The sequence below is a fragment of the Miniopterus natalensis genome, chromosome X, assembly GCF_054644295.1.
Source record: "Miniopterus natalensis isolate mMinNat1 chromosome X, mMinNat1.hap1, whole genome shotgun sequence".
In the NCBI taxonomy this organism is placed as follows: Eukaryota; Metazoa; Chordata; class Mammalia; order Chiroptera; family Miniopteridae; genus Miniopterus; species Miniopterus natalensis.
The window spans coordinates 106,263,705-106,404,690 of record NC_142103.1 but is presented as its reverse complement, the minus strand read 5'-3'; the positions used below and the strand labels follow the sequence as shown (position 1 = coordinate 106,404,690).

Below are 140,986 nucleotides of genomic sequence, written 5' to 3'. Positions count from 1 at the left end.
TGCAACTCCTCCTGATGGACTTATCCCTTCCTTGGGAGCCTAGGGCACAGGTGGGATTCAGATCCTCCCCGCTGGGGTGTGCACAGGAATTCTCTGAGAACGACTAGAAGGAAGGCGTGGACGGCTTTCCACCAATTCTATATAACATGTCACAGTGCCCTTCTGGTCCCCATTAGACTGTGAAGCAAGTTCAAGATTAGCAACTCATTTGGGAGGGCTCAGGAGCCTTTATTTAAACAGAGGAAACTTTCACTCACCTCTTTGGCCCTTACCCCTGCCCTGTGCCTTGTCAGGGCCGATCAAAATTTAAAATAAGGCACTAAATTCCCTCTGCTAAAAATCATGGGAGAGACTTATTTCATCCAGCGTAATGCCCTCTAGGTCCATCCAGGTTGTCACAAAGGGTGAGATTCCATTCTTTTTCATGGCCTAGTAATATTCCATTGAATATACATACCACATCTTCTTTATCCGCTCATCTATTGTTGGGCGCTTAGGTTGTTTTCATAGCGTGGCTACCGTAACTAATGCTTCAATTCTTTTTTTTTAATTCGTGTTTTGGGTTTCTTTGGCTATATACTCAGAATTGGAAAAAGTCAGAGAAAGACAAATATCACATGATTTCATTTATGTGTGGCGTCTAGAAAACAAAACAAATCAACAAACAAAAGAGAAACAGACTCATAGATACAAAGAACAGGCTGACGTTTGCCAGAGGGGAGGGGGTAGGGGGGCCTGGGTGAAAAAGGAGACGGGATTGAGACGTACAACTTGGTGGTCACAGAACAGTCGCGGGGACGTAAAGCACAGCTCAGGGAATATAGTTAATAATATTGAAATTACTGCGGATGATGCCAGGCGAGTACTGGAAATATCGGGGGCTCACTTTGTAAGTTATATAAATATCTAGCCCCCACGCTGTACATACACCTGAAAAGAACACAAAGTGATGTTGAATGTCAAGTGTAATTGAAAAATTAAAATAAAATAAAAATAATGGGAAAGACAACTCCCTCCTTTTCCTTAGATCCCTTACTTTAGAAAGCTTTCTCCGTTTTCTTTAAAATTACACGTCAATCTTTTCAATACTGAATACACTTTACGACCGATTTAGGACCCAGGGCTCTCTTTCTCTAGGATCTGGGGACAAAGCCTTTGAAATGCAAATATTAAGGGACTCGGAGCCCCTATCTCCCACTTTCTGTGAGAAGGTAAGGTCGGTTGTAAAACTGCCTCCCATCTCAAAAACAGTTTAATGTTGGCCCTGGCTGGTGTGGCTCAGTGGTTAGAGCAGCACCGAAAGGTCTCAGGTTCAATTCCCGATCAAGGACATGTACCTGGGTTGCAGGTTTGATTCCCAGCCCCAGTTGGAACGAGTACTCTCTCTCTTCTCCTTCCACTCTCTCTGAAAAACTAATGGAAAAATTATCCTTGGGTAAGGATTTTTTTTAAATTTTAATAATAATTTAAAAAGAAATGGTTGGAATACATTTTCCTGCCTTGTTTCAGTCACTGACCAGCAGGCATTTTAGTCTGAGGCTATCTGGACAAAAGGCTAAAAGTCATCTCTTGGGATAATGAAAGGAGGCCCATCCGCATGGTGGAATATTACACAGCCATGAAAAAGGGTGAGGCTCCAACATGGATAGACCTTGAACACATGATGCTCAGTGACAGAAGCCAGACATACAAGGTAACCTGGCCCTGGGGTACCCCACTTTCAGTGTGAAGGTCGGGCTGAGAGAAGCCGAGGAATTGGGGTGCCCTGGGTCCTTTTGCATGCTCGGGCATAGACGTGCCCCAGAGCTCCCTGCAAGCTGCATCTGGTATCAGCAAAACCGCAGACAGGGTGAAAGCCGGGGTCAAATGCCTCATCCCCTCTCTGAAACCCTCCAGTCCATAAAGAAGGCAGGTGCAGGCCGGGAGAGGGCCCGGAGCACCTGCAGGCAGCCCGTGGGGGTCCCACAGCGCCCCCCACACAGGTGGTCTTCTGGGTCTTCCCCACCTGCCAGGCAGTTCCACATTCAGTTAAACAGCAGGGTCCAAACAACCACAAACCGCACTCTTAGCTGCCGGTCACCCTGGTCTCTGCTCCCCACAGCCCATGAAGCGTGCGGTCAGGTCGTGTGAGTGCTGGCGCGTGAGACTCGCTGTGGACTCAGCGAAGATTAAAGACGCCCTTGGTCTGTGTGGTTTGCAGGGCGGCATTTGCCCCAATAGTTCTCAGCCTCGAAAGAACCACAGGCCCTCAACGTCCCGTCTTTCTGAGTTCGGCACCAGCCCCCATGGTGTCCCCAAATGCGAGCTGGACGGACACATCTCGTGGCTACGCCGAGTCAGAAACAAAATGCTGCCTCAAATGGAAATCTTTCCTGAAGCCAAACAGAGTCCTCCCATCGGGACCGCTGGGATACGGCCTCAGAGGGGCGCCCTGCGGATCTCTGGGACCCCAGGTCTCGCCGCCATGGGTCCAGGGTCCTGGCTGTTGTCTGAGGCCCATGGATGAACGACAGGAGGGCAGGGGATGCTGTCCTCAGGCTGTGCCCCATGGGAATGCAGACGGGGGCAGCCACTATGGAAAACAGGGTGGCGTTTCCTCAAAACATTAAAAATGGAGCTGCCTTTTGACCCAGTGACCCCGCTTCTAGGAATATATCCTAAGCAGCTCGAAATATATGCACCCTTGTGTTCATAGGATCATTATTTACAATAGTTAAGACCTGGAAACAGCCCAAGGGCCCATCCGTACATGAGCGGATAAAAAAGCGGTGGTACGTCTACACGGTGGAATACTACGCAGCTGTGAAAAAGGAGCTGTTACCCTTTAGAACAGCAGAGAGGGACCCGGAAAGAGTCTTATGCTGAGTGAAATAACCAGGCAGAGAAAGTCCAATATCCCATGATCTCGGTTATATGTGGAGTCTAATGAACAAAATAAACTGACAAACAACATCGATCCTGACACTTGGAAGCACGGAGCAGACGGAGGGAGCTCAGAGCGAAGGGGGGAGGGATGGGAAGAGATTAACCAAAGAATTTATGTGCATAATCCATGGACACAGACCGTAGTGTGGGGAAGGCCTGGGGAGGGGTGGGAGGGGGCGGAGGGGTCAGTGGGAGAAAGGGGAACCTCTGTATTACTCTCAACAATAAAGATAAATTAAAAAAAAAAGACGGGGCCCCCGTGGGACCCGGTTCTGACAACACTGCCACCTCTCATGACCTCGGGAACAGGTAGGTCTCAAAGACAGACAGACAGACAGACAGAGCTCGCAAACCACAAAACCCTTGACACGGGCAGGTGGCCTCCGACTTTTCTAAGAAGTTACTCGAGAGGCTCGCAGGGGGTCCCCTCAGCAGCCAGAACCCGTGCCTGGGAACCATCCATCCCAACGCCCGCTCCCTTCTGCCCCCGGATGGGCTCGAGAGGGCCAGGACCCCGAGCCCGTCCCAACCACGCGTTCCCGGGTCGAACGCCACGTCTCGGGGTGTCAGGGGGAAGAAAGGGGTTTGTTTCCAGGAGCTCGAGTCCCTACAGAGGGATCAGCAGACTTGAGCTTCGGAAACAGATGCCCGGAGTTCTAGAAAGACGTCAGCACCAGCCCCAGGAGGCCCACATGCAGCCTCGCTCGCCCCAATTTGCACCCCGAGGTGTCAGCCAAAGGGGTCGTTGGGGAGCCATCCAAACGAGGGAGTCGAGATGCTTAAAATACCAGCAGGGACAAAACGTCAGGCGTCCTGTCTTCAGGGGCACACGGGGGACCGTTCAGAGCCGCCTGCCCCTGTCCGCCCACAAGCCGGGGTCCCTCCCGTCTGCCTTCTCCTATTGGCACCTTTTTGCAAAGCTTCTAACACGAGCCTGGCAACAGGTTTGTGCAAAACCCTCGGGACCCAGGCCCTGGGGCAGAAGGCACAGTGATGCTTATTTTATTTTATTTTTAAGATTTTTATTTTATTTTCTAGAGAGAGTGGAAAGGAGGGAGAGAGAGAAACAGGGATATGAGGGAGACACACCCACCGACGGGTGGCCTCCCACACAAGCCACAACCAGGCTGGGGCCTGAAACCGACTCCCAGCTCCATGCCCTTGGCCAGGGATGGGACCTGACACCCTTAGGTGCCCAGGCAGATGCTCCAACCCCTGGGCCACACCAGCCAAGTCAAGCTCTGTGTCATTTTTATCCAGCAAGCAGTGAGGTTACCCAAGAGACCTTAATAAAAAAGGGGGGGATGTTTTAGCCACAAGGGGCCCCAGGTCCTTACCGGTTCCCTTTCCTCCGGCGGCTACCAAGAGTCCCAGCAGGAAGGCGACGGCTGGGGCCGCCCAGGGCGCGAGCCTGCTGCTCATGCCGGGACCTGGGGACGCAGCGGGTCGTCCTCGGAGGCCCTGATCTCCATTCATGAATCATCTACGGAGGTCACCTCGCTTTTAAAGGGCAGAAAGGAGAGTAGGGAAGTGACTACAGGAAATAGATTCATGCATCATTGTAAAGATAACCCTTGTTAAAAAACACACATGCAAAAAAAAAAAAAAAACCATAACGTGGGCCTGGCAAGCCGCTGCTCTTATGGGTCACCGAGCTTCTCCATTCGGGATTTTTCGTGTCTCCTGCGTCAGGGGAGTGCTGGGCGTGGTGACAACGAGATCCCACAGGGGCCCTGCGTCTGGTCTGTGCCCCCCGAGGTGACCAGGGCAGCGAAGGTGGGCTGGTCATGCAGAGATTTCCCCCCTTCTGTCTCCAGCCAGACAGAGGGATTTCCACGGGAGCTGCCATCTGGGCACATTCAGGCTCCAAAACGCAGGGAAACGTCTCCGTGCGATTTGCTCCAGAGTCGATGCTCAACCCCTGAGCGACGCAGGCCGGGCGATTTTTGATTTTTCAATTACGGCCGACATATAATATTATATGAATCGGTCTTTTTTTAAGAAGGAAAAAAAAGATTAAAAATATGAACAATGTAATGGCCGTCAATACGTGATCTAGCAACGACTGAACCTAAAAATCAAAACACGCAAACAGAACAGAAACAGGTTCACAGACACAGAGAAGAGACGGGTGGTTGCCAGAGGGAAAGGGGGGGTTGAGAAGGACAGATTGTTAGCGAGAAAATAGTCCCGGGGATGAAAAGGACAGCGCAGGGAATATAGTCGGTAATATATATATATTAATATATCTTTATTGATTTCAGAGAGAGGAAAGGAGAGGGGGAGAGAGAGATAAAAACATCAATGATGAGAGTCATTGATCGAGCCCACAACCCAGGCATGTGCCCTGACCGGGAATCGAACCCTGATCGCCTGGATCCTAGGTCGATGCTCAACCGCTGAGCCACGCCCGCCGGGCTATAGTCGGTAATATTGTAATAACTAGGGAAGGGGGGGAAAAGATGAACCAAAGAACTTATGTGCATATAGGCATAACCCATGGACACCAACAACAGTGTGGGGAAGGCCTTGAGGGGGGACGGGAGTAGGGGGAAAGGGGGTCAAGCGAGGGGGAAAGGGGGGGCATCTGTAACACTGTCAACAATAAAGATAAAATAAAAATAGATAAAATAAAAATAAATAAAAGAGTGTAATAACTGTGCATGCTGTGAGATCAGTGTGAGATTTATCGGCATGATCACTCAGTTATATAAATGTCTAATCACCTGAATTCACCCCCTTCTTGGTGTCTCCCTAATAGCAAATTTTTTTTTTTAAAGAAATTCTGTTCAGCGGTTGAGCACCGACTTATGAACCAGGAGGTCGCTGGTTCGATTCCCGCTCAGGGCACCTGCTCAGGTCACAGGCTCCTCGATCCCCAGTAGGGGGCAAGCAGGAGGCAGCCGATCAATAACTCTCGTCATCGATGTTTCTCTCTCTCTCTCCTTTCCTCTCTCTGAAATTAGTAAAGGTATATTTTTAAAAATTCTCATCGCCCGGCCGGACGTGGCTCAGCGGTTGAGCATCGACCTAGGATCTAGGTGATCGGGGTTCGAATCCCGGTCAGCGCACCTGCCCAGTTGCAGGCTCGATCAATGACTCTCTCATCATTGATGTTTCTATCTCTCTCTCCCTCTCCTTTTCTCTCTCTGAAATCAATAAAGATATATTTTAAAAATAAAATAAAAAAATAAATATATATTTTTAAAATAAATAAATAATTCTCATCACAAGAAAAAAAAAATTATTTAAAAAAAAAAAAGAAAGAAATTCTCTGTTATTCCCAGAAGAGACAAGTCATTCTTAGATCAACTTGAGAGATGAGGTGTCTGCCACCCGGACAGCACCCACCAGAGATCATCAAGGCTCCACCAGCCTCCAGTGTCACGGGGCTTCTGCATTGCGCCCTGTCAGCGAACCCTGAGAAGTTATCTCTCATCTGTCCTCTGGTTGGTCCTACTACCAAGCCACGTGGAATCTTGCAAAGGCCCCGGGGCAGCTGGATGTCGTGAGCCTGTGGTTGGCTATCGCATCCATCTCTGAGCAGAGCCCCGTGGGACTTGACTCAGCTCATTACACAACAGAAACCTCTCCCCGCCCCAGCAGAAGCGGGGACTACACCCCAGCAGGGTTTTCATAGCACAGAACAAATGCTCAAAGTCATTCTCTAGTTCATTTGTGTGTTTTTAAATATTTTTTACTGATTTCAGAGAGAGAGGGAAACAGAGGGAGAGAGAGATGGAAACACCAATGATGAGAGTTGTTGATCGGCTGCCTCCTGCTCGCCCCCTACTGGGGATCGAGGAGCCTGCAACCCCGGCAGGTGCCCTGACCGGGAATCGAACCAGCGACCTCCTGGTTCATGGATCGATGCTCAACCCGTGAGTCCCGCCGGCCAGTCAGTCTTTCTCTATTTTATTTGTCTCTGTCGATATTTGAAGATAGACAGCGGTGCAGGGTGTGATCTGGATGTTTCTGGGGTGGAGGGACAGGTGAACAAGTGGATGCAGGGCCTGTACGTGTCTGGTACGCACTTGGTAGCTCAGTTTGTTCATTAGATTCCACATATGTGTGAAATCCTACGGCACTTGATTTTCTCTGACTGGCTTATTTCACTGAGCATAATGTTCAGACTCAGAGATAGAGAGCAAGCAGGCAGACAGCTCGGGGACGAAGGGGCTGGGGTCTGGAGGGATTGAGCAAAACAGTAAAAAAGGCCGAGAGAGAGAGAGAGAACTCGTGGGCATGGACGACAGTGTGGTGATTGCGGGGGGCAGGAGTGGAGATGGAGATGGAAGGGGGACGAGAGGGGATGAATCCAGGTACGTGCCTTTGACCGGGACTCAAACCTGAGACCCTTCGGTGCCCAGGTGGACCCTCTAACCACTGAGCCACGCCAGCCAGGGGTGATATTGATACATTGTTAAATAAAATTAAATTAAATATAAATATAAAAAATATAAATATATAAATATAAAAATATAAATATAAATATATAAAATAATAAATAAAATAAAATAAAATAAAATAAAATAAAATATAAAATAAAATAAAATAAAATAAAATAAAATAAAATAAAATAAAATAAAATAAAATATATAATGTTGTACTCGAGTATGAGAGGCCTACACAGAAGTGGCCACATCCTAAAGCATAAATTGTCGCAGACAGAACACACCCTGGTCGTCAGAACACAGGTCAAGAATGACTGTCATCTGTCCCCCTGCCTGTCCCCTCCCAGTATCTCATCGCCCCACCCAGTTGTCTGGACATTGTTTTAGGAGGGGAGGGCTCTTCAGAGTCCTTGAAAACTACAGCTTTGGTTTCCAAACCTCCATCCCAGGCACAACTGTAATGTTCCCCATAAATGTCATTAAAAATGCACGTGATTCCTCCAGTAAACGTCATCCCTCCTCTCGTCCCCCCCCCCCCCCCGTCATCCGCTCACATCCTCCTGCACCGTCTCAGCCCAGAGCTCAAACGAGGAACCGAGACAGGCCGCAATCCCACAAGGTGTGGACAGAACCTCCAGAAGTGGCCCTAAAAAAAAAAAAAGTGAAGACTTTATTTTTATTTTCAATTTTACAGAAATCTGACGGTGAGCCAGAGAGTTCCCTCCTACGCCCCATCTGCACAGGCCTAGTTCCCCTGAGAGGGGCATCTGCCTTTAGTGCGCTGTGTCTATGCGACCCGTGAACCCATATTGATACGCGTTTTTTGTTTTATTTTTTTGTTTTTTTTTGTTAATCTTCACCTGTGGATATTTTTGCCATTGATTTTTAGAGAGGGTGGAAGGGAGGGAGGGAGGAAGAAGAGAGAGAGAGAAACATCGATGTCTGTTGGTTACAGGCCTGGGAATGAACCTGCAATCCAGGTACGTGCCCTTGACCAGGAATCGAACCCAAGACCTTTCGGTGCCCAGGTGGACTCTCTAACCATTAAGCCACACCAGCCAGGGGTGATATTGATACATTGTTAATACATGTATTGTATTGTATTACATGTATCGTACATGAATTGTAACACATGTAGCATTGACGTGATGTTCTTGATACATTGTTGCATTATTGGTAACTAAGTAGTTGAAAATGAATCACATTAGTGTTACTCTTAGTGCACTTTTTATGGGTTTGAACATATGTATATAATGATGTTTCTTCACAGTTACAGTGTCACACACAGTAGTTGCACTGCCCTAAACATCTCCTGGGCTCTCCCTGTTTACCCCTCACTCCTTTCGACTTTTGGGAACCAGGGTTTTTTCTATTATCTCCGCTGTGCTAGCTTCTCCAGAGTGTCCTAGAGCTGGAATCACACACCCTGTGCAGCCTCATCAGATGGGCTTCTTTCACCTGGTGATAGCCATTGAAGTTTCCTACACTTCTTTTTGTGGCTTCATAGGTTTTTGTTTTTGTTTTTTTAGCAGTAAATATTATTCTATTGCAGGGATGTACAGAAGTGGCTATTGTTTTTATTAAAGAATCATTTATTGATTTTTAGAGAGAGAAGGAGGGAGAGGGGGAGAGAGAGATAGAAACATCAGTGATGAGAGAGACACATCAATCGCCTGCCCCCTGCACGCCCCCCACTGGAGATGTGCCCTGACCCAGAATCGACCAGCAATCTTTCCATGCCCAGGATGATGCCAACCAACTGGGCCACACCAGCCAGGGCTGAGGTGCCTATTTTTTAAAAAGTAGTTGCCATGCACTCATCTTCAGGGTCAGAGATGTCCCTGGGACCCATCCGAGTCACTCTCGCTCACCACTTAGTGGGACGGTTGTGTCCTGAGCAGACAGGAGCCAGGCCACCGAGGACAATGGCCACACAGTGCGCCAGCCCCTCAGCTCGAGCCTGCTGCTCACTCACATCTGAACACAGACGGTCTCCCCGGCTCTGGATGCTGTGCCGCCCGGAGGTGCATTGATCGTGACACAGAAGAAGATAAGGGACTAGACGATGAAGGAGCAGGATGGTGAATGAAGAAGACAGAAAGCAGCCCCAGAGAAACTTACCCATGAGCTTTACGGGCAAACGTGCAAAGAGGCCGCCCGTGTCCTGTGTAGATGGCCAGCTCTGGGGTCAGCAGCTAAAAAAAAAAACACATCAGTTAGGGAAATGTGGGTTCTTATGGGGAGCCTCCCGAAACTCCTGGGGACTTGTTCAGGCCCTTCTTTGGTTTTCTATACCCTCTCCCTAGCCAACCTCTCACGTATGACATAATCAGATAGATAGTCATGTACACTTGAGTGAGATTTAACCCTCTCCAGCCACCTTCTCTCCCCGAGGTAAGTACCTTCAGAAACAGGTCTGCGGGTGGGAAATAAAAACTGGATTCGCCTTCAGGAAGTTCCCGTATCGGTGATCAGGGTTACTCACCCTCCACACAATGGGGATTCGGGGCTGGATTTTCTTTGTCATGGGGGCTGCCCTGTGTGTTGTACCCTGTCCCACAGCATCCCTGGTCTTCACCCACTACATCCCAGCTGCTGGGTTTCTTCGAGTCTGGGTCCCGTGGATATTCTTAATGACCATGTGCATAATGGTATCAATGTTTTCTAAATTTTTCTCTTTGCATTGAGGGAAATTATTATCTTAAGCTCCCCCAAATTTTCCGTAAAAACAGAAACAGGATAGTTGGGCGCCTACATTCACAGAGGCGCCGCTCACAGTAGCCAAGAGGTGAGAGCAACCCGTGTGTCTGTCAATGGCTAAATGTGGTCCATCGACACGACGGAATATTATGCAGCCCTGAAAAAGGAAGGCGATTGGAACAGAGGCTACATCATGGATGGACCTTGAGGACATTATGCTCAGTGACATAAGCCAGACACAAAAGGACAAATACTATATGATTCCACGTCTATGGGGTCCCTAGAGGAGTCAGATTCGCAGAGACAGAAAGTAGAATGGTGAGGCAGGGGCTGGGGGAGAGGGGTGGGGAGTCAGCGTTTAATGGGAACAGAGTTTTCGTTTCGGGTGGTGATAGCTACACAAACAATGTGAATGTTAATCCCACAGAGCTGTGCACCTAAAAATGAAGGTAGTAAATGTTATATTGTGTGTTTTATGACAACTACAAGGAAATCTTTTTTTGAAAGGTTCTTTTCTTGCCCTGAGATATAAAGAGGTGTGTGTGTGTGTGTGTGTGTGTGTGTGTGTGTGTGTGTGTGTGTGTTTCCAGAACCAAAAATTGGAAGGAAGGCTATCAACAGTGGGAAAACCCAATACACCTAAAAATCACACAAGTCTCAGAGAGGGGACTTTACCAGAGGTGACGGATCCTGGGAGGGCCTGGCCGGTGACATCACATTTTCAGGCTTTTAGCAAAATTGGCCTAAATAAAATACGACATTTGTCCTGGCTGGGTGGCTCGGTTGGTTGCAGGTTCGAGGCCACAATATATGTCTGTCTCTCACTGATGTTTCTCTCTCTCTTCTCTCTTTCCCTCCCTCTCTCCCTTCCACGCTCCCTAAAAATCACCGGAAAAAATATCCTCGGGTGAAGATTACAAAAAAGGAAGGGTCCTAACACTACATCAAAGCTGAGTGATCTAACGTAGGCTGGGCAGGGAGCTGTTTGGGGCTGTGGGGATGAGGCCTGAGGGCACAGGGGAAACCCTGGTTCAGAAAAACCAGACCCTCTCAGATTCAACCCTGGGTCACTCCCCGGGACCCCAGCCAAGGGGGTCTTGCCTGCCATCCCCATGCTTCTCAGAGTCGGGGTGATTTCTCAAGAATGAGAGGAGCCCCTGGCATCTTTCCTGCCTCTGATTTCTCTCTACTCCTTAGTACATATTTTTTAAGAGCCAAAGCTGCAAAACCAGTTGGGGCTGGGAGGGACTTTCCAGTGTTGTGCCGACAATGGAGATAGCCCAGACGATAAGGGTGCTAATCTCTGATTTAAGATTTAAAAAAAAAAAGGTTACTGAGCAGGTTCTGCAACCAGCAAAAAAAAAAAAAAAAAGACAATGTAGAAGTATTTCCACACCAGGCATGGACAGGGCAGGTGGTGGAGAAGAGACTGACACTGGGGCCCAAAGATTCGGACAAGAAAAGAGATTTAGAGGAAGATACACAGATTTAGGCGAGAGAGGAGAGATATCAACAGGAGGCAGGCCTTCTCCTGGGGGCTTGGCAGCCTCACCTGGCTCCAAATTAGGGCGGAGCTTCTGTCCCTGTCCTCAGGTTGTCCCCCACACCAGCCTCTTCTGGGTGGCCTCTGGCTCCCGTTTGGTCTGTAAACATAAGAAACATTCAAACCTGGGAACGATTTTTGTGAGTGTACTTGAGCCAAACGGTGGACAGTTGCTGGGAAGCAGAATCTCAAGGGATGGAGATTTTGCTCCCGAGAATGGCAGTTCTGCCCCTTGTTTTGTGCATCACAATCTAAATAGGAGACGTAAGGGGGTCCCCTGAAATCCACGGGTGACAGGTGAGGGAGGTGGGAGAAAGCAAAGCGGGGAAACCTCTGGGGTTGGGTAGAAAGTAAAGTGATAGACACACGTCTTTTACTCAGGTGGGTGCAGGATGGGTAACAGCCAACAATTAACTCGATGACAATGAGGGGATGTGTGGTCTCTGCCCTGAAGGGTCCGGGAAAAAGGGAAATTACTCTGATATTCTAACGACATGTGATCATAGATGCAAAAAGACAATAGACGGGCTCAGTTCAGGTAAAGATGGACCTTTGTGAAGGAAAAATACCAGCCTAGGACATGACTACCTGCCGTGAGCTGCTTTTAGTTAAAAAAAAAAACTTAATTTCAGACCATCCTGTGTGGTTCCTTTAGGTCTCTGAGTTTGCAAGGCGGCCACGCAGGCCTCCCCTGAGCTTGTCAGGTTTAGCATGGGGGCCCTTTTTCTCAACAGGACCCTGAGGACCGAACGGTCAACTTCTCTCCTGTGTTTGCATCATGGAAAGAGCAGTTAGTGACTTCCAGGGAAAATCCTGTACGTCCTGAGGTGCCTCCCCTGTCCAGCCTGACCCCTCAGGTCTCCACTGGAGCTGGGACACAGTGAGGGGGGATCATCAGAGATGTGCATTCCCAAACCACCTGGACCACTCAGAGCTCCCATGATGTGAACATGGGCCCATGTGATACCTAACACTTTGGCTTGCAGGAACAGTGTGGCCCAGGCACCGGTTCTTTGCCAGGCACGGGTTCCATTGTAATTAGCTAGTTATCAATAATAGGAAAGGAGCAAAGAGAAGACAGGCATCATAGGCACATCATTTGGGCACCTTCACCAGGAAGATGCAACTTCACACTCCCCAGGTAACCACCAGCCCATCTCCTGCAAAACACTGGGGGAAGGGGTCCAACAAAGGGGAGATAGATGCATGTGCAGTGAAGTCGGGGTGAGTAGAGGAGGTAAACTTGCCTCTCAGTCAAACCTGGGGATGGACGGTTGGCCAGAACGGGCATGGCCACTGCAAGCCTGTGAAAATTTGGGAATGCATAATCCCTTAGACAAAGGAGTTCTCTCTTCTTGTAGCTCTTGACTGTTGGTTTGTGGAATTCCTTTCCGGCTACGTCATTGCATTCACCCCTGTGTGTGGCCCACAGTCATGCAAACCCCACACGCAATGGACTAATGGGCTGCAGCAGGGAACACAAGCTAACCTAGCGTGATGCTGGACTGGCCCCACCTGCAACAGAGAAAGGAAACTCTGGACGCTGGCTCTGATTTTAGCCCTACTGAAAACCCAGCTACACTTCTTCTACGACTGAACTAAGGCAAACGGGACTGTGGAAACCCAGGGGTGGAATTCCACCAAAATCAAGCTTGCTACTATATCTCATCCTCTTGTGGAGGGGGGCCCTCCAGAAATTCTTATTGCAACAGTACCCCAACAACCCAACTTCCAAACAACCGGAGAAGACGGGGCCCCTCCCTGCCGGGTAACACTGTGATGTCACAGTGGCTACTACTAGGGCAACATGCCAGCAACTCCCAGAGCCAAGCCAGCGCTCCAGCCGGATTGGCAGAGGGAGCTACTGACCCCTAGTGGCCAAAAGTTTGGTTCAATGCAAACAGCAGGAAGCAGGAGAGCCCAGCACAGTCAGTCCCATCCAAGTCCCACCCACCAGGACCTTGCTGCCCCTGAGGGCCTCCTGAGCCAGCAGGTGGAAAGGGCACCTGATGATTCCATGGCCAGGCACAGTGCCCTAGCTGCTCTAGCCAAGGTCCCCATAGAAGCTTCATTGTTACTCCCCCGGAAGTTGAAATCTGAACCCCTAGTACTGTCAATGAAAGCCTGTTTGGGAACAGGGTCTTTGCAAATGTGACTAAGTGAAGGCTCTGAGGTGAGGTTGTCCTGGGTCAGGATGGCCTTACATCCAAGGGCAGGGTCCTTATAAGAGATAGAAGCGGAGACACAGACACAGAGGAGAAGTCTTATGGAGACGGAGGCAGAGATGGGAGGGGGGCGGCCACCAGCCCAGGGACACCTGGAGCCCCAGGAGCTGGGAGAGGCAGGGAGGACCCTCCTCTGGAGCCTCCGGAGGGAGCTCGGCCCTGGGACACCTGGATCTCAGACTCCTGGTCTCTAGGATAGAGACAGGATGGATTTCTGCTGTTTTAAACCCCCAGTCTGTGCTCATTTCTTACACCCTTCCCAGCGGACTCTCACATCATGCCACAGTGACCATATATAGGATGTGGCAGAAAAATAAATGAATGTGAAAGCCCCCCACAAACTATTGAAATGACCAGACTCAAAAACCAGCTTTGCTTCCACCATTGCCTGCGGTGTGCACACAGAAAGCACCCCAGCAGGTGGCAGTGGAGTCCTAGGAAGAAAGAAACAGCTTCGGCTGATTCACATTTTGCCCTGAGTAAGATCTGTTCAAGCAAATAAGAAAATGGGCTGAGACCTCTCATTTCGAAAGGCAGCAAAGAGAAAGTTAGGAGGCAGAGAGAGTCAGGGAGGTGCCTTGGGCATCTGAGCCGTCCAACCTTTGAGGTGAGGTGCGCAGTGGGAACTCCGGGTTTTCTGGTAGGTCAGGAATTCTGAGGCCGCAGCCTGGCGGACACACTCTGTGCTGGAATTTCTCTCTTCTCATAGGGACCCTAGTCAAAGTGGATGAAGGGTGGTGCCTGCTAATGACGTTCTCATAATTAATCACACCTGCGAAGACTGCGTCTCCAAATAAGGTTCCCATTCACAGCTGTAGGGGTTCAAATTTCAATTTTGGAGAAGTGAGGAGGGGAGAGGGCATAATTTGACCCACACAGGGACATTGGCCAAAGCAGCTAGGACACTGTACCTGGCCACAAAGGCGTCCAGGTGCTTTTACCTGCAGGCTCTGTGGCAGGAAGTTCCTGGTGGGCAGGGCTTAGGAAGGACTGTAAGTGCCTGGACGGCCTACTTCCTGTGTTTGCTTTAAATAGAAGTTTTGGTCACTAGGGGGCAGTAGCTCCCACTGAAAAATCCGGCTCATTCCATTAGGCGTTGTGGACATCAGGTGACAGTTTTCTCTCTGGATTTCTTTTCTTTTTTTTTTTTTTTAATATAGCTTTATTGATTTCAGAGAAAGGAAAGGAGAGGGAGAGAGAGAGAGAAACATCAATGATGAGAGAGTCATTGATCGAGCCTACAACCCGGGCATGTGCCGTGACCGGGAATCGAACCCTGAGCCATGCCCGGCCGGGCTCTCTGGATTTCTAACCGAGTGGCCAGCCTGTTCTCACCCACGGGATGGTCAGGGAAGGTTGTCCTATGCTGGCCACCTTTCTTCTCTCCAAACCACAGTCTGGGCGATGCCAGCTCTATCTTCCCGTGAAAATTTATTGGTTTCCTTGTTGTTGGCGTCTTTTGCTAACACTTCTGTCAAGACCTTCTAACGAGACCTTCGGACTGAACCTGCCTAGAAGATCTTCCAACCAGACCTTCCAAGAAATTCGTCCTACAAGACTTGTCCGTGTGCACGGACTCTCTGTATCTGAGATGTGGCCCAGGCAAATGAGAACCACTAAAAAAAAAAAAAAAAAAAATCCACTTTTCTCTTGTTTTCAACATCTTTTTCCAAACGAGGGGGCGGGGGAGGGCTTCAAAAGAACTCTCTGTGAGCAATCAATGATTACATCAAAGCATGAGTAGCTGCTTCTGAGGTGTAGCAGTGTCGAAACAGGATCTTGAGGAAAAAGTGAGCAACCGTCGCTCTTGTGAAACACTCAATCTTTGCCTTGCTGTTAGCCACAAATTACATGGGGCCCAAGCAACAAAACACGCTTGCCTTTGGAAGTATTTTATCCAAGTAGACTCATGGGATACCCCATAATTGGCCCATCTTTCTAAAACCACCGTTCATGTTAACCTCATTAATAATTCTTTTTTTTTTTAATTTTCACCTGAAGACATATACATTGATTTTTTTTTTTAATTTTAGAGAGAAAGTAAAGGAGAGAGAGGTTTAAAAACATCAATATCACAGAGAAACATTGATCGGTTGCCTTCTTCACACTCTCCAACCGGCGCCAGGGATTAAACCCGCAACCTTTCCGTGTAAGGAATGATGCTCCGACCAACCGAGCCACCTAGCCAGGGATTATTTTTTTCGCCACTAATAATTATTAGAGCATGTGATAGGAAATCATTTTAATGGGATGGTATAAAGAGTCAGCCCCGTGTGTGTTTCTATCTCCTTGAATGATAATCTAGAGAAAAACCAACCAATCATGCGAGATTGGAAGAAGATGGTGGGGTAGGTCAATGAGGGACTCGACTCCTCCCACAACCACAGCGAAATTACAATTAAACTACGGAACAACCATCATTCAGAACTGCCTGAAATCTGACTGAACGAACGTCCTACAACTAGGGAATTAAAGAAGAAGCCACATGGAGACTGGTAGGAGCAGGGATGTGCTGAACGGGCGGGGACCACACGCACACCTGGTGGTGTTTAATCAGGAGGGATGCCTTAGCTGGGGAGGTCCCCATTGAGGAGCGAGGGGTCCCAGCCCCACCTCAGACCCTTCAGCCCAGGGTTCCAGTGCCGGGAAGAGACATTCCCATATCTTTGGGCTGTTAAAACCAGTGGGGGTTGTGGCTGAGAAAGACGGAGGCTGCCAGAGTCTCAAGCAGTTCCTCTTAAACAGCCCACCCACGGACTTACTCAGACTCGCCCCCTCTTAGCTCCAGAACAGGAGCAACAGCTTGAAAGGAACCAGGGGCTGAATTTTTTGACATCAGGGCAAGAACTTGAAGGGGCTGCTGCTTTCTAGACAAAAGTGCTGACAGAGGCCGTTGTTCCTTTGCTGAGCCCTCCCTTACAACCAAGATTGCTCTGCCCAGCAAAGCTATCATTTAGAATTGAGGTGAGATAAAGAGCTCCCCAGACACGAAAAACCTAAAGGAGTTCATCACCACCAAACCAGGATTACATGAAATGCTGAAGGGTCTTCTTTAAGAAGAAAAAAAAAGATAAAAAATATGAACAATAAAATAGCAATAAATATGTATCTATCAACAATGGAATCTAAAAATCAAAATAAATGAACAAGCAGAACAGAAACAGACTCATAGACACAAAGAACGTTCTGATGGCTGCCAGATGGGAGGGGGGTTGGGGAGTAAAAAAGGTTAAGGGGTTTAAAAATACAAATTAGTAGTTATAGAATAGTCACAGGCATGTAATAGTCTCTACAGCACAGGGAATAGAGTAAAAAATATTCTAATAACTATGTGTGGTGTCAGATGGGTGCAAGATTTTGGAGGGATGATCGTTTAGTAAGTTTTATAATGTCTAGTCACTGGGGTATACACCTGAAATGAATATAATATTATATGTCAACTGCAATTGAAAAACAAAAAATGATTAGAAAACAAAACCAAAAAAACAACAAACCAATCATAATATGATTTAAGAAAACTACTTATGATTTTAATATCGGACCCTAATCACACTAATTATAAGATAATTGCAGAAAGTACCAAGGCATTCCCTCAACAATGGGATGAAAAACAGGCAAACAACACCACCAAAAACAAACAAAAAAAAAACAAGAAGAAAAAACTTGGCATGTCCTAGGGATTTATAAGGCCATCTTAAATCACTTCCAATGGTTTACTTTTAAAATCTTAGAATGCACCCCAAAATTATGTTTTCAAGTTTATTATTTTTTCACAGATGTCTTAGCATGTTTCAATATATTCTGAAAATCCATATTCTCAAAAGTTTTAAAAATTTTATAATTAATGTGTTCTGTTAAATTTGGGGGGTGGGGGGAAGGATATGTGGTTAAGACTTGTCCCTGGGTGGGAAATGGCTCAAACTTCAAGCCTCACCACCCATAAGGTGCAGACAAGCTTGGGGATATGTGATGGAAGATTTCTGGGCACCCACTCTGGGCACAAGACCCCGGTTATAGGAGCCATAGGTGGGAGGAGGACATGGGGGAGGGAGGGGGTCTTGCTACCAGTAACTGGAAGGGTCTAAGATAGGCTTTATGTGTAGTGATTCCTTAAAATCTGAGTCTAACTAATATGTAGATTGTAGATAAACAGCATGTTTGTATAAGAATCCTAGGAGCTAACTTCATAAAATGCATACTCCAACCTTTAGTCATTCCCAGTTCCAGGAGATTTGCTGACCTTCAACCATAAAACCAATATGACAAGGACCAGAATGACACACACCAGACCATCACTTGACGGGTTTTGAGGTCCTTACCAGAATGGACTGTGCTGGCTGCACATAGAGAACTTTTCAACCCCCTTCCCCTTAATCTCTTTGTTCTCTTTGTTTCTCTCTCCCTCTCTATAAAAATCTCTGCCTGCACTGAGATGTGGAGATGGGCTTTGGACAAGAGTCCTCCATCTCCTCAGGTTACCAGCACCTAAATAAACCTCTTTCCTTTTCCACGAGCATGTGTCTCACGAGTCTCACTTTTGTGGCGACAGGCAGCAGAACCATGGTTCCACTTACAAAGCTATGAGCCTATTCAATGCCTGGTGAGCACCCTCCTCCTGGTTCATGGATGCTTCTTGGCCACCTTCTCATTGTGTCCTCACAGGGCAGAAAGAGTGAGCTCTGGCTCTCTTCTCTTCTTATAAGGACACTAATCCTATCAAGAGGTCTCCAGCCTCCTCACTTCATCTAATCTTAATCACTTCTTAAAGGCCTCACCTCCATATACCATCACCTTGAGGGCACTGGATATAAATTTGGGGGGGGAGGGCACAAAATGTCTGCCCATCATGTTAATTGTGCACCTTGGGAATAATGAACAAAGGTGATGTATCTTTTTCTCCAGCAAGCAGACCATTTTCAGAGACCAAAAAGCTGTCCTCACCTCTAGCGGCCCCGGGCAGTAGCATTAGCTTAATCAAGATAAGGAATCCATTAGGCATGTGACTAATAAAAAGCTCAGCTTTCAGCTCCCCCTGAGGATGCCCCTTGACCTGGAGTGGCTTAAGCCCTAATTGCTGCGAGGAAGTATGAGGCTCACTGGGCAGTCAGGAAGTGGAGAAATCCTGTCTGACGCTTGTCGGAAATGTTTCTCTTTCTGGGAAAAAAATATGTTACAACTTCCCAGAAAGTTGGCTCAGGTCCTGCTTTGCCTTTCACTGAGAGAGTAACTAGGACCACCTTCCTTTCTTCTGGGCAAGAAGGTCAAAGGAGAGAGGAAGAGGGGAGAGAGTGAGTCTTAGCAGACAGGGCCAACAGGTATCGTCACCAAGCACCCCGACAATGCAGAAATAGATGATAGATAGATTAGATAGATACATAGATAGACAGATAAATACATAGATAGATAGAAGATAGGTAGATAAACACACAGATAGATAGATGATAGACAGATGATAGATAGAGATAGATGATGATAGATGATAGATGATAGATGATAGACAGATGATAAATGATAGATAGATGGCTCATCCCAATGTCATGGACATGTATTTACCAAATGAACTTCCCCCTCAGGATAGGAAAGTTGGAGAAAACTGGGAGTTGGAGGTGTCCTTTTCACTTCTGTCTCAGATCATGTGGCCCCTGCCCATGCAAAGCCTGACACTCATTTCTGCCTTTAAAAAAAGGAACAGAGCCCTGGTCGAGGTGCTCAGTTGGTTGGAGCATCCTCTAGTGCACCAAAGGTTTCTGGTTTGATTCCTGGTCGTAGCACTTACCTGCAGGTTTGATCCCTGGCCCCAGCCGGGGCTCATGCAGGAGGCAGCCAGTTGATGTTTCTCTCTCACATCGATATCTGTCTCTCTCCCCCCCCATTCCTCTAGCTCTCAAATCAATAAAAACACATCCTAGAGTGACAGTTTAAAAAAAAGAAAGAAAAGGAACAGAGACAACTCAGGGTCTACAGGTGTGGTTAGCTAGGGGGAACCATCAGAAAGTCCCTGCCCAACCCACACCCTTAGGTAAAGGGTGAACCTGTATTACACTCCAGGGCCAGGAGTCAAAGGCAGGTATGTCTCCCACCACTGAAACCATCAGTCTCTTAGACCCACAATTTCACCTGATATCACCTTCCCCATGTTCATGGGTCAGGGGTCACCTCCAGGGTTAGGAAGCCACCTGTAAGAGGTGGACATGGTCTTGGAGCTGTGTCCTCTGCACACATGCCTGTGTGCCCCTTTCTGGGGTTAGTGCAGGAGGTTTACAAAATATGAGACAGTGTGTCTGGAAAGGCAGTGAGGGATGTGATGAAATGAACACCTGATGCCACGGTGATGTGTAAGTGATGGGAAGAGATGACATTGGGGTGGGAACAAGGGACCTGCTTGCAGAACACAGTGACAGAAATAGGACCAGAGACCTCTGCTTCCTGCCAACACGGTGTCATGGGGACCCACTGAACCCTCCGTTTGAAACAATTGGAAAACTAAGACTCAGTTTCTTACAGCTGCAGTAGCAAAGTGCTCCAAACTAGGGGTTTAAAACCAGAGAAATTCACCCTCCAACAGTGTTTCTGGGTGAGCCATGAGCCCATCTTCCCCTGTTTGCTAAGACAGAGAAAGATTTCACGTATAGCTAGAGCTCAGTGCACATCCAGAACAGAATACAGAATGCCCTGTTCAATCTGCATTTCAGATCAGCGATGAATCCTGTTTAGTAAAAGGATTCCCAAGTATTACAAAAGGACTTTTTTAAAAGCCAGAAAAATGATTCATGGTTGATCTGAAAATCAAATGAACCAGCATCTTGTGGTTTTTTTTGTGTTTTTTTTTTTTTTTTACTTGTTAAATGGAGTGATCGTATATACAGGGTGTCCCAAAAACATGTGCACACATTTAACAGCTGATACCTCAATGGATGTTTCTTTCTTTCCAGCCAGACTAAGCTTTGAACAAAAGACATTCACTCTAAAATGCTACTGGAAGTTTGAAAATGCAGTTGAATTACAAAACCTGTCTATGTAATTATTCAAAGTGTGTATACATTTTGGGGGACCCTTATGCCCCAAAATGTTTACACACATTGTGTGTCCCCCAAAAATGTATCCACACTTTAACAGCTGATAACTCACTTAATTTTCACACCTTTTCGGATTTAACTGATGAAACAATGGGTGAAGCCAGACTAAGCTTTGAACAGAGAAAATTTATCCTAAAGTGTCACCAGACATTTTTTTACGGGGACACATGAAAAATAAAATTTACGGTACAAAACCAGCAGCAGTCAACGCATTGAGGGGCACAAATACCCCAGGAAATGATCCTTGATGTTTGCGATTCTATTGCCTCATGTTATCAGCAGGGCCTGGACCAGAACGATCATCAGTTTGAAAACAGGCGTTGACAGAAAGAAAAAAAATATTCATTTTTGTAGATTCTTTTAAATTTTGAAAATGAACTGTATGTTAATAAACACGGACTTTAGAATCATTCAAAGTGTGTGTACCTTTTAGGGGGGCACCCTGTATTTATGTGTCACATCTAGTCATCGTAGTGTAAGCAGGGGTCCCTGTCCTGGGCCTCAGGGTAGGCCTGTCACATCCAAGCCAGAGAACAATGGGAGGAGGGCTGTCTCCTTGGAAACACTCAGGAATTTCAAACTCAGTCGGGGAGAAGGCATCCAACAGGGCAGGGCCTTCTAAGTTGCCTGGAAATCAGTTATTCCACTTTCTGAGTAAATATCGTTCTGAAAGCTAATCTTTAGGACAACTTGTGATACTAGTGTCATGGCTGTGACCTTTGGGGATGTGCGGCCATGGCCTGAGGGACACAGAAACCAGAGCCTCCTTGTCATGTGGCTGCCTGTTGTTCCTGGAAACTCCAACAGGTCCCCCAAGTGGCAACTTGCCCCACGGAGCACCTGGGGGTGGGGGCTGTTTTCTACACAGAATGATTCAGACCAAACCACAGAACGCTGGGGCCCCTGGGATGGGGAAATAGCCTTTGCAAGGGACGGAGAACTCAAAGGGATATGTAGGGATCTCCCATTTTTGACACTTTCTAAGTAATTTCTCAGTCATAGCGTGTTCAATGTCACCTGTTCATGGTGACCTACAATCACTTCTCTTTTTTCGTGTTTGTTTTTTTTTGTTAATTTTCACCTGAGGATATTTTTCTGATTGAGTTTTAGAGAGAGCAGGAGGGAGGGGGAGAGAGAGAGAGAGAGAGAGAGACAGAAGGAAGGAAGGAAGGAAGGAAGGAAGGAAGGAAGGAAGGAAGGAAGGAAGGAAGGAAGGAAGGAAGGAAGGAAGGAAAGAAAGAAAGAAAGAAAGAAAGAAAGAAAGAAAGAAAGAAAGAAAGAAAGAAAGAAAGAAAGAAGAAAGAGGAAATCTATGTGAGACACATGGATTAGTTCCCTCCTGCTCGCACCCCAACCGGGCCTGGAGATCAAATATTCAACCCAGCTACGTTCCCTTGACGGGGAATGGAACCCCAAACCCTTTGGTGTTGGGGGGCGGCGTGTTCCAACCACTGAGTCACACTGGCCAGGGCTACAATTGCTTTTCATTCCATAGCCCTGTTATTTCTTTGTACGCACATGAGGTCACACCATTTGCTTTTCCTATTCTTGGCTCCTTTGTTTGTTTTTTTTCCTCTTAAAAACATTGCAGAGCTATTTTTGCCCCCTGCCTTCGATGTGGCTCATTTCTTTTGACTGTTGCATCATATACATTGTATCAATGGCAACAAATTGTTAATCTTTGGTTGACTCATGGGCTTTCAAATTGTTGCCAGTTTTTGTGTGTTTTTTTTTTATCTGAACACAAAGTAACAGAGAGAATCTCTAACCACAGAGCCTTGTGGATACACTCAAGGGGCATCTGGTGGGAAGCTGAAGTCATGACAAAGTTGCCAAATTCACCCCCAGATAGTGTGCCCCCCTCACCATGGTGTATCTGATCTTGGAATGAGAGTTTGTTCACACATGCACGGTCCTGCCTTTTATACGGTGAAGGCCACAATAGTAATAGGGCCACAGTTACTTAATGGTCATTCACCTTACTAATTATAGGTAAGGCATTTTCTTACAGGCCCTGGGAAACTGGAGGATGTGCTGAAAGAAGAAAAACAGAGCTGTAAAAAGGTGAGACACTTTGGGGCCTGGGTGGGTCCATTAGTCAGAAAAGAAAATACATTTTGAGGACAGACCAAGGACAGGATGCACTTTGATTTGGTTGCTGTGCCTGGACCCTAACCTTCTCCCTACCCCCTGGGAATTTGTCTCAGGAATGCTGTCCATTCTCTGGTTCCAGGAATGGACGGGGCTGGGTTTTAACACCATTAAAAATTAACTACCTTGTTATCAGGCTTCAAGATCCTGGAAGGAGACCATGGACCCTGCAGCTCTTATCCTGCCCCCCTTTCCCCCTGCATGTAGCCTTTCTTTGTTATTTATATATAATTAGCCGGCTAATAAGGGAAGGAGAGAGCAGAATTTATAGGATGATCTGCTGTTCTCGCCATACTGCTGGCATTAGTGGAATGCTTATATATGATTCAACCTTGTCTCTGCTTAATTTGGCTCAAGAAGTGACAGATGGCCCAGATCCACTTTGTGTCTGGTTTCACCTTTATCAAAGTTTTCTAATCATTTTTCCCCATTCTGTTATAGGCAGATAGACAGACACAAGCAGAGCAAGGACAATGGGCCAGGTACAGAAACTCACCAGGGCAGAAATCCCCAGATGCCTAGCAAGGGGCAAACCTGGGAAAACAAGAACCTTGGCCCCAGGGGAACCTTTCCTCCCCTAGCATATCACTGGTCATGAGATTAAGTGTTTTCTCCCAAAAGATAACATCTAGGCCTCGGTTGTGTTTCAGCTCCAGGCCCAGAAAAGCAGCCAAACCAGACAAGTGACACGGAGGAACTGTCAGCTGTATTGACTAATGACCCCCTGCCCTGGCACCAACCAATCAGGGGAGACCATGACCCTGAAAGAGCACATCTGGAAAGCTGATAAATATTCTATTGAGACACTTCCCTAAGACTTCCAAGTGCAAGAGAGAGATAAATATGCTCAGGATGAAGGAGCCAGTGTGTGCTCTCCCCTAGAGGAGCATACCCAGGCCATTCCTTTTACGCCTTCTTCTTTCTAAGGGACCCCAGAAGACTTGCAACCAGGGCAGCAGCAGCTTGTCCTCAGCTTACCCCCTGAACCTGTCTCCAAGGCCCCCTTTTTTCTTGCTGACTTCTCAGTGAGCCAAAGCAGCCCAGCTTAGGCTCTCCTGTTGCTCCTTCTATGTCTTTCCTTGTTTCACTGTTCTAAGTCTATTTTTGCTGCAGCCAATAAATTCTTACTTACTTTGCCACTTGATTGAAATCTTCCCATCAAGAAGACAAGAACCGAGGTCTCATGGTCATCTCGTTGGGAACACATTTGGTGCCGTGACTTGAATTGTTCTCTGACTCGGGTTGTTTCATCACTGGTAAGCCAGTCATCCTCTCCACCTGGGTTTGAAGGACATGCCTAACTGTTCTCTTTCCTCCCTGTATTTGTTCCTCTCTGGCCATGGGGTTTTCTCCCTTTCTCTTTGCGGATTGCTGCACTGTGGAGGCATGGGGTGAACATTTAAAAGCCCTTAGGGTGCTGGCCGCTAGTAGACTCCTGTGACAGGATGAGTTAGTCATGGACTGGGGAAGTTTGCACTAGGCACCCCTCCGACTGTAAGACAACGTCCATGCACCCAGGAGCACTGGTGGTGATGGTGGTGATGATGGTTATGCTGCTGCTGATGATGATGCTGATGATGATGGTGATGATGATGGAGATGATGATGGAGATGATGATGGCGATGATGATGATGATGGTGATGCTGATGATGATGCTGATGATGGTGGTGATGATGATGGAGATGATGATTATGGTGATGGCGATGATGATGGTGATGATGGTGATGATGGTGATGGTGATGATGATGATGGTGGTGATGATGGTGATGATGATGGTGATGATGATGATGATGGTGGTGGTGGTGATGGTGATGATGGTGATGATGGTGATGGTGATGCTGATGATGGTGATTATGATGGTGATGATGATGATGGAGATGATGATGGTGATGATGATGATGGAGATGATGATGATGGTGATGATGGTGATGGTGATGATGGTGATGATGATGCTTATGATGGTGATGATGATGGTGATGATGATGCTTATGATGGTGATGATGATGGTGATGATGATGATGATGATGATGGTGATGGTGATGCTTATGATGGTGAAGATGGTGATTATGGGGATGCTGAGGATTCTAATGACTATGAAGGTGGTGATGATGGTGAAGATGGTGTTTATGGTGGTGCTGCTGCTGCTGATTGTGATGATGGTGATGAGGGAGAGTGGGGTCTCCCTTACTTTCCTTCCCCTTGCCCACACTCTGGTCGGAACTCTGAGCAGATCTGAAAAGGTCAAAGTACAAGTGGGAAAGAAAAGATGGAAATAGAGGAGTCCCAAGAAACGACATGCTTTCATTTGTTTGGATCATTAGTTATTAAGCTTTTTCTTTGTGTCTCATGAGTGGCCAGACGTGGTGGTATCAGCATGAAAATAGATAGATTGTAGGGGTGTCTGAGACCACAGGTTCACTGGAAGGACTCGCAGAACCTCGAAAACCTGTTATGCTCATGTTTCTTGTTTAATACAGTGAAAATGTACAGATTGATGTCAGCAAAGGCAAAAATGCAGGCGGCAGAGTCCAGGAGAGATGAGGCATTAGTTTCCAGGTGTCCTTTCCCTGTGGAGTTGTATGGACAGTGCTTGATTTTCCCAGCGGTGGTGTGTGACAACGTGCCAACCAGGGAAGTTCACCAAGCCCTGATGTGCAGGCTTTTTATTGGGGCCATTCATGTAGCATGGAGCGCCCACATGGCGGACCTGAGTTATTCAGCTACCACCCCCTACCGAGGTCTAGCTAGGGCATGACTGAAACCCCCCACCATCTATCGCATTGTAACATAAACCAAAGTCCCAGGCAAACAAAGGTATTCTTATCAGGCAGGATATCCCAAGGGCTCAGAAATGACCTCCCAGGAGCTAGCCATGGGCAGGACCTATGTGTGTAATATGCTGGGTGGGGACAACCCAAGGGCGCTGAGTTAACTCTTTCCTCGTGTTGTGGGATTTTGCATCCTGCAGACTCAACTGGTGTAAGTATCGGGAGTAGCTCTCCAGCAAGGAAAGAGATGCAGTGGGGCATCCACTGCTCAGCTCAGGTCTCTGCCTTGATTCCAACCCCTGTATCCAGCTTACTGCCAATGCCTCTACTTCTTGGTTGCTCCAGGAAGCCACTTGGACTTGGCAGGCTGAACACAGAATTTCCACCTCTCTCTCTCCACCCTCTTTGCCAAATCCTCCTACTCCTCCAACTTGATGGGACACCAGCGTTCCTGCATTTTCTCAGCCTTGAAGCCCTAGAGACCTGAGGCATCACTCCCAGTGACAGCCCTAGTGAGTGGGGCCCCTCCACCTCCGTCCCTGCCCAGCATCCTGTCAGTTCCAACCTGGTCATCCTGCCTGCACCTGGCTGCATAGGGGTCTCCTCCTGTCTGACTGTTCTGCTCCTCAACTTTTCAAGATGTTCATGGTGGGGATCTCCAGCAGCCACATTAACACTGTCACTGGGAGTGATGCCTCAGGTCACTGGCTCATCTCAACCCACTGCCAGCGTGACCTTCGAGCCCAGCCCTCACCCATGCCTCTCTTCATCATCTGAGAAGATGCCCACTACTCCCCACGGCTGCCCATGAGCACCAGCTTCTCCTTAGTCAGAGAGGAAGTTAGCACATCCTCAAGGGTCCAAATGAAACACTGGCCCTCCCTAAGCTATTCTTATCTCATGTTCCTCTGTGGCAAGAGTGGGGAACCTCTTTCTTCTGCCAGGGGCCATTTGGATATTTATAACATCATTCGAGGGCCACACAAAATGATCCAGTTAAAAAATAGCTATGAAAAAAAAGCTCCTAGATGTTGGATTTCGATTCCCTCCTGCAGTTGCCTTGGCAGAGCCAAACCAAGTGATTGATGATGATGATGTTCCTATAAAGCAAGGATGCCCCCCCCCCATCTTTGCTCTATGGGGACATCCAGTTCTGTATTTCTCTCCCCTTCGCCTATGGTTCTTCCACTCAGCCTTGTCCTGCTGTGGGCTGCAAGCCTGCTTCAGACCCACTCTGCTAGGTTTTAATCCCCGGGATGCTCAGGAAAGGTCTGATGAATCCAACAGAGCTGGGCCCAATTCCCAAAGTCAGGTGTGCGTTACTGAAGACCTACTGCGGTGCCCATTCAGAGCAGACTCGGCGAGCCCGTGTTGTTGAACTCCGTGGGGAGGCCCATTTCTCTGTTGACGCGGAAAGCGAGCGATGAGGCAAGATGCAACGTCTTGTCACTGTTCAAGACTAGACGACCCACCACGGTGCCCACTTTCCAGAGACGCGACCAGCCGCCTCCTTGAGCTCACAGGGAAATAATGTTCTCTATAGACACGCTGAAGGTGAGCAATGAGACAAGAAGGCTCTACCCAGCCAGGGGGGCTCAGTGGTTGAGCGTCGACCTACGAACCAGGGGATTGCGGTTCGATTCCCAGTCAGGGCCCATGCCCGGGTTGCAGGCTCCTCGATCCCCAGCAGGGGGCGAGCAGGAGGCAACGGATCCATGACTCTCATCATTGATGTTTCTCTCTCTCTCCCTCGCTTTTCCTCTCTGAAATCAATAAAAAGATATATTTTAAAAATATATATAAAATTTATTTATTTATTTATTTATTTATTTATTTATTTATTTATTTATTTTTTAAATGCATCTTTATTGATTCCAGAGAGAGGAAAGGAGAGAGATAGAAACATCAATGATAAGAGTCCTTGATCGGCTGCCTCCTGTAGGCCCCCAACTAGGGATCGAGCCCGCAACCCGGGCATGTGCCTTGACAGGGGGAATCGAACCCTGATCGCCTGGATCCTAAGCCAATGCTCAACCGCTGAGCCACGCCCGGCTGGGCTATATAAAATTTAAAAAATAAAATAAAAGAAGACCCACCATGGTGCCCACTCTGAGCAGATAACATAAGCCATCTGTCTACTTGAGCTCACAGGAAAAGAATGTTCTCTATAGAGATGTGGAAGGTGGGCAGTGAGATGCTACGAGCCATCGCCAAGCCTGGTCGGAGCATCCTTTGTAAGCCTGGGAGCTCTACGGGCAGGTCCATTTCTCTGCCGATGCTGAAAGTCATGGGTGAGGGGGTTGTTTGCACCATTGAAGACATGAAGATCCCCCACGGTGCCCGCTTTGAGCAGACCGTGAGAAGACAACGTTCTGTGTCTCCCGGTGCCCGAAAGCAGGCGGCTCTTTCAGGAACAGGGAGCCACGGAGACCACGTTTCCCCTCCGGCCACCTTTCCTCCTGCCTCCCGTGTGTACACGTCCATTCTGTGGGCTCCCGGCGCACGTTCTGAGGGCTTGCCTTGCCCAGCCCTTTCTGCTTCTGCACAGAGCACAGGTCCCACGTACGAAAGGAGGAAGCAGGACAGGAAAGGGGAGGTTTGTAGGGAGACACAAAACCCTTGGGTTCACATTTCCTGAATGTAGCCAGCGTTCACTGGGGAGCAGCCCCCGAGGAGCCGCTCGAGAGGACGGTCCGATGTGGACGCATCGGGAGACACAGTGAACCAAGGCAGGTCCGTGGCAGGTAGCCGGTGGCATTAGGGTGGGCGGGTCCCCTATTCTGCAGACCTCGAATATGCTGTATATTTTTCTGCTTCTGTTGCTGGGTCAGACTCGAGGTCCATGGGGCCCTCAGGGTGGGAAACGGGAGGGAGGGTCAGTCGGTGCATGAAGGAGGCCCGTTTGGAAAAGGTAAACGGTCAGGGACTCTACCAGCATGTGGTTGCTGCATTTTAAGGCGTCGGCTGCAGGGATTCGCCAGGGTGCATGGGGAGCTCGCCGGCTTCCCCGGGGAGGTTGGAGATGCCCACAGAGGCTGGGACAAATCGGGAAGCGGTGTGTGATCCACGGAGGGAAACAGGGGTCCCTGCAGCTCAGGTAGACACTTTGCTGGCATCGCCTTTATCTCAAAGTCCCCGGTGACTCAGCAGAGCTGGTGGCCAGACGGGGTTAGATCGGCCACTGGGGATGGACCAAGGCATTTTATTCGGTGTGTTGTCTGAGAGCATCCTGTAGACAGCCGGGAGCTGGACATCCGAGGTCGTCCGAGGGTCCCCGCAGAGGGATTCGGCTCGGGCCTGGATTCGACTCGGAGCCTGCGATGAAGCCGCCTCCCAGGGCCTTCCTGTGGGAGCTGCGAACACGCTTCTGAAATACCCATAGGGCAGATGTAATTCATTTCTGTGACATTCCCAGGACGGGAAAACCTACCAGGGACAGACGGCAGGCGGTCGTCAGGGGCTGGGTACAGGGAATGACGGTCGCTCATGGGGACTCGATCTCCTTTTAGGGGAAGAAACTGCTCCGGAAGGAGACCGAGGTGATGGTTGGACCTTGCGTGTGTGCCCGGCGCCGCTGACGTCTTGGTGTGTGATTTTAAATTTACTTACTGATTTTTCACAGCGAGAGAGAAAGTGAGAGAGAGAGAGAGAGACCTAGATTTGTCGTTCCACTTATTGACGCATCCTGGCTTGATGATGGCAGGTGCCCTGGCCAGAAATAGAACCCGCGACCTTAGCCTATTCAGCCGATGGTGTCACCAACCGAGCCACCCAGCCAGGGTGTGAGTTGTGCACTTTGAAAGGGGATAGTTCATGCAACACAGATTTTGCCTCAATTAAAAAAACAAAACAAAAACAAACAAGGCAAAATTACAAATAAATCAATGAGATGCCTGGATGTGCCTCTAAAAGGGATACGAGGAGCCCTAGCAGGTTTGGCTCCGTGGTTAGAGCGTCAGCCGGTGGACCGAAGGGTCCCCGGGTTCGATTCTGGCCAAGGGCGCCGACCTCGGTTTCAGGCTCCGTCTCCGGCCCAGGTCAGGGTGCATGCAGGAGGCACCCAATCGATGCGTCTCTCTCCCATCCACGTTTCTCCCTGTCTTCCCCTCGCACCATCTCTGAAAAGCAATGAAAAAAATATATATCCTTGGGAGACAATTAAAGCAAAAAGGGGGGGAGGGTGTAAGGAAAGACAAGGGACAGGGTGACAGGTGCCCAGAGGTGGCACATCTGGGGGCTCCATTCGATCAGAATGCCATTTATTTCTGAATTTATGTCTGAATGCTCCAGGTGAGGGCCAGGGTACCCCAATCCTTGCCCAAGAGCCCTACGTTATCATGAACCGTTGATTTAAAAAGGGAAACCCCTCGTCCAGATTCGTTTGGGGTATTTGATCACTTGAGGGGGGGGTGTTTGTTTTTTCTTTTTTTTTTTGTTTTTTTTTTTTTTTTTATTTTTAAGCCAAGTTTGGAGAAGTTTACAGCGTTGCCTAATCACGGTCAGAAGTCTGGTTTAGGAGCAGCAAATGGGGAACTGCCCGAAGCATGTAATTTCAGTGAAGTCATTGGGAGGGGGTGTTGCTTTTATTGGAGTGGACGCATATCCGCGGACGCCCACGGCCATCCCCGAGGCTGAGGTGGCTGTGGCGGCCCCTGAGAAAGGAAAACAAGGGCCCAGGAACTTGACAGGAATGAAAGAAACATGAGGGATGTGGGGCTACAGCCCAAGAGGCCTGAGATGTCCCAGCCCAGGGCCCCCCTCCCTGGTCCTCCCCAAGCTGACCAAGGGCACCTCAGCTCCAAGGGGCATTTGTACAAATGGCACATGTGGAAATCTGGGCCCGAGAAAGGCGAGATTCGCAAAGGGGCATCATCCCCGAGCGTCCCCGGAGCAGAGACCCCTGCCAAGGCCTGGAGGAAGGCTGGGTGGGGTGGGCCTAGCTGCCCGAAGACGCAGGAAACGGGTGCTTGCTTCCCCATCGAGCAAGCACCAGCTCCCTGGGACGCGAAGATGCTGGAACGCGTGGGATGTGTGGCTTGAATTTCCCCTTTGGTTTGAATTGTGGGAGGGGGCGAGCTCAGGGAGGTTGCGAGCAGGGGTCGGAGGCTGGGCGGTGCCCCCCAGGTGCACACACCTGAGTCGGGGAGCAGGTGGGAATGTCCCCGTTGTCCACCGGCAACAAGCAGAAAGCGGTAAAAGCCCAGGGCCAGCAACGGCGTCAGAGTCCAGAGGAGCTGGTGGGAAGGGAGGCAGGTCCGTGGGGAAACGGGGGGCGTTTAAACATGGAACAAATGGTGCTCTGTTAATATTTAATGTTGCAGAGGCGCAGGGGACGCCTGAGAAGAGACGGCTCGGGGGCCAGAGAGACGGGTGGCCTGGGGCTGGTGGGCCCGGGTGGGACCCACGGGAGCAGGTGCTTGAGATGCAGGCCGTGGGAGCTTGGGAGTCGCCTATAGGCATCGATGTCACCCAGGCGATGCACGCAAAGGGCTGTCAGCCAGGAGGGGACCCCACTTAGAACGAGGACCGGGCTCTGTGGGGCAGCCTTCAGTGGGGTGCCGGGTCTGGTAGGTGGACAGGGGGGCTCCAGAGAGGCCAGAGGAACCCCCCTGGTGAGGGGCAGGGGTGGGGGGCGTGATGGCTGGGACCCTGAAGGGCAGACGCTGGACGGGACTGGAAAGGAAGGTGGAAGGAAGGAAAGAAGGAAGGAAGGAAGGAAGGAAGGAAGGAAGGAAGGAAGGAAGGAAGGAAGGAAGGAAGGAAGGAAGGAAGGAAGGAAATTATTTGCGGTCATTTGCAACAACAGGCCCTAGAAAACTAATCCCCCAGGCCCTGTTTAGACCCACAGAGTCCAGCTACCCAAAGGAATTACAGAAAACAGGGATCGTGGGCAGTAAAGGAGATAGAGGAGCCTCAACATAAAATAGGAAACGTGGCTAAAAGGCTGAAGTCTTCGGCGCCGCGGAGAGAGAGGAGGGCTGAGCCCAGAGGAACCGAGCGGGGCGGGAGGGTGGAAATCCGTAGGATGTAAAACCAGGCCTCACGTCACAGCTCCAGGAACAAGAGCATCAACCAACCAGAAACAGCATCAGGGACGTAAACGGCCGTGGGCCCGAAGACGCCACCTAAACTGGGCCTGTGGACTGAACAGAGAGCTTTGCCTTTGAACGTGCAGATTTTATAACATTTTTTTTAATATATAAATGGTTTTGTTTTGTTTTGTTTTGTTTTAAATATATGTTATTGATTTCAGAGAGAGGAAAGGAGAGGGAGAGAGTGATAGAAACATCAGGGATGAGAGTCATTGATCGACTGCCTCTTGCAGGCCCCGGACTGGGGATCGAACCCACAACCCGGGCCTGTGCCCTGACCGGGAATCGAACCCCGATCTCCTGGATCCTAGGTCAATGCTCAACCGCTGAGCCACGCCCGGCCTGGCTTTATAACATTTTTAATAGACTTTATTTATTTTTTTAAGTTTTTTGTATTAATTTTTTTTAAAAAATCTATCTTTATTGATTTCAGAGAGAGGAAAGGAGAGGGAGAGAGAGAGAGAGAAACATCAATGATGAGAGAGTCATTGATCGAGCCCGCAACCTGGGCATGTGCCCTGACCGGGAATCGAACCCCGATCGCCTGGATCCTAGGTCGGCGCTCAACCGCTGAGCTACGCCCGGCCGGGCTGTATTAATTTTTTTAAAAAATATATCTTTATTGATTTCAGAGAGAGGAAGGGAGAGAGCGATAGAAACATCACTGACGAGAGAGTCATTGATCAGCTGCCTCCTGCAAGCCCCCAACCGGGGATCGAGCCCGCAACCCGGGCATGTGCCCTGACCCGGGAATCGAACCCACAACCTTTCAGTTCATGGGACGAAGCTCAGCCAACTGAGCCACACTGGCCGGGGCTCCCTTTCGCTTTTTTACCCAGCCCCCCAACCCCCTTCCCATCCGGAGACCATCAGTCTGTTCTCTGTATCTATGAGCCTGTTTCTGTTTTTTAGTTAGTTAGTTTTGTCATTTAAATTCCCGTCCGTCCAACGTGTCTCATCGCGGATAAACGGAGTGGGACGCCAGAGGGACACCCAGGTCCCCTGGACGCAGTTTCCAATTTTAGCATCTCGAATCGCTGCGGTGACTCTGGGATCGTTGATGAGCCAGTATGGACACATCATTATTAACTAAAGTCCACAGTAGACATTAGGGTTCATCTTGGTGGGGTACGTTCTGTGGGTTCGGACAAATGCACAAGGACACATAGCCACCATTAGAGCAGTTCCACTGCCCCCAAAACGTCCCTGTGCTCCATCTATTCACCCCTCTCTCCCCCCGACCCCTGGCAGCCAGTGATTTTTTTCCCACTGACACCATAATTTTGCCATTTCCACAATATCCGAGGGTTGGAATCAGAGTCCGTGGCCTTTTCAGATTGGTTTTTCCTCCGAGAAATATGCATTTAAGTTTCCTCTGTGTCTTTTCATGTACGAACCCCTTTTATTTTCTTTGCCCCCTCCACTCTCTCTCTCCTGACGCTATTTAATTGTTGCAAAACTCAAATTAAAAAAGATATAGTACTATCCTAATGGGCCTCTGATACATCGTTTTTATTGTTCTGGTCCCCAAATCCACTCTGATTATGAACAGAGATTGGGAGCCACGAGAAACTAAGCAAAGTGGTGGTGATTTCATCAGAAAGCATCTGAAGGCCTGGCCTGTGTGGCTCAGTTGGAGCATCAGCCTGTACAGCAAAAGGCGGTGGGTTCGATTCCCGGTCATGGCACACGCCCAGGTTGCAGGTTCGATGCACAGTTGGGGCATGTTGAGGAGGCAGCCAATGGATGTTTCTCTCTCACATCAATGTTTCTCTCTCTCTCTCTCTGCCCTTTCCTCTCTCTAAAAAAAAAAAAAAAAAAAAAATCAATAAACATATCCTCAGGTGAGGATTTAAGAAAGCATCTTAAGGTGACAGTGTGCGTGGGCCATGACTTCACGGCTCATCTGGACCTCTAGGCAGTCACGCTTGATTCAGAGTGGGTGTGAGGGTGTCACAGGGTGCTGGGAAGTCCCCATCCATACTGTATGGGACACATCCTGTTTCAGGAAGTTGAAAGCAGAAGCCAGTGGGTGGGTAGGCCCTGGATTTTCAGTCAGGCTGGCTCAAGAGTAGGAGGTGAATTTAGAGAAATGAAACCTTACCCTGGGAGATGGTCGGGTATCCCCGGGCTCTATTCCTAGACTCAGGCACAGAGAGAAAGATGGGCCCCGGATGTGTGGTGTGTGTAGCCACAGCCAATTCTCGGTCCAGCAGCCTGGCCACAGCTCGGCTGTTCACCGTCTCCATCCCTCAGGCAGCATGTTCCTATAAGAGGGCACCCATCCTTGACACTGCTCCAAGCCCTGGGGGAATGGGTCTGGTACCTGTGGGGGGCTGGATAATGTTATCCCAAATCCAATCCCCAAAACCTAATCCCCAAAATCTGTGGAGACATCGCCTTACATAGCGTTTGTACATACACACCCAGGGAGAAGCCCTAGACACAAACTCTACCTCTGAAAATGAAGAGATGGGCCACTACAGTCTGCTAATCAATCGAGTTTATTAAGGGAAACTTCCAAAAAGCACAAGTTTTGGGTGGCTGTAAGATGAGACCCCGTGACTCTTTGCAGGCACCAAAGAATTATAAACGGTCATTGGGGAATAACCACAGGAAAGTGGTTTATTCAAGTGCTGGCAACCTGAGAAGATGGGGGGGGCTCTTGTTGCAAAGCCCATCTCCCCACCTCTGTGCAGGTAGAGGTTTTTATGAGGAGAGAGAGGGGAACGCAGAACAAATATCAAGCGGAGGGGGGTTGAAAAGTTCTCTACGTGCAGGTCAGCAGATTCCATTCCGATAAGAAGTTCAAAACTGGTCCATTCTGGTTCTACGGTTGAAGGTCAGCAAACCTGCCAGAATTGAGATGACTGGAGATCAGAGTCTGCATCTTCTAAAGTTAGTTCCTAGGATTCTTATACAAACATGCTGTTTATCTACAAGCGACGTATGAGTCAGAGTCAGCATTTACAGAAAGAATGTCAAAGGAGTGGTGGAGTCAGCTACCATTCCCCCCCATTACAAGAATGAACATCAATTACGATCAGACAGACTCTAAGGGGGGTTTGAAGGAAGCAACTTGCATTCTGACTCAGGTCCAGCTCGGGGGACAGATGGTGGCCACGTCATGAAACAGTCGCTCCCCCATGCACGGCCAAGGGGTTTTGCTGATGGGATGAAGTTAAGGATGTTGACATGTGGGGATTTGTCTCAGATGACCTTGTTAATGTCATTGTCCTGATACTGCTTTCTTTCCTCAAAGTGTGACTCTCTCTCTCCACCCAGCATTTCCCTGTCCCTCAGGCAGTCCCATGGGTCCCCTGGTGAAATCCATCCTGGTCATGGTGCTGCTTGACTCAGCATTCCTCCTGACCCCGGAGCACCAGGGTAAGTGTGCAAACGTGCTTGACTCCCCTCTGCCACTTGCACTTAGGTGACCGGCATCTGGGAACATGTCTCAATCTGTGGGTACAATTTCATTTCGTCCCTAATGTGTGTGTGAATATATATATAATTTCATTAACCCTCACACCAGGATATTTTTTGCATTGTTTTTTACACAGAGTGGAAGGGAGGAAGGGGAGATATAGATAGATAGATGATATGTAGATGATAGATATAGATAGATGATAGATGATAGATAGATGGATAGATAGATATAGATGATAGATATAGATAGATGATAGATAGATAGATAGATGATAGGTAGTAGATAGATTAGATAGATAGATGATAGATGATAGATGATAGATAGATGGATAGATAGATATAGATGATAGATGATGATAGATAGATAGATGATAGATAGATAGATATAGATAGATAGATATAGATAGATAGATATAGATAGATGATAGATAGATGATGATAGATGATAGATAGATAGATAGATAGATGATAGATAGATAGATAGATGATAGATAGATAGATAGATAGATAGATAGATGATAGATAGATAGATAGATAGATAGATAGATAGATAGATAGATAGATAGATAGATAGGTGATAGATAGTAGATAGATGATAGATAGATGATAGATAGATGATAGATAGAAACATTGATGTGAGAGAGACACCAATTGGTTGCCTCCTGCATGCACCCAACTGGGCCAAGGATCAAACCTGCAACCCAGATACATGCCCTTGACCAGGAATCAAACCTGAGACCTTTTGGTGAGTGGGCTGATGCCCTAACCACTGAGCAACACTGGCCAGAGCTTGTTCCTAATGTATATGATGGACCTCCCATGTGACTGACCTCCCCTCTCCCCTCAGTGCTCTACAAGTGATAAAAGTAAGGTTCAGGGACCACCACGGTTTAACCTAAAAACCATCAGCAAATGGTGAGACCTGGATCAAGACCCAGGTTGGCCTGAGGACAGGGGAAGGGGAACAGCAAGTCCCAGCCCTGGCCTAAGTTTCGAACACCCGAGATGTGTAGGTTGTGGGAAGTGAGGACAAAAACAGTGATTTCGGGATCTGGTGGCCACATCTTTCAGATCTTCCAACCACGGAACCTATCCCCAGTCCCAGTCTAAACATAAAGTTCGACCCCTGGAGAAGGAACTTGACTTGGGACTGCAGAGAAAACACCACCTCCATCCAATGCGTGATGATTAGCAATGAAAGCGGAGAAGTTATAAAGAAGGTAAGATGGATTTTATACACTCTCTTCGGATCCTTTAGGCAGATCTCCTCAGCTTAGAAACCAGGCAACAACAGGTGTGAATGAGAAATACATGATTCGGGACACAATGAGGAACAAAGGTTCTAGCTGCACCAGGGTAGTGTTAGCATATGTCCAACAGGTGTCCAGTGGCCTGATTCCCTGGGTGACTGAGGAACTCCCTGGAAAAATATCTGATCCTAAAATTAAAGAGACTGCAGCGGCCATGCTCGTAGGAAAGGAGCCCCAGCTCAGAGCTTCCATGAGGTCAGACCTAACAGAGGGAACCAAGGGGAGGGGAGGTGGCACCCTCAGGACGCTTAGCCACCTGAGGAAGGGGAAGTGAGACTCATTGGAAAGATGGGTGACCCAAAGCAGTAGATGTAGATTCCAAGTGGCTGCTCAAATGCTCCCAGAATTTCAATGGGAACAAACTTCCCCAACAACAGTGGCGAAGAGAGAAAAGTGGTTTATTCTGTGACTCCCAGTTGCTTAGAGAAACTGGCTTCCCTGCCCTCCTTTTGTTTGGTTTGATCCATCAAAGATGGTCCAGACGTAATCCTGAGAAAGAAATAGCATTAACCCTGAGTGTTCAATGAAAAACAAAGTAGCAAACTGACTTGGATACAATGTAAACAGGAAGCCTGTGGAAAGCCTGTGGACTATGAGATAGGACAAGAAAACACAATATCGTAAAAGAGGGTGCGTTGAGCTCCATGACGTTTAAGGTGGTGTGGGATCTCACTGCTCAAATTGGGCCCCAACAGCATCGCTCGAGAGCATGTTAGAAATGCAGAGTCTCAGGTCCCACCTGGGAGGTGCTGAAATAAAATCTGCATCTTAACAAGATCCCTGGTGACATGAGCTCTGTTCTGTGACCTTCTAAACGCTGCTCTGGGTTATCAAGCTGAGGTCCCGCCTGCAAGGTGGCATATGGGCTTCCACCCAGAGGAAGGTACGTGGGGGCGGGAGGGATTTCGTGCAGGAAGCAGATGACTTCGTGATGTCTGGGAGCTGAGCTAGGAGCTAGCAACATCATGATGAGAAGACAGAGGACTTCCTCCTAATTCACTGGTTAATTGGATCTCTTTAGCTCAAGGAGAAAGAATGTCATTGCACCTTTCAGGATGCTATTCTCCACGAGGGAATCGAGTTCATGGTCACAGTAAATATCAGCCAAAGACAGATTACAGAAAAAATGTTCTACTCTAACCCAGGTATGAAAAATATCACAGTGACCCCTCTCCACCCTACTAGCGTCAAAGTAGACCCCCCCCTTTTTTTCAGCATTATTGAGATATAATTGAAACATAGGAATTGTTTATATTTATGGTGCACACGGATGCACTGTGACATGATTTCCACAATCAAGCTGTTAGCATGTCCCATGGTTACCTTTTTCTTTGTCTTAGTTATTTGAGACCTACTGTCTCAGCAAATTTCAAGTGAAAAATACATTTATTATTAACTAGATCTTCCCATTAAATCTCCGGAACGTATTCATTCTTGCAAAACTGAACCTCTGTGCCTTTGGTTGTTGCTGTCAATCCTCACTTGAAGATATTTGTTCCATTGTTTTTGTGTGTTTGTTGAGAGAGAGAGAAGCATCAATGGGAGGGCGACACATCAATTGGTTGCCTCCTTCATGGTCTCCTACCAGGGCCGGAGATCGAACCTGTAACCCAGGTCCGTGCCCTTGACTGAGATTCAAACCCAAGGCTCCGTGGTGCACGGGCCGGGGCTCTAACCACTGAGCACACAGGCCAGGGGTAACCTTTGCTCGTTTTGACCAATATCTTCCCATTTTCCCCTCCCTCCCCATCTCACCATTCTACTCTGTATTTCTGTGAGTTTAACTCTTTTACATTTTATATATGTGAGATTGATTATACAGTATTTGTCTTTTCTCTGTCTGATTATTTTACCTTCCAAATCCATCCATGTTGTCCCAAATGGCAGGATTTCTTTTTTTTTTTTTTTTCATGGCTGAATAATATTCCATTGTCCATTGGTACCACATTTCTTATCCATTCATCTATCAACGGACAATGCATTTGTTTTCATTTCTCGGCGATGGCAGAAAACTCCCCAGTGAACATGGGGGTGTAATAACCCTTTAAGATGCAGATTTCGTTTTCTTTAAGCAAATACTCAGAAGCGAGATTGCTCAATCATCCTGGAGTTCTATTTTGAAGAGTTTGAGGAACTGCTTGGTTCTACATAGTGACAGGATGAATTTACACTTCCACCAACCGTGCACAGAGTTCCCTTTTCTCCACATCTTCACCCACACTCCTTATCTCTTGTCTCTTTTTATATATATATATATATGTTTTTATTGATTTTTAGAGAGAGAGGAAGGGAGAGGGAGATAGAAACATTAACGATGAGAGAGAATCATCGATCGGCTGCCTCTTGCACGCCCCCTACTGGCGATCAAGGCTGCAACCTGGACGTGCGTCCTGACTGGGGAGTGAACTGAGACCTCCTGGTTCACAGGTGGACGCTCAAGCACTGAGCAACACCGGCCGGGCTCTCTTGTCTTTTTTATAACCGTCATTCGAACAGATGTCAGATCCGATTGTAGTTTTTATTCGCATTTCCCTGGTGAGGAGTGATGTTCAGCACCATTTTTTTCTTGTACCTTTTTCGACATCTCTATGCCTTCTTTGAAAAAATGCCTATTCAGGCCCTTTACCCATTTTTGTAATCAGATGATTTGGGTGTTTTATGCTTTGTTTTCTCTGGCTGAAGTTTCTATAATGCACAAATATTTTCTCCCATTCCACAGGTTGCCTTTCACTAGGGGGATTGTTTTCTTTGCTGTGCAGGAGCCTTTTAGGTTGGTGCCATCCCAGCTGTCTCTCTTTTTGTGGGGTTTGGGGGTTCGTTTTTGTTGTTCTTACTTAAAGAGAGGGGAAGGGAGAGAGAAATATCGTTGTAAGAGAGACACATCGATGGGTTGCCTCCCGCACGCACCCCAACCGGGGCCAGGGAAGAAACCTTCAACCCAGGTGTGGGCCCTTGACCAGAAATCGAACCCGAGAACCTTTCGGTCTGTGGGCTGCTGCTCTAACCACTGAGCCACGCCAGCCCGGGATACATGCCTATTTTTATGCTCGTACCATACTGTTTTGATTCCTGCGGCTTTGTCATCTATTTTGAGGTCAGAAACTGGGGCTCCGCCTCCGGCTTTGTCCTTCTTTCTCAATATTGCTTTGGATGTGTGGAGATTTTTGTAGTTCTCTATACATTTTAGGGTATTTTTTTTCCTATTTCTCTACTGAATGCCATTGGGATTTTGATAGGGATTGTATTGATCTATGTACAATCTATACTGAGTAGTATGAACATTATCACAAAATTAAATATTTCAATCCATGAACATGGGATGTCTTTCCATTTTCCTGTGTGTTCTCTCATTTCCTTCAACAGCGTTTTGTAATATAGTGTTTTCCGAGGCACTTTATTTTTGTTGTTGTTGCTATGGTGAGTGAATTTTTTTCTTCACTTCTTTTATGGATCGGTCGTTATCCGTGTGTAGAAACGCCGCTGATTTCTGAACGCTGATCTGGTATCCTGCAACTTGACTGAATTTATTAGGTCTCAGTGTCTTTTTTTTTTTAAATATATATCTTTATTGATTTCAGAGAGAGGAAGGGGGTGAGAGAGAGAAATAGAAGCATTGATGATGAGAGTCATTGATCGGCTGCCTCCTGCACATACCCTGCTGGGGATCGAGCCCAGAACCCAGGCAGGTGCCCTGACCGGGAATCGAACCCCAACCTCCTGGATCAACCGCTGAGCCACACCAGCCAGGCCTCAGTGTCTTTTGCTTGTTTATCTAGTCTTTAGGGTTTTCTACACCTATGATCACACCATGTGCAAACACTGAAACGTTTACTTTCTTCCTCTCTGATTTGTATTCTTTCCTTTACTTTTTTCCTTACCTAATTGTTCAAACTTCCAGAGCCCAGTTAAACAGAGGTGGCCATCATGGGCACCTCTGCCTTGCACAGGGTCTGAGAAGGGATTGTTTCCGTTTTCCTCCGTTGAGTACGATGTTAGCTATGACCGTTTCATATTTGATTTTTATCGGGTTGAGGTCAAGTTTCTTCTGTACCTATTTTGTTGAGTATTTTACGTGTTGTTTTTTTCATCATGAATGGAAGTTGAATTTCATCACATGGTTTTTCTGCCTTTATTGCAATGAACATGTGGTTTTTTTTTCTATTGCATTCTGTTTTCTATTGCATTGAGTTTAAGAAGGATTAGTACGGCAGCTTCTTTGATGATTGACTTGATGGACATTCAAATCACGAAGCCATCTGGTCCACCCCCTTTTGACCTTCAGGTGTAAATTATTATTATTATTTTTTTTGGTCTCTCCCCAGGTGGCAAGGACACAGGGGCACAAAACGTCTCCTGTTTCATCTACAACGTGGATTTCATGAACTGCACTTGGGCCAAGGGTCCGGCAGCCCCTGACGACGTCCAATATTTTTTGTATATCCAAGACTTAAAGTAAGTGTTGACCCCATGCAGTCAACCATGAGAAACGCGGTGAAGAAAGAAAGAGGGGGAAAAAAAATAAGAAAAAAAAAAAAGCCCTGATGGTTGTCTGAACACCCTTTGGAATCTTACAGGAGAAGGGAAAGACACTGTCCCCGTTACGTAAAAGACGCGGGGACCCACGTGGGATGTCACCTAGAAGGCGCCTCAGAATTGTTTTCTCACATTTACATCGTGGTGAATGGTACCAGTCAGAAAGCAGACATCCAGTTCTTTGATAAGCTTTTGATGTTAAAGAAAATAGGTAAGAACGAGGGCCTGGGATTGAACCACAGCTTATAAATCAAACACCATTTGTGTTGAAATCATCGTACGTTTCCTGGGGGCTTAAAATGACCTCAGGAGTCTGAGGTCACGGTCTCCCAGGCCTGAGCTCCCTCCAGAGGCCCCAGGGAGGGTCTTTCCTGCCTCTTCCAGCTTCTGAAACTCCAGACGTCCCCGGGCTGATGGCCGCCTCCCTCCCGTCTCTGCCTCCGTCTCCATGTGGCTTCTCCTCTGTGTCCGTGTCTCTGCTTCTGTCTCTTATAAGGACCCTACCCTTGGGTGTCGGGCCCCCCCCGATCCAGACGACCTCATCTCAGGGCCTTCCCTTCATCCCGTCTACAAAGACCCTGTCCCCAAGTAGGGTTACATGTAATAATAGAAGCTACTTATTTTAGGGCCTGCCAAGATGATGGATGCTTCCTCTGTGTTTGTTTTTTTGATTCTCTAGAACGATATGGCCATATACTCAGGACGGATTGCAAGGAAAGGGCCTCCCCTCTGCTTTTATTCTGAATCGAACACAGTGACGTATGACCGGTGGCCTATTGAGGTAGCAGAGGTCCTCCGGGTGCCCTGGCAGGACACACCCCGGACACACAGGGATTTTGCCTGCAATCGACAGCAATCTCCCTGCAAGCACCTTCAGTAAAAAAGGGTGGGTAGGAAATGGGCTATGCTGGCCCCTTCATGCTCCATGTGGGAGCAGGCCCACTATCTCTCCCCTTATTTGGGGAGGGGTGCAGTGACACGTCTCCCCAAACGAGAGAGACAGACGCCCCGGAAAAGCAAGCACAGCAGGTTCTAGACTAGATCCTGCAAGTGAGCTGCAGGGGTCCCCCGCCTGCTTGCTCTGCCCTCCCTGGTTGGGCCCAGACGTGCGTTCAGAATCTGCCCAGCCGCTCTGTAGGATAACCCTTAATAATTTTCAAGTCCCGTGGCCCCTCTCACCAAGGCCCAGAGTGGGCAGGCGAGTTGGATAGTCACAGGGAAAATAGGGAGACGGGTTTCATAGGAAAATTGGTTAAATGCCAGTTCTCCCCTTAACCCCCTGGGGTTCGACGCCTCCGGGCTCACCTGTCCGGGCACCTTCTGCTGTTTGCACCTGGGCAGGTGGCAGGTGTGCTTGCTAAGCCCGCCTCTTTCTATCTGCATTTCCTGCAGGGCCAGGCTGCTCCTCGCTGTAGGAAAAACATCTCCCTGGGCCCTTCTTTCAAAAGCATCCCTGTCCCCTTTTTCCACGTTTCTGGCATTTTTACTTAAGCCAAGAAATCCAACCGTTAATTGAAAATATAATCCTGTATTATTGGGATCCAGGCTAAGCAATCAAGTACTTGGCACTGAGCTCCTAAAACTCTAGGAATTTCCTGTAAGAAGAGTGAAAATGGTTTCTTTTTTTATGTGGAGGAAGTGACTTTTGGAAAGTCCCAAAGATGGGGGCAAAAAAAACCAAAAAAAACCCAAAAACACCTCACATGTGATTCAAGGGAGGGGGAGGGGCTGGTGAATGAATTCAATCACCAATGACCACTAATATTTTTTAAAGATTTTTTATTGAATTTTTAAAATATGTTTTTTTTTGTTTTTTTTTTTTAGAGAGACAGGGAGGGAGAGGGAGCGAGAGAGAAAAACATTGATGAGAGAGAAACATCCATGGGTTGCCTCCTGCACGCCCCCTGCTGGGGATTGAGCCTGCAACTTGGGCATGTGCCCTGATGGGGAATCGAACCGGTGACCTCTTGGTGCATGGACGATGCTTAACCACTGAGCCACGTAGACCAGGCTTGATTTCTTTATAAAGAGAGAGAGAGAGAGAGAGAGAGAGAAACATTGATGGGAGAGCGTAACATTGATGAACTGACTCTTGTGCGCCCCCTACTGGGGAGCAAGCCTGCAACCTGGGCATGTGCCCCAATGGGGAATCAAACCTGCAACCTTTCAGTGCAAAGGACCAGGCCCGACCCACTGAGCCACACTGGCCAGGGCATCTATGACCCCTGATTTAATCAGATGCATCAATGCAATCAAGCCTTAATAAAAATTTAAAAAGATCGGGTTCATGGAGCTTCTGGGCTGGGGGACGTGTGGGGATTTGGGGAGACTGGTGCTTTCTTTCCTCTGAGCTTGGAAACGCAGGCTTCCAGCGACAGCACCTGTTGGGTTCTATGGGATCAGGTCTGTCCAATACAGATGTGGACCCCAGGGGGGTCGTCTATCATCCCAAGAGGAGCCTCCCTTGGCCAGGTTGTCCAAACATAACCTTAAAAGGTTCCAATCACAAGTCAAGTCTCTGTGTTTCAAATGGAATGAACGTCAGTTTAAACGTGGAGCCAGACAGGTACCGATTTGTATTCCTCAATCCCTTCCCCTCTTTCCTTCATCCCTCCCAACCTCCCTTCCCCATCTGGCAACCATCAGTCTGTTCTCTGTGCCTACGAGTCTGTTCCTGTTCCGGGACTAGATTTACGGAGGGGTGGGGGTCACTTCATAAGTTATAGAAATGTCTAATCACACCTGAAACTAATATAAGATTGTATGTCCACTGTAATTGAAAATTGTTTTTAAAAGATAGAATCAGGCCTGGCCGTTGTGGCTCAGTGGTTGAGGGTCAGCCTGTGAACCAGGAGGTCACAGGTTCGATTCCCGGTCAGGGCACATGCCCGGGTTTGGGGCTCGATCCCCAGTAGGGGGCGAGCAAGAGGCAGCCCATCAATGACTCTCTCATCATTGATGTTTCTCTCTCTCTCCCTCTGAAATCAATAAAAACATATTAAAATAAAAAATAAAAATAAAGGGAATCAGATACAGGGCTCCGATCGTGTTTATTGCTGGAACCGCTGTAGGGGCACGATTGATTGAACCTCCATTTCTTGCTGGAGCACGCTGGTTGGTCTTTTCAGACGTGCATCTGCTGCCCCAGTTGGAAACTATGACTTTGCTGTCCCCATGTGGACCCTGTTTCCCCCATGCCCCTCACTTCGGGTCACCCCACAGCCTGCCGACGGTCCTGTGTCCACATACTGAGCCTACAGAGATGACGCCTCCCTCTTTTTAGAACCCAGGACTCTCCAGGATAGCTGTCGTTCCCCCCACCCACCCTGGGCCACTGGGAATTGGTGGGCATTGTTTGTTTGGCTTTTGAGCTTTGTCTTTTTCCCAGCACCCTGTCCCAAGCTGGCCTCTTGGGGACCCTTCCATATGCCTCACAGTAACTTCTCTTGCAAAGCCAGCCCCTCCTGATCCCATAGTTTGCCCCAGGCCTCTAAAGCTTATAGGCATCTCATGAGCGTGTCTTCAGGCCTCCAAATGCATCACCGCCTCCCCCCCTGGGCCTCCTGGAACCCAAACTTCCTGTGCTCAGCACGCCTCAGCCCGACAATCATTGTCCCCTTGGGACCTATAGGAAGTGACCGTCAATGAAAGTCTGGCAGAAAGGGTCTCACCTCCAGGTCTTCACCTCTGGGGTCTCACTTCCAAGATCTTCACGTCTAGGGTCTTCACCTCCAGGATCTCACCTCCAGGGTCATCACCTCTAGGGTCTTCTCCTTGGGGATCTCACTTCCATGGTCTTGCCCCCTGGGTCTCATTTCTTGGGACTCACCTCCCAGGTCTTCACTTCTGGGGTCTCACTTACAAGATCTTCACGTCTAGGGTCTTCACCTCCAGGATCTCACCTCCATGGTCTTGCCCCCTGGTTCTCACTTCTTGGGACTCACCTCCAGGGTCTTCACCTCCAGGGTTTCACCTCCAGGGTCATCACCTCCAGGGTCTCACCTCTGGAGTCTCACCTCTAAGGTCTCACCCCCAGAGTCTCCCCTCTGAGGTCTCACCTCCATGGCAAGGAGAAAGCACTCTGGCTCAGGGGTGCATCCTGGATTCTCCTTACAGAAATATACAACCCACCCAGAAATATCACCGTCCACTGCAACAGATCCCACTGCCTCATCCAGTGGGAAAAGCCGAGGACACGCCTGAGACTGCGCAATTCGGAGTTCCAGTACCAGCTGGACATCCACAGACAGGTGAGCAAGCACTGCTCCATGCAGGGTGCTGGGCCTCAGAGAGCTTGATGGTGACCCCAGGACTCAGTGTGAGGGCCAGGGTCGCAGGAGAGGGTGGGTGATGCAACTGTAATGAGTGCAGGATGGAGCGGTGGTAAGGAGAGGTGTCCTTGACCTGAGGACCACCGTGCCAGCAGCTTCAAAGAGACAGACACAAAACAAAGCATCCATGAAAGTCTTCGAGGTGAAGTTGGAGATTCAGAAACAGAATCAAGAGAGCCAGTAGTTATATGTCCACCTGGCCCCAGTGTAGACAAGAAGGAACCTCTGCTTCATGTCCACCTGGATTCAGTGTAGACAAAGAGGAACCTCTGCTCCAGGTCCACCTGGACTCAGTATAGACAAAGAGGAATCTCTGCTCCATGTCCACCTGGACTCAGTATAGACAAGGAGGAACCTCTGCTCTAGGTGCACCTGGACTCAGTGTAGACAAAGAGGAACCTCTGCTCCATGCCCACCTGGACTCAGTGTAGACAAAGAGGAACCTCTGCTCCATGTCTACCTGGATTCAGTGTAGATGAGAAGGAACCTCTGCTCCAGGTGCACCTGGACTCAGTGTAGACAAAGAGGAACCTCTGCTCCAGGTCCACCTGGACTCAGTGTAGACAAAGAGAAACCTCTGATCCATGTCCACCTGGACTCAGTGTAGACAAAGAGCAACCTCTGCTCCAGGTCCACCTGGACTCAGTGCAGACAAAGAGGAACTTCTGCTGCAAGTCCACCTGGATTCAATGTAGACAAAGAGCAACCTCTGCTCCAGGTCCACCTGGACTCAGTGCAGACAAAGAGGAACATCTGCTTCATGTCCACCTGGACTCAGTGTAGACAAAGAGGAACCTCAGCTCCAGGTCCACCTGGACTCAGTGTAGATGACCAGGAGGTCTCTCACCACTGCCCACCTGTATTATTTTTTACAATATGTTTTTATTGATTTCAGAGAGAAGAAGGGAGAGAGAAGGGGAGAGAGACAGAAACATCAGTAACAAGAGAGAGTCATGGATCGGTTGCCTCCTGCACGCCCCCTACTGGGGATCGAGCCCACAACCCGTGCACATGCCCTGACTGGGAATCAGACCTCCTGGTTCATGGGCCATCACTCAGCCACTGAGCTACACTAGCCAGGGCATCCACCGGGATTTTAATGAGGTTCCAACTCCGGCTCAGGTCCCAGAAGAATACATGGTTAGTCCTTTGGACCAGTTCCATCCCTCTCTATGTGGTCACCTCCAGGGCAGCAATGGACAGATGTTCAGCCCTTTGCTCGGCTCTTTTGGTTCCCCGGACACTCTCCAAAGGGTAGAATGGACAAAACTTCAGCAAAAACTTTGAAATGGAGAAAAATTAACTTAATCTGTTCTTTTGTTTCTCTAGAACAGTATGGAACACGGTGGCAATCAACTGGTGAGTTGACCCTCTGACCCCCAACATCCCCCTTGGAGCTTCATCAGAGTTACCCTCTAGTCACTAAAGTAGGGACCTTTCAATGGCCCCTCTGGGTGGGGTCTCATTTCGGTGGCTCACGTGTCCTGTCCCAATTGTTCAAAGTACTTACGACATCCCGCTGATCTTCACTTCCTATTCCGCCTCCATCCACGTTGGTCGAGAAGATGTCCCTCTCTCCCGGCTGGTATGGCTCACTGGTTGAGCACTGACCCATGAACCAAGAGGTCCCCAGTTCGATTCCCGGTCAAGGCAGGTGCCCGAGTTGCAGACTCGACCCCCAGTAGGGGGCGTGTGCTGGAGGCAGCCATGGATGTTTCTCTCTCATCATTGATGTTTCTCTCTCTCTCTGAAATCAATAAAAACATTGAAAAAAAAGGAGAGAAAGAAAACATTCCTTTGAGTGCTAAGGAGAGTACCTCTTCCATCTGACCTCGTCTCAGGTCCATCTCCAAGGCACATCTTGGTGACATTGAGTCTCACTGCCACTCTGACCTCAGGACCATCTTGCGAGGAACTTGAACTCGATGTTTAGTATGCCCCCCCCACCCCGGGACCTTATCTAATCTCTGGGTTGTTCGTATCGCTTTAGCCGGTGGAAAAAAAAATTCTGCATCTATATTTACGATCCTAGAAGCCGCAAGGGGAGGTTTTTTGGTGAATGGATGAATCACTCATTGTAATGATTCACTCAAGCTCTCCTCGGAAGTCTTCAGGGGGTGAAGACCTATGTGAATTTTGGAAAGCACGTATTTTTTTAAAATATATTTTTACTTATTTAATTTTTTTTTTTTTTTAGAGAGAGAGAGAGAGGGGGGGATGAGAGAGAACCATTGATTGGCTGCCTCCTGCGAGCCCCCTACTGGGGGTCAAGGCCACAACCAGGGCTCGAGCCCTGATGGGGAATCGAACCGGTGACCTTTTGGCTCGCGGGACAATGCTCGACCACCTGAGCCACACCCGCCAGGGCAAAAGCATGTATTTCTAGACAGTGCCGTGATGAAATGGTTTCATTTTGGTGGCAGAATCTTCCTTTTCATTCGACAACTTTCACGCATCTCCGCAACCCCTTCTTTGCTCATCGCAGGTGACCTCTCTCTCTAACTTTCTTCCCTCTCCGAAGGTCGAGGTGTTTGGTACTTCGGGAAATAAATACAACTTTCTGAGCCCTCAGCCCAGAGCCAGACACACTGTGCAGATACGGGCCGCGGACTACAGGATCCTTCTGTGGGGTGCCTGGAGCCATCCGGCTGAGTTTGGTATGTATCCCTCCTGGGAGTCTCGCTGGAGATGGCCGGCGCCCTGACTTCATCTCAGAGCCATTCCAGGAGGCTCGGGAGCTGGAGGAATCCCTGTGCGAGATCTCCCTGGGCGCCCTAGCTGGTTTGGCTCAGTGGTGAGAGCGTCGGCCTGCAGACTGAAGGGTCGTGGTTGTGATTCCCAGACAAGGGCACGTACCTGAGTTTCAGGCTCCATCCCTGGCCTCTATCAGGATACGTGCGGGAGGCAATTAATCAATGTCTCTCTCTCACATCGATGTGTGTGTCTCTCTCTCTCTCCCTTCCACTCCCTAAAAAAATAAAATAAAATAAATGAAAAAAAAATCTTCCTGGCACTTAATAAAGGCTCACAGGCCGGACCCCTCCTGAGGAAGGGATGCACAAGAGCCCTCCTAATGTCCACACCCCAGCAGGAAATAACCACTCCTGGTCACATCAGACAGTCACCAGCCTCGGCCCCTGAAAGGCAGCATCTAAATGGGGTCTGTTTCCTCCTCGTGAGGAGCGAGCTGTTCCAGGAAATAAATTAACAACAGATGGGCCTGGCTTCCTGCCTCCGGCTTTCATTACTTGGCAAGAATTAAGCGGTTTGGACCTAACGCCAATCTGGTACTTAAGAAGTTTCCACTCCACCGCTCCCTGGAAAGTTTCAAAGGTTTTCAGTGTTCAGCAAACGTTGATTTTTATTTTTTATTTTTCTGATCCATGGTCCGTGACTTTTATAACCACCAGAGTAGAATTTATATGGAATATATAGTCAGCAATATTTTTAAAAGACAAGTTTATTGATTCTTAGAGGGGGCGGGAGAGAGAAACATCAATGATGAGAGTCATGGATCGGCTGCCTCTTGCACGCCCCCTACTGGGGATCGAGCCCGCAAACCAGGCCTGTGCCCTGACCGGGAATCGAACCGGCGACCTCTTTGTTCATAGGTCGACGCGCAATCAGTGAGCCACACTGGCCAGGGCTTGTGTCCATTTTTAAGCTGGGTCATCGGTCTTTGTTTGCAACATTCTCAGAATTTATATGTTTGGGGGACTCGCGCACACAGGGCCTTTTTGTCCCATGTTTGAGCATGTGTTTTGCAAAGGTTTCAGGATCGTGTTCTTTCCTTTAGATTATTCCCCTCCAGCTCTGGGTGTTTGTTCTTAGACTAGCCAGGGAAGGAAGTGGCCCCGTGTTGCCAGTTCACCCCCTAGTGTGTCCCTTTCTGTCCCCAGGATCCGGAGAATGGGGTCCCAGCAATGTGCCTATCTACGTGCTGGTGATCCTGGGCACCCTCTTCTGCGTCCTGGTCCTCAGCTTCATTTTTAAAAGGTAACCCCAGCCCAGCCGGTGTGGCTCAGTGTTTAGAACATCAGCCTGCACACCAAAGGGTCATGGGTTCGATTCCCGGTCATGGGCAAGAACCTGGGCTGCAGGTTTGATCCCCGGTCCCAGTCAGGGGCCCTGTAGGAGGCAACTCATCCATGTGTCTCTCACATCAATGTTTCTCTCTCTCTCTCCCTCTCTCCCCCCCTCTTCCCTTCCACTCTCTCTGAAAAGCAATGGAAAAAATATCCTCAGGCAAAGATTAGCAAACAATCAGAAAAGACCCTCGGGGTCGCCACTCTGTATTGCAATAGCATCTCCTATTTTCTGTTTCCTGCGAGTTGAGCGGATCTTTCTCTGACGTTTAAATGACATTGTCCTGGGGAGATGGTTCCGGATGCTTCTCAGGGTAGTGGTAAGAGGGTAGGACAGCCGTCCCCATTGGCCACGAGGAGCATCTCCACCCTCTGCGTTCATTCATCACTTTTTTTTTTTTTGGTTTCACCAGGTTTGTTGGGACACCAATTCCGAGAATCAAAGATAAATTGAGCAATAACCATACAACTGACGACGAGGTTCGTATGGGGAGGGGCCCAGGGCCTCTGCAGCAAATGTCCTGTTACCTCCTACGTCCATGTCTCGTCAAGGAGGGGGCTACAGGATGTGGCCGTGTCCAGCTCGGTGGCCTTGTCGTGGGGTCAGGAGTTAGGTCTTCTCTAGGAGCTGAGTCTGGGGAGATTAAAGACACACACATAGGAAGGAGTCTGGCTTGATCGCCTGGAGGAAAGGCCAGGAGGGGGTGAAGTATGACTCAGAACAGGGGGACCTCCACTCCGGACCTCCACCCCATGGAGGGCCCTCCTCAAGGGCCACTCTCCCCGGGGCAGTGACCATGCCTTTTTCTTGCTGGTGGTTCAAGCTCTGTCCCGTGGCCACCCCACAGTGGGCTCTCCATTGTCTTCAGCCACCAGTTCACGGCTTGCTCACTCCATCACTGACCTGGATATCTATCTGGTCATTATCATGAGCCCATGCCCTGGCCCCTGGTTCCCAGGGATCTCCAGGGTCCTATCTACCTCATGTCACCAGCACGAGCCCCCTCCCCTGTTTTCCCCTCCAAGCTCCCTCCTGCCCCAGGACCTTTGCACCTGCAGCATCCTACATCCCATCTCCCATTCACAAGCCCTCCGCACAGGCGGTCCAGCTCATGGGTGGGCTACAAGGTCCGCCCTGTAGACCCGTGTGGGGTTTCTATCTACAATCCCCGCCACCAGCTCACCGGGCTCCTGCAAAACCTGACACCCTCCTTTCTTTCTCCCTTCCCAGATCATCTGGGAGAAATTTACTGTAGCAACAGCAAAAGGTGACTACGAAGAGATCCTGGCAGTAAGAGAGGTCGGGGAGTCCACAGCCAGCGTGTGAATTGCATTGTTTCGAGCATTGGCAGAGCTTTCTATTTTTTTACTTCTGTGAACCTTGACTAAAAACAATAATAATAATAATAATAGAAAATCCTGCTAAGAAGGGCTCCTGATGACTAACTGAGCTCAAATTATAAAAATAAACACCAAAAAAACAGAAAACAAACAAACAAACAAAAGAGCCAAGCCGCCAATTCTACACAAGGGGCCTCTAGCCCAACCTTTCAGGGAGAAACCAGCACCCAACTGCCCCCCTGCCCCGGGTTCCTGCCACCTGAGCCCGCCCCTCCCAGACCAGCGCCTGGCGGCCTATTTCCATCAATGACACTGAGACTTCCCCCGGCCAATCAGAGCTGAGCAATTATATCCCCCATCAGCATCTTCAGCGACCAATCAGAGCCGCTCTATTCTGACCAATCAGGACAGTGCCTTCGGGGCCAATCAACTTCAAGGATTGGGAGCCCTCATTTGCATGAGGATGGACCAATCCGGGACCGGGGGCGGGGACTTGGGTCTCAATAGGGCCCCCTGCCTGCTGGCTCAGGAACATCCTTTCCTTTCCACCTGGAGGCTGTGTCTCCCCAGGTGAGTTTGAAGCCGGGCAGGGGCCCCAGGTGAGTTTAAAGCCGGGCAGGGGCCCCAGGGCTGCCTCACAGCCCAGATGTATCCCAGTGGAGCTGTTTTGCACTGAATAAAGATCCCTTCCTCACCCCACCCCAAATTGGGGGTTCCTGTTGGTGTTGAATTGGCCCCCATAACCATTTGCTCCGGCCGGTGTGTCTCAGTGGTTAGAGCGTCAGCCTGAGGACTGAAGGGTCCCAGGTTCGACACCGGCCAAGGGCACCTACCTCGATTGCAGGCTCAGCATGTGCAAGAGGCCTGTCCCCACTGCTTAGGACCAAAGGTCCTTGCATCTCTACAGGGCCCCACCAGTCCATGTCTGCTTTGTCAACTTGCCTAGTGACAGCCCCTAATTGTGTCCTTGCCTCCGAGGCTTCCCGGCACCAGCACGCCTTCCTGTTCTATCCCGAAGTGTCCCTTCTGACCCCCATGTGACAGCAACTGCTGCAGGGGCCACTCAGTGCCACCCAGATAGGCCGTGTCTGGCAGCCTCCATCCCCTGGTGTGACCTTATGGCTCCCGGAAAGGGGCCCCTGTTCACCCTGGTCAGTGTGGGTCACTGGTCGGAGCGTAGGTCTGCACACCAAAGGGTCACGGGTTCGATTCCCGGTCAAGGGCATGTACCTGGGTTGCAGGTTCAATCCCCGGCCCTGGTCAGGGAGCGTGTGGGAGGCAACTAATCAATGGGTCTCGCTCTCTTTCACTCTTTCTGTAAAGCAATGGGGAAAAAATTCTCGAGTGAGGATTTTTTAAAAAGGGGAAAGCAACCGATGTGGCTCAGTGGTTGAGCATCGGCCTATGATCCAGAAGGTCACAGTTTGATTCCGGGTCAAGGCACATGCCCGGGTTTCGAGCTCGATCCCCAGCAGGGGGCGAGCAGGAGGCAGCTGATCGATGACTCTCATCACTGATGTTTCTATCTCTCTCCCTCTCCCTTCCTCTCTCTGAAATCAATAACAACATATTTAAAATTAGAAAAATAAAATAAAAAATGAAAGGTGCCCCTGCTCTCCCACAAGGACAGTTGCTGCAGATGGAGACTTGGGGAACTTGCTGAGCTTGGCTTTGCTCCACAGGATGAGCGAGGGACGTGGGGAGGTCTTATGATCGCTCCCCACGTCCTGTCTCCGAGGCAGAACATGTGTTTCCCTCAAGGGCCCTCTGGGGCCAACTTTGCATCCGGTATCACACTACATGCTGGTTCCTTCCCTAGCTCAGCAGATATGTATGTCCTCAGGGGGCCCTAGAGACAAGTAGGGGGCGGGAAGGGGAGCAGAGATAAATTCCTGCCATGGGAAGGGTCTGAGTGTGGATTCCTCACGGCCTGGCCTTGAATCCCAGGAGGGAAGCTTTCACTTTCTGAGGTTAGACTCCTGGGGTGCAAAGCTGGGGTCGGCCTGTCACAGCTGTGTGACCTCAAGCAACTGGCTCACCCTCTCTGTGCTTCCAAGTGGTGCATCTATGAAATGGGTTTGAGAAAATCTTTTGCTTTGGTGGTTGTGGGAATCTGGGGGCTGGGAGCCCACAAAGTCTGGGCTTGAGGTGCAGAGGGGAAGGGGAGGGGATCTTTGGAGAGGACTGAGAAACTGCTACCACTTTTGCCTAATTTTGTGTCTCAGCTGGGACAGGAGGGGTCAGGATAGGGTGACAGGGAAAAAGAAGTCTTTGATAAGCCACGATTTGTTTTGAGGCCCAAAAGCCCAGTTTCTCTCCCCTCACGTCAACACCTTGATTCCTGCCCTGAGCAGATGGGAGCCCAAGAGCTATGGAAACGGTGCCCCCACCCAGGGGGGCTGGAAGAGCCACAGAGGGCTCTAGGAAGGATAGTCCCAGCCTCCCCATTTGTGCAAACCTGATGTCACCCCACTGGGGTCCAGCCCTACAAGACAAGACCTGCTGGGGTATCTCTTTTTGGGGAAAGAGCACCAGGGGATGGTGTCCAGGCCGAGAGCTGTGCCCACTCACAAGGACTCCGGATGGAGTCCCCGATTCCCCTCCGCACCCACGAGCTCTAATTCTGAAGTCCAGCCCCCGTTCACCACCCACAAGCTACCAAATACAGAGTGAAGAACCCCAGAAAGCAGGAACACGGCTGACCTCGTGATAAAGGACAGCACTTTTTACTACAATGTTCTATTTATTCAGTTTTTGCAGGTGACGGGGGGATGATGGATGGGCCGGAAAGCACGTGGTGGAGGCCTCTCTCCTCCAGGTAGCTGAACCTTCCTCTGTTTATAGGCAGAAAGCTACAAAAAAAAAAAAAAAAGGTGGCCTTGGGGTGCAGGAGTGGGGCAGGAGACAGGGAAAGGATTCTGAGTGACATCACAGGGATGCGTGATGTCATGCATTTGTCTACAGGGCACCAGCCAGAAGGGAACCCCAGTGTCAACTGTGGACTCTAGTTAGTAACAATGTATCCACATGGCTCATTAACTGTAACAAATGCACCACCCAATGCAGGATGTTAGTAGCCGAGGAACCAGTGGGGTGGCTGAGAAGGCCCATGGGAACTAATTTCTGCTCAGGGTTCCTGCAAATCTAAACCTGCTGAGAAAATAATGAAGTCTGTTCACTGTAGTGATAAAGTCCCAGAAGGGTGAGGCTGGGCGACAACCGGATAATTAAGAAACAGAAGAAACACAAAGGTTATTGGAGTCTTTTGGAGGAAAACTGGGGCTCTGCAGACTCTTCTCTTTTAGGTTATTAAACACAACAAATGAAACAGAAAAGGAACAGTTCAGGAAACATTTGTGGGTGGACATCAGGACACATGGACTCGCCTCTGATTGGCATTCACACCTTTCTGTTCTTTCTCTCTCTTTCCATATTTATCTTTCCATCTATCCATCTATTCACCCATCTACCCATCCTGTACCTGCCTCTCATCTCTCATCTGCCCTTCCATCCATCATCTATGTCTATCATCCATCCATCCATCCATCCATCCATCCATCCATCCATCCATCCATCTACCCATTATCTACCTATCTATGTATCATCCGTCTCTCCATCCGTCCATCCATCATTTATCCATCTACCCATCTATCTATTCATCTCTCCCTATTCATCATTCATCCATCTATCCCTTACCTATCTATCTACCTTTCTTCCTACCTACCTACCTAGCTACCCGTCATCTATTTATCTGTCATCTGTCTACCCATCCATCATTGATATATCCATCCATCCATCCATCCATCCATCCATCCATCCGTCATCTATATATCCACCCATCTGTCCACCCATCCATCCATCATCTATATTTCCATCCATCCATCCATCCATCCATGTATCCATCCATCCATCATCTATATATCCATCCATCCATCCATCCATCCATCCATCCATCATCCATCCATCTATCCATGTATCCATCCATCCATCATCTATATATCCGTCCATCTATCCATCCATCCATCTATCCATCCATCCATCCATCCATCCATCCATCCATCCATCCATGTATCCATCCATCCATCCATCCATCCATCATCCATCCATCCATCCATGTATCCATCCATCCATCCATCATCTATATATCCATCCATCTATCCATCTATCATCTATCTACCTACCTACTTACCTACCTATCCATCATCTATCTATCTATCTATCTATCTATCTATCTATCTATCTATCTATCTATCATCTATCTATCTATCTATCTATCTATCTATCTATCAATCATCTATCTAATCTATCATCTATCTATCATCTATCTATCTATATCTATCATCTATCTATCTATCCATCCATCATCTATATACCCATCCATCATTTATCTACCTATCACCATATCTATAATCTATTGTCTTCTTTGTGTTTCTCTTTCTTCCTTTCCCTGCCTCTCCCTGTCGCTCTCCTTCTGTCCTCTCTCCATCTCTTTCCCAAAAGTCCCCCTGTGGTGAGAGCAGAGCCACCTGACCTATTCTACCTGAGGGTCTCACGGCCCCTCCCACCCAGTGACAACCGCACACTGAGCCTCCTGACACGGGGAGACCCCCCCACAGTCAGTGGCACCTGCTGCCTTCCAGGGTCACTCTGGGGACCGGTTTTTTTTTCATGGGTGGCTGGCAGGTAAAACAGGACATGGAAACTGAGTCCCCATGGCTGTGTCCCCACCACCCTTTCCACCTCTTCTGATGGGTCACCCGCCACCCCGAGTGGGGACTGCACTCCTTCAGGGGCCGGGCTGTGTCACCCCACAACCCTCCTGGGAGAGGGGTCCTTCCAGTATCCTGGGAAAAATAATTTTCCGAGGCTCTCAGGTTTTTATTTGCGTGGAATGACATCCCTGGGTTTCCAAAGTCCCATTTCCCTTAAACCAGTCCTGGGAGAGGAGCAGCTGGGGATTCAGCACAACTAGAAACAAAGCCAGTGTCCAGAGTTTCTGTTCCACGGTGGAGCCGGGTCCAATGATGGAGCATAGGGCTCATTGCAGCCCATCAGTCCATTGTGTGTGGGGTCCCCACGGCCGTGGGCCATGTGGGCGAATGCAGGAGCGTGAGAGCCCCGCAAGCCACGAGCATGAACCAAGAACGAGAAGTCCTTTGTTTAGGAGATTAAATATCTCCCATCTTCTGGTGCTTGCAATGGCCACACCTGCTCTGGCCCAGGACCTGGTCCCAGGTGTGACTGACAGACAAGCAAGCACCTTCCCTACGTCCCCCAGACTTTACAGGGCGTTCATCTAAATTGCAGCTTCCGCCCGGCCGGGCTTGGCTCAGCGGTTAAGCATTGACCTAGGATCCACGTGATTGGGGTTCGATTCCCAGTCAGGGCACATGCCCGATGCCCGGGTTGGGGGCTGCAGCCGATCAATGACTCTCTCATCTTTGATGTTTCTATCTCTCTCTCTCCCTCTCCCTTCCTCTCTCTGGAATCAATAAAGATATATTTTTAAAAAAAATAAAGTTTAAAAAATAAAAAAAAATAAAAAAATAAATTGCAGCTTCCCCACAAAGCTGCCCAAATGACATGCCCATAACATTTGCCCTTCCCTCTGCTCCTTTCCTGTTATTAACAACCAGGTTTATTACAATGACATCAAAGGGACACACTCAGGTGCTTCCTCTTAGCTGGGGGAGGGCGGGGGGGGGAGGCAGGTTAAGAAAATGGACCAGGAGAGACTCACACACAACGTTTAGGAGAACCTGACATTGAAAAGGGTCCACCTGCCTTAGCCAGTTTGGCTCAGTGGTTAGAGCGCCAGCCGGCTCACTGAAGGGTCCCGGGTTCGATTCCCGGTCAAGGGCATTTACTTTGGTTTCAGGCTCTGGGTTCACGCGGGAAGCAGCCCGTGGATGTGTCTCTCTCCCATTGATGTTTCTCTCTCTCCCTCCCTTAAAAGCAATGGGAAAAAAATATCCTCAGTGAGGATTTTAAAAAATTAAAATTAACAAAATTAAAATAAAATAAAATAAAATAGAAAATGGTCCAGCTCCCACTGAGCAGACAGAAGGGAGAGACAGACCAAGCTGCAGGAAGGGAAGCCGAGACAGAGGTTAAGAAAAGGGGCTCCAGATGGACAACTGGGGGTAACAGCACTTCCTGCCGACCAGAGTGATAACAGGGCCCAGCTGCGCCTCAGGAGGAAGGCTCGGCTGATAGGAGATTGAGATTTTTGTCAAAAGGCTGACCTCGGAGAGAACTGTTGAACAAAGAGAGAGAGGGAGGGAGAGCTTATATTCTACCGGCTGCACCCAGGACAGTCGTTGGGACCCTTGGGGACCTCGGTCCAGGGTGGTCATTGTACGCCATTGTCCAGCACCAGCCTGGGAAAACAGCACCTTCCAAAAGCCCGGGAAACAGTCCCAGAGAGACGCACAACGTTGACCAGCCAGTAAGTGGACTTTTCGCCATCTCTTGGGCGGCAATGTGGGGGGGGTGGGGGCGGTGGACTGGTCAAAAGAAGGAAAAGACAGTCCTGGCCGGCGTGGCTCAGTGGTTAGAGCATCTGGCCAGGCACCAAAGGGTCACAGGTTAGATCCCCCATGAAGGGCACTTACCTGGGTTGCAGGTTCAATCCCAGGCCCTGGTTGGGGTGGGTGCGGGAGGCAGCCGGTCGATGTGTGTCTCTCGCATCTCACGTCGATGTTTCTCTCTCGCTCTCGCTCTCCTTCCTACTGTCTTTAAAAATCGATGAAAAATATCCTCAGCTGGGGATTAACAAAAGAAAAAAACAAAACAAAACAGTAAATAAATGGAATCCCCTCTAATTAGGTGTCAATATTTTCATTGTCATAAGGAAGCCTCTTTAAGGCTTAGAAATCCACATGGAGCTTTTTTTTTTTTTCTTCCGATGAAATATGAGCTTAGGATTTGCCTCAACATGGCCCAGGAGGGAGGAAATTGGGCAGAGATGTTTCGGGAGACAGGTTGGGTAGCGTCATCTCGGTTGTAGGTCCTTGCATTTCATCGCGTTGAGTATTTCTCGCCTCTCCCTTCTGGCCTGCAAGGTTTCTGTTGAGAAAACAGCGGACAGTCTTATGGGAGCTCCCGTGTAGGTAATGTTTTGTGGGGGGTTTTCTGTTTATTGAGAGACAGAAAAAAGGGGGCCCGAGACTCAGCCAATGGGGACGTCATTGGGTCAGCAGGACAGAATCTGTTAAAAACCTAACAAGCTCGGTCCTGCCCCCCCACCCCCACCCCAGGGAGCAGCGTCTCTGAGCTGGTTTAGTGTCTCACACGTGGGCGTCCCCACCTGTCCCCAGACGTCGAGCCCAGATGTTCAGAGCCGAACACGTTTATTTTCCATGAGTCACCCACAGGGTCTAAGCTTCCTGCCCGTCTGACGTGAGCAGACAGACCCACGGACTTTGGGATTTAAAGGGATCAGGCCTCCAGGGGTTGGCAGATGGGCCAGCTAACGATTCCCAGGTGGAATGACTCTGTTGCCGGAGGATTGGATGGGTGGGATTTCTCCGTCGCTGGTGGGAGTGGGGTCCTTGTGATCTCTTGAGAGACACACACACAAAAATGCCTAAGACTTGAATGGGGGAATGAATGGTTTTTATTTGCGTGGAATTATATTTCTTGGTTTGCAAAGCCCCATGTCCCTTAGTCCAGCCCTGGAAGATGGGCAGCTGGGGATCCAGCAGAGCTAGAAGCAAAGCCAGTGTCCAGAGTTTCCTTTCCATGGGGGAGCCAGGTCCAGTCCAGCATCAGGCTAGTTGCAGCCCATCAGTCCATTGGGGGGGGGGTCCCCATTGTCGTGAGCCACGTGGGCAAGTGCAGGAGCCTGAGAGCCCTGCAAGTCAGGAGCCAAAAGCAAGCAAGTGAGAGAGACAAAGGAGCAAACTCCTTTGTTTCAGGGATTAAATATCAAATCTTCCGGTGCTTGCAGCAGCCACACCTACTCTGTTCCCAGGTGTGACTGACCCACAGACTTTACAGGGCATGTGTCTAAAGTATTTGAGCTCCTTCCCAGTTATCTAATAACTGGGTTAATTTACAAAGATATGAGAAGGAGGTCTTCCTGGAGGAGGAAGGCCTCTGTCAGAGCCAAGCCTGACGAGCTTGCAAAGGGAGGGAGGAGTGCAGGAGGGTGGTCCCCTAAAAGGAAAGCAGGGAGCGGGGAGCCCGGATGCAGCGGACATCAAAGGTCAGGCAGGGGGCCTGACCCCTGAGAGCTGCACCTGAAAGCAGCATGCAGGAAATACGGGGTGGAGTCACCCCCCAACTGCTCTTCTCACATGGGGAGCCCTGTGTGCCGAGTCCTGGGGCTTGTGGCATCTTCTGCCCTAATGCCAGGGAGCCTGAGTCCAGGGCTGCTGAGATCTGAGCTCTCTCCCTCCACAGCCACAACACTGAGCCGTAAAAGAGACCAGAAAGTGTGACCCCAAAAAGTGCCTCAGTGGCACACGGATTATTTTCAGCGAAAGGTCATTGAGAACCGGCAAAGGCTGGGAATGCTCCTTCCCTCATCCTAACTACCTAAAAATAAGCATATGCATTTCTCCATCTGTAAAGGAGATTTTCGTGAATAAAGGAAATTTCCATTTGTAAAAATGTCTCCAGAATAGAGCTGATCTCAGAGACAGATCTTATCCCCCCCACCCCCCACCCAGGGACCCTTATCTGCAGAACCAGACAACGTTGTGACCCACACATTTCCTCCCCTCCCTCCGCGTCCCACAACTGTGCTCCAACCAGAAGCAACCAAGACTATTTTTATTTGTTGAGACTAAATTCAACATAGGCCTCAATCACCTGGTCATCTCCCTGAGCCTTATTTGTGTCTGCACTCACGTGAGCGTTACATAATTAAAGCTACTTTTTTGTTACTCTTTTATCAGTTTAATTTGCATATACCAGGCACAGCACCTAAGAGGGTGGGGGGGGAGGGTGTTGTGGACCAGTAACAGCGGGCTAGGGACAGACACATAGGGCAGGACCCCCAAAAACATTTCTTCCATCCCAGTTTGCTCAAAGTCGCCATCGTAGAGCTGTGTTGCCCTTATTGATGCCTTGGCGGGAGTTTTAGGTGGAATTTAGAAGGTGACCTCATTTTGCCAGGTGACCCAGGGGTGTGGGAGCCTGGAGGTAAGGACATGTTACGCTCTGATGGGAGACTGGAGACAAACGGGGCCACGGGAACCACCCAAGGGCCCTGTAATTACCTGCGGGGCGTGTTGAGAACAGGGGTTCTGCCTCGGCTAGGATCGGATCTCTGACCTGGTGTCTATCCTTTGGATGCGTAGGACCGGCTGTGGGACTGGGCATGGCGTTTCTGTGGGACTTGGCGAGCCTCCTGGTGCTCCTGAGCTCGGCGCACTTCGAAGACGCACACCTGGGTAGGTGCGGGCAAGGGACCTGGGGTGCAGCTGGGCTTGAAGGGGAGCAAATTCCCTCACCTGGAGCACCGCCCTGTGCATGAGAACAGAGGTCAATGCATCAGACGTCCTACGACTCCAGCCCCAAACCCCAAACCCAGCTGGGGTGTCAGACTTTCTGAGTGGATTGAGGAAAAGTTATAATTATTATTAGAAGTGAACTATTATTTTATTTTTTTAAATATGTCTTTATTGATTCCAGAGGAACGGTGAGTGGGAGAGAGAAATAGAAACATCAATGATGAGAGTCATTGATCGGCTGCCTCCTGCACGCCCCCAACTGGGGATCAAGCCCACAACCCGGGCATGTGTCCTGACTGGGAATTGAACCCGCCACCTCCTGGATTCTAGGTCGACGCTCAACCGCTGACCCACGCCCGGCCCTGCCAGGCGAGGGAAAATTATTAAGCCCCCAATGTCCTGCCAAACTGGAAAACCTGCCCCCAAAGGCAGAAGGAAAACGATCTTAGTTTATATTAACTAAGAATGGCACCTGTACCCCAGACAAACCCACTCACGAGCTGGCACACACGGAAATCCCACCTGGTGGTGGAGAGAAGAGACAGGGCCCACCCGCCTGTGCCCTCGGGTGGGTTTGGAAACCCCAGCGAGATGCTGCTGAAGGGAGACGCTTTCTCTCTCTGGAGGCGGGAATTCACGTCTTTGCTCCAATAAACCTGCACACAGGAGTGTGGGCACATTTGAGAAACTGACATCCCTTCAAAAGGAACAGAGAGACACTGTGGAAAAATTTTAAAAAAGAGAGAGACAGAGAAGGTGGGGAGTCTCTTCCTGAATTTTCAACCGAGAGAATTAAATCTTTTTTTTAAAATTTTTTTATTTGCTTCTAAACTTGTTTATTCATTTTAGTTTCAAGTAAAGCAGACACTCAATATTATTTTGTGTTCATTTCAGGGGCACAGCCCGATGTGTAGACAATCATATACTTTACAAAGTGATCCCCCCTGTCCCCTGGGTATTTCCAGTACCCACCTGGCCCCTGAATCATCCAGAATTATGACTGTATTTGCCCCTGAAAAGCCCGTCGTGGTCCATGCCCCGCATCGCCTCCTGCACTCCCGACTCTCATGGTGTTTTTGGGTGTTTGTTTCTTTTAGTGGCCGCAGAGGGGGGCCTATCGCCCATTGTAAACATGAAGCTAGATCCGAGAAGAAAACTGCTGACCTGGAATTATCGGAGAAACGTGACCTGGCAAGAATGCAAAATAGATACCCCGCCCAAGTTTTCCACCCGGCAACGCCCACAGGTGAGCGCACAGGATTCGCACCCTGGGCCTTGACGTCTTGTAAATCCTGCGTTTCTCTGTGAAATGCCTCCCGAGTCCCCTCCCTGACCCAGATCCTCACTCCTATCACTCTCGTCGAAGATGGAAAAAAAAAAAAAAAAGAAAAAAACAAACAAAAAGCTGATTTCCTCCATCCCCTTAAGTTCCGTGACAGGGGCCTGCAAATTAAACTGACAAAAGAGCAGCTAAGCCTCCCGCATGCCGTCTGGTTCACACGTTTAGTTTTTACATACATGAAGCTTCACAGACAAGACACGAAAACCCAAAGAAGGGGTTGGACTCGGGAGCTTATTATACGGGCACCATTTTAAGCAAAAGGCAATAAACAGAGAAACGACTACGTGAAGAAAAGGAGATTTGGATTTCTGGGGCTGATCGTCCGGTGGATGCTACACAGGCACCAAGGTGGCACCCCACAGACTCCCTTCCACCCATGGGCGGCTGTGAGTTGGGCTGATGAAATAGGTGCAATACGGGGCGAGGACACCCCTTTTGTCCCCGATCTGCTGGGGAAAAAATGGGCAAAAGAAACCATTCCCATACGGCACTGTTATCGGGGAAGTCGGGTACCCCTCTCCCCACTGAGTCCGGGGGTTGGGATCCTGACGATATCTCGAGAAAAATAATTTTCTGAGACTCACAGGGGAGGCTGATTTTTATTTTAGCAGAATGACATCCCTGGGTTTGCAAAGTCCCATTCACCTTGGTCCTGTCCTGGAAGAGGTGCAGCTGGGGATCCAGCAGGGCTACAAGAAAGCGGGTGCCCAGAGTTTCTGTTCCATGGTGGAGCCGGGTCCAGTCCAGCTTCAGGCCCATTACGGTGCATCAGCCCATTGCGTGTGGGGTCCCCCACGGCCATGGGCCACACGGGAGAATTCAGGGGAGCAGGAGAGCGAGAACCCCGAAAGCCAGGGGTCAACCAAGAGGAACCGAGAGCGCGAACGCCTTCGTTTAGAAGGAACGTGCCCTGACCGGGAATTGAACCCGGACCTCCTGGATCTTAGGTCGACACTCAACTGCTGAGCCACGCCAGCCAGGCAAAGAAAAACCATATATTTTTAAACTGATGTTAAATTTTATATGTACCCAGAGGCCTTCCTAGAACAATAGTGACACCCAAAGAAATGGGTAGAGGCCCTGGCTGGTGTGGCTCAGTTGGTTGGGCACCATCCAGGGCACCTAAAGGTCACCAGTTCCATTCCGGGGTCAGGGCACATGCCCGGGTTGTGGGTTCGATCCCCAGTAAGGGGCATGCAGGAGGCAGCCGATCCATGACTCATAGATGTTTCTCTCTCTCTCTCCCTCTCCCTTCCGCTCTCTAAAAATCAATAAAAATATTTTAAAAACAAAGAAATGACCGAAACGGCCAGAAACCCTCACAGAGCTGTTGCCGAATAGAATCGGGCCCAAGGGAGTTCAAAGCACAGGTTCTGCACAGGGCGTCCCCCCCCAAAAAATGTAGATACACTTACGAATAATTTATTAACTCCAATGGGCTACATCTGAAAAAAAAAACAACATAAATTGAGCTGTCGGGAAACAGGCGTGTGTACGTTTTTGGGGGAGACACCGTGTCTGTGTCCTTGGCCGCGCCCCTTCCAGGCCCGAGACGACACCTACTTCTGCCGATTCCCAAACGCCGTGGTGCACAGAGGCGCCACCCTGACCGTGACCGTGTCTGCCGACGGGGAGACGTTTCAGGAAGTCCTGGACTTTCGCAACTCAGGTGATGTCACCTTGGCTGGAACCCCGGCTCCCCTGCATGGGCCTGGCCTGGCCCTCGCCGTCGAGGCGCTGGGGGTGCCGTCGGTGAGGATTTGGGTTTGTCTCCCCAGGCAGGGGAGGCTCTGGGGCTGTCAACTTCTCCTGCCTCATTTACGACGTGTACCTCATGAAGTGTAGCTGGAGGCCGGGCCCGGCCGCCCCCGCCGACGTCCAGTATCACCTGTACGGCTGGACCTCCAGGTGAGCTGGGGACCCTAAAGTCACAGGCTGCCTAGAGCATTGTCCTATGAACCAGGAGGTCAGGATTCGATGCCAGGTCAGGGCACGTGCCCGGGTTTCTGGCTCCATCTCCAGTTGCGGGGGTGCAGGAGGCAGCCTCTCTGTCTAAAAGCAATAAAAATATGTTTAAAAAAAACAAAAAAAAGTCACAAATCACAGCTTTAGCCGGTCGCACGTGTCAGAGATGCTTCTTCCAGGACCTGGGGCCGCGTCTCTGAAATGCCAAAGAGCCAGAGAACCAGACAAAGAGAGAAAATGTTTAAATTTGGCTTCGGCTGTTTCCCGTCTGCAAATTCCGTAAACCCCACAAATTCCGTAAACCCCGCAAATTCCGTAAATCCTAAAGAAATTAGGAAATGAGACATTTTTATCCCGAGGGTGTAACCAGGAAGGGGCGTCTCCACTCAGCTCTCCTGACGGGTGGCCCAGGTCCTTAGAGCATCGTCCAGATGCGGCGCCGAGGTTGCGGGTTCGATTCCCCTCTCAGGGCACATATAAGAATCAACCCATGGCCCCGGCCAACGGCTTGGCTCCGTAGTTAAGAGCGTCCGCCTGAGGGCGGAAGGGTCGTGCGTTCGATTCTGGTCAAGGGCACGTATCCCGGTTGCGGGTTCGAATCCCGGCCCCCGTTGGGGCTCATGCGGGAGGCAACCGGTCGGTGTGTCTCTCACATTGATGTTTCTCTCTCTCTCTCTCTCGTCTCCTCTCTCTGAAAATCAATGGGGGCAAAAAATCCTCGTGCGAAGATTAAAAAATAAAATAATTTTTTTGTTAAAGGGAGAGATTTCTTCCTTTCTTTGCAATCTTTTTGCGATGACCTGGGACACACATGCATTCAGGTGTCATTTTTATCCAATGATAATATATATATAATCATTATAAATATATATATAATATATATTATATATATATCATTTTATCCAATGATAATATATAATATATGTATTATCAATATATATAAAAATATATAATCATATATATGATAATATATATTATCAATATATATAAAATATATATAATCATATATATGATAATATATATTATCAATATATATAAAAATATATAATCACATATATGATAATATATATTATCAATATATATAAAATATATATATAATCATATATATGATAATATATATTATCATTGGATAAAAATTATATATATATATATATAATATCTTATTTCTTGCCCTCTTTGGAGGGTTTTCAGGGTTCAGGGGGGGAGGTTTCAGTCTCCACGGTGAGCCCCCAACAGGACACCCACCCCGGCTTTCCCTTGATCCCCTGTGGAAACTGCAGGCAGGACCGCGAGGTCGAATGTCCCCGATACATCGCTGACTTGAGGGGGACCCACGTGGGCTGTCATTTTGATGAGCTCGTGGGACCCCAGCTGACAGAAACCTACTTCTTCTGGGTGAACGGAACCAGCCAGGAGACTGCCGTCCAGTTCGTGGACGTCTCTCCACTGAAAACCATTGAAATGGGTAAGACGGTGTCTCGTCTCGCTTCCCCGCCTTTTGGGTTTGGACCGGGACTTCCTGGGACGGGGTGTGGGGGCCCGAGCACAATCCAGGGCCTAGATTCGGGGTGCGGGAAATGCGCAGAATGGGGGTTCGGATGCTCATGACCCCCCCGCCCCGCCTTGGGGTGGGATCCAGGAGGGGCGCATATTGGGGTCCCACGTAAAAGACGACACGCACACGAGAGATCCTCGACATTTGTAGTGCTGATGTTGCAGAAATTCCCTAAAACTCTAAACCTAGCAAATACTCAATCGTCCGGTTTAGAGAAAAGTACAAGGTTAGCCTCTGGCCACAGCATTTCCATCAGCTGCTCAACATACGACCTTGTTTTACGCGTGTTTCTGCTTAAAAACATCTTACTGAATATACGTTGCTGATGCATTAACGTTGAATTTACGGCCAGCAGCTCTCTCCCTTAAGCCTGAACCAAGTTTATCTAACACACGTATTTTGTTTCTGGGGCACATTTCCGTCTTCACATACTTAGGACTAGAAGGGAAGGAAAAAAAAAATTTTTTTTCTATACCCTCTTAGGTTCTGTGACAGGGGCATGTGAATTAAATTCACAAATGCGACCTGAACCGGAGAAAAGCATCTGTTTTAAATTTAATGTTTTAAATTTTTACATGCATGGGGGAGGTCCATAGAAATAAAATGAAACACACTCCTCTCCCCCCCCAACAAAGCAGTTAGATCGAAGGATTTATGTACCATTTGAACAAAGAACAATAAATGGCGAGTCAGCTGATAAAGGGAAACGGGTCTGAGCTCCTGCAGGTGGTAAATCTACAGGGAACTCAATGAAGGGTAAAAATGACATTTTGGGTTTTTTAATCCTGCCCGGCGGGTATTTTTTACCTCATTGCTTTTCAGAGAGAGTGGAAGGGGGGGAGAGACAGCGATGAGGAAAATCCATTCCGCTGCGTCTCCTCGACGCCTCTGCCTTGTACGTTGCTATGTCCTCGAGTTGCATGAATTTTCTGGTTTGTGTTTTTTTTTTTTTTTCTTAGAAAAGTATAACCCCCCAGCAAACATCACGGTTCAGTACAACGGGTCCCATCACATTATCCGGTGGGACAACCCCAAGATGAGACTGGGCATGTCGAGCGGTGCCTTGTGCTACGAACTGGACATCCAAAGAGAGGTGAGGGCCCCGACCTCGGGGAGATTCACACGTGGAGTTGAATCCCCACTGACGGAATCACAGCTCCGCCCTGGAAAAACGGTTCTACGATAGTCCTTTAACTGCTCTTGGCCATAATAGCACCACCCAGGATTTTTATTTTTTTTAAATTATCTTTATTGTTGAAAGTATTCCAGATGTCCCACTTTTTTACCCCATTGCCCCCCCTCTACCCTACACCCTTACCCGCCCCCAGGCCTTCCCCACACTATTGCCTGTGTCCATGACCTACGCATAGATGCATATAAATTCTTCAGTTCATCTCTTCCCGTCTCCCCGCCTTCCCTCTGAGCTCCCTCCATCTGCTCCATGCATCTGTCTCTGAATCTATTTTGTTTGTCAGTTTATTTTGTTCATTAGATTCCACATCTGAGTGAGATCATGGGGATGTTTGTCTTTCTCTGTCTGGCTTATTTCACTCAGCATAACACTCTCCAAGCCCCTCCCCAAAGCATAAGAGATCTTTCCTTTTCAGAGCTGTATAGTATTCCACGCTCCACATGTACCACACCCATTCCTTTTCGATGAAATCCAACTTTTTTTTTTTTCCTTTTGCCTCTTACACGTTTGACGTCTGACCTAGGGAACCGTTGGGCTCAGGCCAAGTCACGGTTATATCTATGCTTGATTCTAAGGCTTTCACGGCCTGAGCGCTGACGTTTAGGCCTGTGCTCCGTTTTGAGATGATTTTTGTATTTGGTGTGAGGTCGGCATTCAAAGCCATTCTTGTTTAAATACATTTTTATTGATCTCAGAGAGAGGAAGGGAAAGGGAGAGAGAGAGAGAAACATCAATGATGAGTCATTGATCGGCTGCCTCCTGCACTCTCCCGACTGGGGATCGAGCCCGTAACCCGGGCATGAGCCCTGACGGGGAATCGAACCCATGATTTTTTGGTGCACAGCATGAGACTCAACCACTGAGCCACAGCAGCCAGGGCCTGGAAGGCTGTTTTCCTACATCTGTTGAATCCCAGATTATTTTCAGCTTAAAATAATCTTCGTACCCATTCTGGGGTTCTGGGTGGACTCTTGCATTTAAATCCAATATTGTAAAAACAGCTATTGACTGTGTCTCCTGTGCTCTCCTTTCCCAGGGCAGCTCCTCCAAGAGAGACCCCGTAAGTATCTCTTTTTATCTCTGTGATGTCTGTGCCTGGGCCGTGGGCGCTCACGGGTCAGCCCTCCCCTTGCCGCTCTGCAAAGCTCAGCCTCGGGTCCCAGCGAGCCCCGTAGTGGTCCCCGGGCTGCAGTTTGGGATTGAGACGCTGTGTCCCTCATGCCTCTGGCTCAGCTCCAGCACGTGGCCTTCATCCACCGTGTGAACAGAGCATTGTCCGTCTTCGGAATGGGTTCGTATTTGGAAACAAGGCCTTTGCAGATGGGATGAAGGGAAGGATCTGAGATGAGGTCGTCCTGGGTCAGGGGGGCCCGACCTCCAAGGACAGGGTCCTTTTAAGAGACAGAAGCGGAGACACAGACACAGAGGAGAAGCCACGTGGACACAGAGGCAGAGACGGGAGGGAGGCGGCCACCAGCCCAGGGACGCCTGGAGCCCCAGGAGCTGGAGGAGGCAGGAAGGACCCTCCCTGGGGCCTCTGGAGGGAGCGTGGCCACCTGTTCAGTGCTCTCTGATCTATCACTTGTCATCCTGAGGGTCTCGCCTGCCCATGGACGGTACTTGGAGTGGCCTGGAGAAACGCAAAGAGGAGAAGGAGCGGTCTGAAGGCCATCCTGGAGGCTCCCTTTGGGGAGATAGGTGTGCTCCCCGAGCCTCACCTGTTTCTCGGGTGACCTCTGTGGCCCAGCACGGTGCCGGCATCCTGCAGGCAACACGCCCGGCTTCCCCCTGCCTGGTGGCCGGGGGAATCTCTCAGTCCAGACCCATGGGCTGGCCGGCAGTTCCCTGGGTCTGTGTCTCCCCTCAGGCAGCTACCGCAGGGCCTTTGTGGCAACTGCTAAATCTAAAAGCCACAGGTACCCTTGGCCAGCGTGACTCAAGAGGCTAGAGAATCAGCCTGCACACTGAAGGGTCTCGGGTCCGATTCCCAATCCAGCGCCCGTGCCTGGGCCGAAGGTCTGATCCGTGGCCTAGGGGCGCACGCAGGAGGCAACCCATGGATGCGTCTCTCTCACATCCGTGTTTCTCTCTCTGTCTCTCCCTCCCTCCCACTCTCTCTAAAAATCAACGGAAAGAATATCGTCAGGTGGCGATGAACAAAAAAACTGAAATAACATTTCAGGAAAAATAAAACAAAGAGAGACCCTGATAAAAATAAAAATAAAATAAAATAAAATAAAATATTAAATTAAATTAAACTAAATTAAAAGAAAATAATAAAATAAAATAATAAAACAAAATAAAATAATAAAATATAAAATAAAATAATAAAATAAAATAAAATAATAAAATAATAAAATAAAATAAAATAATAAAATATAAAATAAAATATAAAATAAAATAATAAAATAATAAAATAAAATAATAAAATAAAATATAAAAAAATAAAATAAAATAAAATGAAATAATAATAAAATAATAAAATAAAATAAAATAAAATAAAATAAAATAATAAAATAAAATAAAATAATAAAATAAAATAAAATAATAAAATAAAATAAAATAATAAAATAAAATAATAAAATAAAATAATAAAATAAAATAATAAAATAAAATAAAATAAAAAACAAAATAAATTAAATTAAAATAAAATAAAATAAAATAATAAAATAAAATAATAAAATAAAATAAAATAAAATAAAAAACAAAATAAATTAAATTAAATTAAATTAAAATAAAATAAAATAAGAAAAGAAAAGAATAAAATAAAATAAAATATAAAATAAATAAAATAATAAAATAAAATAAAATATAAAATAATAAAATAAAATAATAAAATAAAAATAAAATAATAAAATAAAATAATAAAATAAAATAAAATAAAATAAAATAAAAATAAAATAAAATAAAATAAAAATAAAATAAAATAATAAAATAAAATAAAATAAAATAAAATAAAATAAAATAAAATAAAATAAAATAAAATGCCACTGGTTGCAAATTCAACAAAAGCAAACTCCATGTCTGAGCCCAAGAGAAACAGCCCAGAGCATGTCCTCGGGGCTCCGCCTGACATGCAAACAGCGGTCACCGTGCACCTTCCTAACTGGGCTCTGAAGAAACGTCGTGGGCTCAGCAACACCTCAAAAAAACAAGACCTAAGTCTGTCCGTCCTGCTCAGCCTTGGCCCCAGCACAGCCTGGCCTTCCAGAGGCAGCTGGTGACGGGCCTGGATGCGAAATCTGTCCAAGGGGCGCGCAGGGGACTGTCCTGCAGACTTGGCTGAGCCACCCAGACGGCGCCTGGTGGGGTCCCTGTCCCCACTTACCTCCTTGTGCAGCATCAGAGTAGCCTCAAGTGGCCCCCAGGGGCGTAGGGGACTCGCCCCACTTGCAGAGCCCAGGGGCCCCTAACATTCCCTCTTTTTGTCCAGGGTCCTCGCGCGCCCCCTGGCGGTCAGGTCCCTGCGGTGCAAGAGCATCTGCGCTCACCCCCCTGGTTGCGACGCTGACCTGCCGCCTCCCTGCTGCCCCCTCAGGGTTTGTCTCCACCGGCAGTCAGGGCAGGTCCTGTTTCCTTTGAAAGGTGTTGCAAAGAGGGAGTGAGGACAACGTCTACGTGATGCCAAGTTCATCCGCCAGCGCCCAGCACACGGTGCGAGCCCGGGTGAAGTTTGCCTACAGCCGGCTGTGGAGTGACTGGAGCGATGCGCTGCGCTTTGGTGAGTTACGGCCCCGCGCGGGTGGCCGCCTCCCTCCCACCTGTGTGTCCTGCAAACCAGGAGTCTCATATGAAGTCCCAGGGCTGAGCTCCCTGCAGGGGCTCCAGGGGAGGGTGCCTCCTGCTTCTTCCAGCTCCTGGGGCTCCAGGTGTCCTGGGTTGATGGCCGCATCCCTCCCACCTGTGTGTCCTGCAAACCAGGAGTCTCAGATCAACTTGTCCCAGGGCTGAGCTCCCCCCAGAGGCTCCAGGGGAGGGTGCCTCCTGCTTCTTCCAGCTCCTGGGGCTCCAGGTGTCCTGGGTTGATGGCCGCATCCCTCCCACCTGTGTGTCCTGCAAACCAGGAGTCTCAGATCAAGTTGTCCCAGGGCTGAGCTCCCTCCAGGGGCTCCAGGGGAGGGTCCTTCCTGCCTCTTCCAGCTCCTGGGGCTCCAGGTGTCCTGGGCTGGTGGCCGCCTCCCTCCTGTCTCTGTTCTGCAAACCAGACGTCTGAGGTCAACTTGTCCTAAGGCTGAGCTCCCTCCAGAGGCTCCAGGGAGGGTCTTTCCTGCCTCTTCCAGCTCCTGGGGCTCCAGGCATCCCCGGGCTGGTGGCCGCCTCCCTCCCGTCTCTGCCTCTGTCCCCCCGAGGCTTCTCCTCTGTGTCTGTGTCTCCGCTTGTCTCATCCAAGGACCCTGCCCTTGGATGTCGGGCCCCCCCTGACCCAGGACGTCCTCATCTCAAATCCTTCCCTTCATCCCATCTGCAGAGACCCTGTTTCTATCTATGGTCCTGCTCCCGGAGTTTGAGGTTTAGGATGTGCACATGTTATGTTTTTATTTTGGGGAGGGGCGGTCCATGAGCTCACTGCAGAGCCCCTCCCAGGGGAGAGGGCCCAGGCAGCTCCTGCTGGGTCTCCTCTTGCTCCCCCTGCACCGCCTGCTGTGTTTCTGGGGTCGCCCAATTAGGAGGTCCCTCCCAGACTCAACCACAGGGGCAAGAAACCTTCTTTGTCACCTTCACTTCAACCCCACTAGGATGCAACTTTAAGGCCCCAGCTGCTGGCCACTTCCGGCTCCAGGATGCCCCCGTCAGGGGTGAGCCTGTTGCTCTGGATTCTCTCTGCTCTGAGCATCTTCCTGGGGGCCCCTCGTGCCCTCCTCCTGGGTGACAGCAGGGGGCGCTGTTACAAAGTGAATGGCCTGTGAATGTGACACTCCCTGTCCCCCAGATGTGCTCCAGGCAGGAAATGCCAAGGGCACAGCCTATGAACACTGAGGCCCCATAGAAGGGGCGTAAAACCCACAGGGTTGGGGTCCACCTTTGCCTGGGCCAAGCAGTCCCTCTGGATCCATTCAGGGGCAAACAGGGGATGAGCTCTAAGGATACACCTACTGGGCTCCAAAAATCCACCTGGGCTGGTCCCTATCTCCTGCCCCCAACCTCAGAGGAGCTACTGAATCCACGCACAAGCCTATTTCCTTCTAGGCTGCAGGTTCACAGCTCGGGGAAATAGCCCTTGCTACACACACACACACACACACATACATACAGGACCCCTCTCTCCCATCCCTGGCGTTTCACAGTTATACATTCATTCCTTTAGCTACGCCAGCGCCTTGTTGAGAGTAAATATCCCCTGAGAAGGAAAGTGTTGGGGTGCGGTGTTGCGCCCTCCCGGAAATGTATTGGGGCGGGTTCTCTCTTGTGAGCAGGGCATGGAGGAAATGGGGACAGGGCGCTGGGACCCGAAGAAGGAGAGATTGGTCACTGTCCATGGGCCCAGCACACACACACACACACACACACACACACACACGGGTCCCAGTGTCTGGAAGTCCCGTCCGCCTCTGCTCCAGCCCTGCTTCCTCTGACCACACTCTCACCGCGTCGTCTGATCATGAGGTTGAAACCCGACACAATGGGTCCAGGCCTCTGGTCCCTACTTGAGCCAAATTAAGCAGAGACAAGGTTGAGTCGTCTATGAGTGTTTTTTCCAATAATGCCGGCAGTATGGGAGAGCAGCGAGTCGTGCTATCAATTCTGCTCTAACCTCCCCTACTAGTCAGCTGGTTATATAGGGGTCAAGAAGAAGGGCTGCTTGCAGGGGGCGGCTGCAGGGTCTGTGGTCCGTGTGTCTCCTTCCAGGCCCTTGAGGTCCGATAACAAGGTAGTTAATTTTCTCTGGTGTTAAAACCCAGCTCTGCCAGTTCCTGGGACCTGAGAATGCTCCGTGTTCCCGAGCCAAAGTCCCGGAAGGGGGTCAGGGTCCAGGCCCAGCAACCAAATCAAAGCCCATCCTGTCCTTGGTCTGCTCTCAAAATGCATTTTCTTTTCTGAGCGACGGGCCCCAAAGTGTCTCTTATCTTTTACGGACTTGTTTTTTCCCTTTGCAACACAGCGTCCGGTTTCCCGGGGTCTGTAGGAAAACCTCTTATCTGTGGTTAGTAAGGTGAATGATCGTTGAATAACCGCGGTCCTATCACTATTAGGTGCCCTCCCTCCTGTCAAGGTGAGGCAGGAGGCGATGTGTGTGACACTGAGGGGGGTCCCTTCTGACCCTCTCCTTCTTTTCTTACCCCACAGGCCTCCCCGAGCAGGATGTCAGCGGCACCCCTGTGGCCCTCGTGGGGCTGGTGGTGGGGGTGGCGGCTTTGGTCACCACCGTCTTGATGTTCCTATGCACAAGGTAAGTCCCGGCCCCCCCCCCCAAAAAAAAAACACCTTGAAAACAACATGCTCAGTGAAGGGAGGGGCAGACCGTAAGGCCCCAATCACACAGAATGACCAGGACACGCAGATCTATTATTGGTGGAAGCGGGGTATCCCCTTCCCCACCGGATGCTGGGGATCAGGTCCTTATGATATCTCAAGAGAAATAATTTCGATGCTACACGGGATCCGGCTCCACCGTGGGAGGGAAACTCTGGACACTGGCTTTGGGGAGATTCTCAGGAAAGGCTGAGTGATTTTTATTTGCATGGAATGACACCCCTGGGTTTCCAAAATCCCATTTCCCTTCATCCTGTCCTGAGAGAGGGGCAGCTGGGGATTCAGCAGAGCCCAAAGCGAAGCCAGTGTCCAGAGTCTCTGTCCCATGGTGGAGCCGGGTCCTGTGTAGCATCGGGCTCGTTGCAGCCCATCAGTCCATTGTGTGCAGGGTCCCCATGGCCGTGAGCCACATGGGCGAATGCAGGAGTGTGAGAGCCCCACGAGCCAGGAGTCAGGCACAAACCAAGAGCGGGAGACTCCTTGGTTTAGGACATTAAATATCTCACACCTTCTTGAACTTGCAAGGGCCACACCTACTCTGGCCAATGACCCGTTCGCAGGTGTGACTGACAGACAAGTACCTTCCCTACGTCATCCAGATGTTGCTGGGCATGATTCTGCCCTCCCCCTGTCCAGTCCCTTCTCCCAGCAGGATGGGTGGGGGGTGGCTTCCCCGGGGACTGTTCAATTGTCGTTTCCTGCCCTGGCTGGTCTGGCTCAGCGGTTAGAGCACCGTCCGGTGGGCTGAAGGGTCCTGAGTTCGATTCTGGCCAAGGGCACATACCTGGGTTGCAGGCTCCATCCCCGGCCCCGGGCGGGGTGCGTGTGACAGGCAACCCATCGATGTGTCTCTCTTGCATCCATGTTTCTCTTTCTCTCTCTTTCCCACTCTCTCTGAAAAGCAGTAGAAAAAATATCCTTGGGTGATGATTAAAAAAATATATATATATGCAGCTTCCTGGCAAAGCTGAACAAATGACATGCCCATATTATCTGGCCTTCCCTTAGCTATTTACAGTTAATTAATAACTGGGTTGATTATAACAGTATCAAATCTGCATACAAGAACCTGATTGAAATCGCTGAGGGCTGGGAGAGGGGGACAGGGACAGGCCCATAACAGATTCGGGGTTTCCCGCTGCATGATAGCCACCCCCCTACGGGCCACACGTCCCCCCTGGTTCTCTCCCTCCGCGCCCCCACCCCCACCCCGGGGATGAAGGCCCGAGGAATTTCACTGTTCTGAGTGCCGCAGGTCGCATGGCTTCTGAAATACGTGTTTGCAAAGAATAAAATAAACGAATCCACGTTACGAAGGACATTGTATCCAAACAGAGCAACCTGAGCCGTTAAGATCTGAGATGTCAAAAAGAGAAAAATAACAATAAACGGGGCCCCTCTGCCATGGAGCTGGAGCTGCCGTCCCAGACACAATCCCTTGCCCCGGTCTGGCACCTCAAACCTTTGGATGTTAAAACGAGACAAAGTAACCTTTGCACGGGGCCTAAAGCAACATTGTATCCAAAAGAGCTGTCTGCAAAGATGACTGGAAAGCAGGTGTGACAACCACTGATGAGACAAAGTAACCTTTGCAAGGGGCCTAAAGCAACACTGTGTCCAAAAGAGCTGTCTGCAAAGATGACGGGGAAGCAGGTGTGACAACCACTGAGGACACAAAGTAACCTTTGCATGGGGCCTAAAGCAGCATTGTATCCAAAAGAGCTGCCTGCAAAGATGACGGGAAAGCAGGTGTGACAACCACTGACGAGACAAAGTAACCTTTGCATGGGGCCTAAAGCAACATTGTATCCAAAAGAGCTGTGTGCAAAGATGACGGGAAAGCAGGTGTGACAACCACAGGACGGGCGACCACAGGACTGAAGATTAAACACATTGTTTAGAATCAGCGTCACGACGTCCTGTTACCTGCACCCACAGCCACACCCTCCCGCCGTGGGTGTCACTGTCGCCCGCCCCTTCCTCATAAACACCCGTCACCTCTGTCTCCTCATCGGGACGCCGTTTGGGCTCCGGCCTGAATCCGTGCTCTCCGAGTCGCTGCTCTTGCTGATCTCAAATAAATGCTGTTGCTTCCACATTGAAAGACCTCTTATTGATGGGTCAGCACAATCTTCATTGTTTGGTGCTTGGAGGAAAATGGTAAATATGAGGATTTTTCACTAAGACGCAAAGCCAGGAGTCTGTGCATTGAGTCACCGGCGTCTGGAAAATGGGAAAATGGTTCTAGGCCCCTGAAGGCAAAGAACCGGTGAGCTCAGCACAGTCAGCGAATCCCCCCTCACCCCCGTGTCCACACTGTTGTAATTCCCTGTGTCCCCTGAGCTCCCTGCAAAAAGGGGACAGCACTTAGCATGTCCTTGGTCACAACAGCCACCTGGGGGCAGCAGTGAGCATGGAGGCTGATTTCCAGGCAGCAATTTGTCAGTTTACAAGGCACCCAGTTGGGGTCGCTCTTAGAAGGGGTGCATCGGGGTCGTCCGTCAAACCTGGCTGCAAATTCTGAGCTCAGTCCTCTAGGCCAGGCTGCATCATCATATGGGTGACACGTGCACGGTGTGGGTGACACCTCGTGATGCCCACCGGAGGCTGGGGAGTGTCCTCAATCCCTGGCTCAGACCTGTGGGCATGTGGATGGGGTGGGGGTCCCCAGCTCCCTCAGGATGCCCCCTGACTTTCTGATAGGGAGGGACCCAAATAAAAATGCTTGAGGGTCCTGGCGGGGAGAGGGCTTGGAGAGCCTGCGGGTGCTGGGAATTCATGGGGTACTGCAGAATCTGAAGGGCTTGGAGAGCATGGGGGTGCTGGGTATTGTGGGGATGCTGTGGAATCTAAAGAGCTTGGAGAGCCTTAGAGAGTCTGGAGTGCTGGGAATTCTAGGGGTGCTGTGAAATCTGTGGAGCTTGGAGAGTCTGAGGCTGCTGGTGATTCTGGGGGTACTTGAAATTCTGGGGGTGCTGTAGAATCTGTGGCTTGGAGAGTCTGGGGTGCTGGACAGTCTAGGGGTGCTGGATAGTGGGGGTGCTGGGAATTCTTGGGGTGCTGCAGAATCTGAGGAGCTTGGAGAGTCTTGGAGAGTCTAGGGATGCTGGGAGCTCTTGGGGTGTCAGAGAATCTGGGGGGCTGAAGAGCCTGAGGTGCTCAGAGTCCTGGAAGTTCTTACAACATTTGCAGTGACAAAGTCCTCGGTGACCCTCAGAGACACCTGGGGAGTCCTGAGAGTGCTTGAGAAGTCCCGGGGTGCCTCAAATGGCCCTGGGGCCTTGGGGGGCCACCTGTGGGCACTTGGAGGGTTGGGATGCCTGGGGGGTGCTGGGGCCACACCCACCTCTCTGGTGCACTTGAGCCAAGAAGCCAGAACCTCAGGGAAGGTCACGGGGTGGGGAGGGGACGCCTGGGGGTCACTGGGGGTCAGCTCTGCATGTCCGCTCCTGGCTGTGTCTGCTTCCTAGCAGGGCTCCACGCCGGGTGCAGAGTCCTTCCATCTCGCTGTCCCCCTGCCTAGCAGCCTGGCTTTGGTGGCCAGTCTGGCAGACAAGGCTGAGCTGACAAGTGTGCCTCAGCTTCTTCAGGCCCCAGCCACCCTGCCAGGCCCCTGCTCAGGCCTCTCCGTGTCTGTCCCCAGCCGGAGCCCTAGAAGCTGGTCTGTGTCCACAGCGTGGGCCCCTAATCTCACCATCAGCATCCAGCATCCCTGTCCCCTCTGGCAGGAAACGATTCCCCGATGGTGGCGGGGGCCACGTGCCATGAGCTTGGCTGCTGGGTTTCTCGAGGAAGGGAAAGGCATCCCAGCGCGGATCAGGCTCTGAGCATTCGAGCCCATGGTTTGTCTTCCCTCCCCAGGTTCTCCCTGAGAGGAAAGCTGTTCCCTCCAGTGCCGCAGGTGAAAAGGGAGGTGGTGGGCACCTTAGTGCCCTTCCCGGAGGTGAGTGCTTGTCCTGGTGGGACACGCACGGGGCCCTGGTGTAGTTGGAGGTGCGGGCTGGCTTGGGACGCGGTGCCCATGGATTTGCCTGCTGTGGGCTTTTTGCAGAAATGGAGTCACACGCTATGCGACCTTGTGTGTCTGGCTTCTCTTTCTGAGCATCGTGTGTTGCAGGTCCATCCGCCCTGTAGCCTGTGTCAGAGCCTCGCTGTTTTTCGTGGCTGCGTAATCCAGTCTGCTTATGGGACAACCAGGGACTGGAGTCCGTGGTCTCAACTGTGCTCTGTCTTCCCTCTTAGGTCACCTGGGATGGGCACAGCCCACCGCTGAGCTTACAGGAACCCGAGGACATCCTTGCACTAGAGGAAATGAGGCCCTTTGGGAGCAGAAAAGCAGAAATGGTGGACCCAGCAGGGCCCCACCACCATTCTGAAAACATCAGTCCAGAGCATCGTCCCCTCGATGCGTAAGGTTTCTGACGTGACTCGAAAGGTCGCCGTCCAATTTGGGTCCATGTCCTGTTCTATCCGCTCATGCATGTGTGCATATGTGTGCACGTGTGTGCATGTGTGTGCATGTGTGTGCGTGAAAGCACGTGTGTACACGTGTGGTGTGTGCGTGTGGGAGAGCATGCGTGCTAGACTGTGTGCATGTGTGTTGTCCCTGTGTGTGCACGTGTGTGCACGCATGGTCACGTGCACACATGTGGAACTGCATGTGCATTCATAGGTGTGTGTCTGTGTGTGTGCAGGAGCACATGTGTGTTTGCATGCGTGTGCATGTGTGTGCGTGCGCATGCACACGTGTTCATATATACATACTCATGACAATTTGACACCAGAATGTCAGGGGTGATTATCATCAAACTTCAAGAAACTTTTTCTTTTGTTTTATGTATTTGTGACCTTTTTTAAAAAGCCCGTTTTTACCTTATAAATAAACTTCTCTCCGATTTCCTAAATCGCCTGGAGCACACACGTGTTCCTCCCGTCGTGGCTGGTTTGGGGCAGCTGGAGGCTGTTAACTAAACTCTCTCACAAGACCTTTTCTCCTTGGGGAGGCTCTGCAGAGTCCGCCACGCACACGGAGAGAGTTGTGGCGACACGAACAGAAGTAATTTTTTTTTTTTTTTAACCCTCACCTGAGGACATTTTTTCCATTGATTTTTAGAGAGAGTGGAAGGGAGGGTGAGAGAAACATGGGCGTGAGAGACACACATCGACTGGGTGCCCCCCGAACGCACCCCGACCAGGGGCCAGGGATGAAACCTGCAAGCCAGGTACATGCCTGCGACCAGGACGCAACCAATCAACCCGCCTCACATCCACGTTTCTCTCTCTCTCTCGCCCCCGCCCCGCGCTTCCTCTCTCTCTAAAAATCATGGGGGGAAAAAAATATCTTCCAGTGAGGGTTAACAAAAAACAAAAAACAAAAAGAAACAGGCATTTCATAAGGGGTGGTGGCAGCTGATCAGAGAGATTGTCGCCTTCAGAGCTTGACACCCTTGGGTGGATCGGGCCGAGCTGAGATAAAAATCACCTAAGTCTTTCGAAAGATTTTCCTGGAACCGAACACAGAAAACAAGGCGTGTTCGCCCGTTATCGCCGGGGCTGGTTGGGGGGAGACCTGAAATTCCGCCTGTCGCAACCCCAGCTGGGCTCGTACACGTGCCCCTGGGGCCTGTGATAACCGGGTGAGGCGACCGCCCCAAGATTGCTGTCAGGACCCTGCAGGTTCGTGGAAACGTCGGACAGAAAAGGGCAACTTTTTCCTGGAAACGCGAGCTGCGGGTCTGCGCATGAACTGGACCCCACGGGAGCCTCTGATGGACCTGGGAGGGGTTGTGTTTTTTGCTTTTTTGTTTTAAGCTTCATCTGAGGATATTTTTTCCATTGATTTTTAGAGAGAGTGGAAGGGAGGGAGGGAAAGAGAGAGAGAGAAGCATTGATATGAGACACATCGATTACGTGATTCCCACACGCGCACCAATCGGGGTGGGGAACCTGCAACCCGGGCACGTGCCCTTGACGGAGAATCGAACCTGAGACCCTTCCGTGCGCTGACCGACATGCTAACCACTGAGCCACACCGGCCAGGGCGAGACGGCAGGACTTAACCTGAAAATCAAAACCCCGGAAAGCCGTCGAAGGTGGTGTTGGTGGCCCCCTACCTCACCGTGTGAAGCAGGGGGGTGGGGACCCCAGGAGAAGGCCGAGCCCTGTTTTCTGGGGCTGGGGTTGGCGACCGGGCCTGGGGTTCTTGGAGGCCAGAGGAGGGCCAGGTGTAAGGGGTGAGCACTGATATACGGGGGGGTCCTGCAAACACGTCTGAGCTTAACAGGGATGTTCATAATTTTATTTTTCAACATTTTATTAGAACAGCGTAGGGTAGGTAAGGGGAAAATAATGCATCGGAAGACCCTGAGGCCTGGACCCTCACGGATAGGCCTGCATCTCTCCGGGGACCCACTCGAGTGCCGGTTCCCTCGCGGCTGCTCAGATGTTGGATCCCGGGTGGATGGTCCAGGTGGCGGGCACCTTGGGGGCCTGGTTTGGGGCCTCGCTTCCCGGGATTCCCGACGGTGACCACAGGCCCCTTGGAAATGCCCGGCTGCCTGGGAGCATCCAGCCGCCATCCCGCTCGATGGCCCGGGTTGTCATTTGGCGTCGAGGGGGCCGGTGCTTCCAAAGTTTCAGGAGGAAAACTTTTGAGGTCCTGCCCTCCTGGCTGGACCAAATGGACAGGCCACACCGCCTGGGACTATGGGCGCAGGTGCCCCTTGCTGGGTGCAAACGGCCCTATTCTGGTCTCTCTCTACCCAGCGGGCTGTCGGCTCCCCTTCCTGTTTCCTGTTTTCTGTTCCTCTGCTCCCCATGTGCACAACCCTGCCCAGCGAGCCCACATTTCCCACTCACAATGTGGGCTCTATGACACCCCCCCCCCGCCATAACCACACACAGACTCTGCGTTTGCTCCGATCTTCAGTTTCCTTGCGTGTGGTCGTCTTTGCTTGTCAGAGGGATGAGGCGGGGGATGGGGGAGCCTGCAGGAAGCTGGTAGGCGAGAGGTGTGTTCTGCAGGGTGGAAGGGGGGGAGGCATCCTGGAATCCTGCCTGGAGGAAGAGGCCTCTCGGCGTTCACCCCAAATGTGCTTTATTTTTTTTAAATATGTTTTTATTGATTTCAGAGAGAGGGAGAGAGAGAGGGAAACATCAATGATGAGAGTCACTGACCGGCTGCCTCCTGCTCGCCCCCTGCTGGACATCGAGCCCACGACCCTGCATGTGCCCCGACCGGGCATCGAACCGCGATCTCCTGGTTCCTAGGCCGACACTCAGTGAGCTTTAATGGGCACCCACCTCAGCCTCGCCTGGGTCCCCTGTGCAGACGCAGCCCGGAGACTAAACTCAAGCCACCCCCTGGTGACCGGGGAACCCAGCTGGGCTGTGGGAGTGGTGGCATCTGGGATCCGGCCTGTGTGACCCGGATGTGGGAGTGTCGGTTCATCGTGGGTCCTGCCTTCACCCCCAGAGCCACATGCCTGGGGCCCCCCGGGGGTCAGCACTGCCCAACACTGAGCTAATTAAGTCTCAGCCTCAGGGCTGGGTGTCCTTGGGGGGCTGAGCCCATGAGCGCTTGCCCTCCGGCCCGCCCGCCACCCACGGTGCAAAAAGGAAGGAACCAGTTTCCCTTTACGGCCATGTGCCCTGTCCCCTCTGTGTCCTGCACTGGCCGGCCTGACCGCAGTCCTTCAGTCTGTCCCTCACCTCCATGCCCTGCACACCTTGAGCAGTGCACCTGCCCGTGAAGCATCCCTGGAACTGGGTGCAATGCCCCCCCCAGACCTGGGCATGACACTCTGCCTGTGACCAGCACCCCAAGGTGCTGTGGTGCATGCTGTGTGGACAGGGGTCAGCTGGACAGCCATCAACCAGACACTCTGGACTCTCTCTCACCCCAGAACCTATGTGCCCCCCCCCCCGGCCACCTAGACCAACAGGGATGAGACTCCAGGCTCTGTGAAGGGTCACGACCGTCCTACACCCCAACTTTCAGAATTGCCTGAATTTCCCCCCGAGGTAGGGTAAGAGCCCGGGGTCCTGGTTCTTCCCTTTGGGGGATAATAGCTTTTGTCTCCATGTGGGCTGGTCAGCTACCAAGACACAAGATCCGTCCGTGGAGTGTCCCGGGGCAGCCACAGCCAATCCCCGTAATCTGGGGGCTCAAACCCACAGGGACCCGTCCTGCTCCAGTTCTGCCGACCAGGAGCCCGAGGTCCAGGTCAAGGTGTCCCAGGGCCCAGCCGGCGTTGGCTCAGCGGTTCAGCATCGTCCTGCAAACCAAGAGGTCGCCGGTTCGATTCCCGGTCGGGGCACATGCCCGGGGTTGTAACCTCGATCCCCAGTAGGGGGCGCGCAGGAGGCAGCCAATCCTCGACTCTCTCCCTCTAAAATCAATTTTTAAAAAACAATATGTTTTGGGGGAAAAAAAAAAAAAGTGTCCCAGGGCTGAGGTCCCTTCAGAGGCTCCAGTTGCAGGTCTTTCCTGCCTCTTCGGGCTCCTAGGGGTGACCGGCCACCTTGGGCACCCTCGGCTTGTAGACAGGCCTCTCCAGGCCTTCGGGGGCTGCGTTCTGCGCACGGCCCCCACCTTCCCGTGGCCGCCTTATGCCAAGGACACCAGCCCCGGGGAACCTATAAACCAACGTATCCCAATGTGACCCCATTTAATTTCTTTATACCAGCAGCAGCCCTGTCTCCAAATAAATTCAGCTTCTGGGATTCCAGGGGGATATAAATCGAGGTTGGGTGAGGCCGGGCGGGTGCGGCTCAGCGGTTAGGGCGTTGGCCTGAGCACTAAAGGTCGTGGGTTCGATGCCCGGTACCTGGGTTGCAGGGCCAATCCCTGGCCCGGGTCGGGGTGCATGGGGGAGGCGACCAACCGATGTGTGTGTGTCTCTCTCTTTCTCCCTCCCTTCCACTCTCTCTAAAAATCAATGGAAAAAGATATTGTTGTTGGTGACAATTAACGTAAAATAAATTAAAAAAATGGACGGGGGTGGAGACACAGTTCAACAAAGGAGCTGGCATCTCCGCCTAGGGCTTCAGGGAAGGATAGTGGGGGGAGCTGAGACCAAGCAGCGATGACCAGAAGGACCGTGGCGGGGGGGACGTGGCCAGAGTGGGGTGCTGAGCCAGAGGAAAAGCAGATTATACCTGGAAAGGAAGCTGGGGGCAGCTGGGTGGATGCTCCGGGGAGGCCTGGGTTTGACCCCTGGGTTTGAGGCCTGGTTTGGGCAGCCATGGAATCGGAGACGCAGGGTCACCGCCCTGGCCAATGGGACCTCGAAGGAAACCGTGCAGATGCCCTTTGGCCACGCCATTCGTGGTGCCTGCCCGGCTCAATCCCCACGGCAGGAAGTTGCTCAAGTCCCTTTGAACGGAGAGCGAAACTTAGAATTACAACCGACGGGAACAAGGGGAGGCGAAGAAAGGGACGCGGCCAGTCGGTGGTTCTGGAAAAGGCTTGATTTCAGGGAAAGCGCGCACGTCTGTCCAGTCCGCTTACCCACAGATTCTGAGACGGGGCGGGACAGCAGGGCTCCCTGACCCGCCGGGTCACCTGCCACCTGGACCCTCATTGGGCCTGGTGGCCAGGGGCGGGGCACCACCCAGACTCTATAAAAAGCTGAACTGGGAAAAAACAAGCTTTGGTTTCTCTTCGATTCTTGCAGCTTGGGAAACAGAAGACAGAAGTGAGGGGACCAGAGGGGGGACCCCCCCGATCCCAGGGCACCTGGACTGGAGCCAGGAGGGGCTCCTTGACTCACAGGGGACTGGACTCTACCTGCCAGGTAAGATGCAGGTGTCAGGTGGGGTGATGGGGAGAAGGCTGGGCGCTCGGCCGCTGTCCTCGGCACCCCACAAGGGCCGCCCCGCGGGGACACTGGCGTGGGAACGGGACTCGGTCCATGGGGAGGTGTCGTCTGTGGGCCACGCACCCCGAATTCAAAGCCAGGGGTCAAAATAATAATCGTTACAGGGATTATATGCTCGGTGTGTGGCATTCAGAGAGTATATGATGAAAGTGGATTTGGGGGCAGGTTTTTAATTTTTTATTTATGAATATTTTAGTACACAACTGAGGATGGCTTTTTATTAATTTTTTTTTTTTTTGAGAGCGAGAGAGAGAGAAGCATCAATTGGCTGCCTCCCATAGGCACCTTTACCGGGGACTGAACCTGCAACCTGGGTAGGTGCCCTGACCGGGAATGGAACTGGCAACCTTTTGGTTCATGGGGTGACACTCCAACCAACGGAGCCACCCGCCAGCGACGATTTTTTAACGAAACCATGTGGAGGCAGAGGCAGAGGTGGGAGGGGTGCGGCCACCAGCCCTGGGACCCCTGGAGCCCCTGAAGCTGGAAGGGGCAGAAGGACCCTCCCCTGGAGCCTCCAGAGGGAGCTCGGCCCTGGGACCCCTGGACCTCAACATCTTTGGAAACAGGGTCTTTGGGGATGTGATGAAGGGAAGGGTTTGAGATGAGGTCGTCCTGGGTCGGGGGGCCCTACATCCAAGGACAGGGTCCTTATAAGAGACACAAAAGGAGGCGCAGACAGAGAGGAGAAGCCGTGACCCAGTGGGCCCGGGAGGCTGCCACCTGGGTGAAGGTCGAGAGGGATTTATGGGGACCTGGGGAAAAGCCCTGGCTGGGGTGTTGGGACAGCACGGGGCCTAGTTACAGTAACTCGGTCTAGTCAGGAAATTTGTTCTGCCTTGATTTCGTATGATTAATTGAACTTCCTTCCACGGCTTTATTATCACAGGGTTTCCTGGTGCTTTTCCTGGAGCGTGCTTTCCGGGTGTCAGGATGGGGCAAGAGCCTAGAGGAAGCTCAAACCCCAGGGAGGGAGCTCTTGGAAGACAGGCCTGTGCACACGGATAGATACACACGAGTGCACAGACATGCACATGTGCACACACGCATATACACCAGTGCACACACCTGTGTATACACACGCACATGTGTGCACACAGGCAGGTGCATACATACATGCACACGAGACATGCATATACACATATGTACAGGCATGCACACACCTGCATACACGCGTGTGTGCATAGGCAGGCACCTAAACATGCGCACATGCATGCACACACGAACACGCATGCACACATGCATGCAGTGTGCGCACACCTGTATCTACACACGTATGCACTCGAATGTGCACGCATGTGTATAAGCATGCCTGCATGCAGACTGTGCACATAGGCAGGCATGTGCACACATATACACACACACACATGCACCCATGTACACAAAGGCACATATATACACAGAGATGAACAGACACGCAGACACACATGTACACGCATACATACAAACATGCACACATGAGTGTACACACAGGCACACACACACACACACACTCACCTCCAGGCCCTTTCCTCCTGCAACGAGCTACCTGCTCTCCCAGCACGAGGTTCCCTGAGCTCTGAACCCTCCTGGCCTCCCTCTCCCGTCCTTGAAGCCACAGCCCCTGGGTATCTCTCTTTCCTCCGCAGGTACCACCCTCCCTCCCATGGGCACTGCCCTTGCCATGGTCTTGCTTTGGCTGCCGGTGCTCCTGACGCCCATCTCCTGTCTGCTGCAAAGGGACCAAGGTAGGCGCACCCCCTAGGCTGTGCAGGTGTCTTGTTTTGGGCGAAACCGTTGGTATTGAGATTACGATAGGGTCACATGCAATTATAAGAGATAACAGAGGGCTTCTGCGCACCCTCCACCCCATACCCCCAGTGGGACCTTCCCAGGACTAGTGCAAACCACAGCCAGGACATGGAGCTGGGGGCAGCCAAGGTGACAGAGCCTAGGATTGACCCCTTACCCTCGTGACCTCCCTCCCTTCCTGGGAAGGGAAATGACCGTGGAAAAACCAGCGTGATGGGTTGAGTTTTGTCCCAACTCAGTTCATACGCTGCAGTTGCAGCCTCCAGGAAAGTGAATGGGTTGTATTTGCAGGCAATTGGGGAAAAACATATCCTCGGGTGAGAATTAATAAAACAAAAAATCGGGGGGACGGGGCGGGATTTGGAGACATGCGTGCCCTCGGAAGCCACGTGATGACGGGGGTGAGATTGGGGTAATGCGCCCAGAAACCAAAGACCGCCAAGAATTTGGGGCGTCCCTGGGAAGCTCGAAGTGAAGGCAGCAACCCAGTGATTTTTAGAGAGAGTAGAAGGGAAAGAGAGAGAGAAACATTGATGGGAGAGAGTCACATGGATCGGTTGCCTCTTTCACGCATCCCAACCGGGGCGGGGAATCAAACCCGCAACCCAAGTACATGCCCTTGACCAGAATCGAACCCGAGGCCCTTCAGTCTGCCGGCTGATGTTCTAACTACTGAGCCAAACCCACCAGGGTGGCAGCTTTGTTTTCAAGGGGCTCCATTTATATATAAATATAAATATAAATATAAATATAAATATAAATATAAATATAAATATAAATATAAATATAAATATATCCATATATATATTTTTTTTTTTTTTTTTTTTTCTTAACAGTTAGGGGAATAACTTTGTAGTCCCAGCATCTCAGAATAAAGGAGGTATTTTTAAAACCTGAAAGTCCCATCCCCATCTGCTCTGGGCGATTGCATCAGCCAGGATGCTGTGAGCTGAGGTTACGGCCACAATATTTCCTAACCCTTCACACATGGGTTCCTTCCTCAAAGGGGAGTGGACGGCCGGTGTTTTGTGCTCTGGTGGGGAGGGTGTGACATCTCTTGGGGGTGCCGTTTTTATTTTATTTTTTTATTTTATTATTTTATTTTATTATTTTTGGGGATGCTCTTTTTTCAGCTCTGACTGCTACCCAAAAATACCCCAGAGTGGGGGGGGGGGGTAAAAAAATGAAACATTTATTTCTCGCAGTTCTAGAGGCTGCAAGTCCCAGATCAGAGTGGCCTGTGGTTCATCCCTGGTGAGACCCCAGTTTCTGCCTCCTGGCTGGGTCCTTACTTGGGCAGAGGTGAGCAGGGCTCGCTTTGTCTCAGAAGGGCACTAATCCCATCGTGGGGACCCCACCCTCACGTCCTCAGTGAACCCTGATCGCTTTTCCAAGCCCTCAGCTCCTGACGCCGTCCCACGGGAGCCAGGGATTCCACATACGTATCTGGGGGACACGCACACGTTCAGTTCATAACAATCATCCCAGAGCCTTCACCCCATCCCGCCTGCCGAGGCCCTGTTTCCAGATAAAGGCTCATGCCCACGTTCAGGGAATTCACCCGATGGCCGGGAACCTTCACGGTGGCTCTTCACGTCCTGGGAGGAGTTTGCAGGATCCACGCAGAGCTGTCAGCACCACACGTGGATTCGGTGCCACGTCACTGACGAGAGCTTGGTCATGGGGCTGCAACCGGGGGCAAGACAGGGCCTGGAGATGCAGGACGTCTGTCCGGGAGGGAGCTTCCTCCAGTCCTCAGACCCCCCCTAACCTGCAGGTCCTAGAATTATCGGGGCTCCTCTCTGGGTTCCGAGCTTTGAGGCAGTTGCCACATCTGTGGTCACTCCAGGCCCGTGGGTATTCTAGGATCACTGACCACAGGCAGGAAATTAGTTGCTTTCTAAGAGAAACTTCCTAAAGCTGAAAGGGAACAGCCAAGACGCTCTACAAGCTTAAGCATTTCCCTCTAAAGTCCCTTAAAACTCCAATCTTGGTGAAATTGCCTCCGAGGGGATGGAAAAGTTGAAAACAGATGCCTCGATTTAAGGAGATGTGGTTAGTCATTCACTGCCGAGTATGAATTAGCACCAGGATTGTCATAGGTTTCTTTTGTCAGGGTAAGAAAGTCTGCTGTTATTCCAAGTTTGCTGAGTTTTGCACCCAAAACGGGTGTTAAAGTTTTTTTTTTTAAATCCCAAATGGGGGTTAATGTTTTTCTGCTTCAGAAAACTCAGTTTGCTGAGTGTTTTAATCCCAATTGGGTGTGGAATTTTTAAAAAATATATGTTTTTATTGATTTCAGAGAGAGGAAGGGAGAGAGAGAAACACCGATGATGAGAGTTATTGATCGGCTGCCTCTTACAGGCCCCCGACTGGGGATCCAGCCCAAAACCCAGGCATGTGCGCTGACCGGCAATCGAACCGTGACCTCCTGGACCATAGGTTTATGCTCAACTGCTGAGCCACACCAGCTGAGCATGAGATGATCCTTGATGTTTGCGAGTCCATTGCTTCGTGTTATCAGCAGGGCCTGGACCAGAACGGTCACCTGTTTGATAACAGGTGTTGACAAAAAAAATTATTCATTTCTGTAGATCCTTTTAAATGTTGAAAATGAACTGTATGTTTATAGACGCCGACTTTATCATGATTCAAAGTGTGTGTAAGCATTTTGGGGGGACACCCTATATATAGTCTACTACAATTTGCAAGCCTTTCTGAAAGCATGCTCCGTGTAGCACACTGGGAGACAGATATTTATGCCTGGATTTGGTGGTATCAGTTCTCAGTGAAAATAAACTACTAGGAGATACCTGGTTATAAAATATCAGTTTCATGTACATGGGGATGGTAGAAGCGATCTGCTCTTGTGAATTTTCCCCCCATCATTGGCAGGGTGAGCTCATGAGATTAATAAGGTGCTATTGATTCATGAAGACTGCCCACTCCGGCGGATCACTCACTTATCTGGGTAGAACTCGACTCCCCCACGATATCGGATAATTCAGTGGGAGACAGAAGTTCCCACCGAGATGCCGGTTTAACCGTCTGGGTAAGTCTCCTAACTGTAACCTATAAACATTTCAGATCCAAACCCACCGATTAAGAACTTGAGGATGGATCCAAGAACTAAGAGCTTGACCTGGGACATCCACGGGAATGTTTCGGCCATAGAGTGCTGCATAAATTCAAGGTCCAACACAAAGGTAAACCGCTTTCCGTGGGCTTAGCACCCTGCACCGGAGGGGTGGTCGGTTCGATTCCCGGTCAGGGCACACGCCCGGGTTGTGGGCTCGATCCCCAGTAGCAAATTCCAATGCCACTTTTTAAAAATACGTTTTTATTGATATTTGAGAGAGAGAGGAAAGGAGAGGGAGAGAGAAACATTGATGAGAGAGAGAAACATTGATGAGAGAGTGAAACATTGATCGGCTGCCTCTTGCTCGCCCCCTACTGGGGATAGAGCCTGCAATCTGGGCATGTGCCCCGACCGGGAATCAAACCAGTGACCTCCTCGTTCATGGGTCTGTGCTCAACCCCTGAGCCACTCCAGTCAGGCAGAAGTAAATATTTTTATACCTGAAGTCTTTGAAAAAATATCTGTATTTGACTTTGATGCTTGATTGATAGTTTGGCTGGGTATAGAATTCTACCAAAGGAAATTTCCTTCCTCCCCCCCCAAAAAAATTTCAAGGCCTTGCTTTATTGTAATCTATGTACCAAAGTTAATGTTGAGACATTCAATGCTATTGGGATTCTTCACTTTTTTGAATATGAAAATGTTTCTTTTGTCTCTAGAAACTTTTTTAAAGATATTTTTTCCCTCACCAAGGATATGCTTTTTAAAAAAATTGATTTTAGAGACACATGGATCATACATGTCTCCCCCTCTCCAGGCCTTCACCTCACAAGTGTCTGTGTCCATGGGTTATGCAAATATTCCTATACATTCTTTCATTAATGTCTCCCACCCACCCTGCTACCCCCCCTTCCCTCTCAGCTCCCTCAGCCTGCTCCATGCTTCTATGTCTCTGGATCTATTTTGTTTGTCAGTCTATTTTGTTCTTTAGGTTCCACGTATAAGTGAGGTCATGGGATACTTGTCTTTCTCTAGAACTACAGTTTTTATTAAAAATCTAAATATCACCAGTATCACTCTAAGCCTGTTCTGTAAACGATACTTTCCTATATCTGTCTTAGGCCAAAAAAAATCGTTTTTGCAAGTTTTATGTGCTTCCCAAGTGCAAAGCATCCAACTACACTGTTAAAGTCACTACAATTGACGGTGAGACATTTTCCACGTGGATCCAGTATCCCAAGCAAGGTGAGGGCAAATTGCTCTTTCTTTCTTTCTTTCTTTCTTTCTTTCTTTCTTTCTTTCTTTCTTTCTTTCTTTCTTTCTTTCTTTCTTTCTTTCTTCCTTCCTTCCTTCCTTCCTTCCTTCCTTCCTTCCTTCCTTCCTTCCTCCTTCTTTCTTTCTTTCTTTCTTTCTTTCTTTCTTTCTTTCTTTCTTTCTTTCTTTCTTTCTTTCTTTCTACTTCTTTTTTTTTTTTTTGCTTCTTACTTGCTTTCAATCATGGGCAGTCTTCTGAATATCAAAAATCATTACTTTTAGCCCAGCCGGCATGGCTCAGTGGTTGAGCGTCGACCCATGAACCATGAGGTCACCTGTTCGATTCTTGGTCAGGGCACATGCCCAGGTTGCCGGGTCCATCCCCAGTAGGGGGCTTGCAGGAGGCAGCCCGTCCATGACTCTCTCATCATGGAAGTTTCTATCTCTCCCTCTTTCTCTCTAAAAATCCCTAGAAACATATATTTTTTTAAATCATTACTTTTCGCTTGGATGAATCTCCAGGGTTGTAGCTTCAAGAGAAAGAGAGAGAGAAACATCGATGTTATAGAGACGCATGGATCTAACCTGTAACCCAGGTACATGCCCTTGACCTGGACTTGAACCCATGACCCTTTGGTGCACAGGCCGAGGCTCTAACCACTGAGCCACAGCCAGCCAGGGTGGAAGTGGCCTGTCTCTTGAGCGTATATATATTAACATCCCGGATGATAGTTCTGCAAGGTGTTGCCTCACTCAGGGGGGAACCTGCTTAACGTCTACGCAAAATGTCTCTGTTATCATTTCTTACAATTGCTTGGGAATTCACAGGGATCTAGAAATCATCGCGTGACCCTACACAAGGACTTGTTTTTGGTTATTTTCTTTGCAAGCCCAGAAGGGAACCCTGAGGCAGCCCCCCAGAACCTGGATTGCCAAGTTCACGACAAGGACTTCCTGACGTGCAGTTGGGCGGTGGGCAAGGAGGCCCCCAGCGACGTCCAGTATTACTTCTACTTGGAAAACGTGAAGTAGGTGCAGTCTTGGGCGTGGCTGGGGTGTCCTGGGCATGGGAGGCACTGGGTCATTTTTTTTTTAAATATGTTTCTATTGATTTTAGAGAGAGAGGAAGGAAAAGGGAGCGAGAGAGAGAAACATCATTGATGAGAGAGTCATGGATCAGCTGCCTCTTGCTCGCCCCCTACTGGGGGTCGAGGTTACAACCCCGGGCATGTGCCCTGACTGGGAATTGAACCGGTGACCTCTTGGCTCGTGGGAATGATGCTTAACCCTCTGAGCCACACCAGCCCAATTCTTAATCACGCCCAATTTTCTGCAGTACCAACCAGAAGTGGGAGTGTTCAGATTACACAGCGAATGAGCTGGGGCAACACATCCAGTGTCAGTTTGATGACGTCTCTCAGTTTTCCGAAGGCCAGTACCGTTTCCTGGCGAGGGGCACCAGCGAGTCCACAGTGCCCTGCTCTGAATTAATCACGTTTTTACCGGATATCGGTGAGTAAGGGCCCAGGATGCTTCTGGAAGGGAGGGAGAGGGGGGGAGAGAGAAATAGGGATGTGAGAGAGACACATCGGTTGATTGCCTCCCACGTGTGCCCCGACTGGGGGTGGGGAGCCAAACCTGCAACCCAAGTACTGTGCCCTTCACTGGGAATCAATCCACCCTTCGGTGTGCAGGTGGACACTCTAACCACTGGGCCACACCACCCAGGGCTCAACACACTTTTATCATGTGTCTCTCTCTCTCTCTCTCCATTCATATCCCACCAACCCCCCACTTTCCGTAGCCCCTTCAAGGAATATTTTCTCTCTCCCGCCCTCCACCCCGAATTTGTGGGATGCCCATTTCAAAGCGTCTCTGGGGAAACTATTTTTATTTCTTTTACTGATCAGTGTTTTTTGGGGCTTTGTTGGTGTCTTTTTCCTCTCTACTAGAGAAATTAATTGCACCCAAGATAACAGTGAGCTGCAATCAGTCTCTTGCTTTCATGAAATGGAACATGTCGAGCCACTTCCACAAAAATTTCGACTACAAACTTGAAATACAGCAGGTAAACCCTCACCCCAGCAGGATCCTCTTGTGAGCCTCCGTCGTCTGGGGCTTTGGGTTGGATAAAACACGTCCCACAAAATATAGGAACCATAAAAGAATTTAGCTTTTGTGTGTGGGAAGCAACTAATCAATGTGTCTCCCTCACATTGATGTTTCTTTTTTTCTCTCTCCCCCTCCTTCCCTCCTTTCCACTCCTTCTAAAAAAATCAATGGAAAAAATATTCTCGACAGTATCCCACACTCAGTTACTTACTTGTATTTATTTATGATTTATTATTTCCACCCAATTATGGATTAGGTCACACTCAGTTTTTCTGTAAACCTACAAGTGCTTCAAGAAAATTAAAGTCTGTGGACTTAGATGGCCAAGTATTTTTGAGCTAATTGTCATTTTACACTAAATTATTAACTTTCATCTACTCATTATGTTTATTTATTGACTCATGTATAATTTATTCTCAACTGCTGCTTAACCTCAATTTCTCTGCTAACGCAAAACTGCTAAAAAAAAAAAATCAGGTCAATTAATGTTTAAAAAGGCCAAGTATTTTTCAGGTAATTGGTAATTTATACCCAATTGTTTACTTATATTCATTATTTGTGTTTTACATTTATTTATTATTGATACTCAATACTGAGTATATGCAATGTTTCTGCAAACCTAAAACTACTTTTAAAAAAGGCTATTGTTTTTATTTTCAAAAGAAAGACCAGTATTTTTTAGTTAATCAATACTTTATGCTCAATTATCTTTTCATACCTGTTTTTTTATTTATTATATTTATTATTATACTTCATTAGTGATCACTTTATAATCAATTATCTGTATATATATATATACTTTTAAAGAGCAGCAATTGGAAACTATACCCACTGCATTGTTTTATGTTTTATTTTTTATTTTTCATTTTTAAAATATGTTTTTATTGATTTCAGAAAGAGAAAGGGAGAGGGAGGAAGAGAGAGAGAGAGAAATATCAATGATCAGAGAGTCATTGATCTGCTGCCTCCTGCACGCCCCCTACTGGGGATCAAGACCCCAACCGGGGCATATGCCCTGACCAGGAATCGAACCAGCGACATTGGTTCATAGGCTGATGCTCAACCACAGAGCAACACCAGCCAGGCTATTTATCATTTCTATGTATTGATTTTACATATGATAATTATCATCCATTACTCATCATTTTATACTCAATTACCTACATATTCCATCTATGTATCAGTTTACATGCGATACTATGTATCCTCCACGGCTGATCCTTTTATACCCAATTACCTACATATTCCATCTATGTATCAGTTTACATACGATACTATGTATCCTCCACAACTGATCCTTTTATACCCAATTACCTACATATTCCAACTATGTATCAGTTTACATACGATACTATGTATCCTATCCTCCAACACCCATCGTTTCATACCCAGTGTTTCCCTAAACACACACCTGTTCAAATGAGTGGGAGCTCTTGCAGAGGGCAGGTGCGGGCACCCATGGCTGTCTGCTTGTGTCTTGCAGCGCTCCGATCCTCCCTTCATCCAGATGGTGAGTGACCCTGCCTTGCTGCCCGGGGCATCTCCAGGTGCAAGTCGGTTATTTTCACCACTCTCTCCCACGTGGGGCACCCACCCTCACAGCAGCGTCCATGTGGAGGAAAGAGGAACCCAGGTCCCTGAGATGAAGCTCGCAGCTGTTGCTGTTTGCCCACAGAGGTCACCCCCACACACACACCCCGAAATTCTTTAGCCTGGGCCAGGCACTGAACTTGGTGGAAAAGTCACCAAACTGTGAGCTCTAACCAGCAAATGCATGTTTCCACACAGGTGGTCCATGCATTTCACAAGCATCCATTAACTTTGGCCTCTCTCTCTGTCTTCTTTCTCCCCTATTCTCTCTGTCTTCATCTCCCCGAGGCTTCTCCTCTGTGTCTGTGTCTCCTCTTCTGTCTCTTACAAGGACCCTGTCCTTGGATGTAGGGCCACCCTGACCCTCATCTCAGATCTTTCCCTTAATCCCATCTGCAAAGACCCTGTTTCCAAATAAGGTCCTGTTCATAAATTCCAATAGGCAAATCTTTCTTGGGGGGGCAGCATTCCACCCGGCAGGGCCCCCTGCACCACACCCTGCAATGGCACCACTGCTCTTGGACTCGGGGAGGTAGCCAAGGATTGTTTCCCTCCCAGGGACTATAAAGAACATTTAGCTTTGAGACTGGAAAGGGGCTCCATGGGTTCCCCCTGAGCACAGGTATCTCCCCAGTGTCCTGGCAGGGACTAGTCAGGTTCTCTCCAGAGACCTTAGTTTCCTAGAGCAGCCTTAGCAAATACCTCAAACCGGGTGTCTTAAAACAACCAAAATTCATTGTCTCCCAGTCCTGGAGACCAGACATCTAAGATGAAGGTGTCTGCAGGGCTGGTTCCTTCAGGATGCTGCAGGGAAGGACCTTTTCCAGGTCTCTCTGTCTCCCCCAGCTTCTGGGGATTTCTTGGCTTGCAGTCACATCAATCCAATACCCAAGGGGCACCGCCCTGTGTGACTGTCTGTGTCCTAATTTCCCTTTTCTTTAAGGATTAGGGGCCCCTCTGCCCCAGCCAAGCTCCTCTTTTGTTTTAGTTTTTTTTTTTCTATTTTACTTTACTTTTTAAAATATGTTTTTATTCATTTTTTTTAGAGAGAGAGGAAGAGAGAGAGATAGAAACATCAATGATGAGAGTCATTGATTGGCTGCTTCCTGCACGCCCCCTACTGGGGATGGAGCCCACAACCTGGGCATGTGCCCTGACCGGAAATCAAACCCTGACCTTCTGGTTCATAGGTTGATACTCAACCATTGAGCCACCCTGGCCGGGCTTTGTTATTTTATTTTTTAATTTATCTTCATTGTTGACAGTATTACAGATGTCCCCCTTATTCCCCCATTGACCCCTCCACCCTGCTCCTGGCCCTCCCCAGGCCTTCCCCACATTACTGTCTGTGTTGATGAGTTATACATAAATGCATATAAGTTCTTTGGTTAATTTCTTCTCACCTCCCCTTTCCTCTGAGATTACTCAGTCTGTTCCATGCTTCTATGTCTCTGGATCTTTTTTGTTCGTCAGTTTACTTTATTCATTAGATTCCAGCCCAGCTCCTCTTAACCCATCAAATTGGCACGGCTGCTATCTCCAAACAAGGTCACCTTTGCAGGCCCTGGGAGAGGGGATTCCCACAAAAGAATTTGGGGAGGGCTTCCTCCACCCATGGCAGGGCTCCTGTGCTGCCCTCTCTGCTGATGGGAGTGGCCTTGTCTTCTTTTTGTTCCTCGAATCGATAGGCCCCGTTGAAAAACTCCTTCATGCTGACCAACCCTGGGACCTTCACAGTGAGAATCAGAGCCCTGACTATATTAAAATCACCTGGACAGTGGAGCACCCCCCAGCGTTTTGGTGAGCGGGGCGCCCTTTCTCTCTCCCTCCTGGGCGCTGACCTTCCTCAAGAAAGCTTGGAGCTCCCGGCTTGAAACCTCCTGGGATGTCTGCCCCCAAAGGAGAGGGGTGTCACTCCACCACCTTCTGCATCCCCAAAGAGGGCTCTGAGGACAACAGGGGATCTTGCTCCTTTAACTCACCCGATGGGAAGGCAGAGTGCAGAGATGTTCCCACTAAGAGACATCAGGGCAATGGAATAACACAGCTGTTACAAGCAATGGGGTCCTATTTCGCTATCCAAAGTCACTCTGGGTACGGCTCCAGGAAGTGCCTAATTAGAAAGATTCCTTCAGGATGAGAGCTGTGGTTTCTCCCTGAGCTGTTCTGAAACCAGCCCTGCCCTCCACCACTACTCCCCAGACTCCAGGAATGTCCAGTTCCGCAGATGGCACATCAGGAAATTCCACCCCCCATCATCAACTGATTAGTCCAGGCCCACCCACAGTATGTAGAGCAATCTGCTTTACCCATCCTCTACTGATTCCACTATTAATCTCATCTATTTTAATTATTTTATTTTATTTTTTGTTAACCCTCATGAGAGGATATTTTTTTCCATATATTTTTTTAGAGAGAGTGGAAGGGAGGGAGAAAGGGAAGGGAAGAGAGAGAGAAACATTGATGTAGGAGAGACACATTGATTGGTTGCCTCCCACATGCACCTCGACCGGGGCAGATGATTGAACCTGCAGCCCTTGACAGGGAATTGAACCAGTGACCCTCCAGTGCATGGGCCTGCACTCTAACCACTGAGCCACACAAGCAAGGGCTTAATCTCATCTTTAAAAAATACCTTCCCAGTGACATCTAGACGTTGTTTGACCAAAGACCTATGTACCGTGACCCAGCCCAGTTGGCACATAACATTCGCAATCATAAGCCCCGAGTTAGTTCGCTAGGGCTGTCAGGACAAAGTCCCATAGACTGGAACGTTTGAAAAAACAGACGTTTGTGGTCTCACAGTTCCAGAGGCTGGGTCTCCGAGATCAAGGTGTCGTTAGATTTGGGGACTGTGGGGACTTGGGGCTGTGGGGACAATAGGTTCCAGGCCCCTCTGCAGCTTCTGGGGGGCTCCTGGCCTTTTAAGCCACACCTGGGTTACCTGTAACCTGTGTGACTCTCAGTCCTAGTCCTTTCCTGGAGGTATTCTATCGCTGGGGATCCCTGCAAGCTTGGTTTGCAGATCCCAAACTCCCATCTATTCCTTACAGAGGGACATTACTGAGATATCCAAAGATGCAGGTCTGAGAGCCTTCTCCAGGTAGATCAGCACAGCCTGGGAGTGCTGGGCCAGGGGTGGGTAGAGACACAGGTCCCCTTTGCCTTCTCTCCGCCCTCCCTTTGGGGCCTGCTTCCAGATTCCTGGCTTTGGCTCTGGTCTCACCCATGAGTTACAGATACCGTCAGACCAGGGTGCGTTTTATCAGGCTCCATGGACACCTGGGTGAGGCTCCTGCTGCCCCTGAGCCCGAGCTTTGGCCTCTGGCCCTTCTGGGCTGCTTTCCCTTGCTGGACTCAGTTTCCCTCCAGGTTCCCCTGTCTCTGGCCGCTGGGCTCTGCCGTCCTCTGCCCAAGCCGTTGCACAGGACCGCCTGTCCGCTAGGGGGCGAGGAGGTCGCCGTTGTCCAAAGTCTCAGTTACCAAGATAAATATCTTTTAATGCTGTCTTTAAAATTAAAATAAAAATTAATGAGAAAAACCCATGATGGACATAATATAAAATTCAAGGATTGAGGGAGGGGGCGCAGGAGGTGGTAGTTCCCCTGCAGCGCATACTCACCTGCCCTAGGCCACCCCAGGGCGCGGCCCCTCCCCCTGGGAGTGGCTGACTCTTCCACAGGCTGGCTGACGCCCCAGAGGCACGTGCTGAGTCTTTGAAAATCTTGGCGCTGCCAGGGGTCCCTGAGTGCACGCGATGCGTGTAGTCGTAGCTCCAAGTGTCCCTTGCAGATGGGGGCATCGGGATACCTTCGAGGGCCGCGCCCAGTTGGAAGGATTCCTGTGGGTCCCGGCGCACAGGTGGCCGTTGTTCCAACTGAATGAGCCCCCCCAAACCCCGCCCCGGGGCCCTGGGGAAATGCCCACGGCTGCGTGACACCGCCCTCCCTGACCCCGCCAGGGCCGGCCCGACGCCTCCCCTCTGCCTCCCTCCCCTAGTGTGTGACTACGAGGAGAACGCGTTCCTCCAGATCTGGCTGACCTCGTCGCTGATCGCGTTGGCCACGCTGGTCACCGTGGGGACGGCCCTTCTCTTATGCAAAAGGTGAGTGGCGCGGGTCTGTTTTCTGGAGCGCGAGGCTCAATGCGCTCCCGCGCGCGCCTGGAGGCCTTGGTTGCCTGGGCGCGCGCCCCCGTGGTCCCCAGCGCAGCATCCTCGGAGCCCCTTCCCTCCCCAGACCCTGCAGTTGGAGACTGCAGCCAGGCTCACTCGCATGTCCCCTTATATCCCCAGTTTTGCTCCCCAGCCCCCAGTATCCTTCAGGACATGGCTCAGGGACCTTTCCCCTACCCCTCGGGGAGCAGGCCAGGGACAGCGTTACTATGGCCTGTTCCTTGTGATCACAGCTCCCGTGGCTGGGTCCCTTCCATTTGGCTGATGCTCAGCCTAGTTAGGGGAGCCCTGCAAAAACTTCCCCACTCCCCCCCGCCCCCAGCTTGCTCTGGCTTCATCCTCCCCCCCCCCCCCCCCCCCCCCCCCCCCCCCCCCCCCCCCCGTCTCCCAGCCACCCTGAGAAGGGGCCAGGTTTTAGGAGTGGACTGGCCACAGCTCCAGGTAGGGGACAATCGGCTTCCTGCAGAAGCTGTTGGGAGGGGACCATGGCAACCTTGGTCTTTATAAAGATGCAGGTATCAGCTCCTCTGGGGCTAGGACTACGATTACTCATTCTTGGGGGGCGGGAACAGAGACTTCGGAGGCCTGACTCCCCCCAGGGTCCCTGTGTCGCCTGGATGGAAATGAACGCTGGTGCTGGATTGGGGCTCAGGTGAATCTCTCTCAGGTACTCGGTGCTGAAGATGCTGTTCCCTCCCATCCCTCATGTGAAGGACCCCACAGGTGACAACTTTCAGGATGAGAAGATGGTATGTCCGGGCTTCTACAGTGGATGAATCTGGGGAGGTGGCCACAGCCCCGTGCAGAGAGTGGGGTGCAGATCTGATGGCCCCGGTGAGTGGTGGCCACGGGAGGAGTGGGCTCCCGGCCTATGACCACGGAGAGGTCGCCATGAGGGGACCTGCCAGGCTGGCAGACCCAGGAGCCCATGACCCCTGCCCCTTGCGCTCTGGCTGGGGCAAGTTCTGGATGGGCCAGGCCCCGGGGGCTGTCGAGGGTGCATTTACTGCCCTCCAGGGGGGCCTGTGACCCACCTGGAGTTCCCTCTCTCACCCAGCAGATGGCCTGGGAGGACTGCAAACCCACCCAACAGGAGTGTCCCGTAGCTGAGGTGCAGCTCTTGAGGGAAACGTGACCCTGGACCCGGCTCTCCGCATGGGCCAAGCGCCTACACAGCCTGGTGGCCTCAGGATGAGGGGGCGGGAAACCCAAATGCAGTTTTCACCAGAGCTACCACCAGAAAGAAACGAAATAAAGTGCTTTTCAACCCACTCACTGGGCCCCTGCAGTTGGCGTCCACCCCTCACCCCTTCCAGTCCTCAAGCCGCCCACTGTGGATTTCTGGTGTCTAATTGTATTATGTGTTGTTTTTAAAAAAATGTCTATTGATTTCTGAGAGGGAGAGGGAGATAGAAATATCAATTGATCGGCTGCCTCCTGCACGCCCCCTGCTGGGGATTGAGCCCATAACCTGGGCATGTGCCCTAACCAGAACCAGTCTATTAGGTGCTTCTGGATGCATTGCCATTCATAAGCCCCTTGCATTCTTTACATAACAAAGGGGCTCACACAGTGGCACAGTTACCTGCGGGACCCCAGGGGAATGCGTTTGAGCAGCAGATAATGTGTCCAGAGGGGGAAGCAGGGGACCCATGGACACCCCACTGCCGCAAGGGTTGCTCCCAACATAAAGCCCTCCCTGGGGAGACACCGGACACCCACCTGTGAACCCACGAAAAAGGGTATTGATGTCCACACACCTGCCCACAGGAGCCTGGATCTGGGACAAGCAGGTAGGGCTCCCAGGACACAGTGCCCGAGGCATTTACCTGGAAGGTGACCTCTAATGTTTAACCTTGTTTACTGGCATGCCTCCCATTACCAGTGTGTCAGGGGCAGAAATTATCCAACATTCCAATGCCAACTGCTGTTGGCTGTGACACCCCCTTCCCCCATGCAGGAAACAAGAACACACAATTTGCAGAATGTCCCTGGGAGCCAAGGGCAGATCTGATCTGAGTTTGGTGAGCTGCTAATTAAGCAAGGCCTGGGCGACCTAACTGGTCCGTTCTCAGCCCGGTGAGTATGAACAGGGCTGGAACTAGGTCCCAATGCAGAACCCACGTGTTGGCACAACTCCAGGGACAGACAGCTGGGGAGCAAGTCCCTGGTTACTCTGCTGCTAAGGCAGGGCTAAGGGGCTCAGGAGCTGGTCCCTCTGCTGAGGAGGCAGGAGCCACATAGGTGTGAGGGCTGCCCTGCCCTGTAGCCTGCAGGTGGCAGCTGACCTTCGGTAAAGCTGGCTGGAAAATGTCACCTCTAATCTGACCACCTCACTGTGGGTGAATTGAGGTCCTGGAACCTCAGGCTCTGCCCTCCTAGGCCAGGACTCTGGACACCCCAGCACAGCAGGCTCGGGTCCACTGGGCTACAACCCCATTCCCAAGGAGACAAGCCCAGAGGTCAGAATCCCACCTCCAGCCAGGTCCAGGCTAGGCCAGTTTATGGTGACACACCTGTACTCCATTTGTAAGGGGTTCTGCTGGAGAGCCAAGGCAGGTGTAGGCAGGGCATGTACCAGGGATGTCACTCCTGGGCTCCTTGGAGGGAAAACTGAGGCTACATGGTTACCGCAGGAAAGATGGGGGGGGACAGACCTAGGGTTTGTGGGAGGGGATTTCAGGTGAGAAAGGCCTCTTTCCTGAAAGGTTTCTGAGCAGGGGCCCTCAGTGGCCGCAGGGGTCTCCCACATTTATCTGCTCCTCCTCAGCACCCAAGGGCAGCCAGGGGCCTGCTACGAGGCAGATGTGGCCCCTTCTGGACCCCTTGTGCCTGGCCCCCCGCTCCTCGGGGCCATCAGATCAAACTGAAACCAGCAGTCTGTGTCTGGATTTAATTGTTTGCAGAATGCCCGACATAAAACGATATTGCAAAAACTCAGCTGTGCAGGGGGGGACAGTGCAGAAGCACAAAGGGGCAGCATGGTTTTCTTTAAATAAACGCTATGCACAGCCCGGGCCTGCAAGGCGGGCGGAGCGGCCCTGCCCGAGGTCCCGGCAGGACGTCGGGGTTCCCTCCCCCTAATTGTGGGATGCGTGGAATCAGGGTGCCAGTGGTCATGATCACAACGGGCCCGTTCTGGAGCCCTGCCTGGCGCTCTACAGGTGATCTGGTCAGGCGAGGGTGTTGGAATCGCTGGAAGGTCAGTGGTCCGTAACCGCGAGGCGCCCGGAGCGGCCCTCCTGGTCCCGGGTGTGGGGTCTGGGCGGGGAATGCGCCTAGATAACCTTCTTTAGCTCGTCATAGAGGACCAGCACGAAGGCACCGCCCATGCCCCTGAGGACATTGGACCAGGCGCCCTTGAAGAATGCCTTGCCGCCCTCCTCTTTGAAGATCTTCCGCCAGCAGTCCACCGTCCCTGTGTACATGATGTCGGCTGTGGGCAGACGGGAGCGGAAGTCAGGAGGGTCACCAGGAAAGGGCACAAGGCCAATCAAGGGTCTCCTACTCTGAAACCCCCGGATACCACCATCTGGGCAGCTTGGAGTTCGGACCATGGGGAGAAGTGAGGTCCTGGACCCTGAGTGCCCGGGCTAACAGGCCCTGTCAGGCCTGTTTTGGGGGGTGTGATCAAACAGAGAACTAGAGAGCCAGCCCAGTTACTCCTACCCCCAGGGCCTGTGGCCACCCCAGAAAGGAGGTCAGAAGAGGGCAGGGACAGCATCCCAGACAGGGAAAGGGAGAACCAGTGACGGGGCTACCCCCACAAAGCCAGGGACAAAACGTCAACCAAACCTCTCTGGGGAGCGCCCTGATGACTCCAGACCTCTTAGGCTGACTGGGGTGCACGCGGGCTTTCTCTCCCCACATCCTCCAGAAGAGCCAGACCCAGAACAGAGACACGGTACCTCCTTTGCGCCCTGACTGCATCATCATCCGCCTCCTCACTGTGTCGAAGGGGTAGGAGACCACGCCTGCCACCGCGGTCACTGACTGTGCGATCATCCAGCTTACCACGATGTGAGTGTTCTTGGGGTCAGGGAGCATGCCTGTGGGGTCACAGCACTGTCAGGCCCCAGCACCCCACATGGCCGCCCAAGATCAGAGCTATATCATTCCTCCTGCCCCCCACCTCCCCACACACACCCTGTGCCGTTCCCAGGACCAGGTGGTTTTTGAGAGATCAGGATAACATCAGCTACAGGAGCTGAGGTGAGGGAAGCAACCTGTAAGCTACAGGAGACAGTTGCAGAGGACAGCTTAGTGCTTGGGAGTGGCCTCTCCAGTCCAGGGGGTGGACGAGCCTTGGAAGTGGGCACATCACACATTCAAAGCTGTTTCCTTGCAGAGCTGCCAGCGGGAGCAGGCCGGGGCCCTGACCTTCAGGGACTAAACTGCATCCTTCCCAAATTCACAACGGAGCTCCAAACCCCAGGGCCTCAAAATGGGACTGTACTTGCAAACGGGGTCTTTATGGCTCTGACCCAATAGGACTGGTGTCCTTAGAAGAAGACATTAGGCCCTGGGCCGTTCTGCTCAATGGTTAGAGTATCAGCCCTTGGACTGAAGGTTCTTGGGTTTGATCCCCAGCCCCAGGTTGGGCACATGGGGCAGACAACCAATAGATGTGTCTCTCTCACGCGATGTTTCCCTCCCCCCACTCTCTCTAAAAATCAATAGAAAAAATATCCTCAGGTAAGGATTTAAAGAAAAACCAAAAAAAAAAGAATTAGGACAGACACACAAAGAGGAATGACCGTAAGAGGACACAGGGAGGAGACAACCATCTACAAGACAAGGCGAGAAGCCTCAGAAAGAATCAGCCCCTCCCACACCTGGGTCTCAGATTCCACCCTCTGGGACTGAAACCACAAGTCTTCTACCAAGCACCCTTGTCGCACCTGCCCTGGCAGAGAACACACCCACCTTTGGCTGTGTCATACACCCCAAAGTAGGCGGCCCGGTAGATGATGATGCCCTGCACAGAGACATTGAAGCCCTGGTACAGGCCACGGATGCCATCTGACTTGGAGATCTTCACCAGGCAGTCTCCAAGGCCCTTGAACTCCCTCTCAGCGCCAGATTTCCCCACGTCAGCTGCCAGACGGGTTCTGGCAAAATCCAGGGGGTAGACGAAGCAGAGGGAGGTGGCTCCCGCGGCGCCCCCGGAAGCCAGGTTGCCAGCAAAATACCTCCAGAACTGCGTGTGCTTGTCCACACCCCCCAGGAACACTTGCTTGTACTTGTCCTTGAAGGCGAAATTGAGGGCTTGCGTGGGGAAGTAGCGGATGACGTTGGCCATGTTGCCCCTCCAGAAGGAGAGCATGCCCTGCTCCTTGGGGATGCGCACGATGCAGTCCATGATGCCCTTGTACTGCTTGTCGGCTGCGATCTGCTTGCTGGCATGTTGCACCTGGAGAGTAGAGTTTTCAGGGGGTCACGCGAGGGTCTTCCCCAAATGACCAGCAATAACCCAACCGGAAGGTATCCTTAGAAAACTAACTCGTGCACGCGGCCGCTAAGCTGCCGTAACAGCTAACAACTTGACAGTCGCGGCAACAACGTTGCCAGAGCTCAGCCGGCAACAATGTCACAAAGTAGCGCACATCTGCAACAGTTTCACAACAGAGTGCACTTTGTTGCCGTTTAAAACCGCACAGGCGGCTACAAAAGGGTGGAAAGGATTCTAAGCACAACAAAAGGAACCAGCAGGGCCGCGCCCACCCATAGGGACCGGTCCCCGCAGCGGTCCGGACCCCCCGAAGGGCCCGGAGAACGCGTGCGCGCCGCGGCCCCGCCTCTGCGCATGCGCCCCCGCGCTCGGAACGCGCCCCCGGAAGTCTGCGGCAGGGACAAAGCGGTGTTGCCCCGCACTTCCGGCGCCCTCCCGTCCGCGGGACCCGGTGCACGCGGCCGGGGCTGGCCCGCTGCCCCCGACCCCGAACCCCCGCGGCCCGAGCCCGCGCATGCGCAGGCAGCTCCCCACCTGCAGCAGCAGCTTGACCCGCTCGATCGGGGCCACGGCCGTCTTGGAGATGGCGGCGGCGATGCCTCCGGCCAGGAAGTCCTTGGCGAAAGAGATGGCCTGTTCCGTCATGGTGGCGCAGCGTGGGGCGCGGGGGGCGCAGAGCGGAGTGGAGGCGCGGAGAGCCGGAGTGTGGGCGCCGCTGGCTCAGCGCTGCTGCCGCCGCCGCCGGGACCGAAAGGACGGAGAAGCCAGCGCGCAGCCGCTAAGGCGCCGACGCCCCGCCCCGCGCCCCCGCGCGCCGTTCCCATTGGCTGCGCCGCGCGCCGGTGCCCCGCCCCTCCCAGCGCTCTGGGCCCCTGAGGGTTTCCGGGAGTCGCGACGTGCCCCGCCCCGCTTCCTCACGCGCCGCTCCCATTGGCTGCGTCGCCTGCGTCTCCCCGCCGCGCCCCGGCGCCTTACGCGAGCCGGGCCCCGCCCATGCGCTCTGCGTACGGAGAGGGCTCGGAGGCCACCGTGACCTTGTGAAGGTCACGTTGAGCCGGGAACCGAGAGAAGCACGTGCGGAGCGGGGAGGCCGGGAGTCGCGCACATCCGAGCCGGGGCCCCTTCCAGCCTGGGGTCCCCGGAGAACCGTGCAATCGCGGGGCTCAGAGCCAGAGCCGCCCGACACGTGCTGTGCAAACCCCCGAGCCCAGGGCTCCCCGAGCCCCCCCACACCTGCCCCACGGCCCCGGTCTCCAGGGCACGCTCACCGCCTGCCCCGGAGACTGGCCTGTCCCATGTCCATCCCCGTGGCCTGCACGACCCCGCCCGGCCTTGAAAGGTTCCCGAGCCCTGACCCCGTGACCCCTGCGGCTCTGCACTGGGACTTGGGGGAAAGACTCGGGGGGAGGGGTTCAGGTGCCCCGCTTCACCCCACCTGGCTTCTTCCCTCAGTCCCTTACCTTCTCCTTCCCCCGCTGAAAGGGTCAGAAGGAGCCCTGCTGCCCACCCCGCTCACCTGCCCATTGACCTGCTCCCTCACCTGCTCATCTCCCGCCCCCGCCCCAAAAGCAGCCCGGGACCCACTAGTTTTGAAACTTTGTTTGAACGTCTTATTGAATGGTAACTAAGTGGCACACGAGTCGCCAGCTGTCCCCGGGTGAATTTGCAGACCGGGGTTTACATCAGCGCCAAGGTCAAGAACAGCTACTTAGTAGCGGCTCCCAAGCAAGGGTGTGTTTTTTTTTTTTCTTTCTTTCTTTCTTTTCTCTTTGTTCCTTCCCTCCCCCTTCCTCATTTCCTTCCTTTTTATGTTGTTAGTGTCCTCACTTAGCCCATAAAAACCGCAGACGCCCGACGGATGATAGATGGATGCTGATAAGCCCTGCACACCCAGGCCTCGGGGCTCCGAGTCCCCAGGGTCCCTGCAAAACCTGCGTGCGTCTGACTTGCGGTGAGAGGCAGGGTGGAGGCGGGGCCTGAGGCTGCGGGTTGCAGGAGCCGGTTCGGCTGCGGGACCAAGGTACTTGGAGGGTAGAGGGGCGGCCCTGGGAGCTCGGCCTTGGAGGTGCTCGCACATTCCTAAGGCTTCACCTGGCGTGGGGTGGGGAATGTGCCTTGGTGGGGGGGGGGGGGCAGCCCAAGAGCCTGCACCCACCCCTGCACCCACCGTGGGCTTCTGGGGTAGAGAACACAGGGAGGTCACGGCTTCTGGGCTGGGGTGGAATTTGCCCAGCAGGCTGAGTCTCCGCACTCTTGGATGGGAAAAGCATCCCTCTGCCTTTCATTTTTTCACTGGACCAGCCTGTCTGGGCCTGGGAGGGGGGGGAGCAGGGACAAGGAGGGACTCTGGGGACAGTGATCACTCCCCCAGGGGCCAGCAGGGGCCATCCAGAGGGAGCTGCTCATTCAGGATCAAGTTCCTCTCTCTGCGTGTCTGGTGGGGGGTTAACTTATGCATGATCCATCCAGTCCCCTTCCCCAGGCACCTGGATGGCCAGTGCCCGGGGCACCCCACCACCGTCAGCAGCAGGCTGCTGGCTGCTCTGAGCACCTGAGGGTCGCTGGACACCTCGGGCTGGCACCCAGCTGATGCTTTCTGGAAGGAAGGAAGGTACGTAGGTTGCCTTTTTCTTTCCTGGTAACTGGGTTCAGAACACAGAAATGCAGAAAGCGTTGCTTTGTGGGTTTTAGACACCCACCTGTTCATCCCTGGCAGGGGAGGTGCAGGAAGGGGAGACAGCCCCCCTTTGCCCTGCAGTGTCTCAGGCAGCCTCGCACACCAGACACCCAGAACATGTACTTGGGAAAGGAGGGCCCAGGTAGACTGAACACCTGGATCGGAAAGGGAGACAGTGCTGAGCCGGGGGGTGAGGGGAGCACCTCCTCCAAGGGGGTAATTCTAAGACCCCAGTGGGGAAAATGAGACCTGTCCCCCATTCCTCAGCGCTGTCCCAAGATGTGATTACACCTTGCACAGGGTCGTAGGTAAGCGGCTGCGAGGCCAGCAGGTGCTGCGGTGAAATCTGTATCCCCAGAGTATCAGAAAGATGGTCTGAAAAATGGATGCGCTCGTAAAAATTGGATGGAGGTGCTGGTTGGTGTGGCTCAGCCTGCACACCGAAGGGTTGCGGGTTCGATTCCCGGTCAAGGGCATGTACCTGGGTTGCAGGTTTGATTTCTGACCGCAGTTGGGGCACGTGTGGGAGGCAAGCAATCGGCATGTCTCTCACATCGGTGTTTCTCTCTCTCTCTCCCCCCTCCCTCCTTCCCTTCCTCCACTCTCTCTAAAAATCAATGGAAAAATATCCTTGCATGAGGCTTAACAAAAAATTAAATTAAATTTAAAAAGAGGGGAGGGCAAATTTAAAAAAACATCATGTCTCAGGTGACAGCTCAGAAGGACAAGGTGGGATGGGAGATAGGGGGCGGGGCAGGTGCTGGGAGCCAGACCCCGCCTTCAGGTCACCTGGTCTGGTGAGTGGTGAGGACCCTGCAAGGGACCGGGAAGGGCTGAGGCCATATTGACTCAGGTCATATCTTTATGGTCTGAAGTCCTAGCCTGTTCCCCACTCCCGCCCCCATGCGGCAGGTTTTACCCAGTGACGAATGCAGACAGTCCCCTGTGCACTGAGCACTCAGACACCTGCTGAATGAACCAATGACTGAATGGACTGCACCTGGGGGGGGGGGGGGTCAGGTCAGGCACCGGACTCCAACCTTGAAATTCCTGTTTGATCCCTAAAGAATTAAAACCCTTTAAAGACACACCCGTGTGCACCCACACTGGTATCCATTCTCTGACGCCCCGAAAAACTGTTTTTGTATAGTATTTGTAATATACAAAAAGACAGGTTGGTGAATCATATTTCCTCTCCTCACCATTTCCATTTCTTACTAAGACAAGTTCCAACACACAAGTGGTATCGGGAGGCCACGGAGCCTTCACCCAGCTCCCACAAATGTTACCGACTGTTACTCTCCAACCCGGAGCGTCTCCCATGGGTGGGTCTTAGGTTTAAGGGCACAGTTATCCATCCAAAATTATATATTTGTGGGTGTGTCTAATTATATATACAGGGTGTCCCCAAAAAATGTACACACACTTTAACAGCCGATAGCTCCATTTTGAAAATGAAACGTATTTTAATAAACATTGCCTTTATAATTATCCAAAGTGTGTATATACATTTTGGGGGGCACCCTATATAGTATATAAATCATATATGTATCTGGACCTTTATTCGTAAAACAATTTACAAACTATGTAAAATACATTCTTAAACAGAGTATTATGTTTCTGTAAATTATGTACCTAACAATCGGGTGATTTTAGCTCCGAAGCCTGCGACACCCACAGGTGGCCTCTCTGAAGGTGTCCCTCCCCACCTGACAGTCAGGATTTTTCCAAATAATAGCTTGTCTATCTGAATAGCACAGTCTGTCATACTTATTGCCTAACACACATAAGAATTTGTTATGAACTCACTTGCTTATTTTTTTTTTTTTTTTTTTTGGTAATCTACTTTACTTTCTATTCATTAAGAACAAGCTTCACCCCCGAGTCTGCCTTCACTGAATTTCAAATAAGAGAGTTGTTAAATTTTACACTGTGGAGATACATTTGGTGTTTTTCACGATCGAATCAGCCACATTGATGGTAATGTACAGAAGGGGCTTCACGCAGTGTTAGAGCTGGAAGGAGTCTTAGAAATCAGGTGATTCCACAAGCCTGCCTTTTGGTTTCGAATTATAAAACGAACTAGATTTGCTTGGTTAAAAAACCCAATTGGTATAGAAAACTGTAAGATCAAAGGTGAAAAACCTGGGTTCTCCTCACCCCACTATCCCTCACCCCCCCCTCTTTTTTTTGTTTTTTTGTTAATCCTCACAAGAATTTTTCTCCATTGATTTTTAGAGAAACAGAGACAGAGAGAGACATCGATTGGTTGCCTCCCACACTCACCCCGACCAGGGCCAGGGATCGAACCTGCAACTCAGGTACGTGCCCTTGACCAGGAATCGAATCTGAGATCCTTCTGTGCTCGGGCCCACGCTTCCCACCACTGAGCCACACCGGCCAGGGCGAGAGGTAACGATCGATAGAGATTCCTCAAGCTCCCTTCTAGAAATCTGCGTGTAATGAAATTAAAAATGCGATGTTTACTTTTTAAAGATAAATGCAACAATACCTCTCCGCATTGGCTCGTTCCATTTAATACATCTTGGATGTTCCATTCCCTTTTATCTCCCTCCCGCGTTGGATAGGTATTTCTCTCGTTTCCACTCACGGGCTCTTTAGAGAAAACAGATACATTTACTGACACACAGAAGAGACCTGAGTTGGGGAACATTTTTGGTAAACAAGCAACTTGACCCAGTTCACCTCCTCCACCTGCCTGAGGTATGAGCTTCTTAAAGACTCAGTTTAACCAGCTGGGAGAGAGGGGCCCTGCTCCCCAAGACCTGCAGGGAGAGGGAGACAGAATCTGCTCAGAGAGCTGGCCCCCTGCTGGGCTCCTGCCAGCCGGGACAGCTGTGACGTCACCGGGACATTGAAAACGGGCTTGAAAGATGACATCATCGGGGCTGGAGCACGGCTGGTATGGCTCAGTGCTTGAGCGTCAACCCATGAACCAGGAGGTCACCGGTTCTATTGGGGGTCAGGGCACATGCCCGGGTTGCTGCAGGCTCCATCCTCAGTAGGGGGCCTGCAGGAGGCAGCCAATCAGTGACTCTCTCATCATGGATGTTTCTATCTCTCTCTCCCTTCCTCTCTCTCAAATCAATAAAGACATATTTTAAAAAACAACGACAGAGACTGGAAATGCTCAAGGCTGGTGGCGAGGGCAGGGTGGAGGGGGCTCCTGCTGCGGAGACTCACTGGGCAGGTAGGTGGCCGCCCTGCCGGGTACACCTGGGGTCTCCGCAGAGGTCGATGCCTGGCATTGTGAGGGAGGGACCCCTGGGCTGGCGCTGTCCTTTCCCAGGGTCTTCAGCCCCACGAAAGGACTCGGAGAAACAGTGCTCCCCACGCCCTTTTATCTGGGCGGTTACAGCGAGCCCTCCAGTAAACGTTGCACCGCAAAGTCCACATTCCAGGACGGTGGCCCCCCCAGGAGAACATCCCTGTGAGCCTCAGGGCACAGTTCTAGTGGCCAGGATCACATCCAAGATGCTCCCGGGGCGCGCGGCCCCCACCACCTCAAAGCCGTGCATCTGCAGCAGGCGCTGGTACTCGCTCAGGCTGCGCTCCTGGCCCAGCGCCTGCACCAGCGTGTTCAGCGACTCCATCAGGCCCCACCGCGCTGAGCGCTTCTTGTCTAGGAACGTTTCCGCCACCAGGAGGCCGTCACCTGCGAGCACAAGAGCAGCCGCTGGGGTCCCGCCCAGGAACAGAGGGAAGGGGAGCCCGGAGGACGGCAGCTGTGATGGGGATGGGAGGTCAGAGTTATGGGGTACACGCTGCAGACGGTGCCCCGTCAGGCTGGGGAACCAGAGAGGGAGACGGAGTAAAAGACCAGGACTCCTCTGAGGGAATTCACTCGGTAGGAAACAGGTGAGGAATTCTGATTGTAGGGAGGAGCCTCCATGACCCCATCAGGGGGCAGGTGACGGGAACCTGAGCCCCAGCTGCCTGGAGCAGAGTTAGCACCAGTCCTGCCAGCTACAGGAGAGATCGATGATTGGTGGGGAGTCCGTCTGTGAGCTGTATGGCCCTGGCCAGCATGGTTCAGTGGTTAGAGCATCAGCCCTGAGCCCTGAAGGGTCCAGGGTTCGATTCTCCATCTGGGGCATGTACCTGGGTTGCAGGTTCGATCCCCAGCTCCAGTAGAGAGCATGCAGGAGACAACCGATCGATGATACTCTCTCTCACACCGATGTTTCTCTCTCTCCATCCCTCCCTCTAAAAATAAATGGAAAAAATATCCTCAGGTGAGGGTTAACAAAAAAAAAAAAAGAAAGAAGAAAAATGCCTTTATGTTTTTAAAAAGAGAAACTAAACTACACAGTCTCACCTGGTTTGCAGCTGTCCGAGATCTGGCTCAGCAGCTTGTGCACCTTGTCCTCTGGCCAGTGGTGGAGAACTCTGGAAAGAATGTAGAGGTCGGCCGCCGGGAGGCTGTCTTTGAAAAAGTCACCTGGTTTAAAAACAAAATATAATCATTCCGCTAGGTATACAAGAACCTGACAGAAATGGGGAGGCACCACCCTCTGAATTGAAATGGAAGGGGGGCTTGCTAGTAGTGGGGTATGTCCCCCCAAAAGACATGTAGAGAGCCTTATTTGGAAATAGGATCTTTGTAGATGTGATTAAGGGAAGGACCTGAGATGAGGTCGTCCTGGGTCAGGGGGGCCCAACATCCAAGGACGGGGTCCTTGTAAGAGACAGAAGAGGAGACACACACAGAGGAGAAGCCACGTGGAGACTGAGGCAGAGACGGGAGGGATGCAACTACCAGCTCCACGGACCCCTGGAGCCCCAGGAGCTGGAAGAGGCAGGAAGGACCCTCCCTGGATCCTCCAGAGGGAGCTCGGCCCTGGGACCCCTAGATCTCAGACGCCTGGTCTCCAGGATGGAGAGAGGATGAATGTCTGTTTTTTTAAGGCATCCACTCTGCATAGTTTGTTTTTACAGCCATACAAAACCAACACTGAGAAAAACTATTTGAAAGAGTTACATTGTTGCCCTTTTGTAGCAAATGTCATATTGTTACTATGCCATTGTTTCCTTGTTGTGGTTCCTGAAATGATACATTGTAACAACTTCACACAGTGTTGACGCATTTTATCAGGTGTTACAAGTCATGTAGACAGGATTTAAAGTCTACAGGAGGGCCCAGCCAGAGTGGCTCAGTGGTTGAGCATCGACCTGTAATCCAGGAGATGGCGGTTAGAGTCTGGCTCAGAGCGCACGCCCGGGTTGCAGGCTCGATCGCCAGAAGGGGGCGTGCAGGAGGCAGCCAATCAGTGACTCTCATCACTGATGTTTCTATCTCTCGCTCCGTCTCCTTTCCTCTCTCTGAAGTCAATAAAATATATTTAAAAAAATAAAATAAAGTCTACAGGAGGATATGCCTAGGTTACATGCAACCTCTAGGCTATTTTATATGAGGGACATGAGGATTGAGGATTTTGGTACTGGAGGGGGGTCCTGGTACCAATCCCATGTGGACACCAAGGCACGGCTGTACAGACGGAGGTGAACACACCACACACATACATAGAGACACAAGTAGCATGCACACACACCTGCAGACACACAGAGACAGACACACCTGCACATGCACAGAGACATGCTCAGTGTCAGAGGTCAGCCAAGTGCTGAGCAAGGGCGGAAACACAGGAGCCCTCACCTGGCACGAAGCGGACCTGCTGTGTCTGTGGTCCGTCGCTTTGAAAACACGTGACATCCTTGATGACCTCTGGGAGGTCAAACACAGTCACCTTCAGACCCGGGTACTCCCTGGCGAGCTCGTGGGCGAGGACACCTGTGCAGCCTGTGGGGGAGGGGGGATGCAAACACAGACTTGATCACCTGACCCTCCTGGCCCTTGGGAATCCTTGAGTGAGCCTCCAAAGTTCGACCTCGGCAAAACCAAACAATGTTCTAGGACACGGGTTGAGGCCAGCGCTGAGAGATAAAGCCAGCCGGTGGTGCAAGTGGCTGCTGCCTAACATGGGCCTTGGGGCCTTCCAAAGTCAATACCACGCAAGCCAGTAAGTGAGCAGATGAGCAGGGGTGGTGGGCACAGTCTCACGGGGAAATCCTTAGGGCAGGGCTGTGGGGGACTGTAACCTTCCCTTCTCCTTTCGGCTGTGGGAATGCAGTCTCAATGGCTGGTGCCACAGCAGCCACTCTGGGCCACCGGGAGGAAGGGGGTGCAGAGAGGATGGGAAAATGCAAGGTGGCAGCTCAGGAGACCTCTTGGGATGCTGATCCCATTACCCACTGTGGGCAGACATCTGTTTCTCCTGAATCCTGTGTAAGGACTGGGCCAGACTGGGGTGGATTGTGGGACATTGTCACACCTCATGAGATGGGACAGAGGGCTCCCCGTTTCTGTCTCTGACTCGGTAGCCACCAGGAAGGGTCCCATCACCTCTCTAAAGGTCCTGGGCCATCCTCAGGACCTCCCAGCGGCTGGGAGTTTCTGCCCAAGTCCTCTCACCCACCCTGGCCAAGCCTGGGTCCTTGGGGATTTTGCAAAGACATAAGCCCGTTTTGCAAGTCTTGTGAGCAGATCAGGCACCCGCGCTTCAATACAAGAAAAGAAGCACCGGTGCTGTTGGCACCTGAGTCCTGGTGGGGTGTACATACCGCCCAGGTCGCAGGCAGAGGTGAATCGAGACAGGTCAAAGGCCGTGGCCACCTGGTGAGCGGTCAGCTTGCTGATGCAGTGCATGGCCCCCATAAACTGCAGCTTACTGTCCTGGCTCTCGTAGAGGGAGCCCTAAACCAGAGCAGGGTCTGAGCAGACTTGCAGACGCCCAGGGGTCCTGCACCCAGGTGGGGGGAAGGGTGGGGGCGAGGCTCAGCAGGGCTCTAGGGAGGGCACCGAGGCAGGGAGGGGTCCAGCAAAGCCTGCAGGGGTTGGGGGTCATGTAGAGGGCAATTCCATCCAAATCTGCCCGGTAAGACACCTGAGGGTCGCCGAGGCCCGGGGCAGCATGTTGGTGAAGGCGAGGCTCTGGGGCACAGCCCGGATGGAGGGACGGGGCCTCCCCACCTCGTCAGCACCTCTGGGGGCTCAGAGCACCTTTGTTTTCATGCTCTGCCTCCCTCTGTCTGTCTGTCTGTGTCCCTCCCTCTCTCTGTCCCTCTCTGTCTCTGTCTGTCTGTCTCTGTCCCTCTGTCTGTCTGCCTCTCTCTGCCTCTGCCCCTCTCCCCCCAGATGACTTAAGCCCCACGCTCTGCCACCCCCGTTTTCATGTCACACACAGAACCTGACTGAGTGCCTCATGTGTGCTCTGCCCTCAGCAAACCTAACTGGGGAGCAGCTGTGCCCCTCGTGAAGCCCCCCCATACGGCCCTGCACACCCAGGCCTACACCCCAATAGGGCCCCACAGGACACACAGCCGTCTTGCATGTCAACCCCACGTGAGTCTCTCTGCACAGATGGGACCAGGGGAGAGACGGTGCAGGAGGTGCTTGGAAACTGAGGGCTCCTGTTCAGCATCATTACTCAGAAGAGAAACAGGGTTCGTTGGACCCCTTCCCGGGGGAATTCTCTTCTCCGGCCCTGGACTCCCTGAAACACCTGGAGGCGGATCAGCCAGCACCCCATGCCGCTTCCGGCGTCCCCCCCCCCACTGGCCATCCTGGGGAAAGAAACGTCCTCAGCTGGGCTACCGGGAACAGGTCGTCCACTGTCTTCCCCAGGACCCTGGGGTGCTGGTTGGTCCCCTCCCGGATGGCCGACTCCAGGTGGGTGAAGAGTTTCCAGGCGCGGTCGTTCTCGTACATGATAAAGCCGTGGAGGGAGTACTCGCAGTCCGACAGCAGGTACAGGCTGGCCACCTCCGAGTTACTGTAACCTGAAAAGACAGGGGAGGTCCTGGTGGCGACGCCCACACTCAGCTCACCCGGCCCCAGGGAGCCGCGACCGAGCTTCATGGAGAGGTGAGCGCAAACACTGTCCGCCTGCCCTGGCCAGCGTGGCTCAGTGGTTAGAGCATCGGCCCGCACACCAAAGGGTCACGGGTTTAATTACCGGTCAAGGGCACACACCTGGGTTGCAGGTTCGATCCCTGGCCCCGGTTGGGGCGTGTGTGGGAGGCAACCAATGCATGTGTCTCTCACAGCGATGTCTGTCTCTCTCTCCCTCTCTCCCTTTCACTCTCTAAAAATCAATGGAAAAAATATCCTCAGGTGACGATTAACAAAAAAAATAAAGAATAAAAAATAAAGTTTGCAGCCTATAGGCTTCACACGAGCCAGTCCCACAAAGGCCCCATAATTACATAACCAATTCCTTCCAACAGATGTAGTCTATGCCCCATGGGTTGTGATTCCCTGGAGAGCTCTGACCCCTAATGGGCCCATCCTCTCTCCACGCACCTGAAATCCAGGCAGACTGTCCCTGCACCCACCCCCGATCCCTCCCAGGACACTCCTACCTACAGAAGCCAAGGCATAGAATCAATCGTGAGGATTGAGGTGACGGACACTGAGACCTGTGTGTGTCAGCAGAGGACCCCACCCAACGCCAGTCGTCAGATGGAGGGAACAGCTCGGTGTTCGTTTCAACGACGAGATGATCTTATTCTTGTGATCAGGGCTCTTCTGAAGAGCAGCCGTGCCCCATGCAGAAGGGGAGGGACTGCTGACGGGGCTCAGGTGTGAGATTGGCCAGAATGACTCAGAAGGCAGGTCCAAGGACCAGTGATTAATGAACGGTCTGCAGCTTGGAGCCTTCTCTGAGTTCAGTCATTGTTTTTGGTGGAGGAGAAGATGATTTAAATGATGTGGCTCAGAGGAAATTCCGCTTTCTATGCTCCAAATCATGAGCCTATGTTTGACTGCCTCTGGTGTGAAGGGCAGATTTTGGGACCTCCACTACCAGTACCCCGCTCTCTTCATATAACAGAAGGCAAGCTGCCTCTATGGTCCTGGGAGCCCCCCTGCTCTTTCACCTTTTTCAGGGAACATCTACAATACCCCTGCTTGGAGACCATGCTCAAGAGTTGTGTTCCATTCAATAAACACATCATCCATCCATCCATCCATCCATCCATCCATCCATCCATCCATCCAACCAACTATCCATCCATCCAACCAACTATCCATCCAATCATCCATCCATCCAACCATCCAATCATCCATCCATCCATCCATCCATCCATCCATCCATCCATCCAATCATTCATCCATCTATCCAACCAACAAACTATCCATCCATCCATCCATCCATCCATCCATCCATCCATCCATCCATCCATCCATCCATCCAACTATCCACCCAATCATCCATCCATCCATCCATGCATCCACCCATCCATCCAATCATCCATCCATCCATCCAATCATCCATCCAACCATCCATCCATCCATCCATCCATCCATCCATCCATCCATCCATCCATCCATCCAACCATCCATCCATCCATCCATCCATCCATCCATCCAACCATCTATCCATTCATCTATCCATCCATCCATCCATCCATCCATCCATCCATCCATCCATCCATCCATCCATCAATCCATCCATCCAACTATCCACCCAATCATCCATCCATCCATCCATGCATCCACCCATCCATCCAATCATCCATCCATCCATCCAATCATCCATCCAACCATCCAATCATCCATCCAACCATCCATCCATCATCCATCCATCCATCCATCCAACCAACCATCCATCCATCCATCCATCCATCCATCCATCCATCCAACTATCCACCCAATCATCCATCCATCCATCCATCCATCCATCCATCCAACCAACCATCCATCCATCCATCCATCTATCCATCCATCCATCCATCCATCCATCCATCCATCCATCCATCCATCCATCCATCCATCCATCCATCCAACCATCTATCCATTCATCTATCCATCCATCCATCCATCCATCCATCCATCCATCCATCCATCCATCCAACCATCTGTCCATTCATCCGTCCATCCATCCATCCATCCATCCATCCATCCATCCATCCATCCATCCATCCATCCATCCATCTATCCATCCATCCAACCATCTATCCATTCATCCATCCATCCATCCATCCATCCATCCATCCATCCATCCATCCATCCAACCATCCATCCATCCATCCATCCATCCATCCATCCATCCATCCATCCATCTATCCATCCATCCAACCATCTATCCATTCATCTATCTATCCATCCATCCATCCATCCATCCATCCATCCATCCATCCATCCATCCATCCAACCATCTATCCATTCATCTATCCATCCATCCATCCATCCATCCATCCATCCATCCATCCATCCATTTATCTCATCTGTCACCTCCCATCTACCTATCCATCCACCCGTTTTTACCTACCTATCTACCCATCTCTTTATCCATCTATCCACACCTTCAACTATCCTTCCATCCACCCATCTGTCCATCCATCCATTCTTTCATCCTTGCATCCATCCGCTTACTTATCTATCTCTCCATCCATCTATTGATATCTTCCATCACCTACCATTTATCTGTTTATTTAACTATCTATGTATCTATCATCTCTGTCTGTTATCAGTATCTATCCACCCACCTATCTATGATCTATTCACTTGTCCATCTCATCTGTCTATCTAAATAAACAAATGTCTATGTTGTGCACCCATATAAATGTCCTATTAATTCTGTATCTCTGGAGAACCCTAATACAGACCCCATGAGACCAGAGCCCATAAGAAGCCATTCTGCTAATACACACGTGCAAACACACACACACACACACACACCTGTTTCCTTTCTTCCATCTGTCCCCTGTGTCTTACCCTCTGAGGAACAGTCACGTTTCCAAGGGCAGAGGGTCAGCCGATCAGGTCCTCCCTGCCTTGGCTCAGATGTCACCCTCACTCAGTGACCTCCTTCCGCCTGCTGAGATTCTCAGCAAAACACCTGCAAGTCCCCTCACCTCTCTGTGTCTTCTCCAGCAACCCCAGGGCCACACAGATGTCCAGCAGCCGTCTGGTTCCGCACTCTGAGGCGTCAATTTTCCCAGCAATATCCACAGCGCTCAGGGGGCCTTCGTCTCGTAATAAATCAAACACTTTCATCTTGCAAGCTGTGAACAGAGCCTGTCCATGAAACACAGGTACAATCAGACTTAATATGCGACTTACCAAGTACCTTTCATTCCCTCAGAAAACCTGGGCCCGCGACTCCGCCCTCTGCTGGTCCCATAAGTCCCTCTATGTCTTTTTAAAAAATTATTAATATGTTTTTATTGATTTCAGAGAGAGGAAGAGAGAGGGAGAGAAAGAAATAGAAACATCAGTGATGAGAGAGTCATTGATCAGATGCCTCCTGCTCGCCCCCTACTGGGGATCGGGGCTGTAACCCCGGCATAGGCGCTGATGGGGAATCGAACCACAGTCTCCTGGATCACAGGTTAATGCTCAACCGCTGAGCCACACCTGCCAGGCTCCCTGTCTCTGTCTTGAGCCATTTAGTAATGGCAGATAATCAGCCCCCAAAAGACAGGCTGACCCTCAGAACCTCCAAACTGGACCTTATTTGGAAATAGGTTCTTTGCAGGTGGGATGAAGGGAAGGATCTGAGATGAGGTCGTCCTGGGTCAGGGGGTCCCTACGCCCAAGGGCAGGGTCCTTGTAAGAGACAGAAGAGGAGACACGGACACAGAGACGAAGCCACGTGGAGACAGGGACAGACAGGAGGGAGGCGGCCACCAGCCCGGGGACACCTGGAGCCCCAGGAGCTGGAAGAGGCAGGAAGGACCCTCCCTGGGGCCTCCGGAGGGAGCCCGGCCCTGGGACCCCTGAATCTCAGACGTCTGGTCTCCAGGATGGAGAGGAGATAAATGTCTGATGTTTAAGCCCCCAGTTTGTCGTCATTTGTCACGGCCGCCCCAGGACTCTTGTGGACGTACCTTGGATGCTTTGAAACCTTCTGTCAATTCCAGAAGGGCTGTGGGGGGCAGGCTCTTCACCGTCCTCTTAGGATCTGCGCCCTCCGAGCTGCGAGCCTGTGGCTGGTCCTTGGGTAGCTGTGCCCCGCCCGCCTGCGCCCCACCTGGGCCGTGGCCCTCCGCATCGCTCAGGTCTCCCAGGCTCCCAATCGTGTCCACGGCAGGGACGGAGCCCTGCCTGGCCCGCTGCAGGGCCTCGGGGCGTGGAGGGTTGTACAGCTCAGCCAGCTTCTTGCAAAAGTGGTTCAGGGGGAAGCCGACGACGTTGAGGAAATCTCCGTGGACGTATTCCACCAGCATCCCGCCCAGCGCCTGGATACCGTAGCCTCCGGCTTTGTCCCTGAGAGGGGGGTTGTGAGAGAGAGAAAAAAAAAACAAAACAGGAAAGAAGGTGGAAGATCAGAGGAGACAGTTGAGCCCGGCTGGCGTGGCTCAGAGGTTGAGAAATGACCTGGGATCCAGGAGATTGAGGTTCGATTCCTGGTCAGGGCACAGGCCTGGGTTTGGGGCTCAGTCCCCAGTCGGGGGCGTGCAGGAGGCAGCCGATCCATGACTCTCATCATTGATGTTTCTCTCTCTCTCCCTCTCCTTTCCTCTCCATAAAATCAATAAAGATATATATTTTTTAAAAGGGGGATGGTTGACCGAGCCCAGCAAGCTGTCTCTAACCCTCCAACCCTCCAGCCCTCCAGCCGCGGGGCCTCCTGTCACAGAGTTACCTGCCCTTGGCTGGAATTGAACCCGGGACCCTGCAGTCCGCTGGCCAACGCTCTAACCACTGAGCCAAACTAGCCGGGGCTCAGAGGCCTCTTTATGGGGCTCTTGGGCCCAGGTCTTCTCTGCTGAGACCTTTTATTTTATTTTTAATTCTCACTTGAGCATATTTTTTTCCATTGCTTTTCAGAGAGAGAGAGGAAGAGGGGGGAAGGGACAGGGAGAGGGAGACACGTCCGTGTGAGAGACACAGCAACTGGTTGCCTCCCCCGTGTCCCCCGACTGGGGCCGGGGAGCGAATCTGCAACCTGGGTGCATGCCCTTGACCGGGAATCGAACCGGAGACCCTTCGGTGTGCAGGTGGATGCTGTAGCCACTGAGCAGCACCAGCCAGGGTGGCTGAGGCCTTTCTATGGAGGAAGAGGTGCCCTCGAAGGCCCCTCCTGCACTCTGACCCAGCGTCCAGGGCTGTTCGACCCTGGCCCCTGCCCCGCTCTGTCCCCCAGATTCGGGCCCATGACAAGGCAGGACCCTCCTGGGCTGTGGTGGCCTCCATGTGGCCGGCGCCCTGTGACAGAAAGCGGGTTGGAGCTACTGGGAGTGACATACAGGCCCTCAGCTGGGCGCCCGAGGGTGCCGTGACTCGGTGCCTGTCACCCCCGCCAAGCCGGGCCATGGCTCAGGGGTGGGATACGGGGGACACTCACATGGGCTCCCCGCTGTGGATGTATTCCCACAGGAGCTCCTCGGACAGCTGCGAGAACTTCACCAGCGTCTCCTCGTAGAATTCGGAGACCTCCATGTCCAGCCGGCCGTCTGCAAGGACAGAGGCCCCCAGGGAGGACGCGAGTCACCTCCACATCCCAGAGTCTGTGTCGCCCCGTTTGGGGGAGGCTCTGCCCCAACCGTGCGTGCAATTCAGATATAAATCATTCATGGGGGGGGGATAGGTTCAATTAATTTTTTAAAATATGTTTGGGTTTTGTTTTTTTTATTACTGATTTCAGAGAGAGGAAGGGAGACGGAGAGAGAGAGAAACATCCACGATGAGAGTCAGTGATCGGCTGCCTCCTGCATGAGCCCCGAATGAGCCCGGGGGTTGAAACTACAACCCAGGTACGTGTCCTTGACCAGGAATCGAACCTGAGACTCTTCAGCGCGCAGGCTGGCGCTCTAACCACTGAGCCACACCGGCCACGGCCTTCTGTGCATTTTTTAAGAACTTTCTGCCACCGTGGCCTAAGTTATACACACCCACGAGGGCCCACACCCTCCACCTTCCTGACCCAAAGATGTCAAAGAAAGCGTCTCAGAGGCTTGTCACAGACGGGCCTTTGTAAGTGGCACCTGCCACGTGTCCGCCACGTGGACGTGGCACGTGGCTCTCAGAGGTAACGCCCCCGACATCCACATCGCCCGGACTTTCCCAGGCAGGATGGGAGGGAAGGGCTGTTGTGGGGGCGACGCCCGAGCTGCCCCCATGGGCCCTGATCACTGAGATCCCCCCGGGTCCCACCCTGACCCCGCGGAAGGGGGGGTGCCGGCCGTGGTACCTTGGCTGGAGCAGTGGATGATGGTGACTCCGGTGAACACGCTGTGTTCTTTCCCATTCAGCCTGCAAGACACAACCGTGCACAGGACGTGTCTCAGGCCGGAGCCGAGGGAGACACAGGAACGGGGCGGCCCTGCGCCCTAGGGCTCAGGTCCTCACTTCCAGTCCACGTGATGGCTTTCTCCCTCCTTGCCCCAGATACCCCGTCTCCAAGAAAACCTAACAAGAGAGACAGGTGCAGCCCTGGCCAGTTGGGCTCACTGGTTAGCGGAAGGGTCCCAGGTTCGATTCCTGGTCAAGGACACGTGCCTGGGTTGCAGGTTCGATCCCAGGGCCCAGTCGGAGGAACCAATCAATGTCTCTCTCTCTCTCCCTTCCACTCTCTCTGCAAAAGCAATGGAAAAAAATATCCTTGGGTGACGATTAACAGCAACAATAAGAGAGATGCAGGCGTGGGGTCATCGGTCTCAGAGTGGGAGGGACAGCCATAGGGTGTTGCTTACAGGACCCAATGTCCGGGTCACCGGAGGGCACATGGACCCAGACAGGAGCAGGGGGCCACGTAGGGAGGACTCGGAAGGGGCAGCCCTCAGCTGGTTCTTCCTGAGGGTCTGTCTGCTATCCCGTGACCCGAGGGAGACCCAGGCCCTGGCTCCCTGTCAGCTGAGCACAAGTTCAGATGTGCTGGGCTGTGGGAAAGCTGGTCAGAGGGGGGCGGCCATGGGGGGGACACCAGCCAAAAAGTATATGGAGGGGCCAGAGATAAGCTCATGGACCCCGGCTTGCGCTCCACGTGGGGGAAATTAATACAGCTAAGTTCAAGGCGCTGGGTCCGTCCTCTGACTGGCCCCACGAGGACCTGAGCCCCTGCCCCCCATCCTGGGCTCTATCTGACGGAGGGGGGGCAGCTGGTCCCCGGGGACTCGGTCCACGCGGCACCCACCTGGACAGCATAGTGTACGCGTCCTGCTTGTCCACCGGCTTCTCCAGGATCAGCCCTCCAACCGTCTACAAGGGAAACCGGAGAGAGGTGGGTTTGTCCACCTGAGGGCCAGACCTCTAAAGGCTGACCGGCCCACTTTTTTATGCTTTTAAAATTCGAGGTGAGATTCGCGTAAAGTAAAATTGGGCATTTTTATTTTTATTTATTTATTTTATTTATTTATTTTTAATTCGGCATTTTTAAATGATCCAGGGGCGTTTAGTACATTCACTCGGTTATACTTTTATCACCTCTCGCTTCTTCCAGAATATTCTCATCTCCCCAAAAAACAGACCTGCCGTCGACTGATTTTTAGAGAGTGAAAGGGCGGAAGGGAGAGAGGAGGAGAGAGAACGAGAGAGAGACAGAGAGAAACATGGATGTGAGACAGATGCTCCGATGGGTCGCCTCTCGCACACGCCCCGGGGGGTTGAACCTACAAGCCAGGTGCACACCCTTGACGGGGAATCGACCCCGTGACCCCTCCATGCGCCGGCCGACGTTCTAACCACCGAGCCACGCTGGCCAGGGCTGTAGAGAATTTTTATAAGTCCGTTTGAGCCAAGCTGATGACATGCCGGGGAGCAAAATCTCAAATGCCCCCCCCTTTCAGCCCCCAAGGACAATTTTGTAGCTTCTTTTATGCATTTGGAATTAAGGGGGGAAGCCAGGTAGGGATCGGGTTATAGGTTAAAGGGGTCACCTGCTGCCTTCAGGGTGGTTACCCCTCCAAGGGGCCTGAGGACACATTTCAAAGGTGTGTTAACCGAGGTGCACAGAAACAACGGACGGGGCTTGCTTGCTAAACGTGGGTAAACTCTTCAGAAAAGAAGTTATAAGCCTGCAGCCTGACAACCCATCATGACCCGCCCAGTTAGGGGGCTGTGATCCGATCATCTGGGAGGTTACGTGTGGTCTGATTTAGGACAATGTCCCTTTTTCCTGAATGAGGGGGAACCCAAGACGCTCCAGGCACCTGCCCAGGCAGATCAGTTATGAGAATGAATTTATACAAAAGCTGAGGGCTTAGAAATGGGCCTGCCCGGCCGACGTGGCTCAGTGGTTGAGCGTCGACCCATGAACCAAGAGGTCACCAGTTTGATTCCCAGTAAGGGCACATGCCCAGCTTGCAGGCTTAATCCCTGGTAGGGGGCATGCAGGAGGCAGTCGATCAATGACTTTCTCTCATCATTGATGTTTCTCTCTCTCCCTCTCCTTTCCTGGGCCAATCCACTTAAAGCAGACACTCTATCTAGGACCCCATGAGCTAGTATGGAACCCTAGAGTTTGGTCACCCCAGGGCGAGGACAGGGAGGGAATAAGGAGTCCGGAAGACGGTGGCATAGGTTAGTGGGTGAGTCGGTGGGTTTTTCTCCTGCATTGGTGAGCTGGGTGGTGAGGGACTAGGGGAGGAGAGTGGGGGCAGGGCCTGGCTGTTACCGTGAAGATAATCCCCACAATGGGAACATTAAAAAAAAATTTTTTTTTAAATATATCTTTATTGATTTCTGAGAGAGGAAAGGAGAGGGAGAGAGATTTAGAAACTTCAATGATGAGAGTCATTGATCAGTTGTCTCCTGCACACCCCGCTACAGGGGATCAAGCCTGAAACCTGAGCATGTGCATTGACCGGGAATGGAACCAGTGACCTCTTGGTGCACAGGACAATGCTCAGTTGCTGAGCCGGCCGGGCTGGGAACATTTTTAAAACCCAGAAACAAAAGCAACTATAAAATTGGAGCATGTTCCCCTGGCCCAGTGTTGTTCAGTGGTTAGAGCGTCGGCCAGCCAATCAAAGGGTCCCAGGTTCGATTCCCGGTCTCAGGCACGTACCTCGGTTGCAGAGGCCAAGAATCTGACTCACCACGATAGTGTCGGCTCCGATGACGATGTCAGGGGCCCGTAGGTCTTTCTGCAAGAGATCCAAACCCAGGTTTAGAAACGATGCATGTCTGCGTTTTGATACACACCTGCGTTTTGACGCACGGGGAACAGCCTCCTGGGTGGGAAGCTAGACATACTTTGTAGAGCAACACCTGTGTGTGCTCTCGTGCTGAGCAAGGACAGGAGTGGGACCCTGAATGCTCACCCCAAATCTGTACACCACCTTGAACTTGGGCTACACTTAAATACTAACCTTCCACTGCTCCAAATCAACTCATCAATATTCATTCACTTATACCAGTATGTATAGCATTAACTACAATGTATTTATTACATTAATTGCAACAAAATATTATTATAACACATAGTGATAAGCTACATTAATTCTATATTGTGAAGGACTAGTAATTATCATGGGATACTGCAGAGGAATACATAGTATTAAATTGCATTAATTCTATATGACACTGTCATATTAATTATAATAGGATATTGCATAGTAACACATAGTAATAGATAAGTTACACTAATTCTACATAACAATACTGTTATATTAATTCTAATGGCATATTACACAGTAACAAACTAATTCATAATCTATATTATATAAATGATACTATTAATTACAGTAGTATGTTATAAAGTAACAGGTGGTAATAGATAAGCTACATTCTTTACTGTAAATGATACTGTTGTATTAATTACAATGGTATATTACATAGTAACAATTTCATAATCTATATTATAGAAATGATACTATCAATTACAATAGTATGTTACAAAGTAACACATGGTAATAGATAAGCTACATATTGTAAAAGATAGTTATATTAATTACAATAGCATATTATATAGTAAAAAATAGACAAGCTATATTAATTCTTTATCATAAATGATACTGTTAATCATGATAGTATATTATATAGTAACAAAGTAATAGGTAAGCTATATTAATTCTTTATTGTCTATGATACTGTTATATTAATTACAATAGCATATTATATAGTAAAAAAGTAATAGAAAACCTTTAATTCTTTATCATAAATGATACTGTTAATTATGATAGTATTATATAGTAGTAAAGTAATAGATAAGCTATATTAATTCTTTATTGTATATGATATTGTTATATTAATTATAATAGTACATTACAAACTAGCAAAATAACAGATAAGCTCTATCACATATATGTTACAGGAGTATAATTGTTTACTCCATGGCAACACTCAGCAATAAATAAGCTGCATTAACTGCACACTGTAAAAGGCATTTATTTTTTAAATTTCATTTTATTTAAATATGTTTTTATTGATTTTAGAGAGAGGTAGGGAGAAGAAGAAAGAGAGAGAAACATTGATGAGAGAGAAACATCAACAGGCTGACTCCTGCACACCCCCCACTGGGGATCCAGCCTGCAACACTGGGCACGTGCCCTGACCTGGAATCGAATTAGAGAACTTTTGGTTCACTGGACGAGACCCAACCGAGCCACACCGGCCAGTACAAAAGGGCATTTATTATAACACGTCTATTTAAGACCTGAGCCCGCCGTCCCTTCCCCGCAACAGCCAGAGACCCTGAGGTGGCAGAAGCAGAGCCCTTGCCTGGTGCATCCTCCGGGCCACATCCAGGGCCTTCTGCTTGGCCGTCTCCATGGCATAGGCGTACGGGGTGGCGAAAGAGCCTTTATCGAGCTTTTCTTTAAACCTGGAAGGAACCACCTCGAACCTGAGACCCTGCAAACAGAGAAGACGTCGTGTGGAGGGTTTGAGGAACGCAAGGTCGTGGGTGGGACAGAGAACAGGGAAGGTTTACGGTAAAATGGGGCCTTTCCCATGCACGGTCCCTCTTTCCCGATGCCTGAAGTTTCATCTAGAGCCAACTCCTGGGCTGGCAGGGGCTGCTGGACCTGGAGGGAAGACTCTGCCCACGTCAACCACACAAAGGCCAGGGTGTGATATTGATTGAGGTGCTGGGCACACAGGTCAGAAGGGTGAAAGGGCTGCCAGTCAGCCCCTAAAGCTGGGTGACTCACCCCTCCAGGGGTGAAGCAACTGAAAACATACTTCCCACAAGAAATGGGGGGGAGGGGGATGTGTGAGGGGGAAATAGGGCTTTTTTGACTTTGCCCCCTAACAAGACATTCCCCTGCAGGAGGCTGGTCATGGAAACTGACCCACCAAGGCCGGCAATGGGGGCTTTGACCCCAGGGGGCAAACTGCCCATCTCCTTGGCAACCCTATAAGAGCACACTGTGCACCTTGTACCTGGCTCTGTCCCTTCCCACCCTCCCCCACCAGCTGCAGGACAGAGGGAGCTGGGACACACAGAACCTGGCTGGGCCTGCAGCCCTGTACACCCCAGGCAAGCAGGTATTAGGACCCTGGACCACTAGACCTGGCCTGGAGATCCTGACCCGAGGTCATGCACCCTCCTGCCCCACCCCCAGCCTATAGACCTGGACCCCTATGGCTAGGATCTGGCCCCAGTCACAGGTCACTACAGCCTGAAGACCCCTGGACCTCACACCTTGTCACTAGACCCCAACCTGCTAAGCCCAGCCCCCAACCCCCAGGCCAGAGACCCCAGCCCCTCATTCCCATCACCAGGCTCCAGGGTCCCTGGGTACCCTGGTCACTAGGCTCCCCGGTCACTAGGCCTGAGCCAGAGATCCTGACCTCCCTGCTGGTCACCGGCCCTGGGGACACCAGGCCCCGACCGCCACCCCACCGAGGCGGGTGCCCGCCGCTCACCGCCCTGCTGAGGATCTCCTGGCGGCGCGGGGAGGCGCTGGCCAGCACCACGCGCTTGTGCTGCAGCTTCCGGATCACCGGGTACAGAGCCATCGCGCCCCGAGCCCGGCCCTGCGCGCAGCGTGACCTGCTCCGGGCTCCCGAGCCCCGGACACCGCGCTCAGCCCTCGCCCAGGCCCCGAACGCAGCTCCGAGCCCGCAACGCACCGCTTTTCAACCGGCCCCGCCCACCGGAGGCTCGCAAACCAAGCACCGCCCGCACCGCGCCCGCGGAGCCACGCCCCCAATAAGCTCCGCCTCCAGGCCTGTCTCTCACCCCCTTTGAGCAGGCCCCGCCCACGCCCAACGGTCTCTGCCTATCAGAGGCCAGCAAGCAAGGCCCCGCCCCACCCGGACCCGACGTAGCCCCGCCCCTAACGTGCCCTCGCGCTCACCACCGGAGCCCCGCCCCTAACAAAGCTCCGCCTCCAGGCCTGTCTCTCACCGCCTTTGAGCAGGCCCCGCCCACTGCCCAACGGTCTCTGCCCATCAGAGGCCAGCAACCAAGGCCCCGCCCGCCACGCCCTACGTAGCCCCGCCCCTAACGTGCCCTCGCGCACCACCGGAGCCCCGCCCCTAACAAAGCTCCGCTCCGGGGTCTGCCGGGCACAGCTTCCGAGGCGGCCCCGCCCACTCGGTCCGGAACCACGCCCCCAGCCCTGACCAGGCCCCGCCCCCACGAGGCCCCGCCCCCGCCCCTCGCCCCGCCCCGCCCGCGCAGCGACGCCTTGGACAGTAGCTGCGCGCAGGCGGCCGAAGGGGTGGAAGGGTGGGGGGTAGGTCCCCCAGAACCTCCACATCGCGGGGTTCCTTGTGAGCATTGCGTGAGGGCGTGGAGATGGGGGTCCCTGAGGGCGCGGGGGGGCGCAAAAATGGGGGGCTTCCCTGAGGACGCAGAGTTGGAGGGTCCCTGAGGGCGCAGAGTTGGGGGGTCCCTTAGGGCACGGAGTTGGGGGTCCCTGATGGCGCGGTGTCGGGCACGGAGATGGAAGTATATCTATAGGTAGATTGATGGACCCATTATAGGTAGATAGATGGGCAGAACCAGCACTGGTGACCTCTGAGGCCTCCGATCATTCTTGGGGGGGCAGGCGGGGGTGCTGCCCTGTGATTTGCAGGATGTTTAGCTGCACCCTGGCTTCTAGAAGGCAGCGCCTTCCTTCCAAACTGTGGCAAGGACAAATGTCTCCAGACATTGCCAGGTGTTCCCCGGGGAGAGGATTACTTCCAGTGGAGAAGTACCTTTAGAGGTATAGAGAGATGATTGATAGATGGTGATAGATAAATGACAGATCAATAGATAGGTAGATGATAGATGATGATAGATAGATATAGATAGATATAGATAGATAGATAGATAGATAGATAGATAGATAGATGATAGATAGATAGATAGATGATAGATAGATGATAGATAGATAGATAGATAGATGATAGATAGATAGATAGATATAGATAGATGATAAATAGATGATAGATAGATGATGATTGATAGATAGATGATAGAGAGATAGATAGATAGATTGATAGATGATAGATAATAGATAGATATTTATATTATATTCTAGATGTGCCCTGATTGGAGATAGAACCTGCAACCCTGATGTACTGGGATGATTCTCTAACCACTGAGCCAGGGCTGAGGGTTTTTCTTTCAAGTCCCCGAAATGTGTGTGTGTGTGTACACGCATGTGCACGCATATGTGTATGTACATACGTGTGTGCACAGGAGTGCGTGCCTGGATGGATGCACGTGGGGCGTGTGCACCGGTGTGCACATGCACGCATTTGCTCTCGATTTAAAAGCAGACGTTAAACATCACCTCATTCCACTCTTGGATATTTGCAAGCACAGCTTTAATAGATGTTTTTGTGGGTTTTTCCTCCCCAATAAAGACACAGCACCAGCATCCCATCCGACAATCCTCAATGTCACCGGCACCCCACCAGCCGTCCGTGTGTCCCGCCCCCACCGCCGATTCAAAATGTGGGGGGCCCTGATTCTGCTGTGGATGGAAGGTCTTCTCTTTGGACGTGCGGGGGTGTGGGGGACAGATTCCAACATGAGGTGTCTCAGGAGTCACAGAGAGAGAGAGACGCTCACCCTGTGTGCTGGGAGAAATCCGAATGTCAGTCACCCGGGGTCCTGCTTCTCCCAGGGCTCCCTCTGTCCCTACCCCGCTGTCCCCACCCCGGCTTGGGCTACGTGAGCGTCAATATGCCTTCCGGTTTTCCTGGCTGCTGATAAGGCGAACAGCTTGAGTACGGTTCTGGGAAAACACACGCAAGCCACATTACGAACATGCTGAATGCAGGCCAGGGTCTCAGGTTAGCAGTCACACCCGGACGGTGTGACAAGGTGACTGTCCCCAGAGGCTGGAGCCTCCTGATGGAAACTCCCGGGAACGCCAGAGACCCGGTGGGCCCCTGAGTGATTTCAGTGGTGTCGGGGTCCCCCTGAGCAGTGCTGATGGGGCGTCGGCAGCCCTCACTGGCTAACAGGTTCCACAAACAAATAAAAATAGTCATATCGGGCTCTGGCCAGCATGACTTGGTGGTTGGAGCGTCGGCTCGAGCACCCAAGGGTCTCCGGTTTGATTCCCGGTCAGGGCACATGCCCAGGTTGCGGGTTCCATTCCCAGTTGGAGGCCTGTGGGAGGCAGGCGATCAATGACTGTCTCTCATCATTGATATTTCTCTCTCTCTCTCTCTCTCCCTCTCCCTTCCTCTCTCTGAAATCAATAAAGACATTAAAAAAAAAACAAAAAACGCACACACACACACAAAAATACTAACAATGTGACAAAACTCTGGACTCTGTCTGTTCACATCCCTGTGGAACCCAAGGGCCCGGGAACCTGGGGTCCCATTGGGGGACATTATAACTCAGGCAGATGACCCCTGAATGCTGCCTGTCAGCCTATCCTAGGTGGCCCAGAGCTAGCTGTGGGATGCTTTGAGGTTTTCACACTTTTTTTTTTTTTTTGGCACCTGATGTGTGAGTCTCACGCCCCGATGATGAACGAACGTGGGTGTCAGCATTGGAGTCTTGCAGGCTCGGCGTTTCTGACCCCGGGGGGTGGGGATGTCGCTGAGTTTGATGTTGCTTTCTAGGGTTGGGCTTTGGGACAGGCAGGATGTCACACCTCGTGGAGAATTTGGGTCTCGGCCTTTGTTCAGTTCCCCCCCCCCCCCTGAAGTCCTGTTTCAGGCGAGGCTCAGGATGTCATACAAAAGCTGGCATGTGACTGTCAGCTCCCTGCAAACAATCCAGGATCCATGGGCTCGGACACTGTCCCCTGTGCGGACATCCCGGATGCAACTCTGTGAGCCACGGTCCTGTGCATCCATGGCCTGCGGAGCAGGGCATTAAAGGGACCCTGAGGTCACCTCTCAGGTCCCAAGGGTAAGCTCTCCACCTGCACATGCCTTTTACCCTAAAGGACATACACGGGCAGATGGCCAAGGTGGGAATGTGGGTTGGATTCTAACACCAGACATGGATAGGGGGTCTGGAGCCTTCACAGGGCAGGTACCAGACTCCACAGTTTACAGTCAACAGGTAGCAGGTAGAAAGAAAACATGAGATCTCCCTCCCACCGGGACCCCTCAGTCCTCAGAGCAGCCTTCTGGGGCAGAGGGTCTCCCCCATGGGCTCCGTGGACATTACACCAAGGATGTTCAGCTCGTCTATCCAAAAGCCCTCACCTGACACAGGTGTGGCCCCCTGGCCCTGCCCAGGGGGTTGGGTCCCAGGAAGCAGGGGGCCAGCACGGGGCAGGGTGCACCTTCAGTCCCCCACCCTGGGGCCCATGCTTTATATCTGTCCCTGTCCTGGCGACAGAATTCCAGAGTTGCTTAAACAAATCTCAGCGTCTTGACACGGCCGTAAGAAATGATCACAAACTGGGGGCTTAAAACCACAGAAATTCATTGTCCCCCCCATCCTGGAGACCAGACATCTGAGATCCAGGTGTCCCAGGGCCGTGCTCCGTCCGGAGGCTCCAGGGGAGGGTCCTTGCCTTTTTCAGTTCCTGGGGCTCCAGGCGTCCCTGAGCTGGTGGCCACCTCCCTCCCGTCTCTGCCTCCGTCTCCACGTGGCTTCTCCTCTGTGTCTGTGTCTCCGCTTCTGTCTCTTAGAAGGACCCTGTCCTTGGATGTCAGGCCCCCCTGATCCAGGTTGAGCTCATCTCAGAGCCTTCACTTCACCCCACCTGCAAAGACCCTGTTTCCTAATTTGGTGACATTCTGAGGTTCTAAATGGAATAGACTAGACTCCATTCTGAGGTCCTTGGTGGGCATGGATTTGGGGGTGAAACTCTTCACCCCGGTCCAGTTGTGTCTGTTTTGTACCTGGCGGGGAGCAGGCTCAGAGGTCCACCAGCACCCTGGACTCTGGGCGGGGAGGCTGCCTGCCCTACAGACATCCCGCCACCAGGTGGCGCCTCCGAGCTCCCGCTGTGCAGACTCTAGGGCGGACCGTCTGTTTCTGCAAACTGGGCGCCGGAGCTCTGCACACCCTGGGTGTGGGTTTCTCGCCTTCCCGGAGGAGCCCGCGTTTCGCCGCTGGTTCAGGTGGATGGTCCCGGTGCAGGCAGGAAGCCCCGAGCTGAACTGAGGCCGGCGGGCCTCGCGGGGCTGCGCTGGGCTGACGACACTCCTGTGGGCTTGTGGGGTCAGGTGCATGCTCCCCGAAGGATCCAGTGGGCTGGCCTGGGTGCGCGCTCCTGGAGAGGAGCCTCCTGGCACCTGGGACTTCTTGCCATGGCCCAGAGCCGTCGGCCTGGGAGCAGCAGCCCCCAAATGGGCAGAGGGAGCCCTGGAGTCCAGCTGCACTCGAAGCGTCTCAGTTGGCGGGGTCACACCCAAGCTGTGGACGCTCAGTGCCCCTCACACAGTCCACTCGGAGACCCTCAGCCGTCGATGGGGGCCTGAGCCTCACCTCCTGCAAATCCTTCACTCCTGCCTGGGACTTTTAAGTAGAACTTGAGCCCAGAGTGACGCAGGAGTTGGAAGGCCCCCTGGGGTTGGCTCCTGTGGGATCAGGTGACACGAAGGGGCCTGAACTTCCAGGGCTTTGGGACCCAAGGGGCCTGTGTGTGGTAGCCTGGCTGTGCCCACGTTGAAATGTACATGAGGCCCTGGGAGAGCAGCGTGTCCCCTGGGCGTCCCAGACCAGAAATGAGGCAGGTGGCTGACTCAGAGGGTCAGGGCCCCACAGGGACACACCTGGCCTGGCCACGCCCTTGCTCGCCCTCAGGAGGGGACAGGCTGGGTCTCAATCCCCAGGCAGCAGGAACACATCTCCTTGGCACGCCCCCACCATCTTCCCAAAAAAACCGCCCTGTCTGTCTGTCCCGTTGCTGCGTCCGTGGGCCAGCAGTGGTGCTTGGGTGCGGGGAGTCTGGCCAGCCCCCTGTGGCAGCCTGGGGAGCCTTCCCCGTGGCTTCAGATGGTGGCAGGAGCATCAGGAAAGACAAAGCTCATAGTCCCGTCTTCCCCTGGCCAGGTGTCCCCCCCTCTGCTCTCCCCAGGTTGCCAGGCTCAGAACACGCTCTCCTGCCTTTGGAGGAAGGGCCGCGCGGCCGCCTCCAGCATATCGCCGTGGCAGCTGGACACCGAGGGCGCCAAGAGCGTCCGGCCGGAGAAGACGCTTTCCCGGCGCGCGCTCAGGGCGCTGGATGGAGGGGTCCCGGTGCGCAAGTAGCCGCGGAGCCGGAGCTGGAACTCGCGGGATGCGAAATAGTACACGAAGGGATCCAGGCAGTTGTTGAGGCAGCTGAGGCAGAGCGTGAGTTTGTAGACGTGGTAATAGCTGGTGCCCAGAAAGAGGCGGCTGACCATGTGCGCCAGGAGCACGAAGTTGTTGGGCGCGAAACAGGTGACGAAGGCGAGGAGGACCACGACCGCCAGGCTCACCGCGCGGCGCCTCTGGCCCTGGCCGTGCGAATCCGGGGTGCGCAGGAGCCTGAGGATGGTGGCCGTGTAGCAGGCCACGGTGACCACGAAGGGCACCAGGAACAGGACGATAAAGAGCGTAAAGAGGAAGATGGCCCACATGGCCACGCTGGGCAGCATGGTGGACTTGAGCACGTCGAAGCAGGTGACGATGCCCAGCTCCTCCACGACGTAGGTGAGGTCGGTGCGCGCCAGGGGCGACAGGGCCACCAGCAGCAGCAGCCAGGTGCCCGCGCACGTGGCCACCGCGTAGCGCCGGCGCCTCCAGCGCGCGGAGGCCAGTGGATACACCACGCCCAGGAAGCGGTCCACGCTGATGCAGGTCATGGTCAGGATGGACGAGTACATGTTGGCGTAGAAGACCAGGGTGACCACGGTGCAGAGGTGCGTCCCGAACACCCAGTGGTTGCGGTTGCAGTGGTAATAGATCTGGAAAGGCAGGACGCAGGCCAGCGCCAGGTCGGTGAGGCTCAGGTTGATCATGAAGATGACCGACGGGGACTTGGGCCCGATGTGGCGGCACAGCACCCACAAGGAGAAGAAGTTGCCCGGGATGCTGACCAGCACCACGAAGGAGTACACCGCCGGCAGGACCACCGCGATGGCCGGGTTTTTCAGCATCAGGATGGTGGCGTTGTCGGGACGCGTCATGTTTATGTCCATCTTTGGGGAAGGGGCCCCCCGGCCAGAGCTCGGGGACAACCTGAAAGGCAAAGGGTACAGAAATGAGAGGGGTGCAGAAGGGGTCCCCGTGACAAGGAGGCTGGTCTGCTCTGCGATGAACCCACAGACGGAGGAGAAGGGTCACCTGGGGGCAGGGAGGCAGGCAGCTCCGGCTTCCTCCCCTGTTCCCCTTCCTCCGCCTTCTCCCAAGAAGCAGGCATGTCATCATCTCTACCAGGGACTGTCCCTATAACTGCCCACAACCCGGTGATGGCACACTTGGTCCTTCCCTGGCCAATTCCTTCCTTACTTCTGGTTGGAATGGAGGGAGCATGCTGAGAGGCACAGGGCAGTGGCTGCAACATTGTGTCCACGAGGAAGCCCCTGAAGTGCAACAGTTGCAAAGTTACAAGGTTACCAAGGGGCTCATCCTGCAAGGGACTCTGTCTCCAGTTGCAACATAGTTTCTCTGGCATTGGTAGGAGCCTCGTTTCCTCTTCCGTCTGGTACCCCACGGGGGCGATGCAGTCCCAGGAGGTCCCTTACACTGGCACCCTGCACCTGGCTTCCCACCTTCTCCCGTCCTCAAGGCCTGGTTGTCACCCAGACACCCCAGCTATGCCTGGGACCCCAATCCCGGAGCTCCCATTGGGGGCTGCTCATTAGGGTTTGGGGCATGTTGCAAGTCCCTGAGACATGATCCCTGCCCTGCCTCCCTCCAAGGCACTGAAGTCCAGCACAGTTGGAGGGACCATCTTATCGCAGGGTCAAAGCAAGACTCGGACACAGCACCTGCATGATACTTTGTTATCGTTGTTAATTCTCACCTGAGGATATTTTTTCTACTGATTTTTTTTTTAGAGAGAGAGTGAAAAGGAGGGGTGGGGGAGAAACACTGATGTGAGAGAGACACATTGAGTGGTTTGCCTCCCTCATGCGCCCTGACCGGGGCTGGAGATCAAACCTGAAACCAAGGTACATGCCCTTGACCAGGAATCAAACCTGAGACCTTTTGGTGCCCAGGCCCACGCTCCAACCACTGAGCAACACTGACCAGGGCTGGCCCCGTGTTTCCATCTGTGTCATCTGCAATCTGGCAGAGACCCCCCATGTGACCGAGCACCCACCGGTGGCTTCGTGGTGTCCAGGCCCTGTCCGCTGAGGGGCATAGGTGATTAATATAGAGATCACCTTAACAGACAACTGCACTTGTGGTCTAGACCTGGAGGAGGCCCAGGCGGCAGGATGGAAATTTTATGAAACGAGCAAAAACGGCTGCTCTGGGTGGCCGCCTGGAGCTGGGCGAATGCGGAGGTGGCTCTTGCAAAAGGCAGGGGCCCTGGGCTGCCCGAGCAGGTGACCGGCCACAGATAGGGGCTCAGAGGAGGTGGCAAGATACGGGAAGTTGCTTCTTACACTCATGTGGGCCTCAGAGTCAGTCCGGCCTGTTTCTCACCCATGGAGGGGGACTGGTATCTCCCCACCATCTCTCATCACTCTGTTTCAACAGCTTCATTGAGGTGTAATTTACATACCATACAGTTCCCGCGTTCAAAGCGTACAACCGGGTGGTTTTGAATTTTGTCACCAAGGTGCAACCATCGCCGTAATGCAATCCCACAGCTTTTGCATCACCCGTAAAACCGGTCCTCCACTCGATAGTTGTTACCCCCCCAATTTCCCCCTCCTCAGACCGCATTTATCAATATTTTGGTTTTTTTTGTTTTGTTCATTCTCACTCAAGGATATTTTTTTCCATTGATTTTTAGAGAGAGTGTGAGCGAGGAGGGAGGGAGAGAGACAGAGGAACATGAATGTGAGAGGTTGGTTGCCTCCCACACACACCCCGACCAGGGCCAGGATCGAACCTGCAACCCAAGTCCATGCCCTTGACAGGGAAATGAAACCCGAGACCCTTCGGTGCTTGGGCCGACACTCTAACCACTGAGCCACACTGGCCGAGGCTGTCATCTCCCTCTCAAGTGCAGCTGGGCACCCAGTACACCTGCACGCCTCTCACCCTCGACGTTTCCTATCTCGACAGATGCGAGGCTCCTAGGGACTGCCGTCTGGTGTCTGAGCGAATGCTGCGGTCCCACCGATTTCAAAGTAAACACAGAGCAGACGCGAGCAGGGCAGCTGGCGGGTGACAGGTGACAGGGGACACGGAGGAAGATGGGCCCGTCTGGGTTCTCGGCAGAACTCTCAGATCACAGGGCCAGGTGTCACCCCGTCGAGCACCAACGCATACAGGCCGTCCCCTCGTTTAGGTTCCTCTGGGTTGCACAACCAGAGCAGGTGGCAAAGGACATGTGACTCGCATGCCGTTTGTGCATTCTCGGGTGACTACGGTTTGATTGCAGCCCGGTTCTGCGCCCTTGCCTTCTCTTTGTCGCGGGGTGCAGGGCACAGCCCAAAGGGCTTCCTAACCAGCCAGAGCCCAGATCCTGCGGAAAGCAAGGAGCCCTGGCTTCCTGCCTGCAACATGGTGGCTGTTTTCTGTGTCTGAGTGGCACCCGCCCCGCACCCCCGACACACACACACAGATTCCACCCGGCACTGGAGCCTGAAGTGCAGCTGCAATACCAGCCTCCACGGGTGAAGACAGGAAGCCGCTCTACCTGGATGCATTCATCAATGTCAGCCACGCTGTGCAAAAAATAAAGCAAACCCTTCGGACCTGGGCCTGCCAGGAAATGGACTTTGCAAGGAGCACATTGTGTGGGGTTTAAACACTTGTACCGGGGGGGAGGGTGGCACAAAGGCCAACAGTGTTCAAACGTTGGAGAGATTTGCTTAATAGATTGGTGTGGAGGGGGGGAGAGAGAGACAGAGAGACAGAGGGGGAAAGAGAAAGGGTGAGAAAGGGAGAGAGAGACAGAGAAACAGAAAGAGAGATAGATATGTAGATAAATACAGGATGGGTGGATAGATGATAGATACATAAGTGTAGACAGATGAGTGGAAAAGATAAGCACGTTTGCCACAAATGTTTCCTCATCAACTGTCTCATTTCACTGCACAATTTATCATCTTATCTAAGAAAGACCTGGCCTGGCCTGGCCGGGTTGACTCAATAGTTGAGCATCGACCTAAGATCCAGGTTCGATTCCCGGTCAGGGCACATGCCCGGGTTGTGGGCTCCGTCTCCAGTAGGGGCCGTGCAGAATGGAAGGAAAACTGAGGGCAGTGGCTCGGGAGTGGGGGGCAACGGAAAATCCCCTAAACAGATCCAGTCCCCCATATTTTCCATGTGAAATAGATCACCTGCCCCACAGAGGCACAATGGCTTGGTGGGGACCAGCCTGGACTGCAGGGTTATCAAGATCGGGGTTCAAGTCCCAAGTCTGTCCATGGAGAACTGGGGGGCTTTACACAGGAGCCTCCTGCTGTGAGCCCAGTTTCCACCTTGAACAAATTATCACAAGTTGGGGGCTTTAAACAATGGATATTTATTCCCTCACAGTCCTGAGGGCCACATGTCCAAAATCAAGGTGTCGGTAGGGCTGGTTGCTTCGAGGGGAAGGTTTAATGGATAAGTGAGGCCTTTCTTTAAGATGATAAATTGTGGGTTAAAATGAGACCATCAAGGGAGAAGCATTTGGGGCAAATGTGGTTAACTTTTCCATCCATCTACTCATGTATCCATCTGTCATCTATCTATCATCTATCCATCTACCTATCATCTGTCTATCTATCATCATCTATCACTTTTACCTATCAATCTAATCTTATCCTTTCTCTAGACTTTCCCATTTCTGCCTCTGTCTCCATGTGGCTTCTCCTCTGTGTCTGTGTCTCCCCTTCTGTCTCTCTCTTTAAAAACAACAACAAAAACATATTTTTACTGATGTCAGAGAGAGGAAGGGAAAGGGAGAGAGAGAGAAACATCAATGATGACAGAGAATCGTGGATGGCCTGCCTCCTACATGCTCCCACTAGGGATTGAGCCTGAAACCTGGGCATGTGCCCTGACCGAGAATTGAACTGGTGACCTCCTGGTTCATGGGTCGATGCTCAACTAGTGAGCCATGCCGGCTGGGCCTCTTCTGTCTCTTACAAGGACCCTGTGATGGGATGTAGGGCCACTCTGACTCAGGATGACCTCATCTCAGATCCTCAACTTCATCCCATCTGCAAAGACCCTCTTTCCAAATAAGAACCCACTCTGATGTTCTGGGTGGACAAGAATTGGGGGGACATACTTTTAACACAAAATGTAGGAACTAATCACTCAAAAGACTATGTGAGGGCTTAAATGGCATTATCAGCACACTTTGTGTGGCCTGTCACAGGAGAAAGTCGTTAATACATTGATTGATTGCCATCACTTACATAAAAGTCAGGTTGGACGTAGGTGAGGCTGAACCCTCTGGGGTAGGAAGTCATGGGGTCAGGTGAAGCAAAAGGCCTTGCTGCACTCTCCGAGCAAGGACCAGGGTCATCCTGTCCTCTTCAACTCTTCTCTCTTTGCAAATTGCCCCATGGAAACCATGCAGCAGTTCCTCAATGGAACACACAGTTGTTATGCGGCCCAGCAATTCCGCTCCTCAGTAGAGCCCAAGAGAAATGAAAACATAAGTCCATGCAGAAACACGTACACCTGAGTTCACGGTAGAATTAGTCACCATTTCCAAATGGGAAGCAACCCAAGTGTCCGTTGATGGGTGGCTGGATAAACAGCATGGGGTCCATCCATTCGATGGAATATTACACAGCTATGAAAAAGAGTGAAGCTCTGCCACAGGCTGCAACATGGATGGACCTTGAACACGGGGTGTTCAGTGAAAGAAGCTGGACACAAAAGGCCACAGTGTCTTTTTCTATGTATAAGAAACATCCAGAACAGGAAAATCCACAGACAGAAAGTGGATTAGTGGTTGCCAGGGGCTGAGAGAGGGAGATGGGAGGGAGGGGTGATGACTTAACAGGGACAGGGCTCCTTGGTGGTGGGGATTAAAATGTTCTGGAACCAGATAGAGATGCTGTTTGCACAACATGGTGAATATGCTAAATGCCAGTGAATTATACACTTTGCAAGGTTGATTGTATGTTGTGCAGAAACTATACCTTATTATTATTATTATTTTTAATGCCTCAAATTGCAAGGAGAAATGTAAAAACATTTCTGCTTTATTTCTCTGAGTCTTCATCGGCCCCTTTGCCCATGCACTCCTGACTCCCTGGCAGCTGCACGTTCTGCAGTTTCCACCCCTTAGTCTCGGCCTTGTCCGTGTCCCTCAGGTCACTAGAGGTGGCTGCCCACATCGTCTGGTCTGTGGCCACCGTGGCCCATTGAATCTCAGGCAGGACTCGGGTCAGGAGGAAGGGGTGGATCTTCCATCCCCACCGTCCTCAACATCCTCACAGATGACATCACACTCCCATCCAGGAAGCCAGTGTTGACGGACCCGAGGTCCCCGGGGGGCTCATATTGTTCTTGCTCCCTTATTTCCCAAAGCCCACAGGCTCTCTTCCTGGCATCGGGACCCTGGACGGGATGTGGACACCTCGGGCCAAGAGTTCCTCGAGCCCTTGGACTGCACCTCCCCCCTCCTTGCACCTGTGTCACTGTCAATGTGTGTACATGTTTTAGACTAGGACTGTCCTGGGAAGACACTCCTGACAAATGGGGAAACTGAGGCACCCGAGGGTTCCCGAACTCAAGCCCTGAGCTTTTTGTTGTTTGTTGTTGTTAATCCTCACAGGAGGATATTTCTTTTCTTATTGATTCTTAGAGATAGTGGAAGGGAGGGAGGGAGGGGGAGAGAGAGAGAGAGAGACGTCAATGTGAACGCGACACATCAACTGGTTGCCTCCTGCATGCACCCCAACAGGAGCCCTGGATCGAACCTGCAACCCAGGTATGTGTCCTTGACTGGGAATTGAACCAGCAACCCTTCAGTGCCCAGGCCGATGCTCTAACCACTAAGCAACACCGGCCAGGGCTGGTTTCCCTAAAATGCAAAACTGTCCTCACTTGAGGTCATCCACCTTGATAAGAAGACATGTGTAAGCCGTGGCTGTGAGGACAACTCAAAAGAAATGGAGAAAAGAGACAGAAGGTCTCAGCAAGATTCCCACGGGCTATCTGGGGCTGGACAGCAGAGACCCCAGGGACCCCTCGGCCTGCCTGGGCCATGACCTGTGGAAGTGGAGTGGCCTGGCGAGGCTCCCAGATACATTCTACCCAGGAGGGAAGCAGTGAGTGGCCATGAGTCAAAATCTGGGCAATTGTCCCAGCTCGGTGACAGGCAAGGAGAGTGTGCTGGTCCCCTCCCTCTAAACTGTTGTCCACCTGGCTGAATGCCCACACCAGTGGGACCGACTCCCAGACGCCTCCTGTTTTCCTGCCCAACAATCCCCTCACCTCCTTGCACCTGTGTGGTCCTTGGGAATGCATGGCCACCCTTCCCCTTCCCGTTTCCTGCCAGGGCAGCGTTCATGCCAGACCTCTCCAAGAAAGTGTGCACATACACACAGCATTGCACCAGGATTGCTGGCGAGGACCCTCCCCTTCAGGCCAGGCATGGGTCACTGCCGTCCTGAGGTTAGAGCTGGACACACAGGATGGTCTCGATAAATGAAACACAATACTTTTTGAGTAAGTGTGGACTGAGCGAATGAATGAATGGATGAGTGCATGACACCCAGGGTGATGTCCATAAGTGCAGAGAGAATGCATGAATGACACCCAGGATGACGTCTATATATGCAGAGTGGATGGATGAATGGATGGATGGATGGATGGATGGATGGATGGATGGATGGATGGATGGATGAATGGATGGATGGATGGATGACACCCAGGATGACATCCATAGATGCAGAGTGAATGGATGAATGCATGAATGAATGGATGGATGACACCCAAGATGACTTCCATAGATGTGGAGTGAACAAATGAATGAATGGGTGGATGGATGGGTGACACCCAGAATGACTTCTATAGATGCAGAGTGAATTAATTAATTAATTAATTAATTAATGGATGGAAGACACCCAAGATGACTTCCATAGGTGCAGAGTGGATGGATGGATGGATGGATGGATGGATGGATGGATGGATGGATGGATGGATGGATGACACCCAAGATGACTTCCATAGGTGCAGAGTGAATGGATGGATGGATGGATGGAAGGATGGATGGATGGATGGATGGATGGATGGATGGATGGATGGATGGATGGATGACACCCAAGATGACTTCCATAGGTGCAGAGTGAATGGATGGATGGATGGATGGATGGATGGATGGATGGATGGATGGATGACACCCAGGATAACATCCATATATGTAGAGTGGATGGATGGATGGATGGATGGATGGGTGGATGGATGGATGGATGGATGGGTGGATGACACCCAAGATGACTTCCATAGGTGCAGAGTGAATGGATGGATGAATGGATGGATGGATGGAAGGATGGATGGATGGATGGATGGATGGATGGATGGATGGATGGATGAATGGATGACACCCAGGATGACGTCCATAGGTGCAGAGTGAATGGGTGAGCGAATGCATGCATGAATGAACAGAAAGAAGATGGCTGTGTTTTGGGGTCCAGCCCCCCTTCTGTGCCCAGCACTCCTCCCTCTCCTGGATCCTCCCCCTTCAAGCTGTGTGGTCCACAAGACTGTCAATCACACAGGAGTAGGCGTGTGGCCCATGCTTGACCAGTCACAGTGCTCCCCCTATCTGTCCACAGGGATTGATCCAAGGGGTGGTCCTCGGACCCTAGCAGAGCCCAACAGAAGCTTCAGGAGCTGTGACTCGGGGGTGCTGAGAAAAAAGTACCTATTTTCTCTTTTTCTGAGAAGATAGGGGGCCAGGGGATGCCTGGATCCCTCTTTCCCTCCACACAGAATGAGTGACCCTACCTCAAAAGACACTAAAGCCTGAAGCTACAGGAGACAGAGAAACACGAAGCTAAACTAGAGAGCAAGAGACAGAGAAGGGGAGCTGACAACCACTTCAGCTCCTGGATCAAGCCATGCCTGAAGCTGCACCGAGATTCCTAATTATCCGATTGGACAGTTTCCACGCCAGCGTGAGTCAAGTGTCCATTGCTTGCCAGCAAAAGTGTTACAACTCACCCACTAGGAGCAGGGGTGCCCTGAGTGGGCAGACAGAATTCCAGAGGAGGCACCCACAAAACCCACACTTCCTGTCTGGGCAACATGCGACGATTCCACCGCAGCCACGTGCATGAGGCACCCCACACCCCACTCCGCCCGTCTCCAGATATGGATCTTAGACCAGTTTCTTAACTTATGCTATTTCCTGGTTCAACATCTCGAGATGTGTAAGAATGTTTTTGTTTTTTCCCACAGCAGCCTCCACCATCACCGGCACCCCCACTCGCATCTGAGGAGTCCCTTGCAGACCCCGTGTTCTCTCCGCGTGTCCCACAAACATTCTTGCAGGACTTTGGGGGGCCCAGGTTAAAATAGCACAAGGCGTTGAACTGAGCTGAGCTGCACCCTGCCCCAATTAAACAGCATCTTTAAAACAAAGAGACTTCCCTCACCCCTGGGTGTGCCTTGCCCCCCCCGGGCACACTGTCCTGCCTGCCCCCCCATCTCGTGAGTGACTTACAGTTGGGGTCCTGAGTGAGCTGACCCGGTGAAGCTGGTCTGAGCCGGACGGCGGGGACCCTCACTGTGGCACAGAGGAGACGGGCCCTTCAGGGGAAGCTGCAGACAGGAACGGAGCCAAGATCCAGCTCCCTGCCCTCCTGGGGATCCTCTGGCCCGTCCCCCAAACGGACACACTTGGATGACACAGCCCCCAACCCTCCAGGGACCTATGGGGCCTCTTCTAACGGCACCCTGTCATCTGCAGGTTTAATTAAACGCACAAAGGTTGTGAAACCCAGAGCCACAATGGATGGGAGAGGTTCCTCTTTTTCCAGATGGGCCCCTGGGGGCACAGAAGGTCACTGGAGCCGGTTTTACATAAGTTTTTTAAAATACATTTTTAAAAAACAAAAAAACAAAAAACCAACACGTTATTAAGAAATTAAAAGAAATTAAGTGTCACCTCAGTATATGCAGGAATCATTTCCTGAGGGTGAGTTTAGGATGAGACCATGTAATGAAGTTTTAGGCACGGCTTTCGATGACTATCTTATTAATTATTATTATTATTTTATTATTATTTGTTAATCCTCACAGGAGGATATTTTTTCCATTGATTTTTAGAGAGAGGGAAGGGAGGGAGAGAGAAAAACATCCATGTGAGAGAGACACATGCATTGGTCGCCTCCCACACCTGCCTGACCGGGGCCAGGAATCGCACCTGCAACCCAGGTACATGCCCTTGAATCGAACCCAAGTCCCTCCAGTGTGTGGCCCATGCTCTAATCACTGAGCCATACCAGCCAGGACTAAATTTATTTTTTTTTAAATATTTATGTTCAGGTGAAGTATTGAAAAACTGATTAGATTGTCATTCAAATGCTCTCTATTGTCAGGGAAGCAGCTGGACTGTTATATATTTGCTAAGATTTCCCTTCGCACGGGCTGAGCTTTACTGTGTTGAAGCCCTAACCACCAGGACCCCGAGGAACCAGCCCTGCCCACG

At 51.3% G+C, this 140,986-nt stretch overlaps 6 protein-coding genes across 6 annotated transcripts; 3 read left to right on the top strand and 3 right to left on the bottom strand.

Annotated features, from left to right (window-relative positions):
* Positions 1-35,164: 35,164 nt before the first annotated feature.
* Positions 35,165-51,142, top strand: LOC107543958 (colony stimulating factor 2 receptor subunit alpha). The gene is made up of 11 exons (XM_016221703.2): positions 35,165-35,261; positions 36,375-36,523; positions 37,635-37,758; positions 40,936-41,065; positions 41,188-41,357; positions 45,263-45,396; positions 46,807-46,836; positions 47,999-48,134; positions 49,377-49,473; positions 49,976-50,042; positions 50,794-51,142. The coding sequence occupies exons 1-11, from the start codon at positions 35,186-35,188 to the stop codon at positions 50,887-50,889; spliced, it is 1,209 nt and encodes a 402-aa protein (XP_016077189.2). The 5' UTR covers positions 35,165-35,185; the 3' UTR covers positions 50,890-51,142.
* Positions 51,143-60,231: 9,089 nt separating this feature from the next.
* LOC107543956 (granulocyte-macrophage colony-stimulating factor receptor subunit alpha-like) lies at positions 60,232-77,302 on the top strand. Its single transcript, XM_087813409.1, has 11 exons — positions 60,232-60,304; positions 61,462-61,617; positions 63,256-63,375; positions 63,485-63,614; positions 64,952-65,136; positions 66,186-66,319; positions 67,455-67,478; positions 70,004-70,139; positions 72,704-72,806; positions 76,751-76,832; positions 77,132-77,302. Exons 1-11 carry the CDS (start codon positions 60,232-60,234, stop codon positions 77,300-77,302), a joined length of 1,314 nt encoding a protein of 437 aa, XP_087669535.1.
* A 5,313-nt stretch (positions 77,303-82,615) lies between these two features.
* Positions 82,616-98,008, top strand: IL3RA (interleukin 3 receptor subunit alpha). Its single transcript, XM_016221707.2, has 12 exons — positions 82,616-82,686; positions 84,399-84,497; positions 87,649-87,767; positions 88,762-88,885; positions 89,790-89,922; positions 90,231-90,406; positions 90,847-90,962; positions 92,490-92,516; positions 94,285-94,396; positions 96,596-96,701; positions 97,438-97,519; positions 97,831-98,008. Exons 2-12 carry the CDS (start codon positions 84,416-84,418, stop codon positions 97,903-97,905), a joined length of 1,152 nt encoding a protein of 383 aa, XP_016077193.2. The 5' UTR covers positions 82,616-82,686; positions 84,399-84,415; the 3' UTR covers positions 97,906-98,008.
* Positions 98,009-99,648: 1,640 nt separating this feature from the next.
* On the bottom strand, positions 99,649-102,957 carry SLC25A6 (solute carrier family 25 member 6). The gene is made up of 4 exons (XM_087813648.1): positions 102,757-102,957; positions 101,697-102,183; positions 100,679-100,819; positions 99,649-100,206 (listed from the first exon to the last, which is right to left on the bottom strand). The coding sequence occupies exons 1-4, from the start codon at positions 102,865-102,867 to the stop codon at positions 100,049-100,051; spliced, it is 897 nt and encodes a 298-aa protein (XP_087669774.1). The 5' UTR covers positions 102,868-102,957; the 3' UTR covers positions 99,649-100,048.
* Positions 102,958-107,516: 4,559 nt separating this feature from the next.
* On the bottom strand, positions 107,517-124,833 carry ASMTL (acetylserotonin O-methyltransferase like). Its single transcript, XM_016221704.2, has 13 exons — positions 124,737-124,833; positions 123,588-123,719; positions 121,964-122,011; positions 120,061-120,125; positions 119,119-119,180; positions 118,273-118,381; positions 116,813-117,191; positions 115,838-116,000; positions 112,575-112,759; positions 111,542-111,674; positions 110,577-110,720; positions 109,239-109,361; positions 107,517-108,575 (listed from the first exon to the last, which is right to left on the bottom strand). The coding sequence occupies exons 1-13, from the start codon at positions 124,827-124,829 to the stop codon at positions 108,358-108,360; spliced, it is 1,854 nt and encodes a 617-aa protein (XP_016077190.2). The 5' UTR covers positions 124,830-124,833; the 3' UTR covers positions 107,517-108,357.
* Positions 124,834-130,319: 5,486 nt separating this feature from the next.
* P2RY8 (P2Y receptor family member 8) lies at positions 130,320-131,411 on the bottom strand. Its single transcript, XM_016221700.2, has one exon. The coding sequence runs from the start codon at positions 131,394-131,396 to the stop codon at positions 130,320-130,322; it is 1,077 nt and encodes a 358-aa protein (XP_016077186.2). The 5' UTR covers positions 131,397-131,411.
* Positions 131,412-140,986: the final 9,575 nt, after the last annotated feature.

What these genes read in the sequence shown, in the direction of transcription:
- LOC107543958 (XM_016221703.2), top strand. Translation starts at nt 35,186, where the DNA reads ATGGGTCCCCTGGTGAAATCCATCCTGGTCATGGTGCTGCTTGACTCA. An exon ending in AACACGGTGGCAATCAACTG is followed by an intron (nt 46,837 to 47,998) that starts GTGAGTTGACCC and finishes CCCTCTCCGAAG; the next exon opens with GTCGAGGTGTTTGGTACTTC. An exon ending in CTCAGCTTCATTTTTAAAAG is followed by an intron (nt 49,474 to 49,975) that starts GTAACCCCAGCC and finishes TGGTTTCACCAG; the next exon opens with GTTTGTTGGGACACCAATTC.
- LOC107543956 (XM_087813409.1), top strand. Translation starts at nt 60,232, where the DNA reads ATGGCGTTTCTGTGGGACTTGGCGAGCCTCCTGGTGCTCCTGAGCTCG. An exon ending in GCAACGCCCACAGGTGAGCG is followed by an intron (nt 61,618 to 63,255) that starts CACAGGATTCGC and finishes CCTTCCAGGCCC; the next exon opens with GAGACGACACCTACTTCTGC. An exon ending in AACTGGACATCCAAAGAGAG is followed by an intron (nt 66,320 to 67,454) that starts GTGAGGGCCCCG and finishes CTCCTTTCCCAG; the next exon opens with GGCAGCTCCTCCAAGAGAGA.
- IL3RA (XM_016221707.2), top strand. Translation starts at nt 84,416, where the DNA reads ATGGGCACTGCCCTTGCCATGGTCTTGCTTTGGCTGCCGGTGCTCCTG. An exon ending in TCTGCTGCAAAGGGACCAAG is followed by an intron (nt 84,498 to 87,648) that starts GTAGGCGCACCC and finishes TAAACATTTCAG; the next exon opens with ATCCAAACCCACCGATTAAG. An exon ending in TTCTACTTGGAAAACGTGAA is followed by an intron (nt 89,923 to 90,230) that starts GTAGGTGCAGTC and finishes AATTTTCTGCAG; the next exon opens with TACCAACCAGAAGTGGGAGT.
- SLC25A6 (XM_087813648.1), bottom strand. Translation starts at nt 102,867, where the DNA reads ATGACGGAACAGGCCATCTCTTTCGCCAAGGACTTCCTGGCCGGAGGC. An exon ending in GGTGTATGACACAGCCAAAG is followed by an intron (nt 100,820 to 101,696) that starts GTGGGTGTGTTC and finishes GTGACCCCACAG; the next exon opens with GCATGCTCCCTGACCCCAAG. An exon ending in GCAGTCAGGGCGCAAAGGAG is followed by an intron (nt 100,207 to 100,678) that starts GTACCGTGTCTC and finishes GTCTGCCCACAG; the next exon opens with CCGACATCATGTACACAGGG.
- ASMTL (XM_016221704.2), bottom strand. Translation starts at nt 124,829, where the DNA reads ATGGCTCTGTACCCGGTGATCCGGAAGCTGCAGCACAAGCGCGTGGTG. An exon ending in AGGAGATCCTCAGCAGGGCG is followed by an intron (nt 123,720 to 124,736) that starts GTGAGCGGCGGG and finishes CTCTGTTTGCAG; the next exon opens with GGTCTCAGGTTCGAGGTGGT. An exon ending in AAGGTTTCAAAGCATCCAAG is followed by an intron (nt 116,001 to 116,812) that starts GTACGTCCACAA and finishes TTTCATGGACAG; the next exon opens with GCTCTGTTCACAGCTTGCAA.
- P2RY8 (XM_016221700.2), bottom strand. Translation starts at nt 131,396, where the DNA reads ATGGACATAAACATGACGCGTCCCGACAACGCCACCATCCTGATGCTG.